Source organism: Spermophilus citellus (assembly GCF_964194105.1).
Source record: "Spermophilus citellus genome assembly, chromosome: 6".
Lineage (NCBI taxonomy): Eukaryota > Metazoa > Chordata > Mammalia > Rodentia > Sciuridae > Spermophilus > Spermophilus citellus.
Window position 1 is genome coordinate 81,324,714 of NC_138187.1, and position 111,042 is coordinate 81,435,755.

Below are 111,042 nucleotides of genomic sequence, written 5' to 3' on the forward strand. Positions count from 1 at the left end.
CCTCCAAATAGTTAGAGCACCACAGACAGGCTGACAACCAAGCCTTTAGCATCTGGGCCTTTGGAGATATTAAGATCCAAACCATAAGTTCTCTCCCTGCAGAGAGGCAATGATATTGTATGATTACAGAAATGTTCTCATGGTGGACGCTCTGGCTACCACTTTGTAGAGCACATTAGGGGGCAAATCTCAGCTGGAAGCAGAAGTCACAGCCAAAGGCTCTAGAAGCAGAGGGACTTGAGAACCCCTCTGAGGAAAGCCCCAGTTGTTCTTTTTTTATTTACCCATTCTCCTTTGATCAGTCTGCAGGCAGGGTTTCCTTTAAACTAGAACAGACAAGAAGGATCTAAGGTACCTGAGAAAGGATTTGAACAAAGAAAAGTTTTGCATTTTAATAAGAAAGATATCTGGTCTTCCCTGAAGGACAGAATGAGCAGGGCTGCCTCCTGCTGAGAGGGAACTGGGGATTCTGGGAAAAGAGTGTGTTTGCATTAAAGTAGGCCAGACTGTCATATCAGTTGATTCAGAATAAACCAATCCAGTTAAATAAACATGTGTTGGGTACTTAGCATGTGTTGAAAACATTTATAACATCTTTGGAGAACCTTAATAGTTTTCTTTTTCCAAAATGCATTTGCTATATTGGATACCTGAAGTTTAGAAATTGATATATTTTACATATTTTGAAACTGATTTTTTTTTAGTGCTTTTTTTTTCTTTATTGCTGTCCCTTAGTTTTTCATTAACCTTGTTTTCTTCCAATGTCAGCTTGGCTATCTTATGGGAAGCCAAGGAATGGCTTGGACTGGGGATATAATAGGTGGCCTGCCATGTGGTCAGCCACAATAGTACAACCCAGGGAAGATTCAACCTTCTGTCAGCAGGAGACTATTGGAGGCAGTGGAGCTGCCAAACCATCTCATATGCCTCTTTCCTTCTCTGCTCAATCCTGCTGACAGTTTTGTGGGTTTACAATTTGGGCTGTGTTAATTAGGGAGCTCACAGTCCTATAGAATTTGGTATACACAGTTTTGGGTCCTGAAAGGATCATGGCAAGAATGGAAGAAGAAGGGAAAAAACAAGAACTTTTTGGAATAATGGCTTATCCTCCAAAGGAAGAAAGTATTGTGAGGGCGATTGAATTAATCCCAGTTTAAGAGAGCTGAAGACCAAGGAGGACATAGGCCATCCAGCCTGGGATACCTTACTTATAAATTTCTGTACCAAGAACTGTTCAACTCAAGCATCAGTCTAGGAGAGATCTAGTTTCTATGTTATATGAGCATTTCTGGACAGGCTGAAGACCAGAATCAGAAGTCTCTGGAAAATGGAGAGAGCATGCAGGGAAAGTTAGAGGAAAGTGTGTGCTAGTCAGGAAGTGAAGAGTCAATTTTGACTTTGGCGAGTTATTTAACTTTCCTAAGCCTCAGTTAACTCACCTGAAAAATGGAGGAAATACAGAGTAGGCTCTGGAGGCAGACAAGTGAAAATTTTCCTCACTTTCTAGCAGTTTGACCTGGAGAAATGGCTTTCAATCTTTCAAAGTTTATTTCCTCTTGTGTAAAATGAGGCAGGGTGATTATTATCTACCTTGAAGAGTTATAAGAATTAAATAGCACATGTTAAGTGTCTAAGATAGTGTTTAGACATGGCATTCAGTAGATATCATCAATGTATGGTAATAGAAAAGATATGAAGATTAGATAAATACATTTAAAACACCATACGGTGTGCCACACAGAGGGCAGTTAATAAGTATTCGATCTCATATGACTTGGAGCAACCCAATAAATATTTGTTGAACAAATGCCCAAAGGAGGAAATGTTCTTATACTCCAAGTACATTAGCTTCCTGTTTGCTATAACATATTACCACACATTTAGTGACTAAAACAACTCAGATTTATTGTTTTATGGTTATGGAGATCAGAAGTCCAAAATAACTTTCATTACATTGAAGTCAAGGTGCCAGGAAAGCTGTGTTTTTCTTTAGAGGCTCCCAGGGAGAATGTTTCCTTTCATTTTCTGGATTCTAAAGACTTTTTGCATTTCTTGGTTCATGTCCTCTTCCTCCAGCTTCAAAGCCAGGAGTGCAAGATTTCCAAATTTCTCCAGGATTCCGATCCGTCTTATCCCTTCTCCTCTGATTCTTACTCTCCTACCTCCTATTTATAATGACCCTTGGGATTACATTACATTGAACCCATCTGGATAATCCAGGATAATCCCCATCCCAATATCCTTAACTTAATTATACCTGCAAAGTCCCTTCTTCCTGGGATGGCGACATATGCACCAATTTGAGGAAGCAGGGTGTGGCCATCCTTGGGGTCATTATTCTGCTGACCACAGAAGGAATCAAGGAACGGCATGCTACACATGCATCTCCTTCCAGAGTTTCTGTTCACCATGTGATCTTGCCCGGTGTGTCTCACAACGAACAACTCTGTCCTGGACCTTATATAAATTCCAAAGGCATTTGATTTCTCAATGGGTCTTTCCAAATTCTAGTGGGCTAATAGTCTTGCCTCAGAGAAAAGGGTAGTTTACAATGAAGGTAAACATCTCAAGCTATCTCTTGGGCTCTGCTTTGTCTTGAGTTAATTATGACCATCTTGAGATTTGCTCTCACCAATAGCTTACCTAGCATTTACTACTTAATTATGCATCATAGCTACAAGGTGAGGAGGCCCATTTGTCTCTCCTGGGTTTCCAGATGAGTAGAGCAAGGGCTAGAAAAGATCAGAATTAGAGCTCAGAATTAGAAGCTCAGCATTGCAGAAGTCAGAATGGCTTGAATTCTAACATTACTATTTCACTTCTTTGCCTCTAACTGGAAAAGAAGGGTAGAGCTTGTTGGGTCTTAATTGTTGGCGTTGTAGCATGGAGTTACAGTGAGATTAGAATTCTCTTTGTTCCCCTATACATTGGCAAACTTTCTTATTTGCATCTAACTTAAAGGTTGCTATAAAAAGAGTGTTTTTGAACTTGTGAACTAGCAGGGGCATAGGAACTCTTCAATGGATTCTTTCCTGGTGTGGAAGTGATTTACCAAGACATTCTGGCTTTCTGATTAAAAACTGGAACTTCTTAAAAAAAGTTTTAAGAATGTGATCAGTTCAAAGATGGTTGCCCAATTTATACTTTAAAACAAAACTACAAAAGCCCCACATCTGTTCAAATTAAACAGCTCCACAACTATTTTAACTATAGGTTGGATAAGGGTAACTTAAAAAACTAAGATTTTATACCCTTATAACAAAATCATGACTCAGACAAATATTACCCGGTGTGTCAGTAAGCTTTCCATTCCTATAATAAAATACCTGAAAATAGTCAACTTATAAAGAGAAAAGTTTTACTTAGGCTCACAACTTTGAAGGTTTCAGTCCATGATCAGTTGGCCCTATTGTTTTTTAGACCTGTGTCATGGTGGGCAGCACTTGGTAGGGTAAGTTGCTTATCTCATGACAGCTGGAGAGTGAAGAAAGAGAGAGACAGTAGGAATGACCTCGAAGGAATCGTGGGACTCTGTTCTCTTGTCCCTTTACTTTGTCTCTTTACTTTGTAGCTGTCATGACCTAAAACTTATCACTAGGGCTCACCTCTTAAAGGTTTCTACAACTTTCCATCAGCACTAAACTGGGAACCAAACTTTTAACATATGGGCCTTAGAGGGACATTTCAGATCCAAACTATATGGTACATGGCCATAGAAATATTTAGTAATTATTTAAAAGCTGTTGTGAAAAGCAAGGAGACTTTTTCTCTGTTAGCTTTTATACTTGAGGAAGTAAATGTGTGATTAAAGTATCTCTGAGGTTGCTAAGGCTGGGAAGAACATGCCTTTGGTTAAGCAGGACAGACCTGAGCAAGTTAGCCTGGCTGTTACTTTGGAACTGAAGGGATGACCTCCTCCCTAGTAGGCACTACTGTCAAGCTTTGGCTGGCGTAGCAATGGATGGTGAAGACAGGGCAGAAAGCCAGGAGCAGGCTGGGGATGCTAAGAAGCTGTGGATGGAGCCTGTAGCAATGGAGTGAGCTCAGGTCCAAATGTCCAGAGAGCAGACAAAAATCTTCATGGGCCAAAGCCCAGTGCACCATGATCAGCTGAGCAGTTGGGACTTCCTTTAGCTCCTGAAGCACCAGCACCCAGCAAGCCAATCAGGCAGCCCCGCATGTTGCTCTGTCGTAGCTTGTCTTGGGGCCTGTATCTGAGAGTCCTGGACCAAAATTGGTCACAGGCCAGGGCAGTACATTCCTTGTGAGCAAGCTTATATAGCATGTCCCTATGTAGTTTAGGAAATATTATAAAAGAAGCAAAAATCTGTTATTTTTTTAAAAAAATATGCCTTTTTATACATCTAGTATTGAGTTGGTGGTCAGATCAGTGTTAACTTAAATATAATCATTCTTGGGATGCTTTAATGATTTTTAAAGGGCCAATGTTTAGAATATTAAAGGGCCATATTAATGAGACATGTTTGTAAAAGGCCAATGCCTGGTATCTATTAAAGAATACATATTTGTCAAATGAATGAATAAATCTGAAATGACACAGTGAGAGAATCTATACCTTTCAGAAGTCTAGTAATTCCATAAAACTCCTTTATTTGGACTTTGGGAGGCCTACATGAGCCCAAAGAAATTAGGAAATTAGTAGTGAAATACTTAATCTATGCTATTCGGGAAGTAAAGAAACCATCCATCCCCATCCTTACAAAAATGCAACTTAGGTGCTGGGGTGCAGTGGCCGAGCGCATGGGTAAGCATGCCAAGGCTCTGAGCTCCATCCCTGTCCCCTGCTACCCACCTTCCCTCCCAGGAAAAAGGAAAGGAAAGGAAAGGAAGAAAGAAAGGAAGGGAGAAAGAAAGAAAGAAAGAAAGAAAGAAAGAAAGAAAGAAAGAAAGAAAGAAAGAAAGAAAGAAAGAAAGAAAATTAGTTTTAGGAAAAAGATTTGGAGTGAAGGTAGGAACTCTTTGATGAAGGGAACTCTCAGTCCCTTGCTCTTGTCTTCTCCCAGACTCCAGCGCAGAGAAGGGTCTATTCAACTGCCCAAACCCTATGTATACCAGCAGGAGGTTAGGAAATGAGTGAAATGCCAGATTCTCAAATGTTGTGTGTAGGAGCATCCCAAACGGGATTTTCAGTCATTTGGACTCTGTCCTAAACACCCACACAACAGAAATGGACCTCAGTGCAAGAGACAAGAGCAGACCATTTGAAGATACCACATTCCCAGTCCCCTACTTCTTTCCAAAGTCCTCTTCTCTTTACCTAAAAATGAATCTTCCATCCCATTTGATAAGAAACACTTCTGTAGGTGAGTGTGCATATGAACCAAATGCAATTTTCAGTAGATTTTTTTTTTTTAAATACAGTGCTTAATTGCTTTCAAATTTCATTTCTAAAAACCCTTCTGTCTGAAATCTGGAAATTTCTAAAATCCAATCAGATCTGGACAGGGTGAATGATTTAACATCTCTGGTGCTTAGCAAAGCAATAGAAAAAAAAAGCCATGGTTTATTTTTAGGACATTCTGAGACAACATCAGGTTTTCATTCCTTCTTCAACATAAAAGGGAAATTTTACTATTTATTTATTTATTATTTCTTTTATTTTTTGGTTACTAGGGATCGAACCCAGGGCCACTCAACCACTGAGCCACATTCTCAACCTTTTTATATATTTTTATTTAGAAACAGAGTTTCACTAAGTTGCTTAGGGCCTTCTTTAAATTGCTGAGGCTGGCTTAGAACTTGAGATCCTCCTGCCTCAGCCTCCCAAGCCACTGGGATTACAGGCATATGCTACTGTCCTCAGTTCATAATGGGAAATGTTAAAGTAAAATAAACTGGAAATAGAAAAAAAACTTTTCTGGGGAAATATTTATTTATTTAGAATTATGGTAATGAACATGTAACAAAATTCACCATTTTAACCATTTTTAAGTGTACCTGCAGTTCATGTGTGTTAGGTATTCACATTGTTGAGAGACAGATCTCTAGAACATTTTCATCTGGCAAAACTGAAGTTCCAAACCCATTATAACAGCTCCCCATTCCCTGCTCCTCCAGCTCATGGCAAACATCATTCTACTTTCTGTTTTTCTGAGTTTACCTACTCTAGATACCTCCTATAAGAGGAATCATATAATATTTGTCCATTTGTGACTGGCTTATTTCACTTAGCATGGTGTCTTCAGGGTTATTCCTGTTCACTTATGTGACAGGAATTCCTTCCTTTTTAAAGGCTGAATAATATTTTGTATTCTGTATGCCACATTTTGTTTATTCATTTATCCCTCAATGGATAATTGAGTCATTTCCCCCTCTCGGCTACTGTGAATAGTTGCTCTTCTTAACAAAGAAATACAAGAGAATAGTAATTTCGTACAAATAGTAGTTTTTTTTTCCCACTTTTTTTAATTGGTGTATTAGAATTGTACACAATGATGGGATCTGTTGTCACACATCTGTGCATGCACACAATATAACAATATAATTTGGCCAATATCACTTCTCAGCACTTCTCTCCCTCCCTGCCTCTTACCCCTGGTTCCCTTTCCCCTACTGATCTCACTTTGACTTGCATGAGATCTGCACCCAACCTTCTTTTCCTCTTTCCTCTCTAGCTTCCACATATGAGAGAAAACATACACTTGACCTTCTGAGTTTGACTTATTTAGCTTAATATGTTGGTTTCTAGTTCCATTCATTTTCCGGCCGATGACATATTTTCATTTTTCTTTATGGTTGAATAAAACTCCATTGTGCACATGTGCCACATTTTCTTTATCCATGCATCTATTGATGGACACCTAGGCTGGTACTATAGGTTGGCTGTTGTGAATGGTGCTGCTATAACATGTGTATGCATGTATTATTGGAGTATGATGATTTTAATTCTTTAGGAGAATTTAGGAGAAATACTGAGGAATGGTATATCTGGGTCATATGGTTGTTCCATGACTAGTCTGTTGAGGAACCTACATACTGATTTCTGTAGTGGTTTGACAAATATACCATCCCACCAACAGTGTAAAAGTGTTCCTTTTTCTCCACATCCTCTCCAGCACTTATTATTATTTGTATTCTTGATAACTGCCATTCTAACTGGTGTGAGATGAAATCTCAGAGTAGTTTTGATTTGCATTTTCCTAATTACTAATGATGTTGAATATTTTTAAATATAATTGTTAGCCCCAAATAGTAATTTCTTAAACTGGGATACTGTGTTGCCCAGAGAAGACCCAGGTATTTAATGTCTCACTGAGGGATGAATATGAGGGAGGATAGATACTGGTAACCCTTTGAAAAATTACCAGTGTTTGAAACTATGCCGAGACCTCAAAGAATTTTTGCTGGAAGCATCTCAAGCATATGGACTAGTTTCCCTTCAAAACAAGACAAATTATTTTAAACCCAAACTGCTTTCCTTTTGGACTTGTCAAAACAATTTAGTCTTTAATGAAACATGATGGAAAAAAAGATTGAATGAGGATGTAGAAATATTACATTTATTAAAACACCTTAGACCGCTGGATATTAAGTGACCCATACACTTTGTAGGAGGCTAAAATACTCCCTCCCAGGTAGAGATAAGCATAAAACATCTTTTGTTGAATACCTTATTTATAATCAGTATTAATGATTGATGATCATCCTGTATTGGAAGTGAACACTTTTTTGTTAAATGCATTTTCATCATTTTAAGTATCAAGGACCAATTATTTATCTCTTTGTTAGCTCTGATCACAGTGTATTTGTTATTTCCTAAAGTATTCTTTTTTTTTCCCCAGCAAAAGGGAAATGCAGACACATGGAGAATACTTGAGCTACTTTTCTACCTCAAGAAACAACATTGGGATTTTTTTAAAAGATCTCTTTGCGGACAGCAGGCCTATTTCCCTACTTCCAAGTCAAAGCATAGTAAGACACAAAAGCAAGAACATTAAAATTCCCAGGGACACGTTTTGAGACCATATAGTAGTGCACATATCATGTGCAATTTAATTCTCTGTTTGAAAGACTGTGAGTCAGAAAGGATGTGAAAAAACATCTAGGTAGAAAAAAAAAAACAGTTGATAAAATCTAGAGATACATTTTGCGAAATCCAATCGTTATCTTCTTTTTAGCCATTATCAAAGAGACCACAAAAATTTCATGATGTAAGTTCCTCTAAAAGAAATATCCTGCACGTAAAGTATGTAACACTGATATTTTTGTTTCTTCTAACTCATTCCCAATTATTTCTAGTTTTCATTTTTCAAGGTCGGACCAACTCAGAATAAATTAATAGAAGAAATTTAGGAATCAAACATTACAAACGTTTGTGGAGCAGTATTTACCAAGTCCTTGCATGTGTTAATCTTTAGGAAAAATTTAAGTTGCCAGTGTTAGACTACATGAAAAGAGCAACAACTCAGAGAAAAATGAAAGCTTGCCAATTGCAGAAACATGTTGTCCAGAAAAAAATCACTGATTGTAAAGAATATCATCTCTCCTTATATAAGCTTCCAGATGTTGTTGAACCAAATTTTTAAAAGAAAAAAAGAAAAAGCTTATGAGTCATAGGGTGCAACTACAGTTGAGCAAAGTTTAGCAGCTCTGTTAATTAAAGCACGTTGTGGTGTGTGATAAACAATGTTATAAAATGGGGAAATGTAGATTTTTGCAAACAACAGAATTCAAGTATTCAGAATGCTATTTAAGCCATAGACTTGAATGATATTGAAACTAGATGTTATGTAAGTGAATATTCACTTACTACGTTAAGGACAATAAATCTAAAATGTTCTTGAGAGACATTTTGTTTTTGATAATCCAAAGGATAACTTTATCAATATATATGTACAAAGAGAACTTCATCAGCGTATATATTTTAAATACCAGGAAAAATTGCCTTTGACCCTTGCTCACGAAAGTCTTACTAGCTTAACATAGTTTGAAAGGACATGAAAGTGAAACCATGACTTCTATGTCCCTGCACTCCATCTCTGAACCCCAAGGCATATTTTAAAGGAATTTTTTTTTTCAATGCTGAGGATGAAACCCAGGCAGGGCCTTGCACATGCCAGACAAGTGCTCTAATACTGAGCTATACCCCAGCTCCATATTATTATTATTATTATTGTTATTAGTATAATATAATAATATATAATATAATAGTAATATAATAATAATACCAGGGATTGAATCCAAGGGTGCTTAATCAGAGCCTCATCCCCAGCCCTTTGTATTTTTTTTTTTTTTAATTTTGAAACAGAGTCTCACTAAGTTGCTCAGGGTCTCACTAAGTTGCTCAGGGACTCACTATGTTGCTGAGGCTGGCTTTGAACTTGTGATCCTCTTGCTTTAGTGTCTGACCAGAGAATTGAGAAAAATATCCTTTTTATAGTGAAGTAAATCCAAGTTTGGCTTCCCCTTTCCAGGGGAGATCAGAAACCTTGGAAATGATTCTCAAGAATGGAGGTGCAAGGACTGGGGTTGTAGCTCAGTGACAGAGCGCTTGCCTAACACGGGTGAGGCACCAGGTTCAATCCTCAGCACCACGTAAAAATAAACAAACAAAATAAAGATATTGAGTCCAACTACAACTAAAAAATAAATATTAAAAAAAAAGAATGGAGGTGCGGCCCTTTTCCTCCTAGCATTTCAACTGAACCCCAATATGCCTAAATCTCTACCTCAGCCTTAGAGCTCGTGTTAAGTTCCTTTTTTTTTTCTTTTTTTTTAGGGCCCAAATTTTACTTTCTTCTTTGCAGTTTTCTTTTCTCTGTTATCCTCTGCATTTTAAATTTTAGGTATTCCTGGAAATAGTGCTGGTATTCTAGAAAGTCAAATTAGGTCAACAGAACAAAATAACTTTATTAGCTCCATTTGATTCAATCAACAAACATTTAGAGATACCATTTATCAGGTTGATGAAAGTCTTTTCCTGATTTACAGAAAGATTTAATCAGATATTGATGTTAGATTTTGGCAAAGTTATTTTTTCTATCTGTTTAAATGATCATAAGGTTTTCCTTTTTCAGCTTATTAATGATGGATTATATTGGTTTTTGAATGTTAATCTCATAATCTTAGGATAAATACCACTTGGTCATGATGCTATTCTTTTTATACATTATTGATTTAACTTATTGATGCTTTGTTGAGAAATTTTTGCATCTATGTTCATGAGGAATTTTCATCTATAATTTTCTTTTCTTATATTTTGTCTGCTTTTTACTTTGTTGATAATATTGGCCTCATAGAATGAAGAATATTCCTTCCTTGATAATTTTTCCAGAAGAGTTTGTGTATAATTGATATTATTTTCTCTTTAAATGCTTGGTAGAATTTATCAGAAAAATTTTCTAGACATAAAGGTTTTCTCTGAGAATTAAGTTAAAATTTCTTTATTTCTTTACTGAGCTGTTTGGAGTTTTATGTTTCTTTTTGATTGTGCTTTGGGAGTTTAAGCCTTTCAAGATAAGTCTATTTCATCCAAGTTATCAATTTTATAGGCATAAAAATTGTTAATCATATTCTTATTATCCATTTAGTATCTGTATAACCTATAGTAATGCCACCTCTCTCATTCCTAATTTTAGTAATTCGTGTCTTGTAAAAAGACAAAAATCACAACCAATTTTAGTTTAAAGATCTTAATTGGCTTTGTGATTCTAAAATCAGGCAATATTTCATTCCATAAAACTGAATAAATATCCTATGAGGCAAGCAGAGGAAATTGGTTTTATGGACAGAAAAAGGCTAAAGAAAGCAGAAACAAAAAAAAAATAAAGGGCTAATTGGTTATTTCAAAGCTAAATTCTTTATAAGATAGGAACAGGGAGACAGAACAATAGAAAAATAACTGATTCAGTATCATCAACTTGTTATTTATTTTGGGGGGGTTAAGGACTGAAACTAAGGAACTTCACTGTTCTGCATATTGAAACTGGACTGTTTAGAAAATCTTTCTCTTTCCCCATTTCTCAAAAGATCATATTGGTTTTGGTTTTGATGACATGGAACTTAAGCATGAGTGACTCCATTTTGATTTTTTTGTCTGTTTTCTTGGGGCCTAGTGAAGGAGCTTAGTCCAAAACAATGGCCTCCTGTAATATTTATTTTTCTTTCTTTTTTGCCCTGACCATTGTGCCAAGATTTTGTCAGTTGTATTAATCTTCTCAGTGAGTCCATTTGTGCATTCATGGATTTCTTTATTTCTTGATGTTGCTTATTATTGATTTTCTTTCGGATATTTACTATTTCCTGTCTCTTATATCCTTTGTGATTTTGTTCCTTCTTCTAGTATTTGAGGTGAAAGCTGAAGTTACTGCTTTAAAAGCTTTCTTTTCTAATGTAGGTGTTTAGTGCTATTAAATTTCCCTATCTATTTCTTTAGCTGCATCTGACAAATTGTGATATGTTGTGCTTTCAGTTTCATTTAATTCAAAATAATTTATTCTTCTTTTGATTTCTTATTTGTCCCATAATTTTACTCTGTTACTTGGTTTCTAAATATTTTGCAACTTCCAGAGATAGATTTTTGTTATTGATTTGTAATTTTATTCCCTTGTGTTCAGAGAATGCATTTGGAACACTAAATTAATAAGTGGATTTATAGTATTCATATACATTGAATTCAATGTGTGTGTTTGTGTGTGAATATATATATTTTTTAATTTTCTGTCTTTTTTTTTTTTTGGTACTGCAGATTGAACCTAGGGGTACTCTATCACTAAGCTACATCCCCATCCCTTTTTATTTTTGAGAAAGGGACTACCTAAATTTTGCCAAGGCTGGCCTTGAACCTGTGATCCCTCCTGTCTCAGCCTTCTCAAGTCATTGGAATTACAGGTGTGTGCCATCGTATCTGGTAAAATTCAAGATTTTTAAGAAAATATTTTTGTACTCTATAATGTATAGATGATTTGTATTTAAGATCATATGTGTGCCTGGATTTTTCTAGGTCTTCCAATAAAATGTGGCATGATAGAAAATTATGTTTAGAATATTAATCCTGATATTTCAAGAAATTGGCCAGCTATACACAATTATTAATCTGTAACTTGGGTACCAATTCTTCTATGGAGCAAAGCTAGAGGAATTCCCTTTACTGATTCCTTCTCTTGAGATATCTGGGTGTGGTTTCTTTTCTTCTTGGACTTAAACGAAGATATGCAGAAAAATCCTTTACAACTAAAATTCCTTGTTCTTACAAATGAGCCCAGGGCAAGGAAAGACCCATCAAATCTAGCCTGGCTCAATCATTTGCTTATATTAGTAGTGCATACATTGGATTTAAACCTGGTGAACAAAAAATAGCCACAGGATAGTATCTGCAGTGGTGTATTGAAGCTACTGGCTCATATACATTTTAATAGCTAAAAGTACATAGAAAATATGAAGGTGGAAGGAAAAAGTTAGCATTATGAAACATAACAAGTTTTCTTATTTGTTTTATCAGTTTAAAGGAAGCTGGAACCTAATAACAATACATCACATTTGGTTCAGAACCAAACAAAGGGTGCTTATTTATTTTTTTGCATTTACTTCTTTTAGGAAGTGAGGAAAAATAGCTCTATTGGCATTCAAATTTATTTTCAATTAAAAAATTCCCATAAATTAGAAAATGTCTCAGACAACAGTGATAATAATAATAATAATAAAGTGTTTATTTGGTTAAAAAAAATCTTTTGTAGGTAAGCTTGTCTCCAGTAACACATCGGATTGTGCCATTGGTCTTATAAGGACACTTAAGGAAATAATTCAATCTCAGCGTTCATGTTTCAGACAGTACTTAATAGTGTCTTGCCCTTTGATGCAAATAAGAGGAAAAATTTATACTTGCTTAGTTTCATGCATTTAAAACACTCCCTACTGAATTCCGCCATTTGCTCAGGTCCCACGTGAATGAAAGGGTACAGGGTAGGAACCAGGACCTTTCTGCCATTGTGTCTTTTCTAATTAAAATTCAGAGTATTAAACACAGTTGAGTACATCCATGCATACACGACACACTGTCATCACATACCGGAAGCTCCGATCAAGAGCACTAAGCAAAGGCTCATTTCATAACATCATTAAGATTCATCCTACCCTGCCTTTCTGAAAGGCCTTGTCACAGCAGATAATGATGTCCTGTCAGAGAGGCGCAAACAGGAATTTATACTAAGTTATTCTTTCCCTCCCTTTTTTAGCATGGGAATCTAGCTGCATTCCTAGTATATCAGCTCTTCAGGACTTACTTTAAAAGGTTTCCCAGTTCTTAATAGTATAAAATATTACAAAATTAAGGTGTTAAAAAAAAGTTAGGTGAAAAATATTTGAGTAACTAAGTGGGGGTATTCCTTGGAATGGTAGTCAAGCATAATGATTATCAAAACAAAAGAAGGTGTAACTCAGGAGTGTGAAGGTGGAGAGAACTTATGAGTCATAAGGTGGAGTGTTGAATTTGGAACAAGTCAAATAAAAGCACTGCTTTCTTTTCCTTAAGAACCTTTAGTACTCTTTATATCTCAGAAAAGAAAGCTTTCACTTAAAACGTTTTTTTTCTTTTACATCCTGTTGCGTGAAGTCGCCGGGGGAGACAGATTTTATGGGCTGGCTTCCTGAGTGTGGTATAGTAGTAAGAACCATGTTATCTGGGAAGTGGATGGTAAGAATTTGCTTCTTCAGACTCGATATTTTTCTTTACCGTGTTCATTGATCACGCAGATGTGCTGAAACAATAAGGGATTTACATATATCAGTTTCTTAACAAAATGCGAGGCACAGAAAATATAATGAAGCAATAATAGAATGCTACCTTGTATTGGTTTTTGCTCATTTAAAACACGTATGTGCGTATTTGGATGTGCAAAAAATCAAAAGATACCCATTCAAATGCTTGGTAAAAGGTTTTTTAAAAAAATTATTATTATTATTATTATTATTATTTGGTATTGGAGGTTGAACCTGAGATACTTTACCACTGAGCCACAACCCAGTTCATTTTATGTTTTATACAGAGACAGGTTCTTTTTTTTTTTGGTTGTAGATGGACACAATACCTTTATTTTACTTATTTAATTTTATGTGGCGCTGAGGATCAAACCCAGTGCCTCACATGTGCAAGGCAAGTGCTTTACTACTGAGCCTCAACTCCAGCCACCAGAGACAGGCTCTTGCTAAGTTGTGAAGCTGGTTTCAAACGTGATCCTCCTCCTGCCTCAGTCTCCTGAGTTGCTGGGATTACAGGTTTGTGCTGCTCTGTCCGACTTCTTTGTTGTTTTAGTTCGTAACCCTATTTTGAATTTGGTTTCCCAGGTCTCCAAAACCAGAAACACTTAGAGTCCAGTATATTTATCCCTGGTGGAAACAGAAATCTTCAACTAGTAAAATTATAGCTGCTTGGGTAAACAAAGAAATAACAGTGGAAATAAACCATGGATTTTTTTTTTTCTTTTTTGGTGCTGGGGATTGAACCCAGAGCCTTGTGCATGTGAGGCAAGCACTCTACCAACTGAGCTATATCCCCAGCCCCATATCATGCATTTCTAATCAACCATTTTTGGGTAGCAAGACATGTGTAAAGAATGTTTTCATTGCAAATAACAGAAATGGAGTAGGGCTAATGTAGGCAAAAAATGGGGGGACGGTTATTGGTAGGATGCCAATATAATCAAAGGAAGAGCTGAGCAATAAAACAAGGTGAAAGACAGGAACTAGGGTGTCGGAGACTGGCCCATGCTGCCTGTGGGTGCTCTCTGGGGCTGATATTATAGTGGCTTATGTCCAAAGACCCTAGGTCTCTGTGGCTTTTGATTTAAGTTTCTAATTTCCAGGAGTGAGATGCTGATTGCTCCACTTTGGGTAAAAAGTCTACTTCAACATTATTCAGGATTGATCAGGGTCACACAGTTCAGCCCACACTGAGGGTTGGTGTCTGTGTGTTGAATCCTGAAAGGGGGAATAGTAACAAGCTGGATGCCACTGTAAATGGAACCTGTTAGACTTCAAGTACTGACATGAACCACTTTAGAGAATATTAGCTATTATTATGATTGATTGGACATGGTCAATAACTATAGAGAAAAATCAATGTGGAGCCATAATTGTGCTTTTTGCTTCCTATTTCTTTAGTAGAAAATAGAGATAATCTTCATTTGCTTCCATCATCCTAATCCCAATCTTGCAGGGTGGTGGTAGGAATTAAATGGGAGTACAGATGAAAATTGCCCAATATATCCAGATACAGAAGAAACCCACTGAATAATGGTTATTAGTATTACTATTTAAAAGATTTGTTAAATTGATGTTACTGTTAAATTCTTATGAAAAGGGGATTAGGGTTAGCATGCAAGACTTACATTCAGATCTCTGAAGTACTCATTGTAATCTAAGGCATATCCCACCACAAATAAGTTTGGAATCTCAAATCCAGCATCTTAGCAGAAAGAAAGAGAGAGAAAAAGAGAAAAAAAAAAGCATAATTGAGAGTACGTTAAGTCTAATGTCACCATATGCTGTTTTTGGCACTTAAACAGTGAAGACTTTGCATTTGGATGGAAATAAGAAAGACTCATGGTGAGCAATGCACACAAGCCCAATAGGGACCTTGACCGGAATGACTACTTGCAGAAACAAGGCAAATAAGCAAACATACACGACTGGACTCCCAGTGCACAGAGTTGAGGAAGGGCTCAAGAGGCTCAGAAGATAAGGAGTGTGTGTGAGTTAGTCATGAGGCCCTATTGTTCCCGTGCAGGCAGTATGAAATGATATAATGTCAAAGGAAATTCTCTGAGAAGCATTAAGGGCAGTTCAAACAGAAAGTATCATAGCACTGCAAACATGAACAGGTGTGCAGATCACAGCCACTGAGAAGCAATACTCCTTCAGAATCAGTGTCCTGGGCTGGGGAGTAAAACCTGGGGACAAGATGAAAAGAAATGGGATCGTTCAGCTTGCGGAAGAGAATGCTCAGGTTTACTTTAATGCTGGTCTTTGAGTCCACAATGCAGAGATTACTAATTAGCTCTTTATCTCTAATGAGGGTGGAATAAGAGGAAATGGATTTAAATGCAGCACAAGGTATGTAGGGTGAGTAAAAGAAGACTTTACTGAAAGTCATATTTTTTTAATTGAAGGGGTCCCTTAAGAAACAGACAAGAGCTCTCCTTCTTCAGAGTTCCACTCCTGAGACAGAATAAATGTGCCTAGGTCTAATGATTTTTCACACTTTTTCAGTGTTTTAAAATCTTATAAGTTTGATTATTACAGTGTAACGGAGGAGAGATGTGCTTGCTTACTTTTACAAAACTGTCCTTTGATAGTGCTGATGGGCTTACAGCACAGTTATCTTCCTGCTGGTTATGCCCTACCATTTCCATCTCTGTGACCAAAGACATTCTCATGTGGAGATCCCAACTGGCTCCTACTTACAGAATGTGTCAGAAGTGGGTTTTCTAGGGGACTGAATTGTGAGACCACTGGTCAGGGACCCTGTCTGATTCCTCCAAACTGCAGAGTTTCTTAAGAAGAATAAAGAGGAGAAAAATAAAGAGCAGAAGAAAAGATGTCAGAGGTTACATTGCGCATGTAAGAAAGAGTCCACGAGAAAGGAACAAAAAGTGCAAAGCCTCAGCAATCCAGAGAGAAAGAAGAAACAGAGATTCTGAGCTGACTGAAAAAATGTGAGTAGATCCCAGGAAACCCTGTGGGTAACAATAACAATGACTTCACAGGGAGCAATGCAGCTCCTACAATAGGCGTGGCCGCTCAGACTGGGAAAATCAGAGCACAAAGCCAGTTTAGATGGCTGAACCCTAACATGTCATGGAACAAAAGGAAGAGGATGGATAGTAGGACAGTCAGGAATCAAAGTGCCCCATCACTCAGTGGCAAAGGAGTGCAGCTCTTACACTTAAATCTTCAATTGCCATTACTGAAAACAGATTGCCTGGGTTCAATCTTGGCCCTACAGTGTGGCTATGGCCTTGTCAAGCTATTTAACATCACTGTGTTCCATTTCTTCACCTGTTAAATGGGTATAACAATAGCAGCTGCCTTTAGAGGGCTGTTGTAAGAATGACACAAATTATCTGTGTAGCTCCCCGAACAGTATCTGGCACACTACCACCTTTTTCCAGTGTTAGGTGTCATTACTTTATTTATGTTGTTGTTATAAGTGACACACACAATAAATTTGGAATTAATTGGATATGTCTGAAATGAATGTTTTTCAACTTCATTTCAAATCTTACCTAAATATTATATGAAAAATTTCTGTTTGGAAACTTAGGGCATAAAGATTTAGATTTCTGAAGCCAGGAACCAATAGGCACATGTGACTAAATCTGTCTGTGCAGAACTGACAAGGTCTAGAGTCAGTACATCTAGCAGAGGAATGAGACTTGTTTTTAGAAGAAAGAGTCACTGTTACATGACCCATCCATACGGTGCCTGTCTCTAATGTTTGTTCAGCTTGCTGATGAGAATTGTAGCCAAATTATCCAGGGACTTCAGAACAAATATAAGTTATAAAAATCAAGCTGAATTCTTCCTTATGCAAGTGAAAAAAAAAAGTCTCCTTTAGTGTTAGAATAATAAATAATCTAGCTGCTTGTTTATGGTTTCTGGCATCAAAACTAGTCCTAACATGTGGGGAGGGGGAAGTGGCCTAGATGAGGAAAGCCCTCTAGCATACATGTCTGAAAGTGTGAAGATGTTACTAAGAGCTTTCTGCTCTGCTTTTTCTCTTTGGTGGTGGGGAGAGGTCTTACATTCCCCCTTCTGTGAGCTAAAATTCAGACTGGCTGAAGGTCACCATTGTGCATTGTCTGTTAATAGTTTCTGAAGGTGGTAGAAGGATCCTTCTAAATTCTTTCAGTGCCTCTGTGACTGATAGGTATAGCAGCCAGTGTCTGAAACAGTCCAGCCCCATAACTGTTCCTCTCCCCTGAAACTGATCAGCTGAGTTCTTTGAAGTTAAGGCGCTGCATAAAACCAAAACAACAATATCCAAATGCACTGAAGTTCCTGTGAAAGATGCAAATAAAATTTAAGACCTTCCCTTTGAAAGGGTCCTAACCTCTGCAAGATAGAGAAGACAAGAAATTTGTGGGATTATCAGTCCTACAATACCTTCCACTTTAGATTGCCAGAAAATGGGAAATCAATAACTCTTAAGCACAAAACAAAACAAAAAATACCAAAAAAAAAAAAAAAACCCAAACCGAAAAACACTTACAGTCAGGTCTAAAGCCATCGCTTCTAGGTGTTCTCTTTACCAACAAACTGTCATTAAAACAAAAACAACAACAAAAAAATTGCTTCAGTGATTTCAACAGTGAATTGCAGATAGAATTAAATTGCAGATAGAATTAAACATCGTTGAAGTACGTATTTTTTCCCTTGAGCCTGTGAAGCATCATTACAACCCTTTTTTTATTCCTGCCCTTGCTGCTGTGGCACTACATCAATGGTACAGGATAAAAGGAAGAGAGCCCAGCAATTGCACAGGGGCTCATCCAGCTGCTCCTGGAAACGGCTTATGGATGCATAGTCAAGAGGGGCTCAGAAACACAGCAAAGCACATCATTTCCCCTTTCCTCTCTCAGGGTAGCAATCAAATGGGCTATTTTTTCAGTATGATCAAATCATTATGCTCTGGGATGAAGGGCCAGTGATTAAGACTAGAAACACTTTTGGGGAATAGCCATCCTGTATTAGGATCCCTCCTGGGCTTGTTTGGAAGAACAGAAATCAGCATGCTGTGAATGTCTTACTCACCTGGCTACCTTAATCATGTTGGGCTTGTATTTCTTTATGCTGGTGAGCAGGGCTTTCATGGTCCTCCCAGTTCCAACGACATCCTTAGCAAAAGGACAGACAAGTTCAGTAAAGTGCATTTGAGCAGCATAATAGCTTTCTCACCCGGAGAGATTTTCCTTGTTAACAGTGCATCATAAGGACAAATACTATCTGACTGGAATCAAGGAAGTAGAGTTAGTTCTGTTTTCTTAGTTACTTGTTTCTAGAAGCTGAATTTCGGGGCGCATACTGGTGAATACTTCCTTGCATCTTTGAACTGTGTTGAAGGGCTAAATTTGGCCTTTTGAGACCATGTGCAGCTTCTCCTCATTGAGTACACTGGGACTCATGCATGCACAATTCAAGGACTAAATTTGGCCCTGAGGTTATGTAACACAATACATGACACATGAATTTTCATGGACATGGGATGTACATCTGAATACACTGAATGGATAAGCCACCCCCTCCTTGTCTTCCCGACTCACTAGGGGATTCTCTGGCTGGGAAGTGAGATGTGTCTGGGTAGCAGCTGGTGACAGCCTGTGAGTTCTGAGGGTCCGAGGCTGCAGTGAGCCCAGGCTCATCTCTGCTGATGAGCTGCTGCTGCACAATTAGAGTAGAATGGGCTGCAGCAATTTATTGTCCTTGGGACAGAAATCAGCTGTCAGGAGCTGATTATCTATACAACAGGTCTGAATTTAGCCAGGGGTGGGCAATGCGTTTGGCTGGAGGGTCCACTCCATGGGTTGTGTGGAGCCAGAACTGCGGATCCAGAAGGCACATGCAGGCAATTGTGGAACAAAAGCCCAAGAACAGCTCCCCTGAATTTTTGCCAACTGATAAGGCAGGCATGCTCCTGAAGGAAACATGGACATTTGCTGTATTAGTCCACTGCTACCAGAGACTCGCTTTTTTCCCCCCTTTTATTTTTAACAGAAAAAGATAAATTTAAAAGGTCATAGTTTTCCCTTCGATTACCATTTTTAATTGGTTTTATTTATGATTTTGAGGCTCCAAGTACTTGAAAATTGATGTGAATCATTAGAGGACATAAGCCAGAATCCTGAATTAAGGGTAAAGAGAGTTCTAACCCTAATTTTACTGTTAGATAAATTTGATTCTGGGGGCTAATTTACTCTTCTCTACAACTGTCTGATTCACAAATAGGTATAAGAACCAATTTAGTCATGCATGAAATTGGATATAAAACAGGATAAAGTACCACACAACTATTATTGCAGAGCTTTGATTCTAGAAATTATTTGAAGCTAGTGATTACAGTTGGCTCCGATTTGATAAGTTTGGAGAACCATGCACACAGTGAGGACTCCATAAATCCTTGGCCAATTTGATAACAAGTCGTACATTTTAAAACTCACCCTTAGATCCATGCAACTCCCAAACACGGAAAAGGAAAAGGCAGCTTACCTCAACAATGAGGACATTCTGAAATAAACAAAATCCATATTTTAGAATATGATGACAATCTGGCTCATGAGATAAACACAAGCTTGGTTTAGCGAGAATCTCAGCTTGCTTAGCTGGTTCTCCCCCATCTATCGAATCCAAATGATTGGAGGTAAGGTAGGTATGAATCCAAATGATTGGAGGTAAGGTAGGTATGAATCCAAATGATTGGAGGAAAGGTAGGTATTTCAGAACAGTCCCTCTTGAATTACTTGGGGTTTCAATTTTTGTATGTATACTCAGATTAGGAGCAGGATCATCTTAGACCCTAATGTCTGTCTGAAGAGCCATCTAAAAAGTGATCCCACTTCAATAACTCTGCTACATGTCTCCACTCAGCATTTCTTTGGTATGCAAAGCTAAAGGTTCTCTGGAAAATAAGTCAACATAAACTGAATCACTGATGGAAACAGTGGCTGGTAGATGGATCCCATATTAGCTGTGACAATCCTGTTTTAGTGATGCCACCCAAATACCAGGGACTTAGTATTTACCCTGGGATTTTCAACCCTGATGAAAGGGGTGGCTAGAGGAAGCTGTTAGGGGTCTGGTACAGATTCTTAGTGAGATGATTAGAGCCTTTGCTACACGCTTGCAAGGAAAGTCCTCTACTTCTCCCCCAGAGAATACTGATTATGTTTCTTTTTAATTTCTTGTTTGATGTCTGTCTTCCCCACTAGACTCTAAACTCCACATGGTAGGGATCATGTTTGTCTTGGGTATGATTGTATTACCAGACTTTGCCATAATGCCCCCATACAGATATTCAATCATCATTTCATTGTTGAATGAAATAATAATAACTGATTACAGCTTATTAATGAGTTAAAAATCAACCAATTAATTGAATTAGTAGTAACATATCAATGTCTTCCCAACAAATTAAAATATGACTTTAATATGCCATTCCAATTAACTGTGTTGAGAATATTCTCTCAAAGTAACAGGATTTTTTTTTCTTTCTTTAGGTTACCTTTCATTTATCTGATTTATGTAGTATTTTAGAAACTGGATCAAATTTTACACAGTAGATACCTTTGTTCTTTCTACTGCAAAAGATTTAATTAATAAAAATGTTAACCACCCACCCAACAACTCTGCTAAATCTGTACCACGTGTCAAACATATTCTTCCATAGAAATATCCTTCTGAAAGTGTTTTTCTGTCAATCATGATATTTGCATTAATTAAATCCATTAACATTTAAATTATCATTAAGATGCAAGATTATATTGTCTACTTTGAAGTGGTTCAAGCCATCATATTCCCTACTCCAAGAGTCATATGGATAGAGGAGTCCCTTGGCATTTTGAACATGATTTGCTATGAACTTAACCATTACGCCACAGTAGTTAGTTGGAATGAGTATTTTTCATCTGAGGCTTATTAACCAACTCTACTGACCAACCAGGAAGAATATGTGGCTAATTTCCTGGTTCACAATCTTTTTATTTTGATTTTATGAAGAAAAATCTTTCTAAAATATGTTAGCGTGCATTCTTGTCTAATTAAGTAGAATGTATTGAAAATAATTGGATCTGATTTTTTTTCCTTACAGTGCAGAATATTGCAAAACAGAAGAGTCATCTTTGAAAAGATTAGCCACAATTTTTAGGAAATAGCAGTGGTTGGAAGTGGGACTTGGATGTGTACCAATCCTGTGATATTTTGACAAAATTACTCAAACACATTTTGAGATTAAAAGGTTTTGCAGGGTGTGGTGGAGCATGCCTCTCAGCTACTCGGAAGGCTGATGCAGGAATTTGCCCAGTACAAGTCCAGCCTGAGCAACTTAGTGAGACATGGTCTTAAAATAAAATTTAAAAAAGGTCTGGGGATGTAGCTTAGAGACAGAGCTCTGGCCTAGCACAGGCAAGGCCTTGCCCCCTGGGTTCTGAGGGTGAGGGATTGAAAGGTTTTAAAGAAAAACACCCCCTCCCATATCACCTCTCCTCACACCCAATTTTATTTCCAATAGGCAGTCACTTTTAGCTCTTTTAGCTGTTTTTCTGGTTGCTACTTTAGCATTTCTAACACACACACCCCACACATTATAAATATATAAGTATATATTATAAGAAATATATATATTTTCAGTATTGTGGATTGAACCCAGGGCCTCAAGCATTCTAGGCAAGCAAGCTTTCTACCACTCCGAGCTATGCCCTCAGCCCAATATATTTAAAAATATGTTTTGTTTGGGCACAGTAGCACATGCCTGTAATCCCAGCTACTTGGGAGGCTGAGACAGGGAGATTACAAGTTTGAGGCTAGCCTCAGCAACTTGGCAAAACTCTGTCTCAAAATAAAAAATAAACAAGGCTGGGGATGTAGCTCAGTGATAGGAGTGCCCCAGCTTCAATCCCTAGTACTCCTCCCACAAAAGTTTTTTTTTGTGTGTGTATGTGTGTGTATAAATGTATAATTTTTAAAATTCTTAGGTTGCTGTTCTTAAAAAAGGGTTTAAGTATAAATAAATATTCATTTTTAAATTATATAAAATGATATAATATATAAAATATATGTATACTTATAAAAACAATTTATACATTCTAGAATACGTAAATAAAATTGCATAAATTTTGAAAACAGAAAATATAAAGGTTTTCTAATTTTTATGTATGTATTGTTGGAACTAGAACTCAGGGTCTCATGCATGCTAGACAAGCACTGTACCATTGAGCTATTCCCCAGCTCTAAGATTTTCTAAATTTTTGATGTATATTTAACTGTTTAATGAATGACAAAATGTTTAGGTATTTTAAAATGTTTAGGTATTATCTTAAAATTAATTAAAGTTATGACTTTTCTATTATGTGTATCTATAGCTACAGTATTATCAATCTAACCAAAATAATTCTTTGATATCATATAAAGCCAACTACATATTCAAACTTCTCTAGTTGTCCTTAAAATGGCCTTTGTGACTAATTTGTTCAGTCTAAGACCATGCATCAAATCTTGCTATGGTTTCAATGTGTCCCCTCAGTGCTTGTGCAGGAAACTTAATCTCTAATGCAAGGATCTTGGAAGTTAGGGCCTAATAAAAGGTGATTAGGTCATGAATGCTCTGCCTTCAAGAATGGATTTTTGTCATTTTTGCAGGAAGGGGTTAAGTGTTCTGAGACTGGGTTATTATGAAAGCAAGTTTTCAAAATTTATGCATTTTATTTATGGTATCTAGAAATTTAAAATTGTTTTTTATAATTATACATATATTTTATATATTATATCACCTTCTAAAGTCTCTTTTTCTTTTCCACTCTTGCCCTTCTGCTTTCTACCATGGGATGATGTCACATGAAGGTCCAAGAGCAGAGAAGATGTAACTATTCTAACTTACAAAAAATTTTCACCAGTGTCTAAAGGAACTAATGTCTTTACATTTTAATGTACCAAGAAGAGATCCAAGAGCCTAGGGACCAATACATGGAGACTGGCATATGGTAGTTGCTCAAAAACTGTCTGTGAAATCAATTAACAATTTTGTCCACATTTCTTTTACTTTGTCTAGTTCATTCTACTTTTGTCAGATTGCCTCCATATTTCCTTAATGATCTCAAATTCTGCCTTAATCAAGCTATAATTAATGTCTACAGCTTTTAATTTTGGACTAAGCAGTTTTCTAAAATACCCATTTTTTGAGTGGGCAACCTCGGGAATTTTTTTCTGAACACACTGTGCTTTAGAAACACTTCCAATCTGATAACTCTGATCACTGAATCTGAGATGTTTGCCAGTTACTGTCTTAGTCATCTCATCACACCTAGCTCATTTCCTCCCAGAAAGCCAGTAAAATCTTCAGCCTGGGGGCTGTAGGCAAAAATCCTGTGGGGACTCTCTAGAGTGTGTTCTTTCTTTGCTATTACATGAGTCTGATCAAGGCTAGTCACATTGAGTTCCCTAGAGAAGAAGAAAGCAAGAGGAGAGAATTAGAAAAATCTAAATGATTTTCTTAAACAGGTTATTCCTAATTTTAATCTTTTAAAACAAAATGATTAGCAAACCATACTGTCTAATCTACAGCAATGCAATTTTGCAGATGTGGTCATTCTATTCAGAAGGCCATGGAGTCTTGAAGGTGAGCTGTACAGGCGATGCTGAGCATGAGTACGAGAGTGACTATAAACCCCACGGAGATAGGAATGTAGTCCAGCATTTCATTTTATGTGATAATTCACAAAATCGCCAGAACCATCAGTCAGTGGGCATTTCCATTATTGTTCTCAGCCTAGTCAGATCCAATAAAAAGGAATGATTTAAACAGTTCAGGCAGCCAAGGGGGAGATTTTGGCAAGTTTCGATGCTTCATTCTGGCATTTGATGAGAAACTTCTTTGGGGGTGGTGTGTGTGTGTGTGTGTGTGGGGGGAGCATGTCTCCTGAAATCTTGCACTCAACCTGCACATCTATGTATCCTCGTTGCCAGACGGGGGTCTGTTTCCATGCGTTTGGTTTTATTCCACCCTTTCAGAGATTTCTCTTGAACATGAATAAAATCTTGCTTTAATGGATACACACATTTTATGAAGTGCCAGGATGAAATCAACTTTGAAAAAAAAATCAGCCAGAGAGCACAGTGGTGCACACAGCTCAAAATACACCAAGTGAAATGCTTTTAACATTGTGAGCTGAAGAGGCCATTTAACTGAATTGTTAAGGCTCCTTCTATTCAACAGGAATGACCTATTTAGAACCATGACTCAGCCAGCTTCTCTTGAAAGCAAAAGGAGAAAAGAAGAAAATAAGAGGGAGAGAGAGAGAGAAAAGTACTCGGGGGGCTGTCTAGAGACTCCTTTATCTAAATATTTTAACTCCTATATCTTTAGAGAGTTCCAGAAATGACATAGTAGAGTTATGGGGCTGGTGATTCAGCTAACTGCGAGCATGGCAAAATGATGCAGGTGAGTTGTTTCCCCACATTCTACAAAGTTCTTTCAGGAACAAATTTCATGTAAAAAAATCCTTTCTATCTCATTTTGTTTTCGGTGCTCTTCCTCCTCCTCTTTCACCCCAGTCCTCATCTAATGGACCTGCTCAGGCCACCAGCACCAGCACCACCAGGGGACAGCTTCCTCTCCCTTCTCGACCTTCATTCTTCCCTTCTGTCGCTGGCTTCTCAAACACAGCTCTAAGATGTCACCTCAGCTCAAGTGCTTTGTGACGTCTCTTTGCTTTTCTAAGCAAACTCAACTCAATGTATTCTACACACCAAGCCCAACATACATTTTCAATCATTTTCTTATCATTTCCTTGTTTCTAATTTCCTGCAGTCACGCCAGTCCCCTCCTATCTAGCTCTCCATCTTTCCCCATTCCACTCCACTTTTCCTCCCACTTCTGCGTTCTTTCCAGTCCTTCTGGTCCCAAGTAAAAAATACACTCTCCTCTAAGACTATTGAAATCCCAAGGAATTCTTCCTTCTCTGGATTTCTTTAAAAACAAGGAAAGAATATTGGAGCTTTTCTCTGGGTGCTGAAAATTAAATGAGAGAAGATGTGTAAAAGTTGCTGGCAGTGTAATAACAATCATAAATGTAACTTCAATGTAAGTTTGTTGACTAAAAAATCGTTTGAGGACCACATGAGAAGGGGGAGAGGAGGTGATGGCCTATAACAACCCTTCCATTCTGTGCAGATATTTATGGAAGTTTCAGACTTTCCTTTACAGCCATTAAAACAAAGACCTAATAACTGTTGAGCACCTTTTCCTTTAAATATTTTTTTTCTAGCAAGTACGGATTCTTCATGGTAGGAAGATTCTATTCTTCTACTCTAGAAGGCCTCCTCAAGTTCTTTTTAAAATTTTTCTCCAACTCTAAATGGACAACTTTTCAGGAGCTAACTGAATAATGATTGAACGGGCGGGTCACATGAATGCCTTTATCTGTTCAAGCAAAAGGCCTGACCTCTACCTTGGCTTAACTTTCACTACCCTCCAAACCATTCTCCAGGAAGCAGCCACAGAGATCTTTTTAAAATACAAACTGGATTCCATCACTTACCAAATGTAAACTTGCCAATTTGGCTAAAATTTATAATTTGCTCCTGCCACATTCTTTTTCCTGAAATTAATTGAAAACTTCTTTTTCAGTTTTTGTGTGAGAGGATCATTCATTCATTATTCACCAAATATTTATTCCAAACTGTTCTGGACTTGGCCCTGCGAGATGCTGAGATGCTGGAGAGAGGATGGTGACTACGATAGACCAAGTGCCTGCCCACTTCACGGTGACTTTCCAGTGGGGAGATAGGAAAATAAAAGCCCCAAGCAAATACTACAGATTGTGGACATATAAGGTAGAAAGTCATAAGTGGGTGGGAGGAGAGGATAATGAAGACAGATAATTTATAGGGAGGACATCAAACGTACATCAAAGAGAGTCGATAAGTCACATGACAAGCATCAGGAAAACTGAGAATTGGTATGTCAAACCTCTTTTAGCCATAGTTAATTATAAGCCCTTAATGGAATTACTGTTTCAAAACCATGTCACAACTGTTTCTGACCAGGTCATCGTGATCCTCACAAAGAAAATTTGCTAAGGGCTATACCAAGGGTAATAAGCCTTCATATGGTTAAGGCAAGAACAAAGGAACCCAAATCCTGTAGAAAGCCCAGATTCTGTGAGAGCTATACTATTCTCTATGAAGATGGTCCGCTCAGTGCCTCTACTGAACATCCTTATCCTCATTCTTACTAAAAAAAAACCTCTTTCCTATTTTACTCTGAGTGACTCAATTGAAGTCTTTCCTGTGGGATCACAAGAAAAGGTCACTGTGGATCCCTGTGGTCACTTTGGTTCCGGGGATCTCCCCTACAACAGAAATGGTTGTATGAAAACAGTGTCCACCTAGAGAGATTAACCAGGGCTGGGAAGAGTATAGAGGGGGAGATTCTGGACTTATTTTAAACAACAAATTAGGGAAGGCCTCCAGTATTGAAGGAGATATTTAGGCTGAGATCTGAAGGGCAGGAAGAAAACAGAGACCAGAGAGAAGAAGCCACAGATTGTCCAACGTCTTGGCAGGAAGGAGTTTAGTCAGTGCTGCGAGGAGGGGTTCAGTGATGCACAAAGATGTGCTGTGGAGAGTCAGGGCCAGATCACACAGGCTACGGTAAGGAATTTGGATCATATTTGCAGAAGCACTGGGAGTAGGGTTGCCGAGTAAAAACAGAGAATACCCAGCTACCTCTGAATTTTAGGTAAACAATAACAACAAAATTTTTTAGTATAAGTATGTACCAGATATTGCATGGGACATACTTAAGCTAAATATGCATGGGGTATCTTTTACTAAACCTTTGTTCATTATTTAAACTTCAGATTTAACTAGGCATCTTTTGTTTTGTTTTCACTGAGTCTGACAACCCTAATTAAGAGGCCATTGAATGGTTTTCAGTTGGCAAGTGATGGAATCAATTTGCATTTTGAAAAGATCCTTTTGGATGCTTCTGGGAGAATAGTCTGGGGGGTAGTGAAAGTTAAGTGAAGGTAGAAGTTCAGGGACCCTAGTTAGGCAGTAGAGCATCTGAGAAGGAGAGAGACGGCCTCACCCTGGAAGATCAGTGCCTCTCAAGCCTTGATGTAGACAGGAATCATCTGGGGATCTGGTTCAAATGAAAACTTTAATTCAGCAGATCTGGAGTGGGATCTGAGATTCTGCATTTCTAATAAGTTCTGACATGGCTCTAACCTGCTGGTTCTCAGACCAAAGGTCAGCAAACTATAGCCTGATTTGGCCTTGCTGCCTATTTGTGTAATTAAAGTTTTATTGGAACATAGACACAACCATTTGTTTCCATAGTGTCTAGATGGCCACTTTATACTATAACAGCAGAGCTGAGCAATTTTAAGAGAAAATGGTGAAAATATTTACTATCTTGTCCTTTACAGAAAAAAATTTGCTGATCCCTAACCTGAACTTTGAGTAGCATGGGTCAAGACTTGGGTGACAGCCAGGGAGATGAGTAGACAGATTTGATATATTTGAAAGCATATGGTGTGGCCTGCATGGCTCATCTAGCATTCCCCTCTGATGGGAGCTGGACACCGGGAACTGCACAGTCACTAAACTCCAGTTGCTGGGACAGTTGAGAACCTGGCTAATCAGTGTTGATTCATCTTAGAAATATTTACCTGGTGCATTCTAAGCCCAAGGAGTTCTATTTGGCACATATTTAAACATATATAGATGTGCACCTATCCATACACAGAGAGTGTAAAGGTAAAGCTAAATGGTACCCAGGAACCTGGAAGAAAGAATTTGTCATGTCAGCAGAAAATTAAAGTAGATTCCTGCTTGTATGTGCCTGGTTTTCCAACTCTTCTCCCTGAACATTCACAATCTCTGCTTTCCCACAGGGGTTTTTGCAGTATTCACAGGAGGAAATGACAAAGCACAGAGCTGTCACCCCTTCTGCTCACTCCATCCCTAGGAAGAAGCTACCCTTTTCTCCATCCATTCTCCAACCCCATTTCTTAAAGGGAATATCCAGTGCTCAGGAGGAAAATCACTTAAAAAAGGGAGGAGGGGGCACAATTCTGTGTGCAATATTTTTTTTTTTTTTTAGCATTTATTGGGGACAGACCTCATAGCAAAAGCACAAGGCAAGATATTTCCCTTGTGTAATAAACCTGTAAGGTAATATCACACAACAAAGTACTAATGTGACTTACCATTTAAAGACCACACTCCAAGATTGTATAAGGTTATGAATTTCTGGAAATTGTTCGGAGTATTTTAGCTTTCTAGGATATCATTTTATGCACTGATGTAGTAACATCAAATGATGGTCTGGCAATACATTAACATTATCAAGTTAACTCCAATTGCTAAGGAACAAAATTTACTATTAGATGACAGTTTAATTATTGGAACTGCCAATGTTGTCTCCTGAGTAAGGGGAAGCAGGCTGTTTTGCAGTCAGAGTCTTTGTGGTTCTGTAGCATTCCCATTATGATACATATTTTTATTAAATGTGGTTGCTACTCTTTGTTTCCCATCTGGAGATTGTGTAACAATAACAACCACAAGTATGAGAGATTAAGCTTGTGTAATAGACTGATCCCTTTGACTTAGAAAGCTAAATGTGTTCAGGGATAATGAATACAAGATAGGTCAGTACAGGTGAACAAAAACAAATTCTGCTTTGGTAGTGGCTTTCATTCACAGTAAATTTGCATTTCAAATCACATTTCACAAAGATCATCTGCTTTATGAAACAACTCTTCTTTCCAATTTAAGTATTTATGTCAGAATCCAAATAGTCTTTTCACTTCATAATTAGGTATTAGCAGCTTTGGAACTCCAAATTAAAATTGGAAATTTTTTCCCCCCATAATCTAATAGATTACTTCATATTATTAGGAGGAAAAAAAGGCAAAGACCTAAAATTTGTGTTCTCAAGTTCTTTTTGCTTTCCTCCCTCAATTTTGCACATTTCTTTTTTTTTTTTTTTTTTTTTTTAAAGAGAGAGTGAGGGAGAGAGAGAGAGAGAGAGAGAGAGAGAGAGAGAGAGAGAGAGAGAGAGAGAGAGAGAGAGAATTTTAATATTTATTTTTTAGTTCTCGGCGGACACAACATCTTTGTTGGTATGTGGTGCTGAGGATCGAACCCGGGCCGCACGCATGCCAAGCGAGCGCGCTACCGCTTGAGCCACATCCCCAGCCCCAATTTTGCACATTTCAACAAACTTGTTTAAATGTCTTACTATGTAGTGCCTAGGTGTTGAGGTGTAGAGTAGAGATAAAAATCAGACAAATGTTGAGAAACCTTCCTTTTCAGAAAGAAGGTGCCTGAAAGGACAGGCAAGAACAGAGAAGGAGGGCCAGGATTTTTTGTTGTCTGAAATAAGATTGGAATTGGAAGCTTGGAGAAGGATTAGGTCTGCCTTGTGTCCTGGAAACCTTCTAAAAAGCATGTTTTAGAAGGAAGAAGTCATTAAAAGGATTCACACATTTATTTGCATGAATTAGGAAACCCGGGAGAGTATCTGAAATGTATTGCAAGTGCTAACCTGAAATGAAGGTCACTGATATCCCCAGACATCAATGTGTACTAAGCAGAGTTACATTAACAAACCTTTCCAGCCAGCATTGAAAGATCCTCGCCTCCAATTATCTGCATCTCGCCCATGGATTGATCATTCTACAGAAAAAAAAAAAAAAGATGATGATAATATATTATTGCCAAAAAAAAAAAAAAAAAACCCTTTAAAGCATATTTCCCATGTACTCAGTGACTAGATTGCTTCTTACAAATACAGCACAAATAGCTAACACAGACTCATGGTTGCCTATGGTTACCAAGAGCCACTCTCCTGCACTGTGCTTGAGACAAAGCCTCTAATGACTGGCAGCCAGAGACTGAGCGTGGAGGGGGATGGAGAGCACAGAGGGGAAAAATAAACCTAATTTTGAAGTAAAACGTAATGAAAGGTGTTGGAACCTGTCCTGAGGCAGACAGAATTGGAGAAAACAGACTCTTGGACTTTACTGAGGTGGAAGGGGCTGGGGAAGCCCTCGGAGTGGTAAAGCATTGGTTAATAAGCCCTAGAAACCAATCAGATTCTGGTTCCCTGAGAGACTGAGGCCTCCTCTACTCCTTGCCCTTGGAGATCCAGCCCCTGATTTGATGTCAAGGGCAATTCTAATAGGCTGTGGAGCCGAGAAGTATTGCACTTAGACCTTCTGACATAAATGACTAAGCCTCAGGAAATTTCTGCAGTTCCGGGAACATAAAACCCAGAACCATACTTAGAAGACTTTTTAATTCAAATCCTCTTAGGATTTATGATTATTTGCTTTCACAATGTTTATGTATAGTACATTATCCTTCCCTAATAAACCCTCTTAAAACAAACAAAAATGGATTATTATATAGTGAGGATCACAATAGAACAGGGACAAAACAGGAAACAGAAGTGGTAACTTGTCTTCTTCCTCGTTATAGACACACGTGAGAGGAACTGAAGCAGATAGACTCAGGCAGTCTGCTTCATGACCAAGCAAGAATGTGGTGATGTTGCAATTCCTCCATCTCAACAATTGCCTCTGGGCAAAGACAATATAGGCACCATATGTGCATCGCGCTGATCCAGGAAACGTCTTTGTTTATTGGTGTAAACAGTTGTTCCTTTTGCCAGTTCAGTCCTATCTTCCCTAGTCCTGGTAAGGAGGCCTTCCCTCTTTCTGGAGGGGTCCATTCCACACGGTTCTGTTAGGGCCGCCTATGCAGGCCAACCAGCTATGCCCCAGGCTATACTCAAAAACTCTTCCTTTCCAGCCACTTCCCTTAGGAATTTTCCTGGATTGGTTCAAATTAGATTCTGTCCCTTGCAACTGAGAATCATAGAATCTAGAGGTACAGTTACTTTGTCAGGTTATTTGTCATCTGGGAAGAGAAGATGTAGCCAAATCACTAATATGACAGTTTTGGCAATGAAACAACTTTTATCTTTTTACCTTTCTGATCAAAACGGGGGGGGGGGGGGGGAAGACCTTAAAGTTTTTTTGTTTTTTACTTCTGCACGGTAAAGCATTTCTCCTTTACTGCAGAGGACTGGAGCGAATGCATAAAGGTAAAGACAGAGGCTTATCCTACATCACCTAGTAGCGCATCCTGGAGGGGGCCCACTAAATTAGATTAAAACCAATAATCTTCTTATGGGAACTGATCTGAAAGGGAGAAAAGGCACAGAATATACAAGATTCACTGATCCTTGGCTGTTTTTGAACAGGTGCATATGATCTTATATCCACAAGCAAGCAGTCAAACAGTGGTTAAGAACTTGTCAAACACATTGCTTTATTAATTCTAGAGAAGCTGAGATACAGGACTTAACATGCGTGGGAGGAATATCTGCATATTAAACCCAACTATGTTGTTACTAGCAGCAGGAAAAAATAAAATTTCAATACCTCCAGGGGACTGGGGTATACAGAACTGGATACAAGTACTAAACCACAAAGTTTAATGTAACCAATGAGACTTACTTTGCCAGATCAGAGTAAATTTCACAATAATTCTACTGTTTTCATCTCCATTCTATTGACTATGTATCGCCAATCAACTGGTTTTATTTTTCATTTTTAGTTTGTTAAAACAAAAACTAGATATCGGAAAGCTAAATAATGTGTTTAAAGTTATACACTTAGTCTGTCGTCAAGAAAGTCTTATTTACAAAGGCCTTCCGTAGTCTCTTTCTAAATATGTTTTAAGTATTAGATTTGTTGTTATTAACCCATTTGAAACTTATATCTTCCGAGGGTGTATATAGTCAATTATCTCAATATCATTTACTGAATTGCTTACTATTTTCCCTACTGGTTTGAAATGTCATTTTTATCATATCATACTCTATGTAAGGGTGAGTTTCTATATTCTTCCGATCAAACATGCCGATTCTAACATTAATTAATCTGTCCAATGAATTAATGTAACTTTTTATTTTATCATAAATAGAAAATAATAATCTAACCTGTCTATTCCAACATTCAGACTATATTTTTAAAATTATCATAGTTTTCTAATATGTCTTAATATGTGGTAGGGTAAATCTCATTATTTTGTTGTTCTAAAAAACCGTCTTGGTTACTTTAGTTTTTTTTCTTCCTGCCTGGTGGGTTGTTTTGAAGACAAAATGAATTAACCCATATGGAACCCTTAGAACTGAGCAGGACACATGTCTGTGCTGAGCACACCAGACACTCAGTTTTATAGTTTAGGTCTTAAGTGTCCCTGTGTGTTAAAGGTTTGGTCCCCAGTGTGGTATTATTAGGAGGTGGTGGAACCTTTAAGAGGTGGGGCCTAGTGAGAGGTCTTTGGGTCATCAGTGAGGCATGCCTTTTAAGGAGCCAGTGGGACCCTATTCCTTCCTCTTTCTTTCTTTCTTTCTCTTCCTGTTCATAAGATGAGCAGGCTTGCTCTGCCACATGCTCCCACCATGATGTGCTGCCTTGCTACAGGCCCCAAAGCAATAGGGCCAAATGATCGTGAACTGAAACCTCTAAAACTGTGAGGCAAAATAAACCTCTTGTCTTTATAAGTTGACTGTCTCAGGTATTCATGATCATAATTGAAAGCTAATATAGTCAGTAAATATGACTAACTTCTTTCTATTCTCCCTTCCCACCCAGGGAAACAGGTAACTCCTTAGTCCTCCACAGGTACACCAGAGTCTGGAGCTCCCTTGGTTCAATGACTCCATAAAAATAAGCCTGTTGTCTCCTGCTGGGATGTGAAAGGAGACTTAGAGGTCCAGCCTCTCCATTCACAGCTTTCAACAAACTTCATTGCTCTCATTCCATTAGGCCCGCATCTAAGAACCTGGTGACTCCACCTCTGAGCCTTTCAGGAATTCTGGGGAGCCACTCCTCTACTGGTCATTGACATTCTCTCCAAAGACATTTAGAGGATCATTTGCTCTATTCTGCTGAGTCAGTGCTCTTCATTCATCAGTTTCACCTTTTAAGTAATGTTGACATCTTGTCCATGAATAAGGAGGTTTTCTCCCTCTCCTTTTTTGACCTTTTTTTTTTTTTTTTTTTTTTTTACTTAGTTTTGCAGGGGTTTCAGAAGGGAATGAAGTCAGTTGTATGTATCCAATCCACAATCCACTGTGTCTAACCATGATCTCTTTGTAATGGTTCAAAACTATCCTACATTCCTAGGATTGATGTTTGTTTAAACTTTTTTTTTTTTTAAATGATCCTGGGGATTGAACTGGGGCCTTGCGCATGCTAGGCAAGCACTCTACCACTGAGCCACATGCCCAGCCCAATATCATTGGTTTTGATTTGATAATATTTTATCTGGGATTATTCATCTATTTTTTTTTTCGGGGGCAGTACTGGGTATTGAACTCAGGGGTACTCCATCATTAAACCACTTCCCCAGCCCTATTGTTTTTTTTTTTTTTTTTTTTGTATTTTATTTAGAGACAGGGTCTACACTGAGTTGTTTAGTGCCTCGCTTTTTGCGGAGGCTGGCTTTGAACTCACGATCTTCCTATCTCAGCCTCCTGAGCCGCTGGGATTACAGGCGTGTGCCTATTCATCTATTTTCATAAGTAAGATTGGACTGCAATTTTCTTTTGCTCTCTTTGTGGATTTTTAGAGCCAAGTTTTAGAGCCTCACAGAATGGATTGGGAGGTTTTTGTCTTTTTTCTTGCTCTGGAAGAGTTTTTAACAAGTGGATTTACTTTTTCACTAAGGTTCTGTTCATCTCCAGTTTACAAAGGAGGAAATTGAGACAACAAGGGTTTAGGAAGCCTTCCAAAGGTGCTGATAGTCAGTGAAGGAACCCAATCCACCCCAGATTTGCCTGGCTTACATTATTCAGTTGTAACCTTATCTTCTCCCACCCCAATATTTCTAGAAAAAAGGAGCACCAAGTGAGTGTATCTCTGAGAGTAGCCTGGAGATGGAGTGGGCCTGGCTGTAATAGTGAAATAAGGCACAACGACTGCAATGGCTAGGAGAAATCAACATCTTGAGAGAAAATTCTGGTCCTTGAGGGTACATGGGTTTATTTACACACTCAAGAAAATTCCTGCCATTTAGTGTAGACTAAATATATTTCTTGGAAGAAATATTTTGGAAATTACTAGTTTTGGAGACCTGATCTTTAGATACTGCATAGAACATGCCCAAACAGCCCAGCAGGTAAGACAGTTCCTCATATAGAGAATTTGGATAGTTTAGATAATGCTTAGGAAAAAAAAAAAAACTGAGGAAGAATAACTATTGTGAATATCATGTCCTTTTCCTTTCCAAGAAGGGAAAAACCAAACAAAATAAACAAACAAAAGAACCATTCTACTTTTTTCTGGAGTCAGAGCTACTTGCTTCAAAATCGATATGCTCAAAAAAGCATTTTCAGTATTCTCCACCTCCAGAGACACCTTAACTTTGCTTCTCCTGCCCCTTACTCCCCGCTATTCATCCTAAACCTTCCTCCTGTGCCTAGTGAAGTCACTGGTACTCTCTATCAAATGGACAGAGGTGCAACATAGAAACCCAAACATTTCACTGTAGAAGCTTTATTGGGATGGGTACAGTGGGCACACCTGTAATCCCAGTGGCTCGGGAGGCTGAGGCAGGACCGTAAGTTCAAATCCAGCCTCAGCAACTTAGTGAGGCACTTAGCAACTCAGTGAGACTCTGTCTCAAAATAAAATATAAAAAGGGCTGGGGATGTGGCTCAGTGGTTAAGAGCTCTGAGTTCAATCCCCAGTTACCTACTCCCCAAAAAGAAGAAGCTTTAATGATCAAACTGGAGAGCTTCTAATTAAAATATTGCAAAGGCTCAAATTGATTTAAAAAACAAAACAAAACAAAAACAACAACAAAAAAAACTCAGAACATTGGATACCAAGCAAGATAATCAGGACAGGTGAATTGGTTTCAGTTTCCCCAGCTGTCCAAGTAGTGGTTAGTGTAGGACATGACTCTTGGCTGGGTCCCTTAGTCTTTTAAGCTGCCTGGGGTGACAATGTACAGACCAAAGGGCAATGTACAGAGGGGCTACCATATTTGTACTGGGTCCTTGCTTTAGCAGCTCCACTTGTCTCTGTTGTGTTTATTGGATTCAGAGGAAGACACTGGGCAGGAATGTTCTGCTATCAAAATAACTAACTAAATAAGTTTGAAAACTATCATGCTAAAGTTTCTCCTCTCTACCCTAAAAGTGACTTACCTTCTTTTCTATTTTCTGTTCATTTAAATCTTTTTTCTCGGACATCACTTTTGTTTTGAAACTAATTCTTACTATCTCTGCAGAGTGAATCATGAAAAAGGACAATATGGAGATAAAGAGAAGAGCGAGCTGGTGTCTACATTCCCTGGGACCTGAATGTTTGGGTTCCTGGCACCACAACTCCTTTTATTAGGTATATGACCTTCAGGAAGTGATTTTTTTTTTTAAAGAGAGAGTGAGAGAGAGGGGGACAGAGAGAGAGAGAGAGAGAGAGAGAGAGAGAATTTTAATATTTATTTATTTTTTCTTAGTTCTCGGCGGACACAACATCTTTGTTGGTATGTGGTGCTGAGGATCGAACCCGGGCCGCACGCATGCGCCACATCCCCAGCCCTTCAGGAAGTGATTTAACCTCTCAGGGCTTTAGTTTCTATGTAGAAAAGAATATATTCATAGTCTCTACCTCAGAGGATTATTGGGAGGATTAAATGAATTAATATGCATTAAGCACTCAGGAAAGGCCTGGCACTCTTGTATTTTGTGAACAGTACACAAAGTATGTCTTGACTTCTTGCCATCTACCTTTGGTCTTAGAAATAGGCACATCTGCTTTGTTTCTTAACCTTGGCTTTGTGACTTGCTCTTTGTTCATTCACACAGCACATTTCGAATACATATAAGCCACGTGCTTGTGTCTGATGGCAACATAGAAGGCCCGTGGTTAAGAAGAACTGATGTATTTCCAGTGCCACTCTGTATCATGGCTATTCCTTGTTGGGAAAAGCCCATCTCTGTGTTTCCTTGAGGCTTCTCAGTGACTGCCTAGTTCCCACACTGCAATGTCTGATGCTTTTCAAGTGGGCCATTTGGTGGGTATAACTGCCATCATTTCACTTGGCTGTTTTCATCAATAGACAGAAGCCACCCAGAGATCAGGCTGTGACCCATTTTTGTACTTAGCAGCATGCATCAGATTCATGTTGGTCATTCTACAGAGCCACAGGTAGTCAGTAGAACATGGAGTTGACTGGAAACTGCTCTACAAGATGATGGTAGGTGGGCTGAGGCTGTATCTCAGTGTTAGAGTGTGTGCTGAGCATGCACAAAGCCCTGGACCTGATCCCCCTGCACTGCATTAAAAAGGGAGACTGGGGGTGTCGCTCAGTGGTCTAGCCCTTACAGAACATGTGCAAGGCCTGGGGTTCAGTTTCCAGCACTGCAGAATAAAAAAGAAAAGATGGCAGTGGAAGATATTAGATTAGAAATGAGCATGGGTGGCCTAGTTCCTGATATTTTCCAGTTCTGGCTACATTTTCAATTGGGGGGATCATAAAATTCTTCCCTAAAAATCTATCACTTAAGAGAATTTAAAATAGATTTATGCTACAAAAAACCCTTGACTAAGATAAAACTCTAATTTGTCATAAATATGCACAGATTCTGATAATTATGGAGTTACCCATTCCTTGGGACCACCATGGGCTACGGGAGGCCCCAGGAGTGCCAGCACCCAACACAGTCTTCTGCCTCCATGTTCTTGCTCATACCATATCCTGCCATCTTTTTCCACATGGGCAATTCTTACTTTTTCTTTAAGACTTAGTTTTGGCATCTTCTCTTCTAGGAAGTTTTCCTGGAATCCCCTGGACTTCATCTGCGTCTGTGTCCCAATAACACTCTATGCATATCTGGATGTTAACAAACCATGACTGAAAATTTCTGTGAATGTAGCAATTGCCAGAGGAAGGAAAAGTTCCAGCACCGCTGCCTATTTCCATCGGAACTGTCTCCCCAGGGGCTGGCACTTTGTCTCTCATTCAGTGTGTGCTGAGCCTTCCTGAAGCACCTGAGCATACATGTTCAGTACATTTTTAATTCTTCTGCCCCTACCCACTTTAAATGTGAAGTGTTTGCAAGCAGCCCTTGATTTTTCTTGTTTTAAGTTCTTACCCAGACCTCTGAAGGAAGCTTATTGCTCCAAGGGAGACAGAGGGAAAAAAAACCTCAAAATTAAAAAAAAAAAAAACCACATAGGAGATAATATCTTTAAAGAATTGAGGATGGCCGGGCATGATGGTACATGCCTGTAATCCCAGCAGCTCAGAAGGCTGGGGCAGGAGGATTGTGAGTTCAAAGCTGGTCAGCAAAAGTGAGGTGCTAAGCAACTCAGTGAGACCCTGTCTCTAAATAAAATACAAAATAGGGCTGGGGATGTGGCTTAGTGGTCAAGTGACCCTAAGTTCAATCCCGGGTACCCACTCCCCAAAAAATTGAGGAACAGAAACAAAGCTGACTTGAGCCTCTTGGAAGATGGGAAGATGAATAATACAGATCTTCCTCTGTTATACCTGAGTGATTTCCATTTACTTATATATCATTATTCTCATTATTTCATTACCTTCGTTCCCAATCTCCTCAATGTTTTTTGAAACTTAAATGCAAAAAACTCTGTGAATTTTAAACATTAAAATATGAAAGAATGAATTATTGATATTTTAATCTCAGTAATTACATTGGCTGATTCATAAAGAATGCAGTTTTAAAGACAGGCTAGCATTTTTAACCAGAAAAACTATACCTATGTTAGTGCGTACAATTAAGTTCATTGGAAAGTACGTATCCAATTTGCATTCCCTGACTTTGGTGTGCCTAACTTTTTGCAAAAGCGATGTGAATTTCTGCAACGACAAAATGGCTTTCTGCTTAGTGACAATGATTTATTAGTGTATTGTGATTGGTATTCTGCTCCACCCGGTCTCCAAGAGGGTACTGGTTAGCTGAGAGTAATCCCCACCCAACAAAGAAAGGCTCTTTTCTTTATGAGAAATAAAGGGATGTTGGATCAAGAAGGGATCACAATGATATGAAGAGGATATAGGCTGATAGGAAGAATGAAGGGTCACCATGAAAGAGGAAAAAAAAAAAAAGTGGAGGAGGGGAGCAGAATGGGCTTTACTCCGATTTTGTTATAAAAGACCCCAGGAAAAAGGAAACTCAGTTTAAAAACAGATTTGGAGACTTTGCTTCACATGCACTTTTTTTTTGAAAACTTGAAGCAGGATATCCTTCTGTTTTGAACCTTGGTATGGACTTCTTGTTTTGATTTAAATTATGTTTTTAAATCACAGAGCAAGACAAACAAGCCGAACCTCTTGACACATCAGAATGACCCCAAAGACTTCAGTCAAGTCTATGTTTTCAAATGTAGATGGCCATGTGCCAGTGGTGACTCTTTCTTGAAAGACCACTTTCTGTGCCCAATTTCCCCCCTTGATAACCCAGGGAAGAATTCTAACTTTCAAAAATAACCAGATGAACATTGTTGTTCAACAGCAATGAAATCTTAAACCAGCTCTCAGGAACTTGTTTTTAAGAATGCTAGGGAATGGAATGGTGACCAGGAAGGGTCAAAGGAGGGAACTAGAGGCAGAGCCTGTGCTGGGAAACATCTAGGACACACACCACTTTTTGGCACCAGACTAGATCTATCCTCATTCCCACCCAACTTTAGTCTGGGTCCAAAAAAGTTCAGCTCTACTTGTCATTTCTCAGCTTAAACTATATCTAAAGATGACCATGCCAGCAAAATGAAAGTCCAATTTTGTCATAGCGATGGGCAATCACCACCAAAACCAGATCAGAGGGACCCTCCATATCACAAATTCCAAAACATAAAGGCGTCTTTTTACATTGAAATTCTGTAACAGATTGAGCTAATGGGAGCTGGACAGAGGGACACGTGTGTTGAAATGGGCCTCTCCCCTTCTTGAAGAGCCAAGTTTGTGGCTGATGGGGTGGTGGGGGAGAAAAGAACCACCTACCTGAGGTAAGCCAGACAGAGGGAACAATATTTTCCAATTGGCCATCCTAAATCACCCAGGGAAGACATCCTAACAGGCCAGGTTCCCCAGATAATGGAGTTCCCTCCTGCCTTGGCTCACTGGGCATAGTCTTGGAATCCAGGTATAGAGGAGAAGAACCTAGTTGCCCCAAACCCTTGAGGAGTGGTGGGCTTTGGATGATAAAAACCTGTCAATAGGCTCATTGATTCTAAATCGCATCCTGGGTTTGGTGGGTCTAGTCCCCACCCATGAGCCCTGGTCTCCAGCTTATGTCCCACTCTTCCCAGCAGATACATGGCTCCCTTCATTCTTGAAACCTGTGGGGATGAATCCTACATCTTCAGTTAGTTTCTAGGTCAGGGGATCTGGGCAGAAAAATAAGCCCAGAACACTGGACAAAGTTACTTAACATTTGGGGTAACATTGATATGCCCAGGGCAGATAAGTTTGCCTTGGCACATCAATGTTAGGGCCAAGCCTGACTGTTAGAATCAAGAGCTGAGCACTTACTAAGTACCAGGCACATCATTATCCTGAATCCTAAAACAAGCCTATGAAGTGTGATCCAGCAATTACAGTCCTTGGTATTTATCCAAATGAGTTGAAAACTTATCTGCATTAAAAAAAATGCTCATAGATGTTTGGAGCAGCTCTATTCATAAATTGCTAAAATGTAGAAGCAAGATATCCTTCAGTATGTGGATGAAAAAATAAACTGTGACACATCCCGACCATGGACTATTATTCAGCACTAATAAGAAATAAGCTATTGAGCCATGAAAATAAACAAAGGAAATATAAATGCATAATACAAAGTAAAAGAAGCCAATCTGAAAAGGCTACATACTGTATGAATCCAAATATGTGACATTCTGGAAAAGGCAAAACTATGGAGACAGTAAAAATAAAATCAGTGGTTACCAGGAGCTGGCGGGGAGAGGAATGAGGGAATAAGTAGGTCCCAGAGGATTTTTAGGATATTAAAACAATGTTCTATGATACAATATAGTGGATACACGTCATACAATTGTCCATACCCATAGAACCTACAACATCAAAAATAAACCCTAATGTAAACTATGGTCTCTAGATTAATGACCTGTCAATGTAGGCTCACTGTTTATAAGGAGCATACCACTGTAGTGCAGGATGTTGACAAGGGGGAGGCTGTGTATAGGAAGGAATGGGGGATATTCTAAAACATAGCCTGTTTCTTTAAAAAATCTTACGAGGTAGCAGGTACTATTATCACCTTAAATATTAAGTAACTTTGCCCAAGGTCCCACAGCTAGAATGGGATGTTACTGGAGCCAGAGATGAGATTAAGGAACACCCCCACCCCCACCCCACCTGCCCTTGTCAACTGGTTCCAAAGCCTCCACCTGACCACACATTCCACAGCTTCTCTCTTGGTTCTGATCACAGTCTGCCTTTCCATGTTACTGGACACTATATTCCCTCTCTTCCTGAGCTTCCTAACGTGCATGTCACCTGAGTAGACTGTGACTATGTAAGTTTGGGGTGGGGCCCAAGAGTCTGCAACTCAATAGGCAATTGGGATGCTGCAGGTCCACAGGCCACCCTCGGAGTGGCCATAGTTGATTCCACTCATGCCAATTTGCTGGCTAAATTCAGGGTACACCCTGCATCTTATCATGTTTATACCCTGCTGGTGTTCCCCCCTCCACCCAGAATGTCTCTCTGCCACATCTCTGTCAAAAACATAATCAAACTCAGACAGCCAAATTAAGGTCTACTTCATTACAAACCATCACCTGAACTTCGCCCACCCCTACTGTCAGTCAAAATTGATTCCTCCGCCAACCTGCTTCCTTCCCATTTAGCACCAATTATGCAGTATGCGTTACTTCCTGCTTGCATTAGTTACTTCCTGTTCATCATACATGCATCACTCCTGCTGCACCTTGAGGCGAGGGACTTTATATCTGCCTTCCCTATAGGTTCCTCAACACTGAGCAGCCTGGCTTTGAGTTTAATTCACTCCTGTGCTCACCCCCTTTTTTAAATGAAAAATAAAAGAGGAAAGCCAATTCAATAAATATCAGGTCTTAGTGAACAAAGCACTTTCTATATGGCATTTCAGTTAAACCTCACAACAATTCAAAAGGGTGGGTGTCACAGTCCCCATTCTATAGAAGAGGGGTCTAGCATCAGGGAGTGTAAGTAAAGGGCAGGGCAAGATCTGAGCCTCTCTCCATTACTACACCATATTATTTTCTATATACTAGGCGACAATGTATTCATTCTTATATCTTGGTAAACTATAAAGTAATATAATACATTTAATATACATCTAGAATGCTGTGGTATGTCTATGAAACTCAAAACAACCACACTTAAAACTAGTCAATGATTTTTAGGTTAAATGCAATTACAGAAAAAAAAAGGAATTATTATTACGATCGTGGTAATGACTTACTTAACCAATTAATCACTGGAATACTTTAGTAAACTCACTTAACTTCTCATATGGGCCTGATATGATCTGAATGTTTGTATCCTTCCCCACATTTATGTGTTAAAACCTTATCTCAAATGGGATGACACTAAAAAGTGGGCCTTTTGAGGTGATGAGATCATGAAGGCAGAGCCCTCATGAATAAGAGGAGTACCCATATAAAAAAAGATAACCGGAAGGGGCAAGGTAGCAGTGAAAAGGTACTGTCTAGGAAACAGAAATCAATCTGCAGGTGCTTCGATCTGGGATTTCCAGGCTTCCAGAACTGTGAGATATAAACTTCTGTTGTTTATAAGCCACTCCATCTATGGTATTTTGTTATAGCAATCTGAACAGACTAAGACAGTTCCTTACCTACTTCTCAAGTTAAAGTAAGGAGCAAATTACCAATATGCGTAAATGCTATGAAAAATGTAACAAACTTTCCAAGTGAAAAAGAATTATTAATGATATCTTTATACAAAATACAGAGCTAAAGGGAAAAGGCAATTTATGTGAAATATACTCAAAATAGGAAACTGGAGGAAGGCCAAATAACAAGTGTTTCATCTCCTGTTATTATTTTTAGATTTATGGTCTTTGGTCGAGCTTCTCCGGGTTTCTAATGAGACATGAACAATATGCAAGAAGGTCAGAGAGTAGAATGCTTCTAGAACTACCTTTCATTTTTCAGAATAAGAAAAGATGGTTTATTTGATGTAGGCATGTTGATTGGCAGTGCAGGCTTGCAAATTCCTTCAGTATTAAGTCATGTCTTCAAAACTGGGTGGGGCGCTGAGTTATTAAATTTTTTCTTTTCCTCTGGAGGCCAGGGCTTGGAAAGCTGAAGGCTATATGTGAAATGAGTTGGGTGGTCTCGGGAAAATTCTGTGTAAACAGCCTTGCTCATCTAAAAGTAGCACCAAACACTGCACATCTGTCTGTCCATATTATCCAAGCAAAATCTGGACTCCATTAATGTGCCTGAAGAATAAATTATTCTCTAATAAATGTTTTTGTAATCACAGTGAAAAGGAAGCTTCAGGACACCAAAGGAAATGGGACTGCTGTACCAATGTGTTGGCGGAAGCCTGGGAGAGGAGTGGGAGAAGGAAGGAGACCACAGCTGTGTCTGACTTAGAAGGGCTGGGCCTTCTATAAAACGGGAAAGGTGGTTCCTGGTAAGTGGCTCCTGTATGGTGCTTAGTGTAGCATGCCAGCGAGAAATGCAAAGTCCCCTTGAGAGGCAGACTCTGCTCTTGGCTTTGTGTAATAATTTAAGAACAGCCCCTCAAATAGACATTCAGTGGAGGCTACTGACCAGATAGATACCCTCTGTGCTGTAAAGGTCAAGCACGACCACAGGATATGGCTTAATAAGGGCACCTGGGCTGGATTGTTTGTGCATCCAGGTATTGTTAGTACATAAAATGCCTACTCCCTTCTCCAGCCCCTATCAAATATGTGTTGTCATTGGCTGATGAGCACAAGGTCCTTTGTTTTATATGGAGGGAAGGAGAAGTTTAATTGAGTCAGGAGTGGCTGGGAAGAGAGAAGAGGAGGATAAAGGGACCTATGGACTCCTTTTGTGCTGGCTCCTTTTACAAGAAACTGATTGAGCTACTTTCATGAGAGAATGGAAGATTTTGAGAGAGGTTGCCAGGTGCAATACATCTGTGATCTACACCTGTCATCCCAGGGACTCAGGGGGCTGAGGCAGGAGGATTCCAAGTTTGAGGCCCACGTAAGTAACTTAGTGAGGTCCTAAGCAACTTAGTGAGACCCTGTTTCAAAATAAAAAAAGGGGGGATACTGGGGATGTAGCTCTGTGGTTAAGTGCCCCTGGGTTCACTCCATAGTCCCCCCCCAAAAAAAAATTGAAAGATTAAAGCCAGAAATAAGGTATATTCGGTATGTTCAGGACTGTTTGGGGCCCCTTGCCTCTGTGGGAAACCCAGCTCTGCCCTCATGTCAGAGGACTGGCAGCTTTGCAAGGATTCTTGTCACAGACGAGGTCACTAATAATAGGCACTGTCAAGCAAAGATTTCACAAATGATCCAGATGAGGCTCCTCAGGCAGAAACATAGAAAGCAGGAGCTGCAGTGGGGGCTGGTAGAGAAGGTGGCAGGTACTTGGTGGTAACTGCACCTCACACATGTGAGGACCCATTTGAGGACCCTGAGAAATAATGGGAGAATCACTGTTTGATTGGGAAGGTGGGAAAAGTTCAACCAAAATCAGAGTACTTTGAGCATGCCCATAAATGGATCAAATTCTGTATTTACTGACTGATAACAAAGGCCAGAGGTTAATGCTACATGAAAGATGACATTGAATTTTAGAATTTCAGGTGTTTACTCTTATATGATCTTCCTTTGATTACGTAAAATTCATATCCTCTAAAATTCAATGATATCCTTAACATAATGGGATTTGTGAAACTACTTCCTGATTGGAAGCTTGTCTTTAAATTAAATCATCAATTAATTTACTTTGCAGTGCTGGGTGATGAACCCAAGGCCTCATGTATGTGAGGCAGGTGCTCTACCTCTGAGCTATCTTCAGCTCATATTTTCTCATTTCAAAACATTTGAAGAAAAAAAATTTACTTTGGTTGTAGTTTGAGCACTTCATTATACTTTGGATAAGTCCCTGTGACTTCTGCTACTTGCCAAGATAGAATAACAAAAAACAGATTTACCCTCTTTCCTCCAAAAACAAGAAAAATAGAATCTATGAGACAGGCAACAATTGACAGTAATTTTTGAGAGACGGAAATGAGTGGCCTCTTGATTACTCTAGCTTATTGTCTTCATATAACTTTCAGGCCACAATATAGGGAAGGAGAACCCACAGATTGTCTGTGTGGAGGAGACAGAGCTGAGAGTCCAGGAGGACCAAGGTGGCTAGAATTCGGACGCAGTACTAGAGAGGAGAGAGCTGACCAGAAAGAGAATTCAGCAAAGTGCTCAGCAGACTGGCTGATGCATATGAGGAAATGAAGCCTAGGAAAGAGCACCCCCACCCCCAAAGGATTGGAAGAAACAGGACTTGATACAAACAGGCCCCAGAATAATGCTTCTTCCCATGAGTACAGTACTCTGGAAGGTCTTGCCCCAGTAAGGAAGAAGAATAAGCCCTAGAGGGAGGATATGCTCAGGACCCACCCAACAAATCAAAGAAGCAAAATCTAAAAGCATCAAATTGCTTCCAAGTAACTTAACTGCAACCTAAACAAGGTTCAAAAATATTTATAGGAATAAGACAACATGTATCTGTCAAAATGCATATGAAAATATGCTCATCCTTACTGATCATTAAAGAAGTGCAAATCAAAACCACAAGATAGCTGGGCATGGTGGCCCACACCTTTAATTCCAGCAGCTCGGGAGGCTGAGGCAGGAGGATGGCAAGTTCAAAGCCAGCCTCTGTAAATTAGTGAGGCCTTAAACAACTCAGTGAGACCCTGTCTTTAAATAAAAATACAAAAAAGACTGGGGATGTGGTTCAGTGGTTAAGTGCCACTGAGTTCAATCCCTGGTACAAACAAACAAACAAACAGACAGACAAAAAACCCACAAGATATCATCTCATGCCCATTAAGATGGCTACTTTTTTTAAAAAGTGGAAAAAAAAAACAAATAGAAAAATAACAAGTGTTGATAATGGATGCAGAGAAATAGAAAGCCTGTGCATTATTGGAGGTCATGAAAAATGCTGCAGCCTTTATGGCAAACAGAAGGGAGGTCCCTTAAAAATAAAAATACTTTATCATATTATCCAGAAATCCTATTTCTGGATATATTTCAAAAAAATTTGAAAGCAGGATGTCAAAGAGGTATTTGCTCACCCATCCATTATTCATAATAGCCAAAGGGGGAACTCAAATATCCATAAATGGATGAACAGATAAACAAAATGGGGCAAATACATATAACAGAATATTATTCAACCTTAACAAAGAAGGAAATTTTGTCCCATGACACAAGAATGAACCCTAAGGACATTATGCTCAGTGAAATAAGCCAATCACAAAAAGACACTTATATACGTTATCTGAAGTAGGTAAACTCAGAGAAACAAAAAGTAGAATGTATTTTCTTAGAATTCAGAATAGAGAGAAATGGAGAATTGCTATTCAGTGGATAGAGTTCCAGTATTGCAAGGTGAAAAAATTCTAATCTGTTGCACAACCACCTGAATGCCCTCAACATGATTAAACTATGTAGTCAAAAACAGTTACAATGTTAAATTTTATGTTGCATATTTTTAAGTACAATTAGACATGGTTTTAAAAATTCACTCTACACCAAAATATAATTCACAATGTTTGATGTCCAGTGAATGATTACCAGGCACACAGAGGCAAGAAAATGAGGAGAGGAATCAATCCATCCATCTTAACTGACCCAGAACTGACCCAGATGTTGGAATTAGAAGACAAGGACACTAAAACAGTTATTAGAATTGTATTCTGAGTGTTCAAACAACCACAGTGGGAACTGCCATGTGACAGGAATGGGATAGGAATGGTGGGCAGGGCCGAGGCTGACAGTCAAAAATAAGCAGGGACCTCAGTCACATGACCTCAGGAAAATGAATTCAGCCAACAACCGGAAGGACTTTTATAGCAGATATGTTCCCTAATTGAAGTTGTTTGGATGTAGCCAGCTGACAACCTTGAGCTCAGCCTTGGGAGACCCTGAGCAGAGGCCCCCACTACACTATGCCAGATTTCTGGCCCATGAAAACTGTGACATAATACAAGTTTGTTGTCTTAATACATTCAGTTTGTGGAGATTGGCCACGCAGGAAAAGCAAACGAATACCACTGGAGAGGATTCATTGCAGACTAGACACTGCAGAAGAAATGATTTCGTGAGCCAGAGAAGAGAAATAGAACCAGCAAAATGGAACACATGGAGAAAAAGAATGTTAAAAAATAAAAAAGATCTTCAGTGAGCTGTGGGATAACTTCAAGATGTGGCCTAATGTATAATAAGAATTCCTGGGAAAGGAAAGGGGTGAAGAAAACTATCAGAAGAAAGAATGGCTATAAAATTTCCACATTTGATGACAAGTATAAATCTACAGATCCAAGAAGCTCAACGGAGCCCAAGGACAAGTCATATGAAGAAAACTATGTCAATCCATAAAATCCACAACAGTAGATTTTTGGTTAAAAACAATACAAGTGATAAGGTAGTGGACCAACACATTTAAAGTACTGAAAAGGATCGCCAACCCAGAAGTATTTACACAGCAAAGATACTGTTTGCAACTGAAGGTGAAATAAAGAACATTTCAGACAAAAGCTGAAGTAATTCATCACCAATAAATAGGCACTACAAAAAATGTTATAGGAAAAAAATCTCAGGCAGAAGGAAAACAATAGCAGAAGGAAATTGTGGATATGCTTGAAGGAATGAAGAGCATCAGAAATGATAATTACATATAAATGATTCTTCTCATAAATCTCTTTTTTAAAACAAATTTTTAATTTGAAAACAGTTTTAAACAGAATATAAGTTTCATTAATTATAATAATGCTACTACGAATAATAACTAACCTAACCTTCATGGTGATGGATTTTATTTAATTGGTTAAATAAATGATAGAACCGGAATGTGAACCTAGGCCTCCCACATAGCAAAGTCCTCATGACTGACTATTATGTTCAACTTCAGGCAAGTGATTCAATCAATTCTAATCAACTTGGCAGCAGTCCATGGTCAAAAACGGACCCCCACAGGCTCCTAACTTATCATGTCTATTGGAAATACCATAGGGCAAGACAGAGGAAAAACAAAGCTGCCTGCCTCCTGATAACATTTCTGTGGCCCTCAGAGGAAGGATTAAAATAGGGCAGCTCTGCTGGTCTTTGGCTGTTGGAAGCTTACGCTGTGAGTCATGCTCTTGGAACTCTGCCTCCGTGGACACTGACCACTTAACCTTTACCCAGGGACTCCCCATAGGAGGCAAGGTGGGTTTGCTCTGTCACGGTCATATGCAGTGTGTATGTTTTCTACTTCATGCTGTTCAGGGTTCTATGAAAGCACCTTGGGATCAATCCAGGCTTGTGGATGAGGCAAAGTGGCCAACACTTGGGTTCCTACTTGGCTGTATCCAGAGATGCCTCATTTTGAGGTTTTATGGAAAATGTCACTTAAAAGGTTTCAGTGCTGAAAGAAGTTTAAAAACCATCAGCCTCGTAGGAGACACCATGTAGTGCGAAGACTATGGCTTTGGAACTTGACAACTTGGGTTCAACCAGGTTGTGCTACTTATATACTGCATGCCTTGGGCACATTAACTCTTCTGAGCCTCAAATACAGCCTGGCCCTGGATGGGCATCAGAAAATGGTAGTGATGAGCTGGAGGGGGATCAGGTTAAATTTCGAAAAGAGAAGGAAGGCGAAATGCTTGTGGTTCATGAGCTGAACAGGACTTGGGGTCCGGCTTCCTCTGGGTTTGAAGTAAACAGAGAGGGGCTTACTTGTTATACAAGGTAAGTCTTCTAAAATCATAAAACCACATGTGCCCTAGGAAAAAGTTCGTCCCTCTCTTATATAAGTGTGAAAACTAAGGTCTAGGGAAGTTATGCCTTGTATCAAATTTAAACTGGAAACCTGTATCCTATAAGCCATATACACAGATATACTTCTATATCTCTGTAGGGTTTTTTTCTTTCTTCTGGAAATTTTCAAACTTTCTTATCCAAATAAATAAAGTAGTTTCTTATGTTTGAGTCAGAGTATGTGGGAGGTATGCACAGGAGGCCTGGTGTAAGCTTAAGGAAATAATCCAGTTCTGGAATAAAAGTGAAAGGAAACCTAAAATCCTGGGAGGAGGAGAGAAAGAGAGGGCAGAAGGTGGGGTGGGGGAGGGAACTGATTAAAAGATGAAAATCAATATTATAATGCAATTTTTAAACTCATCACAATAATAATTTAGTATGAACCTGTTATATAAAAAAATTCCTCACATAGTTTTCAGGCCACTTCAAGTTATGCAATACATATTTAATCTAAAAATAAAAGTAGTTCTTCCCCTTTCTTTCTTTCCCCGCAATGACACAGTGAAAATTCTCCAGCCTCCGCTGACCCTGACCTTTGTTACATTGTCACATTGTGCTCATATCACATAAATACAGGCAGGTCCTGGAAAACAGGGGTCTGGAATTCAATAGCAGGTGCTCTTGAAGTCTTTTAATTACGAAAAGTGGCCTTTCTTTGCTCAAAGCCTCCTCCTGAGAATCCCAGAGTTCACAAAGACCATCTTCTGACGTTGTCATGCTAGTTTTAGCCTGTTCCCAGTGGAAAAGGAGAAAAAGCAAATGTGCCTATTTGAAACCACCACAGAGGAAAGATAGGGTCATTCACACCTTCATGAGACGCACTAGGCACTAGGTCCTCCAGCACAGAAGACCAGCAAAGAAAGGGAAAGAGTTTCAAAATGTGTCCTGTGGAATCCAAGTCATTGTAAACACACAACAAAAGGACAAACTACTGTAGGCATTAAGATAAATAAATAAAAGTGAGAACCCTGCAAGTTAAAAGAAAGTCTCCTCCTTGGAGAAGTTTAAAGGGCTTTTCAATCCCCCACCAGCCAAGCAAAATAAAGCAAAAATACTCCTGTTACCTGCTCTTATTTCTTAAGATGTTTTCTTGATAGCATTTCACCCCCCTCCCATCAGAATGAAGAAGGCTGTTAGTACTTTGGATCAAAATTAGGCAATGTGATGTTTTGAGAAAACTCCTTGATGGCAGGAAACCCTGTTAGCATTTTGATAGAGTGAGTCAGTCAGCAATCGAGGCATTCAATGAAATGATAACATGATACTCTAGAACTTGATGGAAATCCAGGGCTTCTCTGTAAGAATGACCTGTTTTTCCCAAGAAGTGCAAACTAAAAAATAACAAAAAATCCCAGTGAGTTGGCACTTTCTGCCTATAAAATTGAGAAACAAATTAAAGAAATAGAGTGATAATATCTGGAGGTGGTGACAACATGAAAAACAAACACTTTTCCAAACCGACTGTTGTAAATACACATTAAATACGAATGTTTTGCAGGGAAATCTGGTGATAATGTATCAGAAACTTGCATTACATTTTTGGTTTTAGGAGCAAGTTTAATGAATGTGCCCAACATCATGAATAAGGATTTTTATCACATCATTTACTTATGATGCAAGAAGATTTTAAGCAGTCTAAATGTATGAGAATACTGAAAAAAATCTGTAAATACATGCAAAAGGGAATGCTTACTAGTCATTGAAAATGATATTGTAAAATACTCTTTTTGATATGTGTCTAATCAGGATTTTCTCAGGTACTTGTGATAGGATTCTCATTTAAACTACTTTAAATGGAAAGATGATTGATTAAAAGGAAGAGTTGAACAACCAAGCTTAGGAAGGCAGGATGCCAGACAGTTTGAATGACAGAGACACTCTAGAAACAGGGATGCAGACAACTCTTCTTTTTTTCTCTGCTTCTACTCCATTTCCAAACTCACATTCCAACCAGGAGGAAAGGCTTTCTCATTCTAAACTTCAGTGTGGAAAATTCCAAAACTTGATTGGTCTGACTTGTATCATATGGTATCTGTGAGCTATAACGATTAGCCAATCTTGTATTGGATATGGTTGCAGACTGAATATTTTTTCTCCTAAAATTCATATGCTGAAATTCTAATCTCCAATGTGACACAATAAGGAGATAGGGTTGCTGGAAGGTAATTAAGGCATCTACAATTCATAAAAAGCTCTCACCAGAATCCAACCACACCCGGTACCTCGCCTCCAGAACAGTGAGAAATAAATTTCTGTTGTTCATAAACCACCCAGTCTATGGTATTTTGTTATAGCAGTCTGAACAAATATTAGGCTGCTATAATACAATACTTAGAACAAAATACCAATTACCCTTTTATCAACTGCTGTGTTCTAGGGGGTCACATGGTCAGGTCCATTATGGAAATTGCTGGGACCCAAGAAGTCAATCTGTGTCTGCCACAACTTCAGTTGACAATAGTAGTTGTCAACTTTCCACAATAGTTTAACTCAGTCTTCTTGTGAGGTTAAAGAACAACTCTGTTTTCCTTTAGAGCAAGCAAAGGAATTTCTTTATGACCATGTGGTTAGGAAGTGATCTAGGATAAAATGGGTTGGGATTATACTTTTGGAGCTGTACATGACCGTTGGCAGCCATGCTGTTTGTGTGGGGCCAGGAAGAATGAGCTGTTACTCCTTACAAAAGATAATATCCTCCACAGAACCTAGGTGGTAAGAACTGGCTATAGGAAACACTTATCTATCAGATTAAAATCTAACAAAGCATTTTGAATATATACTGAATTCCAACTAACCAGAAAGTGGACTATATTGTGCTATCATTAGAGACACCCTATTTGAACCATGTGTTTTAGAAAGAGAAAATACAATATAACTCTCTAAAATCCACATTTTCAAGACAATAGAGACAGATGACTATGACAAATGATGGTCATTTTAAACATATTACCACAATAATACAATGCCCTAATTCAGTTACAGAATAGCTGACAATGTTGCAGGAAGTCTTTTGAATTGCACAATAATGCTCTTTTTTTGTAGATTTTCTTTATTATCGACATGGGCATCTGTAGACTCTACTGGTACTGGGGATGTAGGGGGTTGGTAGAAAGTGGATTGGAAATGAACTCAGATTTCATTTAGGAATAAAGTGATAGATATGAAGGGACTGCTAGTTAGAAACTGGTTAAAAATCAATTAGAATCACTTTTAGTCACTCTATCCTGCTGATCCATTGGTAGACTTCCACACGTCACCTAATTTACTAATGCAACCTAACTCTCTCTTATGAAACCACCTCCTTTATTGGATATCATTTCCCATATTGTTCAGTGAAGAAAAGTATTTATATCTTCAGAAATTTTCTTCCAAAAACAAATTCTGGTGAACACCTAAAGGAACACAGGGATGGTGAGAAACAGAACATTCACTAGTGTGGGTACTCGGAGCCACTCTCCTGGGGATGTGTGGTTTACAGAGCTGAGAGGAAATAAAAAGGCCACACAAAGCCTGTGGCTCTGTGGCTGTTGATTATATAACCTAGGCAACTTGGAATTCTTGCATCTGAATTTTTCCCATCAACTTTTGCAGCCCCAAAAGTTGCCCTTGTACTCATGCAATTTAATGGAAAGAGAACACCTCATACCCTTCTAGAATCTTGAGTGGAGACAGAAATAGAAGGAATATGCCAACTAATTTTGTGAAAATAACTTGATAAAAAACAAGGGCTGGGGAGAGAGCTCAGTGGTAAAGCATCTGCCTAGCATTCATGAGGCCCTGAGTTCAATTCCCATCACCACATAAAAAATAAACAACAATAAAAAAGATGATATTTAAAACAAAAACAAAATTAAAAAACTCTGGCATAAGTAGTTCTTTATTCTTTTATATGTTCTCATCAAATTCATTCATTAAATAAAAAAATCATACAAACCAAGTCAACAAATCAATATAGTATTATTTGGAAGCCAGTTCATGTGAATTTTAGTTCCTATATTATATACATTGTTATTTTTAGAATTAAAAAACAACAAATATCTAGATTAAGAGCTATTTACAATGACTCAGGATGAATATTTTATAAAAATATAAAATCTTGGCATAAAGACTGAATTTAAGGGCTGGGGCTGTGGCTCAGTGGCAGAGGGCTTTGCTAGCATGCATGAGGCACTGAGTTCTATCCTCAGCACCACATAAAAATAAACAAATAAAATAAAGGCATTCTGTTAGTCTACAACTACAAAAAAAATTAAAAATAAAATGTGTCTATTGCTCAAGTGGCCATGCAAGGCTCTTGCTTCTTGTTTCTTGAATGGCCATGCAGGGTAAGATCAAATCAGTCAGAAAGAGGGAACCTGCAACTATGTAAGAAAGAAACTCAATGGGTGTTTCTTGGTTGGCATAATGTCAGCAATTAGAAGAGTAAAAGAAATTGAGTAGGCATGGAAACACAAACATGTTGTCATCATGGAGGGGGGTGGAGAGAGAGAATTTTTTAATATTTATTTATTTTTTAGTTTTCGGTGGACATAACATCTTTATTTATTTATGTGGTGCTGAGGATCGAACCCAGCAACCCGCGCATGCCAGGCGAGCGCACTACTGCTTGAGCCACATCCCCAGTCCATGAATATATATATTTTTTAAAGCCCAAACAGCACAACTTCATTTTTAATTTTTCACATGTTGTACTGGTCACGCATCGAATTAATGTTAATGTTTCATCACTCTGCATTTGCAGTGAATTTCTCAACTCGGACACATTTGAATATCCAACTCCTCAACAGATGGACTAAAGACAGGGTGACTTGTTACAGGTACTCACCCACAAGGGCCAAAGCCCCAGAATTTCATCACAATCTCACTACAATGCCCGCAACATCTGTATATGAATTGGGTAGTTGTTAGGAGGTGGCTGGGAGCAGTGAAGAGGGCCATGTTCTAGTTAGATCCCCTCCCTGCACAGCTGGCATTGCTATTGGCAGTGAAAACTGCTGCAGTGAAGGGGTGAAAGAACAAGGCTTGGTGGCTTAGAGCAATAGATGGATTACTCATCAAAGCTGCCAGTTTAGCTGGATGGGAGAAGGACAGAGATTGCCCAGGAATTTTTTTTTCCTTAATCTTTAAATTGCTCTTTTGGAAAGCAACAATTCACATTCTAGTTATGCATTAATGCCTGCCTGGCTTGATTGGCCAACTCATAGAGCTGTCAGCTCATAGAGCTGTGGACTGATGCCAACAGCTCACTATTGTGGCGCCCCAGTTTATTTTTATCTGCTCCATGGCCACAGACTGCACCCTTAACTCCAGTAGGTCAACCTGAAAAAAAAAGTGCATGTCTGTTGCAATCTTAGATCAGGAATGAATTCTAGCAATTGTCCAGTTCTGTCCTTTTATAGATAAGAGGCCCAATGAACTTCTGTCTAAGTCTAGAATCTACACCTTATCAATTCCAATCCAGTGCACATTGTCTATTTTAGGAAAGGAGATTTTTTCCTAGGTGTTCCAGAGGAACTTGACTTTTACATTTTCCTTCACACTTAGACCAAAGAGAAAGACATTGATGCACAGAAATCTTTCTTCTCTCACAACAAGTGACAAGGGACAAAGAATCAATTCTTATGAGCAAAAGCAAACAATGCATACTAACAAGAGTAGCTGAGTTCTTTCTCCCTCACTCTCTTGGTACTGACATAATTGTTGGCTAAGATATTCATTCATTTACTCTTTCAATAAATATCTGTTGATTTTAAGAAGGCTTCATAAAAGGTGGAGTAGATTATTTGGCACAAATTTTCTCCTATAAACAGAATAACAGATATAGAGATTGTTGTGGAAAAAGAGAATTGGATCATTCTCCCATACTTATAACTAATTAAACATGTTTTATAAGTTGAAGACTAATAAAGCAAATAGTTGGTAGCATACCATTTGTTAAATTTTCCTAGGTGCTCCAGAGGAAGTGAGTTCACTTGGTGAAAAATTTATTGAGCTGTACATTTCTTTGATTTGGTTACTTTTTGATATACATGTCACATGTCAATACAAAGGTTATTTAAACAATAGGAAGTAACAGGCATAATCTTAGTTCTTGAGGAGTTTTAATTTTAATGCAATCATCCTATAATGTTTAGTAAAAAGGAACTCCTGAAAGAACATAAAGCCTAGAAAATTCCCAGGGTTGGTTTTAGCAGAAGCAAGAATAGGAACTGATTTTCCTGGTTTGATATTCTTTCCATTCTGTGCTTCCTCATGTCAGCAGTGTGATGCTCTGCATGGGGCCACCTCTGACGAAGGTTGCTGAGAAAAATGTAACATTCATTTTTCACTGACCTTGTACTAGTCTTTCTGTATTGCAAACTGAAACCTTTAGTCTGTGGATTAAATAAACTATAAAGTTCTGTAATTTAACAAAAATGCCTTGATTTGATAAAGCTTATCTGATAGGAATAAAGGAGGCTGCCTCCATACCCTGAGTGGGCTTCAAATTTACGTGATCAAGATTCTCTTTGGTTAGAAATCTGCAGGTCTAAAAGTTTCCTTAGCATTTTTAAAGTCAACAAAAGCTAGCATGGGGAAGTACCCACTTTTGTTGTTGTTTGCTGTGTTAGGGATGGAACCCAGGGCTTCCTGCATGCTGAGCAAATGTTCTACCACTAAGTAATACCCCAGCCCTGGGAAGAATCCACTTCTGGGAATAGTCACACTATCATATACCTTCATTGAGATATCTCTCCCCATAGATATTATATAACCAACTGTGACATGAGAACATGCCAGGCAGCTACATAGAAGGCTAGGGACACTTCAGGCTTATGGCATTAGTCACCTTCTATGCCACCTCTTGGATTCTGCTTCTCTGACTTAACAGTCTGGAGTCTTTCTTCTAGGAACATTCCAGAATACATCTGAAATTCTAGGGACCTCTAGCCATCCCAGAAGTACCCAGAAAAGACTAAACCATGATTCACAGAGACCACCCTTTCTTGGTTCTTTACCTACACAACAGATTCTTTCTGATGTGGTCTCCTCATCCTCAACCTGCCACCATAGACATTACCCCAAGTCCTATCTTCTACCTAAACCCAGTTTCCCATTGTTTAGTCCATCTCCGGCATATTACCACTTTCTGTCTATATGCTCGTGACTCCTTGTTTTATTTTCATTTGTTGCCAAGACAGGTCCGTTTGGCTTCTTAATGGCCCACTGGGAATCTCCATATGCACATGCGAATGTGTAAGGGTGACTGCTTTCTTGCTGGAGGTTTCTCACTCCTGTATTCCTTATCTCAGCAATGGCTCATTAGCTGTCAGATGACTTAGCCAGAAACCCTGAGTCATAAAATTCCCTTTTATCTACCATATCAAATCAGTCATCTATTAACTTAGCCATATAAAGGTGTTGGTAATTATTGATAACCTATTTCATAATAGTCTGAGAAAAATTAGAAAGTCCACATAGATCACTTATTGGTGCCCAAATAATAAATAGTTAACAAATTAGTCCTACTAAGTGCTTTGATCAGATGGATGGATAAATAAGTAGATAGAAACACAAACATACATAGATGGATGGATACATAGATACACAGAAACAATGACAGAACTCATGTTTGGCACTTTAGGTTAATTATTTATTCATTCAAAAATATTTATAGTGTACTCCTATGGCTAGAGACTCTTAGGTTCTGGGAATACTTGAGTGAACAAAGTGATATACTATTTTCAAGTACCTTATATTTGAGATAAGAGAGACAGGCAATGTATATAAATAAATAACATATCATTCAGTAATAAATTATATCAAGAAAATAACATGGGATAAGAGGGACAACGGATAGAAGATACTATTTTAGATACTCTCTGATATGGTGACCTTTAACAAGAGATCTGAAGGATATAAGAATGCCTGGATCTGATTTCATCCTGTTTAGAACTTTTTAAAAGTAAGTGTTATTATACCCATTTTATAGGCAAGAAACTTATGGTTCATAAAGATTGTCATTTGTCCAACTGGCCTCAAAATATTTCCAAAGTCTCAAGCTAAGCCTGTTGTTTATGTCTGCTGTCCTCCCATCTTTGCCTTAGTTCAGACCCTCTTTACATCTTGCCTGGACCATTCCAACAGACTCGTCACTGGCCTTTCCCTCCCTGAACTCTTCTGCCTCCAAAGGCCCACATACTCTCAGAATGACCTTCTACAACACAAACAGGCTGTATCAATTACTTGCTGAAAATCCTTCCATGTTTTCCCATGCTCTGGACCCAGAGGGTCAAGGTCAACTCCTCAGAAGCACACCAGGCTCATCTTTGTAGATTGGCTTCCTGGTATATCCCATGCATAGAACGCTCCATTCATTCCACATTTAGGCTTCTTCATGTCCCTATGATGCTGTGTGTGGTTGTGGATGTTGCTTTCTCAGCTCTAATTTCTCATCTCCTCTTGGTGGCACAGAGACCCCTACCAACTGACTTCTTCAATAACTCAGCTGAGAGAGCCTTCCAGACCCCATCTGCTCCCATGCTTTGCTTATAGATTTCATTAACAGTTCTGATTACATTGTTACTAACAAGCATTCTCTGAAGTCAAATGAGGCCAGATCCACCCATCTTATGAAGATCCTGACATGCTGAATGTTAAGAAATCTTAAGAATTACAGAAGCATGGTGTACTTTGAATTTTTACATAACACACACTCTCAAACATAGATGGAGTATGCTGGCACCTGGAACAAATGACTTGAGGAAATAAATAAATGTCTTACCACATGGAACATAGAGAATACCTCTCTTGATACATGGACAGAATATAGAACCCACAGCAGGAACACAAAAGGCTCTAATTATTTGCTGTATATCTATAGCATACTAAGGGGTCAGTTAATTGGAACATAATAAATGTCTTTATTTATCAAAAAAATAAATAAAAGGAGGTTGTTATAAGCACTCATTTCACTGAGCAACTCTGGCCACAAAGGCCATGTGCCAGAGGTTTTCCTCAAATGAGAGCTGGTTTGAGACCTATAAGCTGCTCGCTCCCATCTGGGCATTGAGGCTCTGATTCTAAAAGGCAGGATAGAATCTGCCACAGAAGCCAAGGAAGGGACAAAATGTCAGAAGGTCTCGGCCCTCTTCTCAGTTTTGTCTGTCGCTAGTTCATTTCTCCATGTATGTCCAGAATAGAGTCTCTATCCATTTAGGATATAGGTTATATCCACTTAGGATTTAAAGCAGCTTATGTTTTACTTCTCTGAATATAAAAGTCACATGAACACCCTACAGAAAAATGGGGCAATGTAGATTAGTATAAAAATGGAAAGCTACTTAAGAAATGGGGATGGAGAGATCATGAGCTTGAATGAATTAGCATTTCTGTAGGATATGAGTCTCCATCTTAAGTCACTTTAAGGTCAGTTCCTCAAAGGAAATAATTTCTGTTAAAATAGCAGCATGATCATTTTGAAGTTATGACCCTTCACTTGAGTTCAGAATATCCCAGGTAGTTTCACCAGTACTACTGAAGAAGTCATATTCTTTCAAATGCAATATGTAATAATAATAAAAAAAATATTTGGAGTGGTTGTTTTCTTTCTTTTTCTATCCCTTTTTAATTTAAAAGCCACAACCAAAGTCATTTCAAAGTGAAGTATTCTAACCAGCATAAATAGAGAACACAGAATAAAAGACTATTTCATTCTGGAGCCAGACAACAAAATGTCATGACCTTTGTCCTAAGAGTTTGATTTTCAGAAAAATTTCTTTATAGAGTTTTCTAGCAATCAAGTGTTTGGAACATTAAATGTGGGAAAATTTTACTTGAGGGCAACACTGCTTTCTAGGATGTGGTCCAAGATATTTAAAATGAATGTTGAATAGGGCCTTTTATAATAAAGTTTCACTGAGTATTGCAACATCCACAGTGAAGTCCCCTGAGGCCTAGAGCTACATCATGCTCTTGTACCCTACCATGCCATACCATACCACATAGAGACCCTCAATTCATTTTGTTGAATTGCATTTGATTGAATATGCTCTGTTTTGTTTTTGTTTTAAGAACTGGTGGACTACCATATTGTATTCTAAGGCGATAGTTTACTGCAAACAATGTTTCTTTACATATTTTGATGTTTTTCATAATCTCAGGCAAAAAGAATTATATTATCAAGTAGGTAAGTGTCTAGTCTCCCTTCTCCCTGAAGGACTTTTGGCATATCCAGAGTTAAGAGGGATTGAGCACTAAAATCTTCCATGTGTTACTGTGCATCTCATTGGACCTAAGACCTATTTACACTCTGTCCCTGGTAACTGAGATTGGATGTGGAAGCAGAAGACAAACATTAGAAAATACCTGTCTTCCAAATGGCCCCTTTAATTCCAACTACCTTGAGAAAAACAGAATATCTCTGGCAGCAGTGTGTAGGCAGGAAAGAGGGCGGCCACTTCAAACAAATTCTCACCCTGGGATGATCAACCCTGAACAAGGCATTCAACCTTTCTGAGCCTCGGTTACCTCATATGTTAAGTGGGGAGAAGAACATCTACCTGACTACCATGAGCAAGACCTGAGATTCAACTGGCACCAGGAAAAAAAAATCAACCTCAAAGATTAGAAAGAGACATTGGAGGACTTTTAATAGATACCTGGGACACAGCTGCCTTTTAGATTATAAAATATCCATTACCCATCATCTCTGGGTTCAAGATTCATGTGTTTGTACTTTAGCTTCTCTGATACAAGGCTGAGTCTATCTGATGAAGTATGACTTATTCCCCCCCCCCCAAATTCATAAGTTCTAGCAGAAACAGATGCTGAGACTTCCATCAAATGTTAGTTAAATGGATGAGTTTTATAATATTGCACATATTTCTTCTTAATATTTATAGCTTTGTAAAGGCCAAAAACAGCCTTCCTTTTAATAGTGAAAGATGAATATGCTACACTTGGAAATAAATTTAGATTTAAAATGTTTTTATTATATATTTTATCCTATATATTGAAAAATATCTGTTTGTTTATATAATACCTCATTTTCTAGTCTAAGTCCATGAAGCCCTTAGTACCTCAATGAAATTAGGTGGGGGTCTAATTTAGCAGTACAAGGGCCTTTCTTAGTGCCCATAGCCAGACCTTACTGTGGACTCATATGCAGATATAGTCCAATGAAACACATAAGCTTGTCCAATATGCTGAGCAATGGTGGAAGCTAGGAATTCATGAAGCAGATGAATAAAAATCATTCCTGACAACTCACATGTATTTTAAGGACCAGGGGAAGAAGGTGGCTTTGATTGAGGAAAGAAGATTGTATTTAAATCCGGGAAACCTAAAGCTTACCTTTCATTTTAGAAGTTGAGTGACCATAAGCAAATCAGCACATAACTCATAGATTTTTTAATTCAATGGGTGTATAATGAAAGTAATTATCCCTATCTTAAAGTTGCTAGAACATTAAGACAATGTACATGAAAACACAGTGTATGATCTCCGTAAAAACCATCATCAATATTTGTTGAACGAGAATCAATTAAAAACCTCCAAATATGTGAAAGAACATTTTTCTCCCTTTAGGAATGGGTACTTATAAATCCATCCAATTTTCATAAAACCTAATATAATATATAAAAATGCAAGTCTACAAAATCATGTAAGCCCACTTTGTCTACAAAAGGATTCTTTACAAATTAAACCACCTTTGGATTCCATTAAATAACAGCTGAACCAGAGGCAATTAAAATTCAGCATAATTTACAAACATAGTTATTATACTTGATTTTTCAGATTTTCAAAAACAAATCTCTTTCTGAACAGGAACTGTGATTTCCATCTTCCATTGAGAAGCTAGATGCCTAGAGAGTTAGAGAATATTTTTCAACATTGCTTAAACACTGTCCATCTATACATTTATCAAATCTTAATTAAAAATGCTGACCTCAAAAAAAAGATACAGTAATATTTATAATTTTTACTTGGAAAAAAATCAATTCTTTTGAAGTATAATTTTCAGATACCAACTTTGGTATATAATTTAATGAACTCTGACAAATACATGCAGTCATATATCTGTCACCAAAATCATAACACCACAAAGAGTTCTTTTGTACCTGTGTTTCCTTCCTCTCCACTTGTCACTTCTGGCAAACAGTGTTGTACGTTCTGCTATGACTTTTCTTTGTTTTTCTTTTTTTTTTTTTAAGTTTCATTTAATCAGAGTCATACAGTATGTAGCCTTTCAAGTCTGGATCTTTTAGTCAGCATAGAGCATTGGAGATTCACCCATACTGCTGCAGGTATCACATTTTGTATGTAGCTCATTCTTTTTTATTGTTGACTGTATATTCATGGACACCCCATGGTTTGTTTATCCCTTCAACAGTTTGTGGACATCTGCAATGCTTCTATTTTGATTTCTTATGAATAAAATTGCTATGAAGATTTGTTCACACACCAGCCTTTCTATTAAAAAAAAAAGTTTTCATTTGGATAAAAATACCTAGGAGTAGGGTTGTGAGTTATATGGTAAGTATAGATTTACTTTATAAGAAACTGTCTAAGAGTTTTTCAAGGTGGTTGAACTGTTGTACATTCCCACCAGCAGTGTATGAGGGTTCCGACTTCTCTACTTCCTCCCCAATGATGGTTACTATTTGACCTCTTTAGTTTTAATTGGATGACTTCTTGGTCATTGGCATCCTAGTGAATGTGAAGTGGTATCTCGTGATTTTATGTTTCCTTGATGACTAATGATTATTGAGAATTTTCCCATGTTCTCATTAGCCATTCATAAAGAATCCCTTTGGGTAAAGTGCCTGTTCAAACCATTTGCCAATGTTTAAAAAATAGATTCTTTGTCTTCTATTTAATGAGTTGTAAGAATGCTGCATATCTAGAAAAGTGACCTTTATCAGATACATGTTTTGCAAATATTTCCTCCCAATTGGTACCTAAGCTTCAAACTTGGACGTCATCCTGGATGCCTGTCATTCTCTTTTACCTCCCCTCCCATCCTCCCGGCTCTATTATAAAATGTCTCCAGAGTCTGCAGCAACCTCTCCTCTGGTCCTCCTGGTTCTGCCCTTGATCTTCTATCCTAGCCTTCACTTACCATCCCCAGTGATCCTTTCAAACCGTAAATCAGACCATGTCCCTCTTCCTCTGGAAAACTTTACTATGTGGAAAATTACAGGTGATTATACAAATAGTGAAAATTCCATTGATAATGTTTTGAAATCAGACTTGACCAGAGTATAAGGCATTCTTTTCATTAAATAAAAGATGAAGGATATCAAATACGGCATCAAAAAGGTCTAATCCCATTTACCCTTGAAATGTCAGCCATTTTATGGAGAAAACACTGACTTTCCTAGGGCTTCCCCCATTTTCAAAGCAGAATCATAGTAAAGGAACTCTATGCTGAACCAGAGATAAGCCAGGAGTTAGCTTCCTCTTGTGGGTTCAAAGTTAGTTTAAGAGGAACGTGTAATACTGTCAGGGAATAACGTTGAGCAATCTTGGGGTTCTTATTGTTCCTCTTAGCTTGATCCTTTATGTGACAGTATGTGTAATTTTAGGTTTATGAGATGATTAATTTTTCAGTTTTCAATTGCAATAAAGTTATCTGTTGAATGTAATCACTGATATGCTTGTTACTGTGATTCCAAACACTTTACCCTATTTTAGATCCAAGTACAATAATTCTTTATGCCCAGATAATTGGTTAAGTAAAATTCTACTATGATCATGTCATCATCAGAGGGGTTAGAATCAAGTCGGGCATAATCTCTCTTATCTGTGTGTTTAGGGGTTGTCAATTCTGCCAGAAAAGACCCTTTCTGGTCAGTCTAAGATTTACGAAGGCTCTATTAGAAGATATTTTATATTCAGTTCATATAGTCAAATGCTAATAAAGATAATGCCATTTAGCACAATGCTTCTTAAGGCAGGTTTTGGAATCTATTTATCTGCAATGAGGAACTAGAACTCACACGAAGAGCAGGAAGCAAAAGGCATCTGTGGATTCAAGATGCACAAACAAATATTTCTTTGGGTGCCATGTGGAGAAATAGAACCATGTATTTTTTTTTTAATCAGGTTAGATTTTTAAATCCAATGACTAATGAAATTTTATGTTGTCTCTGGAGAAATTACTTAACTTCTGGGAAATGTCCATTTTGTCTGAATTTTTTAAAGTTGATAAATTGAATGAGCATGCCCTATAATGTAAAAAACTGAAATCCAAACACCTCACTGCCCTATGAATCTCTTGGCTGAAGTGCTCCAAGATTATAAATTTTCAAATCAGATAGGAAAAAAATAAACTGTAGAATCAGAACTCAAAGTCATGCATTTAAATAAGAAAAGAAAGCCATAATTAAAACAAGTAAACATTGTTCTAGGACACAGAACCCATTTGCTAAATTTCCAAATATTTTATTCAAGAGTAGAAATATTTTATTTCCACTAGAAATATTCCAGTTTGGTTTGAGTCACTGTGAATATAGAAAGTCATAATGCATTTTCAAAACAAATCATTTCTTAGGTATTTATTTTATTTTATTTTATTTTTTATTGATTATTTAAAGCATTACATAGCTCATGATATATCATCTTTCATACATTTGACTCAAATTGTGTTTTGAACTCCCATTTTCACCCCAAATTTCTTAGGTATTTGCTATCTGATTTCTATTTTGTGAATCACTGAGAGTAAAACCAACACCCATGCAGACACAGGCTCTAAAGTGAGAGTATATGAGAGTGGGAATATGAACACAGATCAAAGGTGAGCTTACGGCCTTTCAGTGCCTCACAAACACATACCTCTCGGCCTGCCAACATACTTAGGTAGCAAGGTGTTCACTCCCAACATCCCAGGGGTGTAGTATTATCTTAACCTCACACATGCTTCAATCTGGATTAAAGAGCAAAGTTTAAGAGAAGTCAGTGCAATTTATTTTGGAATATATCAAGAAAATATGACCTTGAGAGCTGCTCTGCTTCTTACAAGGTCCAGGCCATAATAATGCCTTCCAAAGAATTCTATTAAAACTGCAGGTCTAGCCAATCCCTTCTCCAATTGAGTTCATGTCAACAGATGCTTCCTCTTGGCTGCATCAAAGCAAGTAGCCTCTACTTTAGGCCTAAATAAGATATAATAATAATAACAACGATAAATAGCTGTTATTTATTGATCTCGTGTTTGGAAGAGACAATACTAAGGCTCCCTATATGCTACCCAATTTATTGCTCAATAAGAAGTCTTTTCATGAGATAATGCATGATTAGCCTTATTTCACAGATAAGAACACTAAATTAAAAAAGGCTCAGTAACTTGGCATCCAAAATTTATATGATACTGGAATTTGTACCAGATGCATCTTTATTATGAAGACTGTACTTATGGCTTTTGTGTTGCTTTTTTATTATGCTTGCCTTTCCAAGACTTCTGACATTTGATTAGGGAAATGGCTTATCTAGCTCTGTTACCATGCTTCTCAATAAATAAAAGATTCAAAGAGCATGTCAGCTCAGTGTAAATGGTAAGAACACAGCTTCTTATTTTCTTTTTAATAACCCTTTCCACAGTGGGCTTCTATCAGCCTGAAAATAAGGTTAGAATTACATATGCCTGGGCTGGGAACATAGCTCAGTTGGTAGAGTGCTTGCCACACATGCACAAGGCCCTGGGTTCTATTCCCAACACCACAAATACTCACACAAAGAATTGCATATACCTTCTAGGTAAGGGGTTATTTTCACTGTTTCACTCCACTTCCTATGATTAGGTGCACTGAGAACACATCGTGGTTTACTGAGCCCTTACCAATGTCACCAAGTTCCACTTTGCTAAATATGGTGGTCTGTTTTCAGTCTTTTTGTCAGATCTATCAACTGCATCTGTTGGGGGACTGGCTTCTCCTCCACTTGCCTTCCAAGACATGAATCCTTGGCCACTTCCTTCTCAGAGTCCTTTACTTGGTTTCATTACTTTCCTCTCAGTTCCTAAATCTTTGGCTGCTCCTCCCTCAGTACTCAACTACCTTCACACTTGGGATGAACCATTCTTTATCATGACTTTAAACCCCTTCTGTACACTTCTCATTATTAAACTAATAATTTCACCTTCAACCTCTTCCCTGAACTCCAGACTGGTGTATCCAGCTGCCGGTTCACCTTGGATGTCTAAAACCCAACTCCTGGTTTTCTCTTCCAACTCTCCTCTTTCTATACTCATCCCCATTTTAGTTAATGACAATTTAGTTGATACTCTTGCTCAGGTCAAAAGTCTTGGAGTCATGTTAATATCTACCAGTCCAAATTTATCAGTAAATCTGGATAGTGGCTTGTCTTTACCTCTAAGACAGATAACAGAAGCCAGAATTTCTCACCAGTTCTTCTATAACTATGCTGGTTCAAACTGTCTCTTATACCATTGCTGCACTAACCTTCCAAATGTCTCCCTGCTTCTACTTTCGTTGGCTTTGCTCTATTCTCAACACAATGGACAGACTAATTCTTTAAAGCACAAGGCAGATTGTGCTATTCTGCTCAGAACTCTAGTCTTCCCACTTATTCAGAGCAAAAGGCCCCCATTACTTCTCTGGATCATCTATTAATTTCTGACTTATTCTTCTTGGGCTGCCTTTGCTTTTCTTCAACAGTGCCAAGCATATTCCTACCTGAGGACCATTTCACTTGTCATTTCCTCTTCCTGTAACTGACTTTCCCTATCTACCTGGTTTACTCCCTCATTTCCGTCCAGTCTCTTCTTCAAATGGTCCATAATTAGAGACTACTTTCCGTGACCACTTCCAGCCCACCCTATTTCTCTGACCCAGCTTTATTTTTCTCCCTATTATTGTTTTACTATTTGGCATTTTTCATATTTTCCTGTTTTATTTTCAATTTCCTGTCTGCTCAATCTAGAAGAGAAGGTCCAGATTGGCAAGGAATTTGCTTTGCTCAGTCCTGTATTCTTGGCACCTAGAACAGGGCCTGACCAGTGTTAACTACCAGTGAAGGGAATGGATTATGCAGATTCGTACTCAGTAGAACCTCCACTAGCATCCTCTCCTCTTTCTGGACAAGTCTGTCTCTTCTAACTAAGCTTCAGACCTTCCCTGGCAGCTGGCATGCCGCATGCCCCACAGTATATAGTTATGTGTTCCCATTCCCTATGGTTCCTTGGTTGTGGTGCCATTGCGGACCCAGATTCTATCCTCCTTTTCTCTCTGCCATCTCAGTAATTAGCTGAGTCCTTATACTCATCTATTCAATGTTCCACAAAGATTGCTACAATTCCAGGAGTCACTTAAACACAAAAAGAGAGAAATTTCCTCCCATCGTTTATTTTTCATTCCTTCTGGGAAGATTCTCACCAGGTTTTCCTTTACTCTGTCAAATGCTCATTTGTTCAGGAAATCAAGGTGATGGCATTAGTAGCTTCTGCAGTGGAGGCTGAGAAATGTGGGGAGTAGCAGTGGTTACTGGATAGGAAGCAAGAGCATTTGTGCTGCTGTTGCTGTGAGAGAGAGAGACAGAGAGAGAGAGAGAGAGAGAGAGAGAGAGAGAGAGAAGAGAGAGGAGAGAGAGAGAGAGAAAATGTGTGTGTGTGTGTGTGTGTGTGTGTGTGTGTGTGTGTATATATATATATATATATATATTTTTTTTTTTTTTTTTTTTTGGCACCGGGGATTGAACATAGGGGTGCTTAACCACTGAGCCATATCCAACCCTTTTTTATATTTTATTTAGAGACAAAGTCTCACTGAGTTGCTTAGGGCCTTGCTAAGTTGTTGAAGCTGGCTTTGAACTCATAATCCTCCTGCCTCAGCCTCCCTAGCTGCTGGGATTACAGGCATGTGCCACTGCACAGAGCCACAATGCATACATTTTTGACTTCCAAGAATTTTTTTTAATCCTTTTATTCATCTTTTCTTATTCTGTTATAGTCTATTCTTGCTTCAAGAATATCAATATCTTATTCTGTCTCCATGGGAATATTAAATATAATATTTGGAAGTTTTCTTCTGTTCCCTGATTTATCTCTAACTTCTTGGGCTTCCTTTCACAAGCTCATTTTCTTCCTGATTTTGCTTTGTTTGATTGTTCTTTCATATTAGAGACTCTTCTCCTTGTTTGTCTTTTCATATTTAAATACAAAACACCAGAACAACCTCCTGGAAAATTTCATATGTCTACCAGGGGCAGAGATTGGTGACAAATGGATTTACCCAAGTGCAATATATGCAGGTTTTTTTCCTTTAGATTTGTTTAGTTTCTTCAAAGAACACTCACTGTCAAACCTCAGTGCCTCCCAATGGGGGCTGAGGTTGTGATATGCATGCTGCTAAGGAAGGGAGCTGATAGTTCCAGAAGCTAATAAAGGGGTTGTAGCTGAATCTCCCCAGGCCTCTGCTTTACTTGGTGTGTACACTTTTGGAAATCTTTTGATTTATTTTTTTTCTAAAAAATTAGTCTTCAGCTTCCTGCAACAGTTGGGGACAGGTTGAATGGGAGAGAACAGTTACCAATGGAAGTGGGATTAGGGACCGGGAATCCACACAGTCTACCATGACATCAGCTCACTCTCTGCTGTGCCTGAGTCTGCAGGGTGCTAAGTCTCTCAAGGCCTTGCTTGCCTTGCTCTTCTTTGGTGTCATTCTCTGGAGGCCTCTGGGTCCGTGCCATTAGGCCCATTGTTTCTGGCCCTGTTGTCTCCCCTCTTGTTGAGTTTATCATTTAAGGTTACATATATATTCCTGTCATTTTAAGTGAGAATGCAAATCAAATGTATGTGGGCAATCTGCCATTTTTATACAGACATTCCAGGACTTTAAAAAGGACATAAACTCAAACCTGTCAGGGAACCTACAGATCTTGAAAGTCAACCTCAACGTTTTATAAAAGAAAGGAAAGCCCAGAAAAATGAGTTCCTTGCCACAGTGAACCATGGTCATGGGGTCTTTCTCTGAGTGGCAGGAGAGGCTGCTATTTTTGTATCCTCAAGCCAGGCTGCCCAATTTTGCAAGTCAGTCTCATTCTCAATGCATGCTGTGATCTTGGGATGGTTTCTTAAACTTTCTGTGACTTGCTTTCCTCCCATGTAAAAGAGGAATAATAACAACTTTCAAACTCATTAATTTACAGTGTGCACTAATGAATTAATATTTATAAAACACTTAAAATAGTACTTTCATAGAGTTAACCCATATTCTTGTTATTAGTTTGTATATGTAACTAAACTTTAACAAACCTATAAATAGTACTATTGTACTAGAAAGAGCTTCATTTAAAACATATAGGAGGAGCTGGGGTTGTGGTTCAGTGGTAGAGTGGCTAGATCCTCAGAACCACATAATGTAAAATAAAGATATTGTGTCCACCTAAAACCAAAATATAAATTTTTATTAAAAAAAGACATATAGGAGATAATTTATTCTAGTCGGTTTGTTCTGCTTGTAGAACAGTCAAACAATATAGTTGGTTTGCAAAGAAAAATGACTATCCTTGGAAAAAATCTACATTCATTCATCCATTTGATATATGTTAAAATATTTTCAATAAAAGAAATAAACATTGAGTTACATAATAGTTTCCACAATAAATGTATTCTTTAAACTTATAAAATTATGGACACCTTCAAGAGTGCCACCTAAAAGCATCTAAAATGTTAAATATAGTTTTGCAGGTCCAAATTGATCTGCACTAAAAGTGAGTGGGTTTTTATTTAAATATAGGAATAAAACTAGGATATTTTTCTTTCACAGTTAAGTCTTGCCTTGCCTACAACACAACAGGTATAAGTGATTTAAAGAAATAAATAAAAGCATGTAGAAAAAAAAAAAGGCAATAAAGACTACAAGTGATTTCCCTGTATGATATGGGTTCTGAAATTGATGGAATAAGTGATTGTTAAGAAGCGATTTTCACCCTAAGAAATTATCTTTGAGGAAGAACAACGTTACACATTTTCTTTTTTTACAGGTCTTAGCTTTGTGTGCCTGCGCATGTGCATTATAGTGCTAGGATCAAACCCAGGTCCTTACTGGTTGGTGCAGCTTAGAGTCTGCCTTCCAGCTGCTTGTCCTGATTAAAAGAGGCTCTCCATACACAGCTTTGTAAGGCACCAAAGCCCATTCCAGTCCTTCAGCAAGGACTCAGGAGAGCTGCAGAGAGGAAGGAGTAATTCCGGGCTTCTGTATGTCATGTGCCGACCAACACTTCCCACAACTGTGTTAGATGAGCATTTTTAGCAAAAGCATCGCTGACTCATCAACAGCTGCAGGTCTACCAGACTCTTCCTGAAGCAGCCCAGCCTGTCAATGCTATCTGTGGCCTGAGCTGCAGGGCCCTTGACTTATTGTTGGTCCCTTTCCCTCACTGACTAGTCATCCTGTTTTTAGGGCATTAGTCTCTAATTTGTCAGTGTCTGTTTGAGTTCCATGTCTGTTGTCAAGGAAAAAAAAAACACTAGGCAGAAAAATAACAACAACAACAACAAAAAAAAAATAGTTTCAAAACTAGCCTCCATATGAATATCAAATCAATAAGGAGAAAATTAAATAATCCTTATCCTTGAATGTCATGGATCCCAAGCACTTTATTATGTGTTCGAGTTACCTAAGTCATTAATAATAATAGAGTTCAAGTTCAAAGCCAGTCTCGGCAACTTAGTGAGACCTTAGCTAAGCAACTCTGCAAGACCCTGCCTCAAAATAAAATAAAATAAAATAAAAAATAAATAAAAAGGGTTGGGGAATGTGGCTCGAGTGATAAAGCACCCCTAACTTCAATCTCCAGTACCAAAATAAATAAATAAACAACAACAATAAAAACTTTTACTTGATAGAATTGGAAATCTCATGTAAACTTGCCTAAAGCAATGCTAGGTGACCTTTCTGTCATCCACGCTAGATATTTACTTCATGCCAAGTTTCTTCATCCCTGCATGCAGAAAGTCAGTAGTAAATATATCTCAAGAACCAAAAGTCAAAGAGGAAATAGGTAATGTCATGAATGTGGCAGATGTTTCAGTGTCTGTCTAGACGTGACACAGAAACTACACTTTGGTTTTTATACTTTTTAAGGCTTAATGTGGATGTGTTCAAACTACTCAGACCTATCCTTGAGTTATTATTTAGTAAAAAACTCTTCCTCTGATGACTTCAAAACGGTTTCGAGGATGTAAAAATATTTTAGATACTAAGGTGAAAAAATATGTAGCCTTGAAGGAATACCCCCATTCACAAACAAGCATTGGAGTGACGTTATAGGACCCAAGACTGAAGAATGACCAAAGAGCAAAGAGCATTTTCTGTCATAGTTCAGCTATTCAAACACTTGCCAACGATATAGCTTAAAGGTGGGGGGTAGGGCAGAAACTGTTAATTTTTTTTTGGAGAAAAAAGAGACTTAATTTTTATTAATTCCAAGTTGCACATTCTTTTTCACATTTTAATATCTCAAAAATCAGGATGTATCTTAACAATTCGTGTCATGTTATGGCTTCACTTGATAGCATCTTTTCTTTCTTAGTGATACAAAATGTAACAGTGTACTTTACAGTCTTAGATTCAATGAAATATGATAATTTTAGGAATTTCTTTTGTCTTTCATTCTTCCCTTTTCTATTCTTTTATCTTCTACTTTCCTAGTCTTCCTTTACTTTCGCTCTTTTCTCATGTGTGTACACAACTGCTTTGGACCAATTCAGCACCCCTGAATTGGGGAATTCTTTTCTAGATAAGTGGAATCTCAGGAGAATTACAATCTTGTTTTCTCATTCTGAGCCCAAGATGAGACTCTGCTAAGTACAGATTGCCTATCCCCAAAAGAAAAGGACACATCTTTTCAACTCAAGGCACCCTTCCTACATGGAAAGGCCTGGTGTACAGTGAAATGAGAATTACTAACATGAAATACCCTGGCTTTGGTTCATTGATCCTGTTCCCATTCTCATTAACATGGATGGTCAGGACTGACTTAAATCCTTTGTTTTTAACTATGTGATAGAGAAAAAAATGAATTCTCACATTTTTCTTCCCTGATGGGAGTAGGTTTATAGCCAACCCTTAGCTCTAATATGCCTGTTTAATACAGATGCCAGCTTCCCCAGGAGCTCAGGTCCCTGTGTGGCAAATCTCTAGTCCTACAGTGGTTGTGCTTTGAGTTGGATTTTAGCTTCAAAAAAACTTTCTCTGGATGTTGCCCCCACACCAGAATTACTAATTCATACAAAGCAGTGCTCATTCAAACAACCAGGGGATGGATCTAGGGCAACTCCAGCCTACTTTAAATAGAATTCCTCCTCCTCTTAAAATCCTGAAGTTTGAAGAAGATTTTACTTTACTTGCCAGTTAGCTAGACAAATTGGAGGAAAACAAAAAAATCAGAGTGTTGCACCCTGACTATCCTTACATTGGGTAGTATATCAATTAATGAACCTTAAATCAGGGCAACATTTAAGAGGGGGAAAAAAAGCTTTGCCAATAATACACCCACACACAAAAAAAGCCGGCTGAAAAGTCACTTGCTGGCATCTAACAATAGTCCAGCGTCTCTCAAATTCTGTTTCTCCACTCTAAATCCCTTAGAATAGATATTTTTAAAAGGCCTCCCACCCCTACCCTGTTTGGGCTTTCTCAAAATACACTCAATCGGGGAGCTCAAGGGGCAGCTAAATTATGCCAGTTTCTCTTTGATTCAATTCTCTACATGCTCACGAGTTGGTAGGGAGCTTGGAGCTTAAGGCTCCTTTGCAATCCTGCTGGAAGTGGCTTTCCAAAGTGCAGCAAGCTTCAAGTGAATTCAGAGAGAGCAAGCTGGTGTTGTGAATATGTTCAGGACACAGGGTGGAAAAGATGGAAAGAAAATCATGGATTTCCTATGATCTGCAGGAAAACCTTGTGTCAATATTTATTATTCCTTTTCTTAGAAGGGACTTCTTCATAGCTTATTAACATGTAATGTACAACATTTTTGGGAAAAAGTAAGCAGTTGATCATCTATTTACAGACTGCCATTCTTCTAGCAATTTTAGGTAAATGTCAAAACAAAGCTCAGGAGAACATGACGCTGATTCACCAGGTGAAATTTCTCTCCTTTTCTTTTCTTTTTTTTTAATATTTACTTTTTAGTTTTAGGTAGACACAATATCTTTATTTTATTTGTACATGGTGCTAAGAATCGAACCCAGTGCCTCACGCATGCTAGGCAGGCGCACTACCACTTGAGCCACATCCCCAGCCCATCTCCTTTTCATCTAATTCATCTCAATCCATCTCTAAGGAGACAGTATGTTTTCATGGTCACAATCTTGAGTGCTGGAGTCAAACTTGGGTTTGATTATTAGATCCACCACTGGCTAACTGACCTTGTGCATGTTATTTAACACATCAGGAATCAGTTTCCTTATCTGAAAAATGAGTGTAATAAGGTTACCTAATTGCTTCTCATTTTGGGTTTACTATTAATCAACCGAGTTTTGAGTTTTCTTTATTCCTTTTTTTTTTTTAACTATTCCTTTTCATCTTCTCTACTGGCTTAGAAATCATAAATAGCATTCCTATTCTTTTAGATGTTGTCCTTGAATTTTTAATAGGCATACTTAATGAAGTTTATAAGTCATCGACATCTTTATGCTCAAATAATAGAGAGGATATGAGATGATTTTACTCTGATCATTGTGTCCCATTTATAACCGAGTATAGAACTGATATTATAATTCCAGCTTATGTGCTTTAGCACCAAAATTTGTCATAATCAATATTGTTACTTCATTATTACTTTAGCCAATCAAAACCTTTTTTTGATTTACCTACATGCTTGTCCATCTCCTTATCACATTCTTTTGGATTTGATTTCCTTCTTAATAAAATACATTCTTTGGAGAGTGCTTTCAGCCACTGAAGTTTTGGAGGAACTCTTTGTAGACTATGATCACTATTTTTATCAGGCTGAGAATAAAAATCTAGGTGAACAGTCATTTTCTCTTGCGATGTTGACAATACTGCTCCGTGTCTTCTGATTTCTATTGTTGTCTTTGAGAAATCTGTGGATAGTGGGAATTCCTTGAGAGCAGGGTTTCTTTTCTCTCCAGGTGTCTGTACAATCTTCTTTTTGACTCTGGTGTTGTTTTCAGTTTCACTATGACACATCTAGGCAGGGTCTCACTGAGTCTCCTGACACTGAATACTCATGTCTTTCATTGACTCTAGGGTAGGATTAGACCTTATCTTTTTAAAAATCATTTCCCCCCATTCTCTGTAGCCTTTCCTGATGGAATTCCTAAGTGACAGATTTTGGGTTTTTCCAGTCTATCTTTCATGTATCTTCCCTTTCTTATATTTTGTCTCTTTCTATGCTAGCTTAGGATCTTTTTTTTTTTCTAGATCTGTGTTCCAGTTCAAAATTTATACCTACAACAACATTGAATCCACTGTTTATCCTATCTTATCCATTAAATTATTATCTTTTCTTCCCTGGTGAACATTCTATTATTTCATTTCTAAAAGTTCTCATTTTTTTCATATTGTATTATCTTTTATCTAATATTCCTTTAGTATTTAGTCATGATATGCACTATTATTTTCTATTCTCTTTCACATCATTTATTTACCTATCTCTACAATTTCTTTTTGCCAGGAGATTTTGCCTATGGTGGATTGTTTCTAAGCATCACTTGTAATTTTGGTTTATAAACTCAGGGTAAGTGAGGAGTTATCTATAGGAATCCTGCCCAGATGGAGATGTTGTCTGCAGAGAGGTTTTAGACCTGCTTCTACCAGGGTCTCTGGGTACATCAAAGCCCAACACCAATTTCAATATTAAAGTCTCAATATTAAAGTTGCAGAATCTCAGATGATACAGGTAGTGGGTAAATTTAAAAACTTCAAGCTCACATGTGGTACAGACTTATGTTTAAAAGTTGCCCAGGAGCTGGGCATGGTGGCAAATGCCTGTAATCTCAGCAGCTCAGGAGGCTGAGGCAGGAGGATTGTAAATTCAAAGCCAGCCTCAGCAATTTAGTGAGGCCCTAAGCAACTTACGAGACCCTGTCTCAGAATAAAATCTAAAAAGGACTGGGGATGCAGCTCAGGGGCTAAGCACCCTTGGGTTCAATCCCTGGCACACCCCACCCCCAAACTACCCAGGAAATATTTTACTTTCCCACCCCAGCCCAGGTCAAGATAGACAAGCTTGGGCTGGGGTTGTGGCTCAGCAGTAGAATGCTCGCCTAGCAACACGTGTAGGCGCTGGGTTCTATCCTCAGCACCACATAAAAATAAATAAATAAAATAAAAGTATTGTATCTAACTACAAATAAAAAAATTATTTAAAAAAAGATAGGCTAGGTTCTTAGGGTCTCCCATTATGGAAGGGTGGATTTTTCACTAAGGGGGTGGTCACTGTGGAAACTGACTTTGTGTGAGAGTATCTTTCAGCTTCCAATTTTACCCGAGTCCAAAGATTTATCATCTGTCTCTGCATGAGTGTTAAACCAGGTTACTGACATGCTTCCTCTCTGCCCCTGCTTCTGCGAGTACACACTACCTTCTGATGCACATGCTCTTCTTTTCTGCCCCTTGAATATCCCTTCTCTTCTGGTGAGCTTGAGTAGGTATTTAAAAGGCTTTACAAATTATATTTTGCCTAATATTTTTATGTGTTTGTAGTGAATTTTAAGGTTATCCATAGCATTCCATAAAATCGCCAACCAAATTCTCTCTGTTTCTGCTAAGGCATGTGCACATATGTGTTTGAGAAAAAGAAAATATTTTTTAAATGTGTGGTACAGTGGTAGAACATAAATAGGTGCTCATGAGATCTAGTGTACCTTTAGAACAGCTGAAAAAATGAAGTCTCATGGGTGAGTAAACACTTCTGAGAGATAATAGATACTCTAAAAAATTAACACTGAATACCTTTACACATGTTGTTGATAAAACAAACTACTAAGTATAGCCACTTGCATGCATGTGGGATGTCATTCATATAATGTAACAATTCTCTCATGCAACCTCTGGGTTTTCTCAAGGAAGGTTACTATTTCTTAAAAGCAAATTATTACAAAATGATAATATTAATTATATGTATGTAATTCCTATTTCTCCTACATATAGTTTAGGAGAAAAATATAACCAACTCCTTTATCAATGTTAGCACATATATTAATATCTCGTGGAACAGCAAAGTTTTGTGGAAAACCCTAAAAAATTAATGTCAGAAATGTTTATGTGCTACCAAGGTACAGGCTTGAGAGACTGATGGGTCTGGGCTCCGACACAATTTCTAACATTCATTGGCTGTATGTCATGAGGTTAACCTCTCTGAGCTTCTGTTTGCCTGTGGGTAAAAGAAAAAAATGACACCTTGCAGGATTTCAGTCAGGATTAAATGAGATAATGAATTCTTCTAGCAAGTGCTGATAGAACATTTCACAGAGAGAGAGAAGGAAGGATAGAAAGAAAAAGAAAAGGGAGGGAAGGAGGAAGGTGAACTTGAAATGTTAAGGAATTTAGGTTGCCAATACCCCTCATTTCACGGAAGAACAGGAATATATCAGTCACACCCTCCCATAAATTAATCGAATGCTAATTTCTCTTTTCCTTCCTTCCTTCCTTTCTTTTTTTAGGATGGGCTTAAAAAACAAACTTTATTGCAATTACCAAAACAAATATGTTAACTTTGAAACATTTAACAGATTTCAATTTAACTCATCTAGTCACATAACTCAAAACAGAAAGCAAAAAGTTTTGCGTGCTTAACCATTTTTAATAATGAAACTTTAAAAGAGGAAACAGATCCCCCACACAGTTTGGGAGATATTTAGGCAAGCAAATATTCATTAAGCAAAAAGACAGCATTAAAAACTAAAAATCCTTGAAGGGAAGGGAGAGGGGAGGGAATTGGAAAGACAGAATGAATTGGACATAACTTTCCTATGTTCATATATGAATACAACCAGTGAAACTTCACATCATGTACAACCACAAGAATGGGATCCTAATTAGAATAAGTTATACTCCATGTATATATAATATTTCAAAAATACACGCTACTGTCATGTATATCTAAAAAGAACAAAAAGACAAAAAATGTTTTTTAATAAAAAAACACAAATCCTCAAATTTAGAGAGATGTCTATTGAAGTCTTTGATACACATTTATTTATACATAAAAAATAAAGATTTTAATATAAAGGAAATCAAGTCTGGGTGCTTACCCTTTGTTCTAGCACAATCTCCTGCCTTGCCTTCATTTTTGGCCACATACCTCTCCCACCACAGTACCACCGGTACTTTGCTGGTGTTAGTTCAACATGATTGGCTTACCCCAAGCAAGCCTCCAACTCTCACTCACATATCCTGTCTGTGGGTCATTATTCCCTTAAAGGTTAGCACAGCCTTATACTTGGTGTTATATTTATAATTGAGCTTGGGAATTCCAGGTATCCAAAGGTAAGTATATTTGCACAATTCTGTTTTACTGCACAGGTCACAATATATAGCAGGTGATTATATAATCAACAATAAGATGGATTTTATGATTTAGATAAAAACATCAACTTTGTTTGCAACTACTGATGAACAAGACAAAAATCTGCCATCATACAAAGGCTGTGTTTGCTCTTTGGTACAGTCCTGAGGACTCATACCACTTGAAGTATGTTAAATACAGAATTCATAACACATTTCTGGTGGCATCAGACATGAAACATAGGACACAAGACCTTAAGTGTCCTAAGCTCCTGAGTTGTCTGTGCCACGTATGTAACAGAAAGACCACGTTTTTAGACAGTTATTCAATCATATTTGCCTTTAATAAATTATCAGCATCCAGTTTCTAAGTAATCCTTTCTAGATTGGTACCATTCATTCAAATTCATTTCATGTGTCATGGAAAGTTTAATACAACAACAAAGACAAATCAAATAACCCAGAGCCCTCAGATGTTTGCAGGCAGCTGTCTCTCAGGATAGTCCCTTAGTAAACTGTGGAGGGCATTAGGCAACTGAGACCGCTCTGGGAAAAGGACTTCCAAAGTGACTTATACATGCTGGTGGCAGGGACGAGGAGAAGCATATTTGAGTAAAATAAACTTTCATCTTTCTATCCTTATTAAAAAAAATGAGGGCTGGAGATGTGGCTCTGTGGTAGAGTGTTTTCCTGGCATGTGTGAGGACCTGGGTTCAATCCCCAGCACCACAATGAATTAAAAAAAAAAGTACATATACAGATAAAACAATCAACATTATTTTTTTAAAAAAATAAATAAATAGAATCATCAAGCAACAGAGTAAGAAGGAACCAAACTACACCATGATTTGACCAGTACTTAAAAGAGTGCATAGAGTCCTGACCTTTCCCAGAACTTCTAAAGTAATCAGCAAGATACTTGAGTGACCACTGTACCTTCCCAGATGTTTTTGAGATGTCTCTGCCTATGAATAGGCTTGGAGGTATGCAGATGCACTCAATGCCCTCAGAGGAAAGTGAACTAGTCCTGATACCTTACTTGATAGTACATAGTAGTTTAGTGTTTTTATTGGTCTCTGCCCTTGGGTATGTTAAAAGTGCTCGAGGCATGGTCAGCTGAAGCCTAACCTGACACAACAGTTGATTCATCTCTGGATGGGGACAGCTTACACGTCATGGGTGGAGAGCTGTTCATGTCATAGTCCAGACGATGAATATGAGCTTCCCATTCATTTCTGAACATATTTAATTAGGGGGAAGGCTCATCTGAGTGAGCAGCCAGGCAGTGTTTTACATAAGATAATCATTCAGAATATGATCTGAGTCACTCTGGTGACACACAAGAGGAGAAATATTTGATAAGAAGGGAAGAGATGTCACAATCATCCTTGGGTCCTAAAAGACTAAAGGTGTGGGACAAAGGCTAAGGTCTACAGTGAGTGAGATTGGATGAAGGCAGCAAAGATTTGATGACAACTATTGCCATCCTCTTCCCCCCAGAACCCTGAGTAGGAACCCTGACATCCCTAGCCCCAGGAAAAAAAAATGGTGATTTGAAAATATCTGTCTAGACATAGCAATGATGATCACAATATCCCTGGAGTTTTAGAAATACAAAAGTTTGTTCTGAACTAGTATCACATACACCTGAGTTAACAGGGTACATAAGCATTAGAATGTGTGCCTGTAGGTGAAGGTAAAATAAAGAGAGGTTGTTTAAAGAAGCAGACAATGAAAAGGCATGAAAAAATTAGAAAAAGCAGTATAGTTTAATTTGACATGGAGTATGTGCTACTAGTTTCAGCAGGATCAACTATATTCAAGGCCACAGAATAAGCCTTAACAAATTCAAAAGGATTGAAATCTAATAAAGTATAGTGCAAATTTATGTGACAGAATTAAGCTAGAAAAATAGAGAAATTCTGGAAAATCATGTTTGAAAATTAAACAACATGAAATAACCAATGAGTGAAAGAGAAAATCACAAAAGGAAATAGAAAATATTTGAGTGGAATGAAAAAAATAATGTGTCAAAATAAGTGGGAGGTAGATAAAATGGACTTCAGGAAAATCTACAGCATTACATATTTATGTTAGAAAATAAGAAAGGTCTCAAATCTCTGAACTAAGCTAACATCTAGGAGCATAAAGGCAAATTAATCCCAAAGCAAACAGAAGGAGGGAAATAATAGGATAAAAGCTAACGTGGTTAAAAAAAAAAACATAAATTGAATGAACTGGAAAAAAAAAAGTAAGGTAAAAGCCATAAGTTGATAAAAATTGTCAAACCTCTAGGCATATTAGTGAAGAAAAAGCAAAAGACAGAAGGTATGATTTAATAATATCAGGAATGAAAGATATCACTACAGACCCTAAAGACATCAAAAGGTAATTAGAAATATTATAAGCAACTCCATGCCCTTAAATGTGAAAACTTAGATAAAATGGACAAATACCTTGGAAGAAACAAACTATTAAAGTTCACTGGAGAAGAAAAATAAATTGAATACTCCTATATCAATTTTAAAAAATTGAATTCCTAGTTTAAAAAACATCTGACAAAGAAAACTCCACATCAAATGGTTTTATTGGTACAAAAAAAAATCTCACTGAGTGGAAAATATATTCAAAACACATATCTAATACAGGATTCACAAAGTACATAAAGAACTTTCAAACCTTGATAATGAAAAACAACTCATTTTTTAAAATGGACAAGATATTTGGACAAACATTTCATAAAAAGCTATATGAATAGAAAATAATCTCATGAAAATATATTCATCATTATTCATTCATCATTATTCATTTTAATGTAAATTAAAACCATATGAGATGCTAGCACCTATTCAAATAAGTAAAATAAAAGAAAATAAAGAAAAAGTAATAATACTAAATGCTGTCATAATGTGGAGCAATTGGAACTTACATGTTGCTGGAGGGAATGCAAAAGTATTCACTCACTTTGGAAAAATGTTTGGAAATTTCATATGACTTACCTGTTTTGCCACTCAATATTTATTCAAGGAAAAAGAAGACATAAGTGTACACAAAAAACCTTCAAGTGAACACTTACAACAGCTTTGTTCATAATCACCCCATGTATCCTTCTGGTAAATGAATGGATTAAAAAACCCCACTATATCCATGCAATGGAAACTTACTTAACAATAAAAACAAATGAACTGCTGATACACGCAATGTGGATGAATCTCAAAAGCATTATATTAAGATTAACAGAATTACTAAGACTACAAGGTATGATGCACATGACATTATAGAAAGAAAACTCTAGGACAGAAAACACTTCAGTGGTTGCCAGGGTCTGGGAGTTATGGGAGAGGCTGGCTACAAAGGCCAGGGCATTTCTTGTGGTAAGGAACAGTCCCACACCTTGGTTATCAAGATTAACATGACTGCATTTTCTTGAAACTCACAGAACTGTAAACTAAAAGGTATGAATGTCACTATATGTAAATCACACCTCAATAAACTTGATTTTTCATTTAAAAAATATTTTACCGGGTTTTTAAAGAGCTGTTTATCAGCACTAATCTCCAGGATATATAAAGAACTCAAAAAACTTAACACCAAAAAAATAAATAACCCACTCAGTAAATAGGCTAAGGAACTGATCAGACACTTCACAGAAAAGAAATACAATAGATCAACAAACATATGAAAAAATGATTATCATCTATAGCAATTAGAGAAATGCAAGCCAAAACTACTCTAAGATTTCATCTTACTCCTGTCAGAATGGCAATCATCAAGAAAACAGGCAACAATAAATGTTGGCGGAATGTGGGGAAAAAGGTATACACATACATTGCCTGTGGAACTGCAAATTGGTGCAACCACTCTGGAAAGCAGTATGGAGATTCCTCAGAAAATTTGGAATGGAACCACCATTTGACTTCGATATTCCACTCCTCAGTTTATACCCATAGGACTTAAAATCAACATACTACAATGCCACAGCCACATCAATGTTTATAGTAGCTCAATTCACAATAGCTAAACTTTGGAAGCAACTGAGATGCCCTTCAACAGATGAATGGTTAAAGAAAATGTGGTAATATACATAATGGAATATTACCCAGCCTTAAAGAAGAATGAAATTATGGCATTTGCAAGTAAATGGATGAAACTAGAGAATATCATGCTAAATAAAATATGCCAATCCCAAAAAAACAAAAGCCAATGTTTTCTCTGATGAGTAGATGCTGATCCATAGTGGGGAAGGGGGAGGGAAGAATGAAGGAACTTTGGTTTGTGCAGAGGGGAGTGAGGGGAGGGGTGGGGCTGTGGGGATGGGAAGGACAGTAGAAAGAGACAGATATTATTACCCTGTATACATGTATGGTTATACTACAGGAGTGACTCTGCACCATGTAAAGCCAGAGGAATAAGAAGTTGTGCTCCACTTGTGTACAATATGTCAAAATGCATTCTACTGTAAAACAAATCAATAAATTTTAAAAGAGCTGTTTATCAGGAACATGTGCAATGAGGATCAGGCAAATGAATGAGATAAAAAAAAATCTCATAAGAAGGGAGCACACCTACTTAATCCAAGATGTAGGGAAACTAAAGAGAGAAAAACTTTTCAAGGCAGGATGGAACCAATATTTGCAACAAATGAGCTTCACCCTGGCCTGAGAGGTCATCAGGAAGTAGAGTGTATATCCTGAAAAATGAGGAGAATTTGCAGCTGTTTTAGACCTGAGGCAACTGAGTCATAAGAAGAGTGGCGTAAGCTAAAGATGGTCTTTAGCACTGCTGAGCCTAGGTGTGCATATTCTGAATAATCCTTGCTACCTAAGTGTAAGTCAAACTTATAAGTATGGCAGGAAATCACTCCCAAGATTAGATGACTAGTCAATTAACTTTGAATTTCTCAGAAAGTAGATTATGGGGTTGGGGCTGTAGATCATTGGTAGAATGCGTGCCTAGTATGGGTGAGGCACTGGGTTAGATCCTCAGCACCACATAAAAATAAATAAATAAGATAAAGTTATAAAAAAATGTTAAAGAAAATTTGGATTACGCTAGGTGAACATGACCTAATCGGGCAAGCTTTAAAAAAAAAAGGCTGGGCCCTTCCTGAATGGAGATTTTCCCCATCCAGCTTGAAGAAGCGAAAGTTACCTTAACTGTGTTGTGAACTGCCTTTGGAGGAATCCATGAAGCAAAGACCTGATGGCAGCTTCTAGAAGCACTGAGTGGTGCTAAATTCTAAATGGGCACTAAATTCTAACAACAGTGATCTTGGAAAAATGACCACAACCCTCAGATGATCAAAACCTGAGCTAACACTCTGACTCCCACCCAGTAAGACTGGGCAGAGAACCCAGACCTCTGACCCAGAGAAACTGCAAGACAATAAACTTGTGTGGGTTAAGTTCATGGTGATTTTGTTATATAAATAGAAAGCCAACTCAGAAAGTCATTAATAAATTAAAATGTTGTTAGTCAATGAGAATATTTTCATGATTTTGACCCCAAGAGACCTTCAATCAGTAGTAAGTTAGTTTGAATGATTTACTATGCATTGAATCAAAAAGCATCACAAAAGTTAACATCATAAAGAGAAGACTAAGGAGACCATGTCTTGGAGAATAATTCATGTAAGTTCTGTCTAGTGGTGGCACCAGAAAGCCCATCATAAATCGGCGGAGCAGTCTTCCACTCGAGGTTCCTTGGCTTGGTCTCTTCACACTTGATAATGTGCTGTCCCTACAGGCTTCCCTTCTATAAAGGTCACCACTTCATGACTGCAGAAACTCAAGTACTATGTCTCTCTCTAGGCTGGACACCCTCCCATAGGTCTCCAGGACCAAGAGCACATCCAGGGTAGAAGGACATCAGCATTCACTAGACTTTCTTAACACTAGCCATACACATTTCTGAGGCCAGGCACCAGGAAATAACTACTTGAGCTTCATCACCATAAAAAAAATGCATGAATCATTCCTCAAGAGTCTATCTGCATATGTGAAAACAGGAAGTTTTATTTTTCTTCCCCCAAATAATATAATTTGAATCCTCATAATAGATTGTGGTACTCTTGCAAATTTAAAAAAAAAATCCACTCTTCATTTTCACTTCAATTTTTAAAAAAGTACACATTTTCGTGACTTTATTAGTACTTTTATGCTGACATTATTAGTTTTAAATATCATGTGATAAAAATGGAACCTATAGTAACTTACCTTGTAACTTTTTAGTCTGATGAAATCAACCTTCATAGAGACAAACCGATCTGAATTTCGGCTGATGTTCTTAAGGTGTTCTACAAGATCAGCACAGAATTTGTAACCACCTTTAAGTACACACAGGACCATAATGTCGCAGTATCCAATATCTTTCATTATATCCTTTGCCAGCCGCTCAATTCTAAAAGCAGTAAGGGATAAAAGACATATTAAAGTGCAACCATTTCTGAGTATTTTTGTTCCTTTAATAAAAATGCATGATGTATTATTTATATTAGGTTATTCAGGGGACTGTGGAGAAAAATTGGGGGAACACAAACCTACAGACAGAAAGGCTTTGTTAAAGATGGACACAGAGTGTTTGAAACATACTTCTGATAGCTGCATCATTAATGGCACATTCTTGATTCCTCATGTCACAAAAATTATTAAGGTGTAAAGTACAATGTCAAAGGACATGTATGCTAATATTTTATCACTCCAGTGCCTAGTTGTTAACAATGTATGATGGTATCTGATGACGTGCTCACTTTATAGCAGAGGAAAAGGAAACAGAGAGTGACTCACTCACCTTAGATTATAGGAGACTGGAGGAAAAGTCAAGCCCATTGTAAAGTGTCTCGTAATTCAACAGAGGTAGCAGATGACCTATGCGAAAGGTGCTCCAGAATGCAACACCACAGGCAGTGTTTTCAGGGAGCACAATGCTAAGGATGCCCCCTGGAGTTGTGCAATAGCCGCAGCCTTGGTCTGCTCCTAGAGCTGGTTGGAACTGTTCTTGTATTTGTTTCTAGTTGTCTATAAGTCTATTTCCCATGGGTCATATAACATCAAAATCTAAATGAAGACAGGATCTAAGATACATACTTTTAAAAATATTCCCATTGGCACTCCAAACAAATATGATTAGATTAAAATAGATAACTAGATTATATATATATATATATATACACACACACACACACACACACACATAAAATATTGTATTACATGTATTCAATATACACTTTATATATATATATATATCTATATATATCTATATATATCATAATCTATTTTATATGGTATGTGTGTATGTACATATATAGAGAGTATGGTAACCATAGTTTCAGGCAATGTTTCTCAAAATATGATCATCAAAGAATGCATATCAGAATATCTTACATGCTCCTTATAAAGGGACATTTTTCCCTGCATGGTGGAATAAGAGGGTCAACATCTTGTCTACAAACAAAACTGGACAAAATTCAAAAACAGCCATTTTAGCACTCTGGAAATCAACCAAAGGCATATAACAAAGTAGACACTTAATCATGAAAACACTGAATTCTGGAGAGAAGTCAGTGGCATTCTTACCTGGGAATGCCCATCACGCCACAATTCCAACCCCAGCTGTTTACCCATGTTGTTCAACCAGCATAGGATTCTGCCACAGGGAATTCACCTGACTGGGAACCCTGTAAGCTTACCTGCCCACTTCAAGAGAAGTGGCTCCATTACCCTGAAGTTGCAGTCACAATTATGTAACAAACTGGCTAAGTAGTTAGGATCTGATGACTGGAGTCACAGGGAAGGGGTACACAATTATTACTTCATATATGTCAAGTTGACCAGAGGCTGCACATATACATCCTTTGAATGATGGAGGCTTGCATGTATGTGAGGAGGAGATGGAAGACAGCTAGGGGTGGGCATGAAGGGCGGGTGTAAAAACCAGGGAAGACTTGAAAAAGGTTGATTGGAAACTTGAACATATTGGCCAGCTACAGATACATCCAACAACAGAGAGGAGCCTTCCTGTCTCTAAGTCTTCTAACCACTTGCAGACTGAACACTGTACTATTTAAACACAGGGGTAAACCTGGTAAGCTGGCCTTAAAAATAAAACCAAGTGCCAGACACCGTATTTCCAGCAGCTCAGGAGGCTGAGGCAGGAGGATTGCAAGTTCAAAGCCAGCCTCAGCAATGTAGTGAGGCACTAAGCAACTCAGTGAGACCTTGTCTCTAAATAAAATACAAAATAGGGCTGGGGATGTGGCTTAGTGGTCGAATGCCCCTGTACCCACCCCCCTCCAAAATAAAGTTTCCTAAAATCATCAAATCATTCACCTACCTGAATTTTGTAGTATATAAATATTATCTTAATATTTATTTTAAAATTAAGAATGGACATTCCTGGTCCCCAACCCAGACTATTGATTCAGGGTTTCTAGACATAAAAACATGTTCACTGAATAATTCTATACAAGGAGAAGGCCCAGGGTCACTTTATCCTGTATTAAATCATGTTTTAGATCTGGATGCAATTAACAAAATTCATAAAATTCAAGTAAGAAAAGCAAGAATTTGTTTAAACTAGGGGCCTCCCAAAATGCTGTTAAGAGAAATCTTTTCTCAGAAGTTACAAAGAGGTGAACAATATAAAGTCTCCCTCTACATAAATAAAATTGATTTAATTTCTTAAGTTAAGCAGGTCCCTCCCTGCCATTTTCTGTATTTTAATAAGCTAATGTTTGTTTTCAAGTGCCAACTGGGAGATTTACCAATCTGGGAAATGCAAAATTTCCCAAGCTTATATGATCATGGAAGTTTTCTCCCCTAGGAGAATCAGGCTTATAGTCCATGAAAAAGTCATCTGAGGCCATGAGAAACCCAAAACTAGAACTTATTTTAATAATATATTATAAGTTGGGAGAAGAAGCAAAATACAAATCTTATGTAACACAAAATCTTAGAATTTGGACTAAGGAATGAGACTTTTGTTTGCTTACTGACAGGATTGGTGGAAAGATAATATCCTGGTAAGGTGACCATTTGGTGTTTTTCAAACTTTGTTTTGTTCTGAGTACTTAGTTCATAAAGTTAAATTTTAACTCATAACAGATTAAAGAACTAGAGGCAGAGGAACTATACTATACGACTTGAGGAAAGGGTACGTGGGGGATCCCAAAGTCTCAGTTTGCTCCTACTCCCCACTGCCTTCTCATTTGAAATCTGGGCCTCTAAATAATCTCTAGGATTCCAGAGAATGCCTTACAAACACCAGGACACTCACTTTCCATATAAATGTGAGGGCTTAAGTATTTCAACCTTTGTCCAAAAACATAGAGGTACAAGAACAATCTTGATATCAAGACAGTTTTGTTAAAGGATATGACCTATAAATCCTAATGCTTGTGTTGGGCTGAATTAGATGTGGACCCTTAAAACCAAGAGTAAGTGGGCATGGCTTACAGGGCTTTAGGAGAAATGTTTTTGGAAAAGCCAACAAGCTCCAAAAACCCAAAGGATGTCAATGTAGGAAAGAACTAGAAATTGTGTATTAGAAATAGTTTTCTGCAGATAGTTTTAAACTGCAAATACTGTCATTACCTAAACGTTACCACTGGCCAGAAAACACAATTTTTTAGTACAAAGACTGGCTGACCTGTGATACTTTACTTGTTCCAAGAGAAATGAAAGTAAGGGCTTTAAGGGCGTGTCCTGTGAAGGCAATGTCACTTCTTTACTCTTTCTGGTTAACTCAAGGATCTGTGAAAGGCATGAGACAAAGGTTTTGGGATGAAATCAGTGCTTTCCCAGTATCCATTTCCATCTCTTTGTACAGGACATTGTCCATGTAAGGCTGGTACTTACAACAGCTTCTGTATGTGTAGCCTTCCTAGCATCCCCTCTGGACAAATGTCCAAGGACAGCATTCAGTTAAAGCACCAATTCATTGCATTCCAAATTTGCTGTCCTATAAAATTGTCTCTACTACTCTAAAAAGGGGCTTGGACTAGGGCACTGAGTACATTGTAGGATTCACATAAGACCGAGCCAGCCAAGCACAAGACCAAGGTTGACACAAAAATATACCACTCACCTGTCCACAATGATGCCATGGGGTATGAGTACATATTCCAAATCTCCGTAATAGTGCTGTGGGTACGTGAACAAATCTAAGTCGTACCCTGGCCAGCTGTCTGTAATCTGTAAATTAAATTATTTTGGTTATGGTATTTTTCATTAGATTAAAAAAACATAAATAAATAGCAAGAGCAATAAATTTTTCATTTAACATCAAAATCGTACTGAACACAAAAGATAGATCTACAGATCTCAATGTTGCATGAAATTATGTTCTTTCAAATTCTGAAAAAGTGAGTGAGGAAGGTTCATTTGTTTACTGCTAAAATGAAAAGAGTGCTCCATTCCCAAATATTTGCATCATACAATAAAAACATAAACTTGATGTCTTATAGCTAGCCTGATAGCATTATTCAGAAAAAAGTAGGTATGTGTAAGTACTATGGGTGTAGCTCAGTGATATAGTGCTTGCCTAGCATATGTGAGGCTCTGGGTTTGATCCCTAGCACTGTAAAAAAAAAAAAAGAATGAAATATATATATATGTGTGTGTGTGTGTATGTGTATACACACAAGTATATGTGTATATATATACATATACATATATATATATACACACACACACAACTTATAAAAATATAACAATTTTTAATATTGGGGATTGAAACCAGATATACTTTTCCACTGAACTATATCCCCAACCATTTTTAATTTTTATTTTGAGACAGGGCCTTACTAAGTTGTTAAGGCTGGCCTAAAACCTTTGATCCTCCTGTTTTAGTCTCCAACTTGCTATATACGTGTGTGTATGTGTGTGTGTGTGTACATATACACTCACAGTATTATTATGATACATTCTTATATAAAGATATATCTCACTGCATTTCTACTCATTGTCAATGCCTTATATTTTTATAAGGAAAGTGCGAAAGGTCACCTATAAATAGTATATTTCTCCTGACATTAAGAGTGGATCCAAATTTTGACTGGTCCAGTCAATATAGTAAAGATTTAAAAAGATGTACTAGGGTAGGAACTTAAGTCAGTCCCTACTGGGAATGTGATGGGAATTGGCCTATCTGTAGAAAGACTGATAACAAGTCTTTACCTTGCTTAGGACTCAATGTGCAAGTTTCATGGTCAGAATGATAGAGATGGAGGAGAAAATGAAGGTACAAGTAGAGTTACTTTAACCTTCAGATCATTTAGAAAGGATGCAATAATGAATGCATTATATACTCAAACCATTAAATACTCAAATACGCTGTATCTGGCTTCTTGTTCTTTCTCCTGTATGCTTTCACCAGATTCCTCTGTCCAGCTATCGACTTTCAAAGCCCTTCATAATGCAGACGCAACCTAGCTTTCCACCCAACTCCCTGCACCCATTCCATCCTCAGTCGTGATTCTTCCCAGCTCAGTCAGTCCTGCACCCTGCACCCTTTCTACCTCTATATTGCAAACTCATCTCCTTCCTGAGAACTTCAGGTCAGCTCCCACTTCTTCCTGGCGTCCTTGCTGACTGTTCCCATCCTTTGAACTTCTTTCTCAAATTCCTGGTGCCCCTTGCAGCCCTCTGTTCTAACAAAAGCTCCAACAAAGATCCATGGAGAACATTCTTGCCCCTTCCATCCTGGCCCTCACTCCATCCAATCTGCTGTTGGTTTAGAGCCCATTCATTCCCTCTTTAGGACACTGCCTGATTTCTACCTTCTTCTCATGCAGAACTCAAATCCAGTTCTCCTTTGCTGAGGTTCTGGAAGGGGACTCAAGGTCCAGCCCCCACACACTCCTCTTCCGGTTCTGGTTTCTGAATTGTCAGGCAAACCAAACTCAGGCTAGTTATCCCTCCCCTGTTTCAGTAAAGACTAGCTCATTCTTCCTCTTGCTCAGACCAAAACCTTGAAATTGTCCCCGATTCTTTTCTTCCATCCCCCTCGCGCAACCCATTAGCAGAGTTTATCTTCAATTCCTTCAAAATTTAAGCAGGACCAGTCCTGAGCACCTCTGCTACGATCCCTCCACACCCATCCTGGTCCATGCCACTGTCTTTTCCTCCCAGACGACAGTAGCTGCTAAACTAGTCTTCCTGCTCCCCTTGCAGGCCCTCCACGAGGCAGCTGGAGTGCTGTTTAAAATATACATCATTATCCTAACAGACTTGTGCTCAAATTTTAAGAGTTTATCATTTCACTTGGAGTAAAATCCAAAGTCCTTGCCGTGGTCCATATGGGTCTCTCTCTCTGATGTGTCCCCCTGCCCTTTCTTCCTCCTTCATCCTACTTCAACCATTTTTCTCCTTGCTGATCTTTCAATCTGCCAAGCATGTTCCTGCCTCAAGAACTTTGCATCTGCTATTTCTGTTGTCTACAATACACTTCTACTAACTGTCCACATGGCTGCCCTTTACTTCTTCCAAGTCTTCATTCAGTGCCACCTCAACAGAGAAGCCTTCCCTGACCATGTATATAAAATGACACCCCTCCCTCTCCACCCATCTCTGTGTTCTTCTTATCCAGTTTTACCTTCCTTCATAGCATTTATTACCAATGGATGTGACGTGTGTGTGTGTGTGTGTGTGTGTGTGTGTGTGTGTGTATGTGTGTTCTGCTTTGACCCTTCTCACTGGAATGCAAGCTCCTTCTGACAGAGACTTCATCTTATTCTTTGCTCAATCCCTAGTGCCCAGAACACTGACCTGGAATATGGTAAGTGCTCAAAAATGCTCAATGAGTGAATGAATGATCATCTCTACCCATGTGCTACCCATCTATCTGAACTTCAGCCCCAGCTCTCGGTTTGTCTCCTTGCAATGAACAGCACCACTGTTCAAGGCTCTGGAGAGTCATATCTATCATATCTATTGGCAGAACCATGGCCAAAGTGTGGGTGTCCGCTGCATACTTGAAAAGCATCGCATTTGCTCTTCTTCTGCCAACAAATTGGCTTTCACCCTGAGGATTCCTTGGGCTTCTATAACCTCTGACACCATACCAGCTAGTCAGAGTGTGGCCTAACAGCTGCACTTGAGAGACCTCCAGCCTCCAGAAGAGCCTCTGTCAGGCCACAGTAAAGACCATCCAAGGACCCTGAGGAGCACCATCCCCCTTGGAGAACATATAAACATTTCTGGCTGCCCTTCTAGAACACACACATTACCTACTCCACTTCCGTTAGCCCTGCCATTAGTGAGAATATTAACAAGGGGTCTTCTGAGTTCATTATTTTTACCATGCAAATCCTTTGCTGCCCTCTGCTCCGAAGGAATCTCAGGGAAAACTCTACTCCCGCTCCTCTTACAGGCCCTCCACGGGGCAGCTGGAGTGCTCTGTTTAAAACATACATCATTATCCTAGCAGACTTGTGCTCAAATTTTAAGAGTTTATCGTTTCATGTCTCTTACTACTGTGATGTTAGTGAAATTACTTACTCCCCAACTGAGACCCAAATTCCCTCTCCTTTAAGTAAGACACAATAAAACCTGTAGACAGGGATGTGGCAAAAATGAAGAGAGACAGAATACAGTACTTACAGTACTTAGTATATTAATTAACATATAACAAGTGCTTAACAAATGATGCCAGAAAAGGTAAGAATGCCAAGAAAAGGGAAAAGATGATTAAAAAAATGACAAAATAAAACCCATGCATAAAAAGTATAATGGCAATCCACAACATAGAGACAATACAAAAGGCAAGAACATAGACTTAAAATCTACATATCTGGGTCAAAATTGTTAGCCATAAGACCTTGGGCATATTAACATCTCTAAGTTTCAATGCATTCATTTATAAGATGAAGTCAATGCTTGATCATATGACTACTGTGAGGATTAAATGAGAGAGATAATGGTTATAAGACATATCGGTATTTGGTTTATAGTACTTATGCAACAAATGTTAACCATTTAGATGTACAGAAACATCAATTATTTAGTTACAAATTATATGGTTTAGTTTATTGATAGTAGTACCTCAAATAATCAAGAATACAAATAATAATAAATGCTGGCAAGGAGGGAGGGGACACTTATACTTTGCTGGTGAGACTGCAAATTAGTACAACCACTATGAAAATCAGTATGGAAATTCCTATGAACATTGGGAATGGAATCACAGTATAATTCAGCAACCCCACTCCTTGGTATTTATCCAAAGGAACTAAAATCACCATACTATACTGATACATGTCACCAGTGTTTATAGCAGTGCAATTCACAACAGCCAAGTTATGGAACCAGCTTAGGTGTCTGTCCATCAACAGATGAATGCATAAAGAAAATGGAGTTTTACTCAGCCACAGAGAAGAAATACATTATGTCATTTGCTGGTAAATGGATGGGACAAGAGAATGTCATGTTAAGTAAAATAAGCGTGACTCAGAAAATCAAGAGTTGAATGTTTTGTTCCATCTGTGGAAGCTGAGACAAAGAAAGAAAAAAAGGAGTCTCAGGAGAATAGAAGGGAGACTAGTAGAATACAGGAAGGGTATGGAAAGGAAGGAGATGGAGAGGAAGGGAGGCAGAGGGGAAAGGGGAAATTCCTGGGAAATGAAATTGATCAAATCATGTGCATGTATGAAATACGTCACAATGAATCCTATTATTATGTATAATTAAGATGCATGAATAAAGCACTTTAAAAGTTGGTAAATATTTTAAAAATTAGTCAATATGTCAGGTGCCAAAAATAATTAAAAATAATGAAGTGACTCAAAGCTCTTTGCCAAAGTCTTATTACCCTAGTGAAAGCTGTAAAGTAGAAGAAATTGATTTCTCTAAAACTATTCTAGAATCTCAATTGGCCATTATTCCCAATTAATCTGAAATGGTGCTTTCATTGTTGAGATTAAAGACAAAGAGAGATGAAGGAATTACTGGTATATGCTTTGTTACATTTAAGGTGCATGCTAATTGTGTTGCAAATAAGTTGAATCATGCAGGAATGGAGGCTGCTCTGCACCTTAATAATTATGTTATTCATTTGCTTTTTTAAAAATCACAAGAAGAAATCTTGAATAGTTTCAGTACCAGAGATAACATGCTCTAAGTTTATTCAGCACAATGCTTTCTCTGTTCAAAGAGGCAAAATATCACCAAGCTGGGGAAGTGACAAACACATTAAATGAGTCATTTTATACAGCATTCAAATCCCAGAACTAATTCTGATTCTCTTGTTCTCATTTGAAAGTACACTGAAATCCTTTTCTTCCAGTCATTAAAAGTGTGTTGTTTTTTTTTTTTTTTTTTCCTCCTGAGATTATTTCTTGCAGGTTTAATTTTTCCCCAGGGAGAAAATAGTTTGGAAACATCTCTAAGCAGCTAGTCTCTGCCTCTGTTCACTTCTGAGCTCACACACTTGACCCTACTCTCCCCTGCAGGCCACTGACACTGGTTTTCAGGCTCACCAGCAAAGAAGAAAGGAGTCTCATCCCTTAGCCCTGATTCAAAGAATCCCAGACAGGAACATCAGTTGGCCCGGCTCGGTGCCAGGAAGGGTAGTGTAGTATGAGGGACAGCCCACCTGAAAACCACACTTCTGGAACAAAGGGTAGGAGCAGTGCTCAATGAAGGACGCTATGTTCTGCCACGAGAGGAATGAGAGGGTTTTGATAGATCATATAATACCTTGTATTCCACAGGCCTTCCTCTTCTGTAGTGGGTTCAGCCTTTAGAAGGTAAATTATCACAACCAAGTAAAGCTGTACCTACCCCTTGTTTTGCCACTCTGTCCCCATGGAGAAGGAGAGAAGAAAAGGCAACCGTAGGAGAAACAGAAATTTTAGACTTGTATTCCTACCATGTGCACCTGTGTAGGTACTAACTCTGGCTCTTTTGATAATGCTTTGGTAAAAAAAATCAAACCAAACCAAAACAAAAATATCTAAGAACCTGACCCCCCAAAGCAAGGTGGGGCAGAAAAGATCTTTTCTCTCTCTGAGAAGTAACAAAGATGTACCAACCAGGAGTTCAGTGACCTCACTAGCTCCAGATCAAGTGATGACCAGTAAAATTTATCAGCTCAGGGTCTACACACATCTCTTATTCAATAATTAGTATATAATATTATTTGTTATCAATAATTTACTAATTTCCTACCTGCCCAACTTAACAAAAAGCCACTTATAGGCAAGAGCTATCTTAAATCTTTAATATGCTCTTCTCTTGCACACATTACTCTGTCATGCTTAAATCATCTGGTTCTATTCATCGCCAAATTTCCGTCAACTCAGAATTTTCTTTTCCACCTCATTTCTGGACACCTCTTTCAATGATTTACTCCAGTACTTACCTTGATGATTTTTCCAACTATCTCAGCTTGTAGCTCCTCACTTGCCCTACATCAAGTTACTTCATCTTAATTCCATGTTAGCAACACATTCACATAGCCCCACAGAACTGAGGAGCATCCCCAACTCTAAAATCCCCCCCTGGAATCATAGGTTCCTATGCAGCATAGCATTTGAAGCTGGTTCAAATTTTGCTTCTGCCACTTACTACTTATATGACCTTGATATTTCCATGTTCTCTCAGTACCTCAATTTCTTCTTCCATAAAATGGACCTACCTCACAGATTTGTGAAGATTCAATGAATAACAAACAGTAAAAGTGCATAGGGAGGGCTAGGTTTATGGCTCAGAGACAGACCGTTTGCCTCTCATACACATGTGAAGCACTGGGTTCAACCCTCAGCACCACATAATAATAAATAAACAAAATAAAGATATTGTGCCCAGGTATAACTAAAAAATATTTTTTAAAAAGCACTAGGGAGTGCTCAATAAATGCTTGCTATTGTTACCTGCTCCCCTTTTCCCCCACTGGTACCAAAAACTTCCTTTTGATTTTTTTTGCACCCTACCTTTAAGGGCTCTCTATTTTACTCTCTCCAGCTTTCCTTTCCCCTCCCTATCTTATATGACTTTCCTTCCATCAGCATCTTGAATTTTCTCTGAACTTGACTTGCCTGCTTATTCCCAACTTGAGGATAATATAATTATTCAAGTTCTGCTGCAGACAATGACATATATGCAGGGGCCACTTCCATCCTATACTGATTATTTCCAACTTTGATGGGCCCTCATGCAGTTTAGCAATTACTCATCAGATCCAAGCCCCACAGGAGCCAGTACAAACTGTGTCTCCTTTCCCTGTACCCCTCACTACTTCTCTGCATCTTGCTTCCAAGAGGGCTTCTATTGATAACAATAAATTTGACTATTTACACTGTTACCCCATTTGCTTTCAGGCTTTAGTAATCTACCTATATGATTATAGTGTACTTAGATTTACTTTGTTCTTTTTTAAGAGTGTCTAGTATGATATGGTAGTACTACATTGTAACATTCTACCATGGGATGGTTGTTTAAAGGATTCTCACCACTAACTGGTCTGTAATTGTTAAAACCAAAGGCCTCTTTCCCACCTTTATCCTACTTGCTCTTCCTGCAGCATCTGACACTATTGATGACCTCATGACCCTTCCCAACCTCTTATCATAAAACTTTTCTTTGGGCACCTACCTGCTGCCCTACTGGCTTTCTACTCTCTCCCATGCTGCTCTTCCTACTTGGTCCCTTTATTCCCCTACCCCTCTTATATTTGGGGCTTTCCAGGAATCTGTCCTTAATAGTTTATACTTTTTTGATTTTCACAGGATGTCATCATTCACTCTTAAACATTAAATATTACTCTTTTGTTGTTGATTTCCAAATTTATCCTATTATTCTCAGGAATTCAACTGTGAATTTCAAAGAGTCTAGAAAGCATCCCAACCTGGTAAGTCCTATAGATTCAACTGAGTGGAACTTAATGATTTCCATTATCTTATTTTTATCCCTCTCCCAGTCACCTCACCCCTAGTCCTGTCCATCCTCTCTATGGCAACTGGAGTGATTTTTGTAAAAACAAATCAGATGCCATGATTCCTTTGCATTTGGTATGTGGCCCTGTGTCTTGAAATCCTCACATGGCTACCTCCTGTCTACCCTTCAGATCTCAGCTCAAATGTCACAAAAAGAGCATAAGCATTGATCCCCATCCCTCTTCCAATTTCTCTCTGACCTGTTACCCTCTTTCAATTGCACACATCCCTGAAATTATCTCCTCTATTTATGCACTTTCACACTGATTGCCTGTGTCCTTCCTCTAAAATGCAAGTCCCAGGAAGACGGGGTTTTTTGTCTTGCCCTCTTGCTGCAATAGCCAGAGCCTAAAACAAAACACCCCTTGGAACCCAGCAGGCCAGTCAAATGTGTGGCATGAATAAGCGACCTTCACCTCTAAGAAGGAAAGGTCCTGCGGTTAAGTTATGAACTGAGCAACATGCCGAGCTCAGTGGCTCAGGCATCACAGTGTCAGAGGAGGCTGAGGCAGGAGGATGGCAATTCAGGCCAGCCTCAGCATTAAGTGAGAATCTCAGCAGTTTAACAGGATCCTGTCTCAAAAATAAAAAGGGCTGGGATGTTGCTCAGTGGAGAAGGGCCCTGGGTTTGATTCCCAGCACAAAAACAAAAAGAAGCAAAAATTTTTAAAAACCACATTTCAACCTGAACAGTTCTATTTGAGTGAAGTTGTTTCTTTCTCCACCCTCTCATCCTAATTCAGTCGATTCATTGTCACAGATGGTCTGTGGATTACAAGATGAACTTGAAAGAGAATCTTAATGGCAAATGAGCCCCACTCACCTCCCTCACCACCTTTTCACACTAAACCTGACAGTGTCAAAATTTCCACCATCCATGATTTGATCCCAGGATCCTGAGAGATGGGATCTGGATCACACCTCAAGTCCCAGGTTAAGAGGCTGAGGTCTGTCCCTCCCCCACCTCTCCATCCGGACAAACTACCAGATATTTCACACACATGATCTCCAATTCTCTGGACAGGCCTGGCTTGCTATTTCTTCCTTTCCAGAAGAGGCAAGGGGCACTCCAGAGCCACTAGTTTGCATGAGAACTTGTGCAGAGCCCCTCCCCAGGTTGAAAGACTTCAAAGCTCCTATTCTGTCCTGGAGAGCTACTTTAATAAAGGGAGCCACTTTATTTCCTAGCTGCTCTCAGGAATCCTCAGTATCTTTTTTGAAAACAAAACTTGAAGCCCACAGTAGAGGAGTCGGGGTACAACACAAAAAGGACAGCCGCCAGAATGGCTAGTGAGGGTCTTCCCAGACCCGCCCGCTAGCATAAGTGACTCCTGGAGGCTCATAGGAGTGGGGACCCGCAAGACGCAGGTTTATCGCCAAGGTAGCGGTTTTGATCAGGGTAAAGGCACGTCGGTATTAGGTGTTTCGTGAGTTTTGGGGGCGGGGAAGGGAGGATTGGGTTTGGAGGTGGAAAGGATCCCGGCGCGAGGGAAGAACAAAGCAGTGGCCCGCTCTCCCCCGGAGGCATTTCAGGCATTTCATCTAAAAGGAGGGTGCCAAGAAAGGAGGGGAGGGGAGCAATCCGGGAGCGCCCGACTCGGTCCCGAAATCGGGAGTTTGCATTTACCACGACGCCTCGCCCGCAGTCTGGCGCCTCCTCCGTGCTCCCGGCCATGTTTCTCCCGGGGAAAGCGGGAAGGAAAGACCGGCGCGGGAAGGATCCGGGAGGCCCAGGCTGGGCTGGGGGATGGGACGTGGAGATGGGGATGGGACCGGGGCCGCCCCGCCCTCAGCCAGCCGGCGGGAAAGCAAGCCTGGCGCGGCGCCAGCGCCTCGGCCGCCGCGCCCCGTACCCCCGCGGGTCCCCGGGGCGCAGCGCGGGGAGCAGCTGCGGAGCAGCGCCCGCTCCACCTGAGCGCAGGCCCCGGCCGCGTCCCTGGCGGCCGCCGCCTGCCGCGTGTCCGTCTGCGAGCTCGTGAGCCCCGCCGCCTGCTCGGGCCCCGCAGGGACTCGCGACGAGGAGGCAGCCGGCGGCTAGCTGGGTACGGAAAGAGAAAGCGTTGCCCTGTCCTCCTGCCATCCTAAATCCGTCGCCTCAACCCGCGGGCTAGCAATCTCCTTGACTCCTCCCTACATTTTCATGCGCTCGTTTGTCCCCTGTAAACGCGTGAAAGAGCCGCGATTCTGCAGGTTCTCGAGTTCTGTGGTTGACAAAAAGTATCCTGGACGGTTTCAAATCCTCCAACCTCCGGGCCAGGAGTTGCAAAGAGCCACGCGATTGCTTTTACCTTGGACCATATCCTTGGCGATGGGCGTTGGGCTTTTCCTTAAAACTGGGTTCCCGACAGGGGGCAAAAGAGGTTGTTATTTTATAAATGACTGTATCTGCTTTACCACTCTCATAACACCAGACAGTCAGATTTTAGTTGTTTCAGGTTGCAGCTGAAAAAGCCTACCCCCCCCCCCCCGTTAGAAATCTTTGTTTTATGAATCTGTTGTTAAATCCAAACCCTAATATCAGTTCCCTCCCAACCCGATGTCCTGGTTCTTTGTCTTTTCCTCCAGGGCCCTGCTTTCCCTGTATTCATGCCTTTGGTCTCTGACATCTCCTCAAAGGTTCCACACACTCTGGCTTCGGATTGAAGCCCTGAATTGAAGACAGATCTCTTGACTCAGCTTCTCCAAAACACTTTTGTTAAGTCTTGGGTTTCTGGCACACGACAGGGAGAGGAATGCTGATTTTGCCCGGTTTGAAGGGAAAGCAGTTATCAGTTCATGTCGCTCTGGGTTGGCAAAATAGTCGCTCAGATGTGGCAGTCCCACCATGCTCAGCACCTCTGGCCTTTGATGTATCTTTGATGTTATGTGCAGTGGAAGGGTTCCCCAAGATTAAGCACCAGACAAGTGATGACTCGCTGCATAAATGGGAGATATTTCCCAGTGCACAAGTGAACATTTTTCTCTCAGTCATTGTCCAAGGCCCTTATATTTAACCATGTCTGTAGTCTGCCTCGCACCTCGTACCTCTTTTCCCAAAAATCAAAGACCAGGCCTAGAAATCATATTTCTAACCAATGTCCCTGGAATTTTCAGGAACTGAACAAAGCTATCCTGATGATGATCAAATTTTTTAGTTCACTGGACTGGTTAATGCAGCTTTGCTGGTCACACTTCTTCCCACTGGTTATGGTGGAGAAGATCTGTGGGGGGACCAGTGTACAGAACAGGTCAGACACCCAAAGGGGTGCTGTGGGTGGTTCACAAACCTTAGTGCTTCAGTATCAAACTTAGCCATCCAAGGCTCAGTGTGAATGCATGGGCCAGACTAAGTGGCAAGAGACTTTAAAATATTTCACAGGACTGGGGATGTAGGATATAGCTCTGTGGTGGAACTTGTGTTTTGCATGTGTTAGATTCTGGATTCAATCTCCAGTATGAAGGGAAGGGAGGGAGGGAGAAAGGGAGAGAAGGAAGAAAGAACGATAGAGAAAAGAAAAGGATAAAAAATTTAAAGGAGTAGTTGCAACATGGAAATTAAAAAGCAACCACTGTGGCCCAGCCCGGGCATTGTAGAAGATGTAAGGGAAATGGTTGATAAATCTTTTTTTTTCCTTGCAAAAACCATTAATTTAAACATAAGTAGGTTCATAATGAGAAAAAAAGTAACTTTTGAAACACAACAGGAATTTTATGAATGTACGTTTGAGAACACCCATAATAGAACTTTATAGGACATTTCATAAAGACCACAGAATTGTAAACAAGTAGTTTTTTTTAAATATTTTTATTTTTTAGTTGTAGTTGGACACAATACCTTCATTTTATTTATCCACTTTTATGTGGTGCTGAGGATCGAACCTAGGGTCTGGCATGTGCCAGACGAGTGCTCCACTGCTGAGCCACAACCCCAGCCCAACAAGTAGTTTTCAAAAATTAAATCATTTTATTTATCATCTTTGAATGTTATAATAATATTTCTATGATCTGATTATACTTCTATACATTGGACAGCATTAATGTAATATAATATTTGATATCAAATAGTATTTGCAAAGACCAGTATTGAAAAATAACAACTCATTTGTTCAGGATTTATTCTTAATCCTTCATTATGAGAATTTAGAGGCAAAAAAATCTTTTTAAATCTCAAATTTCTGTTATATATTTAGTGGTATAGCTTTAAACTAGGATTCCAGTGTTTCTAGTAATAATTCGTATGGCTTCAGCCAATGAAACTGAGTCAGTTATATCAACGTAGTATACTTCAATTTTTTCATCTTGAAAGGGAGCAATACATTTCTTTTCTACTATATATAATAATGAAACTAAAGTGAGATAAAATATGAGAGAATTTGAAAAATGCTATAAAGCTGTAAAATATTATTAATTGGAGATGCTGTCAAAAATTCATGCCCAAATATAAAATTATTTCATGTGAAAATATTAGGGAATTGGGGCTGGAGTTGTAGCTCAGCAGCAGAGCGCTTTCCTCAAACATGTGAGGCACTGGGTTCTATTCTCAGCACTGCATATAAATAAGTAAATAAAATAAAGGTCCATCAACAACAAAAATATTTTTTAAAAAATTAGGGAATTGACTTTTGAAATTGATGTAAGTTACTAATCAAAGTAATTAAATTAATTAATTAATTAAATTAATCTAGGGACAATCTGGTACTGGTATGAGAATGAATACAGAAAAATGAGAAAATTATTAAAATAATGAAATTTTCCATTTAAAATGATGTTTTAGCTCAGACTGTACATTTTCTAATAATTCTTTGAAGGATCTGCAAGATAAAGACATGCATCTTTGCAAAGTTAGTAACTACTAAGTATGTTTGCATTTTTCTGGCATTCTCTTTACCTCCTTTTAGTTGTAGGTTCTTTGCATTTTAAATTCTGAAATTATCTTGTGCCACTATCATGGTGAAAACACAAATATTAATAATTAACTGAATTCTCCACCAGATTGGAGACTTTTGTCCTCTAAGTACATACAAATCTTTTGACATTTTGGTAGTTCTTTGGCTTCTGCCAATATGAATCTATTCTTGAAGGAACAATTCAATCTATTCACCTAGGTATTCGTAGCTAGTTGCTTAGAGATACTAGATTGGAAATTCAGTGTCACTAAGGGCATTTAATTCTAAGTCCTAAAACAAAAATAAATAAGTAAAATTTTAGGCTGGGAATTGTGTTGAAATACATAAACATCTGAAACTTAATGACTCAGATTGTTAGTCACAGAGTTACTGGTTAGAATCTGGACGAAATCCACTGTGGACAAAGGCCAGTAATAATGATGATGATATTTTGCTTTTCCACAGTGCTGAACAAAACACTCTGAAAATCTTAGAAGCACAAAAGAAAAAGTGGCAGGATATTTTCCTGTAAATTCAGGCTAAGTAAGCATCTTGCTAACTTCAAGGTAATTTTTCCAATCTATATAAATACAGCAAAAAGAAAGATAATTACAAATAATTATAACAAAAGCCAACTTAAGCAAAAGGCTCATTAGTATTCGATTAACATAGTAACCCTTCTTTCCTAGCCTCTTGTTTGAAGCAGACTGGATCCAATGTGTACAGTCCTAGAGTGTTTAAAAAAAAATTGGCTCACTAGTAGTTCATACAAATAAAGCCAGGAGAATTACATTTTGTATTATTATACTTTCGTTAATAATTAGCCTTCCAATTGAGAACACACAAGGTAGATTGAAACCTGCTCTCTTGCAATAATATCAGACATGAGCAATATCATCAGCAGTAAGTGTTGGGCTGCTTCAGAGATATCCTCCCACTATCTTCCCATCTGACCGGAACAGGAATTGGATAGCTTCAGAGAAAAAGAATAATTTGTCCATGTGTTCCTCCAGATCCCACAGTCCTGGCAGCCAACCTCAACTCTCTTGGCCACTATAAAGCAGTCACCGAAAGGACACAGCTGCAGGAACAAGGGACTAAGCACTAAATAAATCCACAGGGCTGGAGGCAGAAGTTATATACATGACCCTAGCACAGCACTCTGTGGCTAAGAATGAACAGATTAGTACCTAATGGTGCTGTGATAGCTCATGCAAAATTAGGTGGTGCTTCAGCCAGTGCTGAGTTTGGAAAGATGTCCACTTTGAAAAAACGAAAACCAAAAACTGCACAGAAAACAAAGGGCCTCCTTAATCGACAATAACTTAGGCTGACATGATGGGGAGACCAAGGACCAACTTGAAAGGAGAAGTTTATTCTTTTAGCTATAGGCATGCATCTTCAGAGTTGATGTATGATACCCACCGGTTACAGTCATTGCCAGGTTCTGGGTTGCATTTTAGAGTAAAGGTGGAGAAGCTTGGGATGCCCTTTGGGGAGACATGGCTTGAGGGTAGAAGAAACTGAAAAAGAGATTGAACATTGATAACACTTCCCAAAGTGTGTTTTGATCCCCCCCACTTTTTTTTTAATGTTTGGGGAAGACAATGCTGTGATTCATTAGGTCTGAGGAGCCATAAGATAAGCAAAGTTAAAACAGACCTCTATGTTCTAGGATCTCCAGAAGCCTTTGATATTGCCAATATACACTGCCAATGTTCAACAAGACTTTTGCTAAATGGATTGTTTCTGAAACTTCTTTTGACAATGGAAACTCTTTTAGAGGGTGGGAAAAGTCTATAAAAATTGCATTATTGGGCTGGGGTTGTGGCTCAGTGGTAGAACACTTGCCTAGCATACATGAGGCCCTGGGTTTGATCCTTAGCGCAACATAAAAATAAAAGATAAAAAGGTATTATTGTGTCCACCTACAACTAAAAAATATATTTTTTAAATTGCATTATTATGAAATATTTAAATTTATGGCTTTATTGTTATCTCTAAATAAGAGGTTTATAGGGTCTTATAGATACACTAAAATCTAAGAATTTTTTCAACCTATGCATTGGTATTATTTCTTTTTAAAAACGTGCAATGGAGCTGGATATTTTGGCACATGCCTATAATCCCAATACACAGAAGGCCGAGGCAAGAAGATTGCAAATTCAAGGCCAGCTTGGGCAATATAGCAAATCTTTGCCTCAAAATAAAAAAAAAATTAAAAAGGGGGTGCTGGGAATGAAGCTCAGTGGCAGTGTGCTTGCCTAGCATGCGTATGGCCCTGTGTTCAATCCTCAGCACTGCAAAAAATGATGATGATGATGATGACGACATGGAGCTAAAACGACTTGGTTTAGGCCTTTTTCAAACTCTGAAAGACTTTTTTGGCTTTATTTGCAGTTTGGGATATCCTTCAAGTTGATGTGAATCTTTGTATTTGTCCTAGAAAAAAAGGAACTTATTTCCACCTGTATTCTTCCCCACTCACCACTACCTTCTTTTGTCCCTTTAGGTATGAACAAAATCAGTCTTCTGAGTAGCAAGAGAGATGAAATCCATCTTCTTGTGGCAATTCCCTTTTTTGCCTCTCTCAGTGAAAATGCAGTGGCTAGCAAAGGCAATTGTTTTTATACATGGCCAGTGTGTAGAATAACCTGGTGAACCAGGAAGCAAAGCTGGGCTGCTATCACAGCTCACACAAGGGTGTGGGCCTGCTAGACTCCTGGTGTACACGTCCAGAACAAGGAGAGCCTATTGCAGCACTCACATTAATAATCCTGTGGTTTACATGTGGAAAATAGAGTTCTTTGTGTTTTCTAACGAGGGATCTCTTAACTACACTCACACCTTCAGCAGTACCTGTATAATTCACGGCAAGTTGAACCTGGCTGGCAGAGGGTCCCGTTTGCTCAGTTTTAGCCATTCTGTTTATGACTTTAGAAAAAGAAAATTAGAAGGCATTTTTTTTTCTGTTTTAAATCAGTATATAAAAATTGGTTCAAGCTTGAAAATATAGGAAAAAAATAGAAGTAAAATATAAAGATGTTGGTATCTTCTTCTAATTTTTGTGAGTCTGTTAGTCTTCTAAATTTTGTGAGTCTTCTAAATAAAAAAAAATGATGCATTTATATTTTAAATTTCTGAAAAATTTCTCTTATATAGTTGTAACCAAATGCTTGCTCTTGAGTTCTGTATCCTTGTTTTCTGCTTTGCACTGCAAGTAAAATAAACATTTTTAACACAAGTGTTTTCCCATGGTATAATGAACATTATTTGAAGTAGCAATGCCATCATTTATTTAACCATTCCCCAATATATTTATAATACTCACAAATTTTGATTTTATAAATACATATAAATATGTGTGTTTGTAATAAAACATTTATATGCATTCTATTTCTGGAGGATAAATTCTCTAGAAATGGAATTTCTAAGTGAGAGGGTATAAATATTTCAAGGCTCTTGATATGTATTGCTAAATTTAGCTTACAATATTAATGTATTTCTTCAATGAAAAACTACAGTAAATCTTATGGGATTTTTAACTAAAAATGAATAAAATTTTATTGCTAAAATACTTTGAGGTTTGAAGGAAAAGAATATTAGCTAACATATGTTAGAAACTTAGTAATTGCAACTAATAAAGAAAATCAGTTTGAATTTGTGATTAATTCTTCAGTGTAGACTACTTTTAAACAATGTGGTTTTAACATTGTAGTCCATAAAGTAATACCTAGACTAATGAAAAGTTTACATGTTCCTTTTCAGGCTTTGGGCTCAAAGTCAGACAGACTCAGCTTCAAAACCAGACTCTACTCCCTACCACCTGACCTTGGACAAATTTCTTTATTTCTTTGCTTTATTTTCCCCATATGTTCAATGAAGGTAATGTCAGTATTTTTGTTTCTTAATATTACTATGAGGCTTATATAAAGTAATATATTCAGAGTTCCAAGTATGCAAGGGGTACTTATCCACTATTAAAATTGGATAATTTTAAATGGAATTCCTAGTGAGTTAGGATTTCTGCATTAATAAACAGATCTGTTGAATTGTTTTTTTTTTTTTAATTTTCTTGTTGTTGTTATTGATGGACCTTTATTTTTTATAGACGGTGCTGATGATCAAACCAGTGCTTTACACATGCTAGGCAAGCACTTACTACTGAGCCACCACCCTAGCCCAGTTGAACTGTTTTTTACAAATTACAATCTATAAAATCTTCTTTATGTATATGAGCTAACATTTTCCCTTGAAGTTCTTTTATTTGTGGTGATATCAACCTGCTCTGTACATATTATATGATTCTGAGTGTGTTTGACCGTGTGTGAGCACACACATGTAAGCATGAAACAAAAATCTTCAATAAGGAAAGCTCCTGATGTGGTGAGATGTTGCTCTGAAGAAGAGTGCTTGCCTAACAACAAGTGTGAGACCCTGGGTTTGAACCCCAGCACTGCAAACAAACAAACAAACAAAAAGTAAGAAAAGCTCTTGTTTACCTGTCTAGAATTAATAGTGATGTATTTTCTGAATTCAGGCCTATTTATTTATTTGGCATTACATTACCGGGTACTCTACACTTAAATACATCCTTAACCCTTTTATTTTTGAGATAAGGTTTCCTTAAATTGCCCAGTCTGATCTCAAACTTGTGATGTCCTGAATAGCTGGGATTATGGGTATGAACCACTGTACCCAGCTCCGGTCTATTTTTAAAATCATCCCTTTATTAGTTTTTATTTTATATTAGAAAATTTTTAAAAAGCTTGATATAATGCTCTTAATGTTTGTAATATAAAGGATAATAAAAGCTAACTTCAAAATCAATTACTATATACTTCAAAGAATCTCTATATCAAATATAAATACATCATTAATCTCAATATTTATAGTTTATTCCTAAGAATCAAGTGTAAATAGATCAAATTAAAATTTAGGGGGTGGTACCAGGGATTAAACCCAGGGGCACTTAACCACAGAACCACATTTCCAGCCCATTTTTTTGTTGTTGTTTTGTGTTTTGGTTTGGGGGTTTTGTTTTGTTTTGTTGTTTTTTGAGACAAGGTCTTGTCAAATTGCTGAGGCTGGCTTTGAACTTGTGCTTCTCCTGCCTCAGCCATTAGGATTACAGTATGCACCACCACACCTGGTTCAAATTAAAAATTCTAAATTAAAAAATCAAATGGAAATTTTTTTCTAAATTTCTAAGAATCGGGGAAGATGTTATACATATGGAAAAATTCTCCCAGTTGGCAGAAGTGGGCCATGAACTCGGCGTTTGGAATGAAGCAGTTTTCGGCTTCCATAGGCCATTTCAGATGCTATTGGTTGTTGTGGTCCCTGGTTTTCTCCCCCGCCAGCTTACCTTACCTTACCTTAGATTTTTCCCACTATTTTTCAACTAAGCAAAACTATCATGATCCTTCTGAACCTGAACTTCAGGCCAATGTGGTCGTTACCTGACTGTCTCTCAGCTTAAGGAAGAACCATCAATCAGATTCTCTTTGATTCATACCAAACTTACAAATAACAAACACCCCTAAATGTCACACATGTAAGAACCTTCCAACCCACTTTATTTAAAAAAATTAATACCTTTATTTCACTTCTATTTATTTTTATGTGGTGTGGAGGATTGAACCCAGGTCTCGCATGTGCGAGGTGAGGGCTGTACCACTGAGCCACAGAACCAGCCCCTCCAACCCACTTTAAATCAAGCTGATTCCAAGGAATAGGAGACTCAGGAAAATCTAGTTTTCTGCTATGCCTGATTGTTCACACCTGTAATCCCAGCAGCCCAGGAGGCTGAGACAAGATTGCAAGCTCAAGGCCAGCCTTAGCAATTTAGTGAGGCCCTAAGCAACTTAGTAAGACTCTGTCTCTAAATGAATGAATGAATGAATGAATGAATGTATGAATGAATTTAAAGGGCTGGGGATTTGGCTCAATGGTTAAGCACCCCTGAGTTCAATCCTCCGTACCTCTCCCCTCCCTACCCTGCCCAAAGACTCTAGTTTGCATGGTAAAGCCAAAAGCTAAACCAAGAAATAATTTCTTTCAACATCCAAGATTGATGTCATTGGCTTTTCATTCTCATATTTCTCAGCAGGTTCAGCACAATTAGCCACAGAACTGATACCCAAGTCACCTTTTACAGAAAATAAAGGAGTGAGAGATGGCTGACTCAGGCTTCTCTGTGGGTCTGGGGATTTTGCCAGAGCTTAAGTGATATAGACAGACTGACTTAAAAATTATAAAAGTCATACCTGAACTTTGTGCCCATTACCTTTTCACCTTGATAGTTAAGTCATATTACCTTTTCCCCCCTGCCTGGTCTTGGGGTTGAACCCAGGGCTTTGCCATGCTAATCAAGCACTCAAGCACTCCAACACTGAGCTACACCTCCATCTTCCATCTTATCTCCTTACTTTGTGTATGTGTGTGTGTGTGTGTCTGTGTGTATCTGTGTGTATCTGTGTGTGTGTGTGTGTGTGTGTGTGTGTGGTGTTGTGAACTTTCTGCATTCTTTTCCAACTTTTTTTTTTCCTAAACCTTAAAACTAGTTTGTATTTCTGAGTTCTTGCATTAGGTATACTTCTTGTGATCAACCCAGTTAATTAGACAACTGACTGAATTTTTCAAAATAGCAAACTTAGGGGCTACAGGTATAGCTCAGTGGTAAAACATGTACTTAGCATGCAAGAGGCCCTTGGGTTCACTCCCTAGCACTGAAGAGACTTAAAAATGTTAAACATTGTTAATGGTAGAAACCTTTTTTGTGTTAGTTGGAAAAGCTGAAACATAGCTTCCCAATGATTTTTCTTATTCTTAGAGACATTAGCCATTTTGAGAAGATTTTTCCAAATGTCTTTCTGTATCTTCTTCTTGTCAAAGAAAAATAGGAAAACTCTGACGTTAAAAGCAAATCATGAAAAATGTAAAATGATGGGCAACCCAAAATTCTTAAAAGCCCAGTATGCTTTTTTAAAAAAATATTTTTTAGTTGTTGATAAGCTTTTATTTTATTTATTTATATGTGTGTGCTGAGAATCAAACCCAGTGCTTCACACATGCCAGGCAACTGTGCTACCCCTGAGCCCCAGCCCCAGCCCCCTCCCCCATGATTTTTTATAGAGGAAAATAAAGAACAGGGTGAAAATAATGATCAAAGAATACTGCCCCATTCCACACAGGGCATTCTGTGAATATCTATAAAGATGAATGGAGCATGAGGGAATCTTCCCAATCTCCTGTGAAGAGCAGCTCTGCCATGAAGCAGTTCTCTAGGTTTGGGAGTTTAGAAGATTTTTGTCAAGGGAATACCCAGATATGTAAACTTCCATATATTTTACCAGTTTTTTTTTTTTTTTTTTTTGTGTGTGTGTGTGTGTGTGGCAGGGGGAGGAAGAACTGGGGATTGAACTCAGGGCCACTCGACCACTGAGCCACATCCCCAGCCTTATTTTGTATTTTATTCAGAGACAGGGTCTCACTGAGTTGCTGAGTGCCTTGCTTTTCCTGAGACTTGCTTTGAACTCATGATCCTCCTGCCTAAGCCTCCTGAGCTGCTGGGATTAAAGGCATGTGCCACAGTACCCTGCCATTTTACCTGGTTTTATACCAGAGTTTCTCCATATTATATATGGACATTTGAAGTGCTGTAATTCTTTGTCATGAAGGTTTCTTATTCATTATATTTTCATGTATACATATACAAATTAAAATATATAAATTATAATATATTCCTATGTATTTAATGAGAACACTGGCTTTGGGCCATTAGAAGCCAGTTGTAACAATCAAAAGTGTGTTCAGGAAGAGCCAAATGTTCCTGGAGCAGAGGAAGCAAAAACATCTCTAGTTAAGAACCTCTCTTCCTAGATAAGTAGCTTCTATGCTGGCCTTGGTTTTTTTATTCACCTAATTTTAGGAGGTTAAGGAAAACATTAGGCATACAGCTAATAGACCCATAGACAACAGGCTTAAAGTTCTCTGGGAGATGAGTTTGTGGAAGAGTTTTCATTCTTTAATGCTTCCTGGAATACAGAAACATGAACATAAAAAAATAGATTTTGTTTCAAATATAGAGAAACACAAATAAAAGTTCAAGTCAAAAAGAAAAACCAAAATTTAGCAATGACCCTTTCTTTTATAAAGGCTCAGTCATTTTCTGTTTTCTTCTAATCCCTCAAAATAGGAATTTGGAGCTTATAATATTAATAGACCTCTGAGGTTCATTAATATTATTTCATTTCATATAAAGAAATGTGAGTCTCAGGAGGCTGAGCAACACAGTTAAAATTGCATACAGAATGCTGTTTTAAATTCACAAGGCTTAAAGCAGTCTTCCAAAATGAACTTTTCTCCTGAGACCTGCCTTTAATATAGAGGTGTTTACGTTAAGGTGAACAAGCTGTTGTCCAGGTGAGCTGTGGTGGGAAACCTGGAATGAGGACTCCCAATATGGTGACCTGCCATTGCCATTTATTGTGCCACCTGGGGACTCAATCCTGAGGTTCAGTTCCTCCCTGTGGAAAATGAGAACAGCTATAATTGACGCAGTCATTGTGGTGATTACATTAGTACCATTGTCACTCTCATCCATTTTATTCCGCTTTTCCTCCTTTGCCTTCCTCCTTCTCCACTTGTGTGTTCCTTGCATACACCCAGGGCCTCTGGATCACAGTCCTCATGTGCTTGTTCAACTCTCATTCTGAATCCAGCACTAGAGAGAGGTTTTTGGAAATTAAGTTCACAGCATGGTACAATTAGCTAAAAGCTATGATTGGCAATTTCTTAGTATCCAAAAATGATTTTAAATTTCCAAGAGCTTAGATGTCTACGAATATGAAAAATTTAGTTCTCTGCAAAAATGATCAGAGATGGAGTAGGGGTGGGAGGAATATTAGAGATAATCTGGTTCAGTAAGGGTTACTTTTACTGATGACTACTCAGTCTTTTGCAGGGCACTCTATTTCATTTTTGATCTGTTTCAATTACAGGTTCTCATCCTGCTCTTCTTGTACCTTTTTTTTTTCTTGGAAAAGCACTGGTTTTACCTTCTTCCTTGTTCCTTAAAGAGCTATAGGGCCTTCAGCAAGTCTATAGAGTTACTGCATCTAAAAATGTCATAGGGTTGGTTATGTAGCTCAGTAGTAAAGTGCTTCCCTAACATGCATAAAGCCCTGTGTTCAATCCCTAGCACTCTCAAACTATAAAATAAAACAAAAAGAATTTTGTATCAGAGCAGTCAAATACAAAATAATGAAACTAATCCATAGCTACTTAACCACCTGAAACCTTTTCTCATTCCTTACCGTAAGGGGGTTTGTGTAACTTGGAAGGGTACAGAATTCCCAGTGATCTAATATTTCCATTAAATAATATCATGAGTATGAATATTAAAGCTTTGGAATAAAACATTGGCTGAGAAAATACATTATATTTGCTTTGGCCTGTGCCAGATCTGAAATGTCCCTCTAAGGCCTATGGGATAAACTTTTGGTCACCAGCCTGTGGTGCTACTTGGGGGTAGTTGAACATCTAATAGTTGGGGCTCAGTGGGAGGAATTATTGGAGTATGCCCTTAAAGAGGATATTGGGACCCCAGCCCTTTCTCTCTTCATTTCTCAATGCCTTGGATAGATGGGCCTCTTCTGCCACGTGCTCCTCCCATGGCTTACTGCTTTGCCATAGGCCCAAAGCAGCAGGTTCAAGGTACCATAGACTGAAACTTCTGAAACCATGAACCAAAATAAGACTTTCATCTTTTAAGGTTATTTATCTCAGGTATTTTGTCACAGTGATAAAAAGTCAACTAACACAGCTTCCAATAATATTTGGACACTGTATAATTTGGATTTGAAATGTCTCTGAAATGCTTACGTATTGAAGACTTGGTCCCCAACTGATGGTACACTTAGGAGGTGGTGAACATTTTAGGAGGTGGGGCCTAGTTGGAAGAGGTAATTCACAGGAGGTTAAATTTTGTCCCTGGACCCATCTGCACATCCTGCTTCCTAACTACCATGACAGCTTTCCTCTATCATGCCCTTCAGCCATGATGTTTCTGCCTTGCCATAGACCTATAAGCAATGGAGTCAGCTGACCATGGACTAAAACCTCTGAAACCATGAGCTAAAATCTTTCCTCCTTTGAATGGATATTTCTCAGGCATTTTGTCATAGCAACAAAAAACTGACTAACACACTCACTTAATAGAGGATGCCTATAAGAATACTCTGAGAAGAATATGGCCAGATTCATCACCTTCTTTCAGAAGAATAAATGTTAAGCACACCTCAAAGATAATATAAATGAAAACTTCTGGATATATCCAGAAAAATGAAACTTGAACCTGTAACTTATGCAATTTGTTCTTTTGAGATATAAATATATATATATATATATATATATATATATATATATATATATATATAACCTTCGTATTTAGTTGATAAAAATGAAATCTGTGCAAAGTGCTTTATAATAAAGTGGCCAAAAAAGGAGAGACCCCATTGTGTGCTATGTGCAATTTTCTCATTAACTTCCAAAGCACTATCAACTTTCTCTTGAACTGCAATACCCTCCAGCCTTCTGTAGTCTTTCCCCCAGTGCTGTGAGCCTTCTTCTGGACATCAGAAATACCTTTCATCTGAGACACTTTCCAATATCAACTGAGCAGCCTTTGCTACCAGCCCAGTTCCCTGACAACCTTTCCACTACTCCTTTGTACAATCTTGCTCAGATAGAATACAGGGATCAAACTGGATGGAATATGGAAAAGAAGGATACTAGAGACTAAGGAAAACCCTAGTAAGGTGTACTTCAGGTGCCCTTGAGGTGCCCTTCAGGAGCCTGAGTACGTATATGCCTTTATTTGTGAACTTCCATACTCTCCCCAATCAGTATTTCTATAGCCAATGATTAGTGATGAGATCTTAGATCATTCCCTAACCCATGCTTCAGTTTCCCTGTCAGTAAAATAGGATGATAATCATCTTATTTAAATCATAGAATTATTATGAGGACTAAATTAATTTAGGTTAATCACTTAAAATAACACAGATCCTTATCAATGCTATCTGTTTGCTATTATTACTACGGATGAAAATGTGACCATGTCTCTTTTTCATTTTATTGGCTATTCATGGCTTTGAAAATTTATAATAACTGAGTTATTTTTAACCTAACATAATAAACAAATTTGCTCCCTATTATGAGCAAGATCCATTGCTTTTTTCATCATAATAGTCCGGAAATATTCCAGATTCCGTGGGTACCGAGTTCAATTTCCCTCTCTGCAAAATCAGAGCTTCTAAGTCTTCTCTCCTGGTGTGTGTGCATGTGTGTTTGTGTGTGTGTGTGTGTGTGTGTGTGTGTGAGAGAGAGAGAGAGAGAGAGAGAGAGAGAGAGAGAGAGAGAGAGGCAGAGGTGGATGCAGCTGGTCTGGACTGGCCATTCTTCTGTCATTACTCTACATAATGAAGCTGTGTGATTTCTTTTATCATGTGCAGCTGATACCACCCGGTCTGCCTTTAATGGACACCATGCCCAGAAATGATGAAAGGCTTTGGTTCTTACAAATGAGAATACCCCTTCAAATGAGCTGAATACTCTCCGTGAAGGTAGAGCATGAAAGATCATGAATTTTATTTCTTTTCTTTCATTCATTAAGCTCTAATATTGTTCATTGCTTTTTAATTCTATATTCAGGGCCTTGAACAAATTTTATAATAGACTTTTCAGCAGTCTCATCATGATCCTGCCCCTCCTTTACGCTTTTATTTGGATAGTAGTAATCCCTGTATGTGTAAGATATATATTGTTCAAATAATTATAACCTGACATCCAAGATGGAAAGAGATTAGCTATAGCCTAAAGACATAAGGAAATATCATAAATCAGTATCTTTTTCTAAAAGGATCTAAC

The 111,042-nt window shown here is 38.3% G+C and overlaps 1 protein-coding gene across 3 annotated transcripts; it reads right to left on the bottom strand.

Annotated features, from left to right (window-relative positions):
- Nucleotides 1-12,644: 12,644 nt before the first annotated feature.
- PRTFDC1 (phosphoribosyl transferase domain containing 1) lies at nt 12,645-96,283 on the bottom strand. Of its 3 annotated transcripts, XM_081299345.1 has the most exons (10): nt 95,871-96,283; nt 89,612-89,708; nt 86,398-86,504; nt 82,530-82,713; nt 30,343-30,408; nt 20,221-20,238; nt 18,769-18,851; nt 18,227-18,273; nt 15,345-15,421; nt 12,645-13,715 (listed from the first exon to the last, which is right to left on the bottom strand). In XM_081299345.1, the coding sequence occupies exons 2-10, from the start codon at nt 89,612-89,614 to the stop codon at nt 13,668-13,670; spliced, it is 633 nt and encodes a 210-aa protein (XP_081155471.1). In that variant the 5' UTR covers nt 89,615-89,708; nt 95,871-96,283; the 3' UTR covers nt 12,645-13,667. The 3 variants fall into 3 exon arrangements, with proteins under 3 accessions (XP_081155471.1, XP_081155470.1, XP_081155472.1); XM_081299344.1 differs by lacking the exon at nt 89,612-89,708 and having other exon boundaries at nt 95,871-96,281; XM_081299346.1 differs by lacking the exons at nt 15,345-15,421; nt 89,612-89,708 and having other exon boundaries at nt 95,871-96,282.
- Between the last annotated feature and the right edge of the window lie 14,759 nt (nt 96,284-111,042).

Excerpts from the sequence above, each read along its gene's own strand:
- PRTFDC1 (XM_081299344.1), bottom strand. The coding sequence starts at position 95,918 with ATGGCCGGGAGCACGGAGGAGGCGCCAGACTGCGGGCGAGGCGTCGTG. Across the intron at positions 86,505-95,870 it reads ACTGCGGGCGAGGCGTCGTG|ATTACAGACAGCTGGCCAGG; the intron begins GTAAATGCAAAC and ends TTTAATTTACAG. Across the intron at positions 15,422-18,226 it reads CGATGGCTTTAGACCTGACT|ATGCTGGATTTGAGATTCCA; the intron begins GTAAGTGTTTTT and ends CTTTCTGCTAAG.